This window comes from Pomacea canaliculata, linkage group LG7 (assembly GCF_003073045.1).
Source record: "Pomacea canaliculata isolate SZHN2017 linkage group LG7, ASM307304v1, whole genome shotgun sequence".
Classification (NCBI taxonomy): Eukaryota; Metazoa; Mollusca; class Gastropoda; order Architaenioglossa; family Ampullariidae; genus Pomacea; species Pomacea canaliculata.
Genome location: NC_037596.1, coordinates 20,047,803 through 20,179,469, shown reverse-complemented (window position 1 = coordinate 20,179,469; position 131,667 = coordinate 20,047,803). Strand labels below are relative to the sequence as shown.

At 41.5% G+C, this 131,667-nt stretch overlaps 3 protein-coding genes across 6 annotated transcripts; 1 reads left to right on the top strand and 2 right to left on the bottom strand.

Moving 5' to 3' along the window:
- Positions 1-20,410: 20,410 nt before the first annotated feature.
- On the bottom strand, positions 20,411-83,110 carry LOC112567515 (hemicentin-1-like). The gene is made up of 24 exons (XM_025244209.1): positions 82,562-83,110; positions 75,215-75,956; positions 59,016-59,309; positions 57,721-58,017; positions 54,245-54,382; positions 53,358-53,483; positions 52,231-52,343; positions 51,581-51,758; positions 50,686-50,772; positions 49,616-49,783; positions 48,701-48,863; positions 48,635-48,666; positions 47,951-48,085; positions 47,093-47,256; positions 46,632-46,773; positions 45,350-45,544; positions 43,040-43,135; positions 41,517-41,774; positions 29,526-29,651; positions 26,710-26,737; positions 26,057-26,139; positions 23,395-23,550; positions 21,530-21,562; positions 20,411-21,078 (listed from the first exon to the last, which is right to left on the bottom strand). The coding sequence occupies exons 2-24, from the start codon at positions 75,297-75,299 to the stop codon at positions 20,921-20,923; spliced, it is 3,255 nt and encodes a 1,084-aa protein (XP_025099994.1). The 5' UTR covers positions 75,300-75,956; positions 82,562-83,110; the 3' UTR covers positions 20,411-20,920.
- Positions 83,111-96,291: 13,181 nt separating this feature from the next.
- Positions 96,292-113,370, bottom strand: LOC112567696 (uncharacterized protein NKAPD1-like). Of its 4 annotated transcripts, XM_025244446.1 has the most exons (5): positions 106,562-106,753; positions 106,043-106,139; positions 105,330-105,580; positions 99,295-99,517; positions 96,292-98,242 (listed from the first exon to the last, which is right to left on the bottom strand). In XM_025244446.1, the coding sequence occupies exons 2-5, from the start codon at positions 106,115-106,117 to the stop codon at positions 98,237-98,239; spliced, it is 555 nt and encodes a 184-aa protein (XP_025100231.1). In that variant the 5' UTR covers positions 106,118-106,139; positions 106,562-106,753; the 3' UTR covers positions 96,292-98,236. The 4 variants fall into 4 exon arrangements, with proteins under 4 accessions (XP_025100231.1, XP_025100229.1, XP_025100227.1 ...); XM_025244444.1 differs by lacking the exons at positions 96,292-98,242; positions 106,562-106,753 and adding an exon at positions 112,888-113,370 and having other exon boundaries at positions 98,445-99,517; XM_025244442.1 differs by lacking the exon at positions 96,292-98,242 and having other exon boundaries at positions 98,445-99,517; positions 106,562-106,746.
- On the top strand, positions 106,815-112,463 carry LOC112567693 (PIH1 domain-containing protein 2-like). The gene is made up of 5 exons (XM_025244438.1): positions 106,815-106,865; positions 107,968-108,217; positions 109,730-109,853; positions 110,917-111,446; positions 112,250-112,463. Exons 2-5 carry the CDS (start codon positions 107,987-107,989, stop codon positions 112,400-112,402), a joined length of 1,038 nt encoding a protein of 345 aa, XP_025100223.1. The 5' UTR covers positions 106,815-106,865; positions 107,968-107,986; the 3' UTR covers positions 112,403-112,463.
- Positions 113,371-131,667: the final 18,297 nt, after the last annotated feature.

Genomic DNA, 131,667 nt, shown 5'->3' with positions numbered 1-131,667 from the left:
AATATTATGAGAATCTTTTTTCTGTCGCGTTTTTCATGTCCTAATTGTTCTAGACTGTCGCGATTCATCCTAAATATGGTGAGCAATGCGTCGCCGTCGACAAATTCCGGCTTCCCCATAACATTCGCCGCAGCTCAGAGTATACGCTGGGCTTCGTAAGATCGCCGGGATTGGACGCTTGAAGCGGGGAAGGCAACAGGGGCAAATATGTTTATCTGCTGTTAAAATTGAAGACTCGTTGCCTGTGTTTTAAGACTGTTATGCATGGCTTGTGCTGCTGTATCTGATGGTTCTTTAAGCTGAAGCTTATTTGTTGTTTTTTCTTGTTTACTTTAAGACTTAATACTGCTTGTGTTGTTGTTCTTTAAAAAGACTGAATTGCTGCTGTTTTAAGAACCTACGACCTGCGTGTGTGAGGATCATTTTAAGACACGGCCAGCTAACTGCACAGGGCGCGTGTCATCAAATACAGTTGGGGTCTGTATATGTCGCAAGGAACGTTTGTGATATGTCTTCAAGTATATGAAGGTGCCTGCCCGCTTTTACTTGAGTTAGCGAGTACCCGAAGGCTAGATGTTTGAACAACCAGAGCGATCAATCCGGACATTATCTCCGATGTCAGACCTGGAACACTTGACATTCTACGGTGTCAATTTTATTGATAGAAATGAGATTGTTAAACAACTTTTCTTGGGTTGAATTCATGTTACTAGAGACACGAACTTTCTTGGTCCAGAAGTGTCCTTAGTTGAAGAACAAAACGTTCTAGGGATAATCCTTAGTCTGTAAAATATTGCGAGTCTCAAGTTCCAACATAACCCTTCTGGTCCTAAATGTTCCTTGCTGTAAGACAAATCTTATGGTCTCTAAGCGGTGTTAGTGTGTTACTATTCTGGTAGCTAATACTGACTAAAATAATCAACGACAGAATAAAACAGGACAAGATTAGAGCAAAACGACTGTATACGCCGTCAATGATTAATGGCCACTCCACGGCTAACACCCATCGCCAGTCCTCTGTTTACTTTACTTTGCTTGTGAGAGGAGTGCTTGGACTGCGAGGGTGACATATCGACGATAGTTCAGAGGAAAGATGTAATCATAATCTATCACAGGAGCAATGACTTGATCGGGGAATCAACACGTGACCTACTAACGGGCTGGAGCAGATTTTGTGATATTATTTCTACAACAAGGAAAGGTCACGCTTACACGTGAGTATCTATGGGTGGTGGAATTCGGTATCGAATAAGCTACAAGGTCCACTGATGGCCTGTTGTGGCACCCCAGCGTGACGTAACGAAGGCCGTGATTGTAACTAAGAAGGTGACTGGACTCTGGGGAGAACGAACTAACCTAGTAGCCACCAGCACATTTATACTCCACTGTGTCACTACATCTGCTTATCCCTTATCCCGTCACAGTTCAGTGAAGTCTCTTCCCCTTCACGTTTTGGTAGTCAACCTCATCTTTTCTCTCTAGGGTTCTGACGCCTGATCAGTGTCTCACAGCAGGTGTGCTGAGGTGCCCAGAGCACGGGGTGGCCGTGAGGAGGGCTACATGCGCCTGTCTGTGCTCAGGCGGAGTAATGACACATCTCGTAAGCAGTGTGACCATCCACCCTGTCCGTCTGTCTACTCTCGCCAGATGCGGTGTCGATCACCTAGCCCACGTGCGGTGCGCCTAGGCTGGCAAGGAATGGGGGGGAGCCATGTGGTGAGCGCCGTACGGTCCTGCAAGAGTCTCAGCTGGTCGTAATGTGGTGAGCTGAGCGCGGTGGGGAGGGTGAGAGCGCCTCCTCGCACCTCAACAGCGCGTAAAAGGGAGATAGAGTGCTTCGCTTCGGCGTGAGGCGTCCTGCTGGACAGGCCGTCTACCATTTTACAGAGGCTGTCGGACTCTACTGTCAGTTCGCGAAGTTCTTGTAGACTCAGTGTCCTGTGTGATCAGATGGGTCCACTTTGTATCCCAAGTTAGTGATGGCACCTGATCTGCAAACACTTCTGCACAACGAATCGTCATCAACTTCTTATAACACTGGATCCCTGATGATATCAGAGCCACGTCATCGTCTACATTTGTCTTTCGATGTTGATACGAGTTTTCATCCTTCACTGATATACTCATCTCTCGCTCACATAGTTCTGATTGGTCACCCCTTTGTAAACCACAGGGATTCAGTTCAGTCATTGTCATGGCAGCTCTTGTCACCAGAACAATCTGTTGTCGTCCCTTGGTGTGTCGTCACACTAGTTTGCTGCGTGAACACTGCCCTTATACCGTAGCATGATTCAGGTTATAGTTCGAGGCGATGTTGATGGGGAAGCATCTTCCGTGACATCTGCGGCGAGTGTCGTGCCTCAGATGTCATGTCGTCGTGCTTGTTCTCCTGGCTGGAAGTCTAAGGCAGCATCGCGCACCGGAAGGTTGTGGGAAGAGCATCTCACGGAAATAAAGGATTCCACAGGGCCCACAGCGTAGCGGACCACGTGCGACGAGCTGCGCATCCAGAGTGGGGAGGTGAGAGAAATGGGAGATCCAACCGTCTGCGTAAGACCGCGAGAAGGTCGCAGAAAGTGTTGAATGGTAAGCAGATTTTGTCGCGAGGTATGACCACGGTAGTATGGGAAGTGGTACAGCTACGCGCACTTGCCAACCTCAACGCCCCCCTGGTGTTGGAGAGACAACCTTGCGGAGAGAGAGTGGGCGGTCCCCGAGGCGCTTATTCTCAGAGTAAAAGTTGTGGGCACACAGCTCATCTCGACCAGAAGATACGGTTGCATCGCTGTAATACTGTCGGACAGTAGGGGGTAGTCCGAATGGGTGTTGGAGCGCTCCTGCAACAATGGCAGGCGCACGTTGCCGGATGGCGAGTGTGAAAGCGATCGCTGAGGGTGCAGTGCGAGCGACTGTGCGGGCCTGCCTGAAAAAAACGGGACGTTCCGCACAGACAACACAGGGCGCGGGGAAACCCACACCTGCAAAGAGAGCAGGTATGTTCAAGGTCTTCTATGTGAACCATAAATGTCACAATTTCACTAGCAAAAAGAATCATTTAAAGTAAAGTAGCGTTTCTGTGTAAAAACAAGGTTAATTCGCTTACTTGCCTGAGGAAGTTTCCACCAAGCGTGGCTAACAGTGGAGGATGAGGTTTCCATTTGAGGATCGTTATGCGACCCCATTGTTATTGATGGGGGAGGCGTGGAAGTCTTGGAGATATAATTAATCAGATATATATAGTGAGGCATCTCTGGTCTAATAATCAAGGTAGTTGGAGATATACGCAGGATAATTGTTTTGGATATATTATTAGTGAGTAATTTTGTGTGAGTATAGTCAAACTATATATTAAATATATACAGGGGTGTTAGGATAATTATTGGATATTGTGATATCTACATATAGTATATATTAGTATTAGCATGATTCGGTTTGAACCTATACTATGAATAGAGTAATATTGTATTAGTCAACTTGGATACATACTACTAATCTCTTCACTTACATAAGCACCATCAGCTCAACCTGAGTTCCCGCACTAGATATGGCGAGTCGGAGCATGCAACCCGACGTAGTGTCCCCCAATGTCAAGCCTCTTCTCATGTATTCCTATTAGTGGAAGCCTCGTTTTCTGAACCATCACATGACGTCAGGGCGAACTGTCGGCAGGTGACTCTGCCTGATCTGCGCGCGGAGCACGTGATCCGAATCGCCTCGGCAAGACATCGCCGTTCGATGTGGCCTGCCGGTTCTGGTGGATAGCCCGGTACCACTCTGTCATTTCGTAGTGGGTGTCCACTTCTATCTGGCAGTGAGCTTATATTCTAACACTAACCGTCCGCACTTCTACGGCGTGAGAGCTTGAACTGTACCAACAAACCGCATGTGCTCTACTACTACATGCTACTTAACTTCGCATCAAGGATGTAATGGTTTGTTTGTTTTGTGGTGTTTCTATGCCATGCAGCAATAAGCATACATACATAGCAATAACAAATTTTATGTGTTTAAGAAGTTTTTCAGTAAATTTCATTCAGATTATTTGCTCTAAAAAATCAGAACACGTATAGTTTATACTAAATGTTAAAGAAGAATATGGGGTAAATGGTGATGGTGGGCCCAAGGCGCCAACCGAAACGTAAATTAATAAGTATAATTAGACTTAGATTTGTTTTGTAAAGTCCTATTCTTTTTAAAAAACCAAAATAGCTGCCGAGTGGATGGACTAATAAACATCAAAGAATCCACACTGTATAACATTTTTGACAAATGGTCTGAAGCCCGACAGTTCAAGAGAAGGTGCACCACGTCAAGATGTCCCCCACACCAGGGCAACCTGGTGGTTGTCCCTCGCAAGAGGTATCCTTGCGTGCATATGTGTGTCTTGTCTTTCAGGTCTTGTTAAGACTACCTCCTCCCGCCTTGTGTATGGCATAAAAGGTGGGCGGTCAGAAGAACAAGGGAACGAGTAGGGACGAAATATTATTCTGACGAGAGGTGTTCCAGAGGTTTTTGCATACAGTCAGTATGTAGGATGTAATAGAAAGTTTACAGTCAGATGAGAATAAGGAACTGTCATTTGACCAGGGGACTGACATGCAGCCTTAGCAGCCTGGTCTGCTCGAACATTGCCTGTGAATGCCAGAATGGCCAGGAGCCCAGATAAAAGACATGTCCTCGTTTCGTTCGGATAAGTGCTGCATGAATTTTTATGAATTCTTGACCACAAGGGGGTGGTCAGATTCATTTTGCAAATAAGAGGCTTAGGAGAGGCAGAAAGAGAGTCTGAGATTATCAGAAAGTTGTGCTCCGAAGAACGGTGTGCATGCTGCAAGGCAAGCATGATAGCATAAAGTGCTGTAAAGATAGAACTTTCGTCTGCCAATCGGACTGAAGCAGCCCGTTGTGGTGGCAGGGAAGGAACTGCTGCCGCAGGCGACTGGCCACACTTGGGATTTTGGAGCATCTGTAAAGATTGAACAGAATTGGGATAATCAGAAACATAAGTTTACGAAGTGTTGAAGATAGATGGGTCCACTAGTGTCCCTTTTTTGAAAGTTGTAAGATCAAAGCGAATCTCAGGAACAGGGAGAATCAAGGAGGAGTTGTTTTGTGGAGGTAAAGGCTCTACCTGCTGATATCTATCCGGCAGCTGAATGATGAGGTGCTACTCGGAGTGAAAGAGGCTTTTCTCCTTGGTACGAATGGCAACAGGGCAGCACGCTGAGGTCTGAAGACAGCACGGTACGCAGGATTCAGGATGGGATTTTAAGCGACAGGCAACTATGATAGCATGAGTTTCAAACGACGGAGAGAAGTGGAGGCTCACCAGCTTCTGCGTACAAACTTTGTACAGGAGTGGTGCGAAAAGGCACCAGACAGATGCGGAGCCCTTGATGATGAATTGGATCAACGAATTTTAGGTAGGACTCTCGAACAGAGCCATAGATCATGGATCCATAGTCTAGCTGGAGCGGACAGGGCACGGTAGAGACGTAGCAGAACCGTGCGATCCGCCGCTCCCAGCTGACATGGACAACTAGCTCTAAGAATGTCAAGGCTTTCTGGACAAGATAGGCGTAGAATTTGATATGAGGTAGAAAAGAACAGTTTAACGGTCAAAGATGCAACCGAGAAATTTAACTCTTTGGACCACCTTGAGTACCGTGCTTTGACAGTGATAGAAGGGTTTGGAAACATACTTCTCAGTTTGCAAAAGTGGATGCATACTGACTTCGTAGAGAAAAATTGAAGCCGTTTTCTGTCACCCCCTTTTGTACAGCCATTATACGCACAGCTGAAGCCGGCGTTCGAGGCATGGAAGGGAGCGGCCTCGTATGCAGATAGCGAAGTCATCTACATACAAAGAGGCCTCTAAACCTGGACAGACTGATTTCAAGATTGAGTCGATTTTGATGTTGAAAAGAGTTGAGAAAGAATGCTGCCCTGAGGGACACCCATTTCCTGTTCCTGAGGATCAGACAGTATAGACCTACCTGACTGAAAATGGCGGTTTGAAAGAAATTCTCAATAAAGAGTGGCATACGACCCCGGAAGCCCAGGGCATGGAGGTCTAACAGAATACCCCCGCTTCCAGTAGTGTCGTATGCCTTCTCTAAATCAAAAAACACCCCTAGAACATGTTCTTTGCCGACAAAAGCGTCCCTGACAAGGTTTCAAAACGGACCAAATGTCAGGTGCTGCGGCGTTTCTGAAGCCACATTGCAGGTTGAGAGGAGACTCTGAGATTCGAGTACCAGTAAGGCGAGCATTTACATATACGTTCTAGAGTTTTACATAGACAACTAGTGGAGAGCGATAGGGCGGTAAGAATTTGGATCAGAGGTATCCTTACCAGGTTTTGGAATGGGTATAACTACTGCTCTTCTCACGAGGGGGGAAAACGCCGGAAACCCAAATAAAGTTGAAGATATCTAGAAGGAGAAGGAAGAAGACTGTGGAGATGTTTTAATAGCTGATAGGAAAATATTGTCAGGACCCGGTGCAGAATCCTTGCACTTTTGAAGGGCTGTTGTAGTTCAGAAAGAGAAAAAAGGTAGGTTGTACTTTTCGGAGTTGTCTGAAGAAAAGTCACAACCCGATGATTCTTGGACAGATTTTAAGCGTTGACAAATCTGAAGAGTAGTGTGAAGAGGAAGAATTATGAGCAAAGGTGGATGCTAAGGAATTTGCGACATCCTGTACCTCTGTGAGAATAGAGTCTCCAACCCGCAGATGGCCTATTGACTCAGCCTGAAATCTTCCCTTTATCTTCCTTATGGCCGCCACACCGCTTGAGAAGTGGTACGGGAGGATAATGAGGACACAAATCTCTGCCACGCAAGTTTCCTGCTGTTTAAAATATATAACGGGTATGAGCTCGGGTACGTTTAAAATTATTACATTCAGGAGTGGGGTGACGGAAGACAAGACGCTGGGCTTTTTTCCGCGCGCGCTGAGCTACCCTACATCTCTGAAACCAAGGCACCTTGGTCGGTTATTACGGTGCCTTAGTACCGGAACCGTTTCTGATGCAATTTATTTAAATTGTAGTGAAAACTTTAGCAGGTGTAACATCGGTCTTTTCTAATATCTTTCAATCTCAAATTAAAAACGGGTTTCTGGTAAGGTGGGTGGAGCAGAGGGTCTGAAATTCAAGCCAGTCTGCCTTAGTTAAATTCCACCCGCTTTGTGAAGGTTATCGTCCCGCTCCAGACCATTTTGTAAAATGTAAAACAAGGGGAAAATGATCGCTGCCACACGGGTCATCATGTACAGCCCAGTTAAAATCTAATAAAAGTGCTGGGCTGACCACTGACAAATCAATTGCTGACTCTGTGCTGTTTGTGTGGACGGCAAAAGGTGTTTGAACCGTCATTCAGAATACAGAGATCATTTCCATAAAAATGATCCCAACAACTCTCCTCTGGTGTCAGTCGAGCCCCGCCCCACATGGGTGGTGTCCATTAAAGTCACCAAAAGAAGGACGGGAGTAGGAAGTTGGTTAAAAGACTCTCAAGGTCCTGTCGGGATATCCGAGCTGATGAGGTAGATAAAGACTGCATATAGTGATAGTTTTGCCCAGAGAAACTCGGGCAGCAACAGCTTGAAGATTAGTATTGAGTGGAACCTGGCTAAATAAAGGTTTGAACGAATAAAAAGAGCAGTCCCTCCTGAAGGTACGTCATTGGTGAGTCTTGACGTAGAACTCGATAGCCTTTGAAGGAAAAAAAGAGTTGTAGAAGAAGATGAGTCTCTGCAGAGCTATTACATCAAGAGAAAAGCGAGATGTTTAGGGCATCGGAGTTCTTCAAAGTTTGCTCGGATTCCTCGACAGTTCCATTGAAGGATTTTAGACATGTGTTATCTGTGAGAAGGGACGTAGATCGCCCATAGTAACTGAAGGAGAAGATCCAGGAGAGGCAGGGGACGGCGGGAAGGAGAAGCGACATTAAGCGTCGCTCATGCCATATCCATCCCCTGCTCGCAAGAGAGTGAAGCGATTTAAGAACTGGTATAGGTGCTGCTGTGTGGTCCCGGATGTAGTGGATTTTTCAGGTGATTTTTGTTTTGTTTTGGTATTCTTGTCTGTCTGTGGTGTGATATTCTTGTTTTTTATTTGTTTTGTAATTGCGCGTTTGCTGTCTGACGGTGTTTCTGTTGGTGAGGTGGAAGGCTTTGACTGTGATGCTTGTGTAGCTTGGATGCTTGAGTTTCTGTGTTGACTGGTGCCACCACAACTTGCAGGAGGAGGAGAGGAGGAGGAGGAGGAGGAGGAGGAGGAGGAGGAGGCGGCATAGATTGAGTTATAGGAACAGGGCCTTCTGAGGAGACCCAAGTCATGTCAGTCTGTATGGACACAGAGGTGGAAGGTCGCTTTAATGACTGCTGCTGAATAAGATATGGAATTCGAAGTAGAAGGTGTTCTGAGGAGCCACCCACTACGCGACGGCGGGCTTCAGCGTACGAGACGCCAGATTCCGCACGTACGCGCTGAATGGCTGCCTCTTCCTTCCACTTCGGGCAGTCTTTAGATGATGCGACGTGTGCTCCATCACAGTTTGCACATTTTGCGCTTGAAGAGCAATCAGCTGCTGCATGGCCGGTACCGCCGCAGCGAAAGCAGCGGGCCTGGGACCTGCAGAAGCTCGCCCCATGACCATAACGCTGGCAGTTGAAACAGCGCAAGGGAGATGGAATGAAGATTGAAACTTTTACCCGTAAGTACCCGACTTCAATGAAGTCGGGTATTTTGGGTAGACAGAAGGTTAGAAATAAGGTGTTTGTGGGAATAGATTTCCCGTCCCTCTTTAGTGTGACTCGTTGTACTGCTGAGACCCCCTGAATGCCAATTCTGACCTGATGTCAGTCTCAGTCATCCCAGCAAGGTCCGGCAACGAATGACCCCTTTCGAAGAGTTGAGGGATCGATGTGATGTAACTTTTATGGGGCGATCGACGAACTGTTTACCGTCCCATCGGCGTAGGGCTTCAGAAGCTTTTGATTTGCGCACTGAACAAGGAATTGTCCAGAGCGCAAACGTCTTATAGTAGAAAAATTGTTGGAAATGTTTTTAAAACCTTTCGCTATGGCAAAAGGTGATAGAGACGAGAGAGGTCGGTCCTGCTCTGCGCCTTCTACCACCAAAAAACGGGGCCAGGCCCCCTCAATGCTTTCTCTCACTTCCTCTTCACTATCAGAGGAATCATCTTCTCGTATGCGTTTCCCCAGGTTAGATAATTTTTTGGCCATGATAAAAGGATTAACGTTTCGTTCCTTGTGCTCCCCAGCCACCACGGAGTCCAACTAGGGGATGCGACCGAGCGGTACCACTAGGGTATTTCAGCAGGGTCACACCAGGCTACACAAGAATATACTCTGGCCTTCCAGAAGCAAGACCAGATTGACCCCGGCGCAGCCTTCTAGCAAAGCTAGGGCAATTCACGACCAGCCGCTTGATGGTGTGGGCCACACCAACCCCCGTCTAGGGAAGTCCGGGCCAAAGAGGTGTGTTGGTATGATGGGCCGTAACCCATCAGGGACCTCAACCTCCAGGATCCCATCCTCCCCCGACACGGGTCGCCCTGCACGGCAAACGCAGGGGACCTAAAGAAGGCCGCAGACAGGAAATGATGTTCGAAGAAAGATGTAATGGGAGAAGGAAAAACAGAAGTTTGTTTGTTTATTTGGGTTTTATGCCATGCCAGCAACTAAGGCTATATCATGGCAATAACAAATTTTTATGTTTAAAAGTTTCAGGGTAAATTTTCTCCAGTTATTTAACTTAAAATCAGACCACGGTAATACGTTAACTAAATGTTAAAGAAACAAATATGGTGTAAAATGGGTGGTGGAGCCCAAAAAGGCCACCAACAAACAGAAATAAATAAGATATATATTAGACTTAGATTTGTTGTAAAAGTCCTATTCTTTTTAAAAAACCAAAATAGCTGCCGATGGGATGGACCTAAATAAAACATACAATGAATCTACTGTATAAATTTTTGACGAATGGTCTGAAGCCCCGGACAGTTCAAGAGAAGGTGCACCACGTCAAGATGTTCCCCACACCAGGGGCAACCTGGTGGTTGTTCCCTCGCAAGAGGTATCCTTGCGTGGCATATGTGTTGTCCTGTCTTTAGTCTTGTTAAGACTACTCCCCCGCCTTGTGGTATGGCACAAAGGTGGGCGTCAGAAGACAGGGAAGAGTGGCGAATAATTTATTCTGACAGAGGGTATTCCAGAGGTTTTGCCATTAAAGTCAGTATGTAGGATGTAAGTAAGTTTTACAGTCAGATGAAATAAGGAACTGTATTTTACAGGGGACTGACATGCAGCCTTAGCAGCCTGGTCTGCTCGAACATTGCCTGGAATGCCAGAATGGCCAGGACCAGATAAAGACAATGTCCTTGTTTCGTTCGATAAGTGCTGCATGAATTTTATGAATCTTGACCACAAGGGGGTGGTCAGATTCATTTGAAATAAGAGCTTGGAGAGCAGAAAGAGAGTCTGAGATTATCAGAAAGTTGTGCTCCGAAGAACGGTGTGCATGCTGCAAGGCAAGCATGATAGCATAAAGTTCTGCTGTAAAGATAGAACTTTCGTCTGCCAATCGGACTGAAGCAGCCCGTTGTGGTTGGCAGGAAGGAACTGCTGCGCAGCGACTGGGCCACCACTTGGGATTTTGGAGCATCTGTAAAGATTGAACAGAATTGGGATAATCAGAATAAGTTTACGAAAGTGTTGAAGATAGATGGGGTCACTAGTGTCCCCTTTTTTTGAAAGTTGTAAGATCAAAGCGAATCTCAGGAACAGGGAGAATCCAAGGAGGAGTTGTTTGTGGAGGTAAAGGCTCTACCTGCTTGATATCTACTCCGGCAGCTTGAAGATGAGGTGCTACTCGGAGTGAAAGAGGCTTTTGCTCCTTGGTACGAATGGCATACAGGGCAGCACGCTGAGGTCTGAAGACAGCACGGTACGCAGGATTCCCAGGATGGGATTTTAAGCGACAGGCATATGATAGCATGAGTTTCAAACGACGGAGAGAAAGTGGAGGCTCACCAGCTTCTGCGTACAAACTTTGTACAGGAGTGGTGCGAAAGGCACCCAGACAGATGCGGAGCCCTTGATGATGAATTGGATCAAGAATTTTTAGGTAGGACTCTCGAACAGAGCCATAGATAATGGATCCATAGTCTAGCTTGGAGCGGACCAGGGCACGGTAGAGACGTAGCAGAACCGTGCGATCCGCTCCCCAGCTGACATGGCCAACTACTCTAAGAATGTCCAAGGCTTTCTGACAAGATAGGCGTAGAGATTTGATATGAGGTAGAAAAGACAGTTTACGGTCAAAGATGACCCCGAGAAATTTAACCTCTTGGACCACCTTGAGTACCGTGCCTTTGACAGTGATAGAAGGGTTTGGAAACATACCTCTCAGTTTGCAAAAGTGGATGCATACTGACTTCGTAGGAGAAAAATTGAAGCCGTTTTCTGTCACCCACTTTTGTACAGCATTTACGCACAGCTGAAGCCGGCGTTCGAGGCATGGAAGGGAGCGGCCTCGTATGCAGATAGCGAAGTCATCTACATACAAAGAGGCCTCTAAACCTGGACAGACTGATTTCAAGATTGAGTCGATTTTGATGTTGAAAAGAGTTGGAGAAAGAATGCTGCCTGAGGGACACCCATTTCTGTTCCATGAGGATCAGACAGTATAGACCCTACTCTGACTTGAAAATGGCGGTTTGAAAGAAAATTCTCATAAAGAGTGGCATACGACCCCGGAAGCCAGGGCATGGAGGTCTAACAGAATACCCCGCTTCCAGGTAGTGTCGTATGCTTCTCTAAATCAAAAAACACCCCTAGAACATGTTCTTTGCCGACAAAAGCGTCCCTGACAAAGGTTTCAAAACGGACCAAATGGTCCAGGGTGCTGCGGCGTTTTCTGAAGCCACATTGCAGGTTGGAGAGGAGACTCTGAGATTCGAGGTACCAGGTAAGGCGAGCATTTACCATACGTTCTAGAGTTTTACATAGACAACTAGTGAGAGCGATAGGGCGGTAAGAATTTGGATCAGAGGTATCCTTACCAGGTTTTGGAATGGGTATAACTACTGCCTCTCTCCACGAGGGGGGGAAACAGCCGGATACCCAAATAAAGTTGAAGATATCTAGAAGGAGAAGGAGAGAAGACTGTGGGAGATGTTTTAATAGCTGATAGGAAATATTGTCAGGACCCGGTGCAGAATCCTTGCACTTTTGAAGGGCCTGTTGTAGTTCAGAAAGAGAAAAAGGTAGGTTGTACTTTTCGGAGTTGTCTGAAGAAAAGTCACAACCCGATGATTCTTGGACAGATTTTAAGCGTTGAAAATCTGAAGAGTAGTGTGAAGAGGAAGAATATGAGCAAAGGTGGATGCTAAGGAATTTGCGACATCCTGTACCTCTGTGAGAATAGAGTCTCCAACCGCAGATGGCCTATTGACTCAGCCTGAAATCTTCCCTTTATCTTCCTTATGGCCGCCCACACCGCTTGAGAAGTGGTACGGGAGGATAATGAGGACACAAATCTCTGCCACGCAAGTTTCCTTGCCTGTTTAAATATATAACGGGTATGAGCTCGGGTACGTTTAAAATTTATTACATTTTCAGGAGTGGGTTGACGGAAGACAAGACGCTGGGCTTTTTTCCGCGCGCGCTGAGCTACCCTACACTCCTCTGAAAACCAAGGCACCCTTGGTCGGTTATTACGGTGCCTTAGTACCGGAACCGTTTCTGATGCAATTTTATTTAAACTTGTAGTGAAAACTTTAGCAGGGTGTAACATCGGGTCTTTTCTAATATCTTCAATCTCAAAATTAAAAAACGGGTTTCTGGTAAGGGTGGGTGGAGCAGAGGGTCTGAAATTCAAGCCAGTCTGCCTTAGTTAAATTCCACCCGCCTTTGTGAAGGTTATCGTCCCGCTCCAGACCATTTGTAAATGTAAAACAAGGGGAAAATGATCGCTGCCACACAGGTCATCATGTACAGCCCAGTTAAAATCTAATAAAAGTGCTGGGCTGAACCACTGACAAATCAATTGCTGACTCTGTGCTGTTGTGTGGACGGCAAAAGGTGTTTGAACGTCATTCAGAATACAGAGATCATTTTCCATAAAAAATGATCCCAACAACTCTCCTCTGGTGTCAGTCGAGGCCCCGCCACATGGGGTGGTGTCCATTAAAGTCACCCAAAGAAGGACGGGAGTAGGAAGTTGGGTTAAAAGACTCTCAAGGTCCTGTCGGGATATCCGAGCTGATGGAGGTAGATAAAGACTGCATATAGTGATAGTTTTGCCCAGAGAAACTCGGCGCAACAGCTTGAAGATTAGTATTGAGTGGAACCTGGCTAAATAAAAGGTTTGAACGAATAAAAAGAGCAGTCCCTCCTGAAGGTACGTCATTTGGTGAGTCTTGACGTAGAACTCGATAGCCTTTGAAGGAAAAAGAGTTTGTATGAGAAGATGAGTCTCTTGCAGAGCTATTACATCAAGAGAAAAGCGAGATGTTAGGCATCGGAGTTCTTCAAAGTTTGCTCGGATTCCTCGACAGTTCCATTGAAGGATTTTAGACATGTGTTATCTGTGAGAAAGGGACGTAGATCGCCCCATAGTAACTGAAGGAGAAGATCCAGGAGAGGGCAGGGGACGGCGGGAAGGAGAAGGCGACATTAAGCGTCGCTCATCCATATCCATCCCCTGCTCGCCAAGAGGAGTGAAGCGATTAAGAACTGGTATAGGTGCTGCTGTGGTGGTCCCGGATGTAGTGGATTTTTCAGGTGATTTTTGTTTTGTTTTGGTATTCTTGTCTGTCTGTGGTGTGATATTCTTGTTTTTTATTTGTTTTGTATTGCGCGTTTGCTGTCTGACGGTGTTTCTGGTTGGTGAGGTGGAAGGCTTTGACTGTGATGCTTGTGTAGCTTGGGATGCTTGAGTTTTCTGTGTTGACTGGGTGCCACCACAACTTGCAGGAGGAGGAGGAGGAGGAGGAGGAGGCGGCATAGATTGAGTTATAGGAACAGGGCCTTCTGAGGAGACCCAAGTCATGTCAGTCTGTATGGACACAGAGGTGGAAGGTCGCTTTATGACTGCTGCTGAATAAGATATGGAATTCGAAGTAGAAGGTGTTCCTGAGGAGCCACCCACTACGCGACGGCGGGCTTCAGCGTACGAGACGCCAGATTCCGCACGTACGCGCTGAATGGCTGCCTCTTCCTTCCACTTCGGGCAGTCTTTAGATGATGCGACGTGTGCTCCATCACAGTTTGCACATTTTGCGCTTGAAGAGCAATCAGCTGCTGCATGGCCGGTACCGCCGCAGCGAAAGCAGCGGGCCTGGGACCTGCAGAAGCTCGCCCCGTGACCATAACGCTGGCAGTTGAAACAGCGCAAGGGAGATGGAATGAAGATTGAAACTTTTACCCGTAAGTACCCGACTTCAATGAAGTCGGGTATTTTGGGTAGACAGAAGGTTAGAAATAAGGTGTTTGTGGGAATAGATTTCCCGTCCCTCTTTAGTGTGACTGTTGTACTGCTGAGACCCCCTGAGATGCCAATTCTGACCTGATGTCAGTCTCAGTCATCCCAGCAAGGTCGGGCAACGAATGACCCCTTTCGAAGAGTTGAGGGATCGATGTGATGTACTTTTATGGGGGCGATCGACGAACTGTTTACCGTCCCATCGGCGTAAGGCTTCAGAAGCTTTTGATTTGCGCACTGAACAAGGAATTGTCCAGAGCGCAAACGTCTTATAGTAGAAAATTGTTGAAATGTTTTTAAAACCTTTCGCTATGGCAAAGGTGATAGAGACGAGAGAGGTCGGTCCTGCTCTGCGCCTTCTACCACCAAAAACGGGGCCAGCCCCCAATGCTTCTCTCACTTCCTCTTCACTATCAGAGGAATCATCTTCTCGTATGCGTTTCCCCAGGTTAGATAATTTTTTGGCCATGATAAAAGGATTAACGTTTCGTTCCTTGTGCTCCCCAGCCACCACGGAGTCCAACTAGGGGATGCGACCGAGCGGTACCACTAGGGTATTTCCAGCAGGGTCACACCAGGGCTACACAAGGAATATACTCTGGCCTTCCAGAAGCAAGACCAGATTGACCCCGGCCGCAGCCTTCTAGCAAAGCTAGGGCAATTCACGACCAGCCGCTTGATTGGTGTGGGCCACACCAACCCCCCGTCTAGGGGAAGTCCGGGCCAAAGAGGTGTGTTGGTATGATGGGCCGTAACCCATCAGGGACCTCAACCTCCAGGATCCCATCCTCCCCCGACACGGGTCGCCCTGCACGGCAAACGCAGGGGACCTAAAGAAGGCCGCAGACAGGAAATGATGTTCGAAGAAAGATGTAATGGGAGAAGGAAAAACAGAAGAAGGACCGGTGAAGTCAGAAGAAAGGAAGGGTAAAACTGTAGTAACTGAGGGAGATGTTTACTTTGAAAAAGAATAGAGATGAAAGGGCCAATGAAGCAAGAAAAAGGAAAGCCTGAGGAAAAGGGGTGGGCCAGCTTTGTCACCCAGCCAGAGAAAGGCTGGGTGTTCGCCCCCGGCACTAGAAGCCGGGCCCTTGGGGGCTATCAAAAGTCAAACATTTTTGCATTCAATAACTAATTTAAAATGCTTACAATAATTAAACTTCACGTTTCATTCCCAAACATACAAAAAGAAATAGAGTTTATGACTTTAAGGATAGGTGTAAGTTTTTGTAGCTTTAAAGAAGTAATGGAAATGAAAAGAACATCTTTCAAAATTAGTGTGATGCACTTTGTAATTAGTTCTTTTGTTTCTCCAATTCCTTTCTATAAAATCTTTCGTGTTTCTTTTTCCAACAAAATTGACAAACTGAACTGCTTTTCTATTAATTAAAATGTTCATGGAGTCAGAGATGTCTGTTTGACTGTTGCTGCCATTATATAATAGCCATATACAGTTGATGTGTATGACCAATAGTTTGACCGATATACAAATTCTTAAACATTGAGTCTGTATTCTTCCAGTTAGCACCAGTGCCTACCAGTAACTATTCCTTGTTGCTCACTTCAGGAGCATAGGGCTGCTAGTAAGAAGCTGATTACAATTATTTTGTGATTATATAGTGACTTTTAGTAAGTTATGTCAATTTATTAGTCAACAGAAAAAGCCCTTTATGTAGATCATTTGCTAGCATATGGACCATGTATTTTTTCCCTGAGTCTTGTAAAAACAGCTGTTAAATGCTGAAAACTACGTTGTCTCACTCAGCACATAGCCACTTCATCATGTTTACTTAGGGCAAGTCACTCTAACATTCAAACCTAACCTGATGTGAATCTTTATTTGATAAAGATTTGTGCTGTTGTGAAATAAAAGTTATTTTAAATAAACTACATACTAGCATGCAGTAAAAGAACTAAATTTACTTTGCATAATATATGTGCTATTATTTTGCAGGATCTATGTTGTGCATTAAGAACTATAGTTATTTTGAATTGGTGTATACAATAATACAGACAAAAACGAATGAATGTATAAACATCTGCACACACAAGCATGCACAGGGCATCCTATATGCTCAAGTTGATGTTTATTTGGTTTTGATTGAACAACCTTTATGTCTTGTACCTCACAACCATGCTTCTTCCCTCTCTTGCGTACTTCCTTGTGCACATGCACACACACACAGAGGCAGATACTAATGCACATATGAATACTTGGGCAGATTCTAAGCCTGATTATGACCCATGTTATGAAATAAACTGCTTCTACCGTTGTGAAGTACTTTTTCTTTGACCTTATGGTCGAAACAATTGTTATAATTGAAACTTTGATCTGTGATTACAAATTATATACAAGAACATGTGGTATATAAAAAGTACAAACATTTGTATACATAAACAGAGCATAATCCTTGCAATTTTATAAACATGAATATGTCAGTTTAATTAAGTAGTATAATTTGGAACAATTCAATACTTCCACAAATTTCATCAAACACCCATGCATATCCAAATAAACATCCCAGAGTGCTTTAAGGGCATAGACTAAGGCAATAGTTGTGTTCTGACCCATACTCAACATTTAGCCATACTCCACAATACAGCATTACACAGCAGTGTCTAGTGCCCTGTCATACTCCACAATACAGCATTATACAACATGGTTTAGTGCCACTGTCATACTCCACAATACAGCATTACACAGCAGTGTCTAGTGCCAGACTGTCATACTCCACAATACAGCATTACACAGCAGTGTCTAGTGCCAGACTGTCATATTCCACAATACAGTATTACGCAGAAGTGTCTAGTGCCAGACTGTCATATTCCACAATACAGCATTACACAGCAGTGTCTAGTGCCAGACTGTCATATTCCACAATACAGCATTACACAGCAGTGTCTAGTGCCAGACTGTCATACTTCACAATACAGCATTACACAGCAGTGTCTAGTGCCAGACTGTCATATTCCACAATACAGTATTACGCAGAAGTGTCTAGTGCCAGACTGTCATATTCCACAATACAGCATTACACAGCAGTGTCTAGTGCCAGACTGTCATATTCCACAATACAGCATTACACAGCAGTGTCTAGTGCCAGACTGTCATACTTCACAATACAGCATTACACAGCAGTGTCTAGTGCCACTGTCATACTCCACAATACAGCATTACACAGCAGTGTCTAGTGCCAGACTGTCATATTCCACAATACAGCATTACACAGCAGTGTCTAGTGCCACTGTCATACTCCACAATACAGCATTACACAGCAGTGTCTAGTGCCAGACTGTCATATTCCACAATACAGCATTACACAGCAGTGTCTAGTGCCACTGTCATACTCCACAATACAGCATTACACAGCAGTGTCTAGTGCCAGACTGTCATACTCCACAATACAGCATTACACAGCAGTGTCTAGTGCCACTGTCATACTTTACACTAGAAAATACAACTTGTTCACTGCCAGGTTGTGACATACTCTGGCACTACACAATAGTGCATGTCCAGCAACACTTTTTGAGCTGGGACTCAGCGCGACCATTACTGTGCTAGAGAATGTTGCGGTAGTCTGCTTTATTTCTTGACCATGATGCATGAAAACTACTGCGAGACAGGACATGCATATTGTTAGCCTCTTGTTTGTTTTTTAAAATCCAAAAGTCTAATAGTGTGATGTTGAGCTGAAGATGGCTACTTTGACCTTTCCTTCAAGCAGAATGGAGTCAAGGCCACATGATTGTCTGCATTATGAAGGAACCAGTCCTGAGTTGGGTTGATTACAATCATCTGATGCATCAATGCTGACATTCTAACACTCACACAACATGCTGCCAAAATGTTACCTTAGTCACATGCTGGCATTCTAGCACGCACACATCATGCTGCCAAATCACCAAGAAGAAAAAGGGTTGCATTTGTTCAGTACAATCCATTTAGGAGTATTTTTTTTGCCTTGTTCTTTTGCTTTACAATACTGTATACATTGCGAAACAATCACACCAACACAACCAACATTTCCTAAGCTTTCGTGTTACCTGTGCAACCTGATGCACATAGTCACATTTTACAGCCACAATTGCAATGGCCTAACTCATTTCTATTCAAGTAATGGGTCATATGCTTGTATTTGAGCAGATAACTTCTTTAGTCAGCTGAATCTCAAGCACCAATAGATCAGTATAGCAATGCTGTCGTTTGTTGCCAAACCACTCTGGTCACAGCTACCTCTTACTTAGGAACATCAGTACCTTATCTTTCAAGCTGCTTCTAGTCCTTTCCTTGGTTTCCATTAAACTGTTTCTGTTCAACTCATCACACACAAGTTTGTTAAAGATATTTTCTCAAGGTGTCTGGCTCTCAAAGTCAAAGGTAGGAAAATATGGTATTAGAGGATGAAACTTAAATTATCTGTATTAAGGCATCCATTATCTAAAGCAAGAAATTAAGTGTTAGTGTAACAAGATTTATGTGCTACAAAAACTAATGACTATAAGTGAATCAAGGGGATTTACCTTTATTCACAAGGTACAGAACTATGCACCAAATTCTAACCCAAAGTTTGAAGACTAACCTTACTTTTATACCTAATATCACTCCATTTGCTGCCACTCCATCACTCCATGCAATATAAACAAAGGTGGAATGGCACTAAACATGAAAAAGTCTGCAGCTAGTAATTTTATGTTTACAAATAAAGTGAAGCACGCAATCTGCATTATGGCTATTACAAGAGACTCCAACAAAGAAATAGTAAGCTTTTATGTACAAAAAGTGCTGAAGACACTAAATGGTCTTAAACAAATTCTGGCGAGTCGCTGATGGGTGGTTTTTTATCACTACTTTGCAAATAGCGTTCATTTCATTCCTCTGCCCAACTCTTACAGGGCTGGCTGCTTGCCGTAATATAGCCTTAGTTGCTGACACGGCGTAAAACACCAATCCCCCCCCCCTCCTCTGCCCAACTCAGCCCAGTGAGCAGCGCCACTTATTTCATGCGATATTGCAGAAAAATAGTCTCCTGTTTTTAGTGATGATAGTGATGTACCTTAGCCAGATTACAATTCTTAGTAGATCTTGAAAGCCAGGGCCCTTATAAAACTTTCAAAATACAAAAATTTATGAATAGAAACCTACGTGAGTGTGAACAACACACCCTGCACCATATAACAATATGGAAGCCCAGTCATATATAGCAATGGATACAACAGAAATGTAAAATCAAAAGCTGCGTAATATACAAGCACATGATAAAAGTCATACAAGCAGGCAGAACTCACACATTTATGCAAGTGGCCACAGTTTCTCTCTCTCACACCCTTCCCCAAACACAAACCCAGAGTCTTAACTGCTACAATCAACACTGGACTGGCAAGCCAGTGAACAAAAGTAGTCAAGAGCTGGCCACTGAACATTGAACACTTCAGAGTTTAGTGTTCCCATGCAAAAAACTGTGCTAATCATAATGCTGAACCAGATTTTTTCGTTTTATCTAGCACTTTTTTATTGTTGTTTTGACTAAGAGGTCCGCTGAATGGCTACAGACTTCTGAAACACTGTGTGAGCTGCATATATGTCGCTGATGAAATATTGCATTAGCTTGTCAGTTCTTTTCTAAACTCTGTACAGCACATATACAGAATAAAGTACAGCTGATCACCTTAGTTTATGGTGGCAGTGTAACAGTTTGCCTTCTTTTATCCAACACAATGCAATGTCTCATTCAGATGTAGCAACATAAAGGCCTTCTTATCATTTCTGTTTTGTGTGTGTTCAACATCATACTTGTCGTTTGTGACTTTATGCAGCATCTACCCTATGAGAGTCAGTGAAATAGCTTAAAAGTTTGGTCACAGCAGGATGGTACTGGTCATCTACTACACAGCATCTTTTTTTTTTGTCAGTTGTATAAAGTACAGACGGAGACGTTTGCATTGTTGCCTGCTATGCAAGTGCACAGGTAAATGTGATGTGCACCTGTCATAGCACAATTAGAAACACCACACCTGATGCCTGAAAGTCAATATGTGATTGGAGAACTGAGCAACATGAAAAAAATCTGCATCTGAAAATAAGTGGACGGCTGTAGAGATTCTGAGGCAGACTTTAAGGCCACTTGTAGAAGGCTGGACACAACCTGTTAATGTCAATTTTGTGGTGACTCACAAGGCTGGTTATAACATGTTTATTTTGTTTGTGGTGACTCACAACATGCAGAACAAGAATCTGTGTGCACTGGCAAGATATGGGGACATGAGCAGACAAGGTGTGCTACTCAGGTCAAGAATACAAGGACACTTAAAAAGTGCACCAGCATACAAAAGTCACTCAGCAGGAGCACAATGAGACACTTCTCAAACAACAGCTTCATAGATGACAGGACCACGATGAGACACTTCTCAAACAACAACTTCATAGATGACCTTTTTGGGCTTGGCAGTGTCTCCAGTGGAATAGCCACTTTCCTGACTCTGCAGACTAGGGTCCTGATGATCCTCCAGGTCAATGTATTTTTCTCGACCCCCCCCTCGCAAAACTGTTGACGAATTGAATACATCTGCAAACAACACAAAACACACAATGATCAAAGACATTTTATGCATCCTCTATACCCAATACTACTGAGACATTCAGCAACCCATAACACAAATAAATTGATCAGAAGACATGTGAATGCTAGAGAGGGAGATGGCAATACACAACATATAATTATGAACAGTGACAATACATCAGATATACTAAGTGCTAGAGAGGGACAGGGGACAACTGAACAGGGACAGCATACAATTATAAACAAAGAGACCAGAAATATATACTATATACTGAGTGCTAGAGACGGAGATGGCAATACACAACATATTATTATGAAAAGAGACAGAAAGGAAATACACCAGATGAGTGCTAGAGATGGATATGGCAAAAGATAATAATAAATGAGAAGCTAGTAAATCCTATTATGTCAGCATCAACATTTTGTTGAAAGTCTAAAGTAAAAAATCAATCCCTACCCTGTCGATTCCTGAAGCCATCGGCAGAGCCATCTGCGAAACAGAAAGAAAAAAAAAAATTAGGTCTGAGCTAACATTAGCACTACCAATGTCTATCACATTGGAGGTTTTATTCCATTTGTTAAGAGCTCATTCATAAGTGAACATGGGGAAGTCTTTTTGATGGTAGATGGCCTTTCATCTTACTAATATTTCTGATGACATTGTATTCAATTCTCTCCAGATTTTATAGAACTGTTAATTTTACTTTTTGGTGATCATGCTGCCTTGCTCTCTGATACAGAGTTTTGCAAAAATCAGTTAAATATCCTGAACAGAATGACTAAACATTTAGAACATTAAAATTTGACAGCATGTCATTGTTAAATGTTTTATAGGTAAACACAAGTAGGGCTTGAACCAGTAACCTTCTCCAAAGTAGAATTCCTTAGCCCCAGGGATGTTGAGTCTTCTTGCAGCTAAAAAGTTATTATTATTATTACCATTCATTAACTTCAACAACATTATTGGGAGCTCGATGGTAGGTTCTTTCCCCATGATAGTATCCATCAACTACGACATTCCTTGCAGCTCGGAAGTAAGAATTAACAAGGACAAGTACATCTAGAAATCTCTAGGTTTCCATATTTTATATTTGTCCTATAAATACAGAAAAATGTATGAGTGAGCATCACTCTTCTCAGTGACCGTATGATGTTGAGACTTTTTACTCCAAAGAACACCATTCAACAATATGTGTGGTATCAATATGATACTGTATAGCAATCCCCTTTCCACTTTAACAGAGTTCAGCACACTTAAAGTCAGTTGGGTATAAATTTTAAGGCAGGTTTGCTTTTTATTTAATCACCAGAAGGAATGTCAGTGCTTTTGACAACTCTCTTAGGTGGCATGGTTACAGTGCAGATGCACTGAAATAGCAGACAAAATACAAGGACCAGGCCTTCATTAAAAAATTGCCACAACCAAAAAATCATACTAACAGTTCGAAAATCACATTTCCATATTTTCCAGAATTGTCCTTACGCTGTTCTCTGGATCATAGGTTGCTGTACAGAGAATGTTTCTTTTTCTTAAAGGTGGTTGCTAGCTACACCTTGGCTTTCTTGTTCAGTTGTAACTTAAGTTGCAGAAATCGACAGCCCAGAATTAGTTATCTATTGCCCAAAAGTTATCATACTATTTTTAGTGATCAACCTATCTGCTCTTTAGACTTATGATTATGCAAAGCAAGTGAGTCACAACTATGTTCCTTGAATCCCTAAGCAAGATACTATAGCATTTTTGGCTGTCTGGAAACATCTTGCTCTGACTTCAAGGTCACATTTCAATTTGCTGCCATTCTTAAGATCTAAGAACAAAGACCACATTTCAAACTAAAAGCAAATTCTATTTTAAAAGAGTGTGTGTTTGGTTTGTGTACAATAACTTGTGGCTAAAAATAATAAAAGAATTTAATGTTGAAGCCGTTCGCATAACCAAACTTTGTCACAGGGATACTAATGGGAAAATATGATTGTCACTTGCCACAGGTTACAAAATTCTATGCTGGAAAGCATCCGTATTGCTGACATTCCATTACTTTGCTGGATGCCAACTATGTAAGGTTCAAACAAGAATGGGGAGATCAGTTGTAGTATTACTGGAAAGGACTGAACAAGAAGGTATGAGGAAATTAGATGTGTAGTTCTGTTGGAGAGAAGGGTGTTGTGAGATTAGCTGGGTGGTTCTGTTGGAGAGAAGGGAGAAGAGTGTTGTGAGATTAGCTGGGTAGTTCTGTTGGAGAGAAGGGAGAAGGGTGTTGTGAGATTAGCTGGGTAGTGATGCTGCAAAGAATTAGCATGGTCAGGCCAGAGCTCACATACATATAGCCTCATTTTGTCGGCTTAGTTGTAGCTCCATCATATGCCGTTCTCGTTCTGAGTCGAAGGAGTTGTCCTCCATGCATCCCACATGGCGTGAACTCATGTCCCAATACGGTGGCTCCAGCTCACTGGAGGAAAAGGCAGGGTAGCGGCTGTCTACAACAGGTAAAGACATAATGCTGCCAGACTACCTTTGTAGATATGCACTTGCGTCTTTCATAAGATCAATAATGCACAGATGTGCTGAATCTTCCGAGCATGTGGACATGCCATGCCATTACTTTGTACCATCTTCATATAACATGCCAACAGTCAAAAAGCTTGCACATGCCATAACACTGCACATGCCAAAATATCACTGCCTACTTCCTGAAGAGTGAATGAGTTTATGGTAAACTACCCCAGAAGAAAGAGATTCCTTCACAACAACTCAACTCACAGATAATAGCAAGAAACAACCAAGCTGCATGCCCAGAAAACTAACATGAGCAATTATTAGTCAATAAACTTTTACTAAAGTAATGCTTTCTATCAAAGACTTGGATCGCAACAATCATCATTCTTCCAATCATACTTTCAGAAGCCTGCAACAATCCTCTTCTTCCTTCTGTCACACTTTCAGTTGATAAGCTCATTATTTTTGGCTGACCATTGTATTTCAGGCTAAACGTTCAGTAAAGCACAGCAGTGACCTTTCATGCACACACATAATCCTAGTACTCTGTGGGTGGTTGGTTGTGTTTTATGCCATGCCAGCAACTAAGGCTGTATCATGGTGAGAGAAAGTAATCATGTATAAAATGTTTCGGAACAAAAAACCCCAAGGATGGCGTGTAATTTGTTCTGGCCCAGAGTATCCTAGTGGCATTGCCACAGGGACTGAACATAGGTTATTCAGTAGACTTGCAGTCAGATGACACCAGTGATGCATTTGACCAGGAGACTGGCAAGCAGCCTTGGCAGCGAGGTCTGCTTGGACACTGCCAGGAATTCCAGCATGACCAGGAGCCAAAATGATTTAAGAGAAAATCACATTTCACTGTGAGATTTTAAATAAACATCTGCATATACATTTAATAAGAGCTTCAACACTAAAGAATGATAACAAATCTTTTTATTAAAAAGAATCAAACATTAACAAAATAATGAGTTAAATCTTGTTTATGCACAATCATGAGATTTGGTCTCTGAATGTTTATTGCCAAGTGATCATATCTGCTTAGTAAGATGGCGGCTGAACCTGTTCGAACAATGCATGGCTTTGTTGGTAACCCTGACATTAACAGCTATTCATGCCATTGTTGATCATTCATCTTTTGGGCCTGGATAAATTCTTCTTTTGGCAATATATACATAGACGGGATATGGTCATGGTAAGGTTGATCTGCCTTAGGCGAGCAGTAGATGTGACTAGAGCAAAATGGTTTGGCTTGAAATGACTAGTGACCAAATGAAAAAGCAGTACTGAAAAATGTTTAATCAATGTTATTTCTGCAGAAAGTCATAACATAGGGGAAACTGATGGCCAAAAACAGTCAATTTTAAAAAGTACTTAATACTTTTCAACAGACGAGTTCTGCTAAAAGGTTGTAATAGAGCACAAACAGTCAGTTGTAAGTTGTTTTGGGAAGGTAGTCATAATAAAGATGACTTTTATATAGCAAAATATGTTTGTGAAAACGTTTTTGGTTATATTCTTCTAAGAAGAGCAGTCCCAATATGGAATGTCTTAATAAGGTTTTACTGAATCGATTTATAGCAATGAATTTTTCAATCCTCTTAAGACCTTAGCAGCAGTAGCAGTCACACTTGCTGGCAACAAGCATGTTATCCTTTATCAGACAATACACTCTTGGTCCACACTCTTGCATTGGGACATAAACAGCATCAACAATTGCATGTTAGTTTTTATCAGGACTAAACTCTTGCACTAGAACATAAGCAGCAATGACAATAGCAACAAAGACTTTGATTATGACATATTATCCTCATAAACTTCATACATTTAAGTAAAAGGTGGAGTGATTTTACAAAAAAAAAAAAAAACCAACAACAACAACAAACAACCCTATTTTATGTATCAGTTGTTACCTATATTTATATTCAATGTAGAGGATTTTTAAATCCAGTGCACAACAATACTTGCCCTGTTACCACGCAACAATGTACCTAGAATGTGTTGTCTAAAATTGTTAGTGACAGCTTTATCTAAGCTTATCCTTATAAATTAATTTTTACAGTAGCAGTCAAATAGAAAGGGTTATTTGTTTGACTCTGGCATGCTTAATCTTACCTCACGGAAGTACATTGTTAAAGTTCATGGATATGATAAGGGAACTGGCACACATTCTGCACACTGCTTCCCAATCCACTCACACTGCTTCCCAGTCCACAATCATACTCAGGAGGATGTGGAACAGCAACAGAAGAGGGAGGGAGGGAATAGTATTTTACGGCAAGCCAGCAACGAAGGCTATATCATGGCAAGCAGCAACAGAAAAAAAAGACCAACAATAAGATAAAGAAATAGGAGATGGAAAGAAAGGGGGCATACTAAAAATGCATAGAAGAACTAGGAAGGAAATATAAATATGGTAGGTGCAACAACACCTGCTGCAGAGGAAAAGGCATTTTATTGTAGTCATGTACTGTAGTTACATACCAATATTGTTGTACACCTGCGGCTGTGTTTGTGCTTGTGGCTTTTTGCTAGAAACAGTTCCATTGACAGGTGGAGGCTGACTGCTAAAACAAACACAAAAAAAAGCCACCTCTTCCATTTCAAGACTTCTAGCTAATAAAAGATTCAAAAGCATTTTGCCTAATGCTAAAATATAGTTAATTTGGTGGAAGGAAATTGTCCTGCCTAACTAGATAAATTTTGAAAACCAAACACAGAAATCATTAGAAGTCTTCCTGGATATCTAGTGCTGACTTTTTATACACAGAATTTTACTGCTAAGCCCAATTCACTTACCACTTGTTTTGAACTGACACCTCTAACACTTGACTTACTCATGCATGCCCCTTGTGTTAACCATAATAACCCTGAGAGCTGCATTTCTCACTCAATGACAAGCAATCAGTCACTTCATCACTAGAACTGCTTTACCACTATGTTGCTTTTTTCAAAGCTAAGTCAGGGTTAGTCTTAAAGCAGTTAGATGCTACATGGTCATATCTGATCATATGATGGTACACAGCAAAAGATGATTAACAGTTTTAACTCCTTACTAACACTAATGACATTTTTTAAGTCAGCAAAACTAGGGAAAAAATCAAACATTACTGATCAGTCAAACTGACAATGCCTACCTCTCTCTCTCCTCCGCATATTCTTTAGCTGAAACAAACAGAATTTCAAAATATATGCCATTTCTCCATGAAGCCACAAATTACATTTACACTTATTTTGTCTATGTTCATCTAATTCAACTCAGATTATCTCTTTTAAACCCTCATGGTCATCAGTAACAAATACAATGCTCTCGCTGTTAAATAACATTCTGAAAAGTCCCTTTTCAAAATACTGTAATACAGGGCTTCTGCTTACGCAAAAAATTGCGTACAGTACGCATTAAAAGTTCGGAGGACCCCTTCAATTTTCGTCAATGGGGTCTCCTTCAAATTTGGGCAAAGAACAGGGACCCCTTAAAAATCTGAATAAGGGGTCCCTGGGACCCCAAAGAATTTAGCCTTAGCAGAAGCCCTGGTAATACATAATTATTTACAACTTAAGATATACATGCTTTACATACTGCTTTCAGTTAAGCCTGATTTATCTTTTGGCCAACTCTATTTTCATGTATGCAAAAATTTTAATCTGAACAGCAGTGATAATGTAAAAGAAATTTAAGACCACATAGATAAGATTTTACAAAGAAAAGCACTTATTCTTAGATTCAGATTCCTCATAATGTATGAAAAAGAGATTACAGGCATTTAACCTTTTTAAGTGTTAAGACGACTGTAGTGTTTTGCTTCAGCATATTATCATATTTCCAATATAGATAAATGATGTATTACTACTGAGGTCTTTATTCACTATATTTTAAAATAATCTGATGTATAATCATTCAGAGGAAAAGACAATGAAATTCAATGCTGAAAAACATGGTTTCTAAAAGTGAACGCACTCACATATAACAAAGCTAAATTTAGAGTAGTAAAATAATGCATAATAAAAGCTGGGAAAGAAGTGTTTTTGCCAGGAATTACACAATCTTATAATGAAAGATGAAAGACCAAAAAAATCAAGGTTTCATATTTCACACAAGTAAATTGTTAATGCATGTTGGCACTCATCATCAAGCAAGTATGGGAACACAAATGTGCTACTAATACTAATGATAGCTAGGATATACAATTAAATGTAACCAGGAGAAAGACTTTGATGTTACATTTATTAAACAATTACCCACACTATGTCCACACTCACTCGGTAGCAGTAAAAACAAATCAGGTCAGGAATTACTGATAAAGGATCATTTATTTATTTGGACATGAGTATATTTCTCAAGTTGCACAAATGGCAGAATTTTCTTATAAAGTACAGCCCGCTGATGTCTTTAGAACAAGATCACAAAATAGTAACAAAGACGTTGAACAGAATCACAAAATAGTAACAAAGATGTAGAACAAGATCACAAAATAGTAACAAAGATGAAGAAGGAAGAACAATGCGAGGAGTTGCTGCATGCCGACTGTAAAAGGCAATAACTGTAGATGTACCGGTAACGACTCCAGAGAATAAGGTGAGTGACATCAGGAGAATACTGGGACGATATTGAGTAATCTTGAGAATATGAAGAAATGTAATGACATGAAACTGCAAGAGGGTGATCATCACTTCAGCCCAAGGTCGCTGCCGAAGCGTGATGCAGGATGGAGTGGGATCCAGCCAATAAATCCTAACAGTTCTCACATAAAATGACATTATAGACATTATATACAGGCCTGCTGCAAACCAGATGAGAAAGAAAACGTAGCAGAAGTAGTTGTAAACACAAAGGTCCAACACTTCTATCCAAATCGAAGCACGACCACAAAACATAAACAAAATCAACGAGAGCCGATCCTTTCCACCTGTTAAGAAAGCTGTTCCCGTTCTTCGGAATATGATTAGTTCAGGAAAGTATTCTGGTACATGCATTACAAAGATGAAAGGACGATAAACTTTAAAAAGCCTGAGCTTAGAAAACTAATGCAGGGTGTGAGTGGTGGACAGTGCGACCACCAACCTCTACACGTCCGCGCGCGACTACCACGGCAACAACATGGCGGCCCTCCACGATACACAGCGCTAAATCACTGACAGGCCAAGACGAGACAGGAAAAACTGCAAACCTGCGCCACATTATTTACCAAGTGTGATGCCTTTCATGGATGACAGGGGAACTGAGACTGATGATGACCCGAAAGATGCTGCATCTTAGACTTGTAGCATTGCGACACAGTCCCGTGAAGCTGTCCAACAGGTAAGAAAATGGCAGCAAGAGGCGACTGGTGCACACATCCACACAAGGCACAGCCGCAGTAAGAGACAACTGGTCGCTGCCTGCTTGCTGCTACAGGCTGCTGTGTACATCCACACAAGGCGCAGCTGCCTTGCTGCTACAGGCTACTGTGTACCCCCACACTAGACACAACCTACCCTGTAGAGGTCGATACCCTACTGTCACGCGCAGCCCGCACTCTACACCAGGCCTGATGACGTCACCGTCAGCTAACGCTCCGTTTCTCTAGAAGAGGGAAGACTTTATCTGTCCCAGAGGCCGATTCGGGAGCAGCTCGATAAAAATATCAGCATCACACATTCATATGCACCAGACTTTCGCATTCAGGCTTCATTCATTCGCACAGCACCATTCACACGGCGGAAACAACGTTCAGCTGTTGTACAAACAGACGAATGAGAAGGACAGAACGCTCTCTATGTGCGATCTATAAAAGAGGTGAAGAAATTTCTGATGGAAATTGGTTTTACTTTCCGCTAAACTGCACGTGTTGCGAATAGATCTTTGCCCGAAAAGGAAACCTGAACTTTTTAAAAAAATGTCATAAAAGATTTTTTATTAATCATACTTGACAGGAGCAAGAAACACAGTATGGGACACAAACACAGGTCTTACCATTAGCCTGACGTCGGCGACAGATGAAGCAGACAAGGATAACAAGAAGAGTGACGATGATAGCAGCGCAGACACAAGCAATGATGATAACTTCTCGCTCTTTGATACCCCAGCTTCCCGTGTTTGCTGTTAACAGAATTGAAGACATCAGGCTCACATGGTGTGTATGATGTTAATGTCACTCCGCTTTGACCTTTAACTCCTGTACACTGCACTCATGCACCCGTACAAGCTATGATTTAACTGATGTACAATGAACTCTCACGTTTGCAACATATCTAATTTCTGTCCAACCCCACGCATGCCCCTGCCCCTTCTCAGGTGCAACAAACATGAGGTGTGTGTCAACCAAAAAATTTATAGTTTTAACTGATCCATTTATAGTTGTATGTATTATGCATAAGTTGCTGCATCAACAATGAATGATTTAACAAGCAACTCAATCATAAAAGTAGTAGTTGTGACATTTATATAGCAACCAGCTGAAAGGCAGCAATAGCATTTACTGACGGTATCCACCAACATCTCGGATTTGGGATTTATTTGTACAAATGGTGGACATGGCAAAATATACAGATTAATATCATTTACTTTTGTTTTCCTCTTGTGGGGGGTTGATAGTCTAGTGGTTACAGCAACTTAGTCTGTAAGGGAAGAAGAATGAAATACCACATTCCAAATAATGTACGTGAAGGTTTAGCTTCCATGACTGCGTATACTACCTTAACTGTATCACCAAAACTCTTAAAAAAGACAACCACAACCTAAAATATCCCATTTGCTAGTGCATCATGTCCTAAGTCCTTGATGCTTACAACTGACCAGTTTTACAAGACATCCCCAGTCCATTAGACTTACACTGACCAGTGCTTCTGGACAACACCTATCTTCTTGCATTTTACACTTCCCATAGCTATATACAACATCACTAAATATTTATGCCTTTGCAGCTGTATTGCTTTTTAATCACGGCAATTTAATGACTGTCCCATATTTTAGCAGCATTGAAAGGCTTTTAGAAACTTCCACTCTAAGCCAAAAAATGATATATGATGAAATCAGTTTCACCATATGTTAATTATTCATGTAAACAAGAGTTATGTTTCTATGGTATATTTCTGGTCAAAAACATTTCCATACATTTAAATAAATGTCCAAAATGTGGGAGAAAAGCAGAGTATTCAGAGTAAAGCCATGAAGACATGGAGAGAATATGCAACTGCCATACAATGTCTTGGCCAGAAATTAATATTATTTTCATCAACTTTATAACAAAATGACGTATCTTATTAATGCATAAATGCCTTTCATAATCTTTCAGTATCCTCCTACATTTATTAGAACGTTTGTTTGCAAGCATCACAAAGAAAGATGTCACAGTCAAACTACTAAGTTAACATACAGGTGACAGTTAATAACTGATGGTTAATCATTATTATTATTACATATACATGAGAAAATAAATAAGGTGCAGAGTTTGCTTTGTTCATATCAATGGCTAATTGTAACAGATCGCTAAGTGTAACGTGTGAGCCTGTATATGCAGGCTTACCATGTCTAATGATGTGCTGTTGCTCGATATATAACTACGACTCTGACTTTAGACTTTAACATTCAACACTTTAGTTATGTTGTTCAGACAGGTGCATCCGCTCGTTCATGAAAATAGAAACATATATAAGTAAAGCAAAATAAACATTCAGAAAATAAAAAATATATATATATCCACAACAATAGTTCTCCCAAGGGTCCAAAACTTGTACTTTGCCCTTAACTTCTGGGTGTTTGACAACTGCCTCCACGTGTCTTTTTCTTTCATCTTTTTTTGGTCTCAGTCAATATTCCACTACAAAATATCTATAATCAACAGTCCCCTGGGTTTACGAATAGGAAGTTATGCTCACACCAACTTAATTTACACTTAATTATATCAGTATGTCCCACATAACTTAGTGTCTCCTGGAGACAGACCTCCGTTCGCCATCCTACAGATTTAGAAAAGTGGTCAGTTCTTCTTACTTGAAGGTCAAGTTGTCTCTTCCCTCATTTTTGGTGTCCCTGATCAACCTTTAATGTTGCACCAATTTAGGGAAAATGGCACATACTAAAATCTTCAACCCTGCAGCCACATTATTCAGGCCTGCATGTTCCATGTGATTGGTCAAGATTTATAACTCCTGTACTAGCCATTAATGGAGTGGTGGCAACTTGACCAGTGGACTGTTGATGGCCCCCAACATACTTAAAATAACAAAGTAGAAAATATTTCATCTTTTCTATCCATGTCAAATTATTCTTCACCGTGCACTCAGCAAACAGATCACGTGAAGTGAAACCATTCTCTCTTACTCTGTAAAATGCTCATATGCATACACCCTCTTCTAGTCTCTCCCCACAATCACCAGCCCCCAACACAAGAAATGTTGTTCTCATTCACCATTTTTTTTTTTTTGGTCACACTTAGAGGCCACACAGGAGCGAAATAAATGAGCTTAATAACATTGTTTAGAGCCAGCTGGATGCCTGCCAGGCTCTCCACAGCAGTCTACAAGTATATGGATTGAAAAGTTGTTTTGACACAGTTGCCTGTTGAAAAAAGTGGAAAGATGCATGCCTGTTTGATATTTTGTAACGTTTTAAAAATACTGGTCGATTAGTATCAGGCCTTCCACAGCAATATACAGGTATCTGAAATGAAAAGTTATTTTAATAGTTGCTTGTTAGAAGCTGTTTAATACCTAGTGATGTTTGTGAGAATGCTGGTCCAGTATCAGGCTTTGGTGTTCACTGTCAGTGTCAACAATATGAATATCTTTCTTAAATAATACCAACAGATTATGCCACTTGCTTCCCTCCTACAGGTCAGTGCCAATGAGCTTTAGGCTTGGACTAAATCAAACCACATGTCACTCAACCCCCAGAAGTCTTCCTTCTGTCAAGAATTAAACATTTCCTAGACCACAAGAAAACTCTTTTATACTACCCACATTCAGTTATTGACTAGGTACAAGATGAGGTACAAGACTAGAACATAAAGCAATGGTAGATACCAAAAACGGTGCAAGACAGAGTCATTACATGATGATCAGCATGACAGACATTATTGCCAGGGAGCCAAGAATAGTAATTCAGGGATAGTACTTTGTGAACAGATATCTTTTCAGAGAGTGTTTGAATGTAGCCTTGGGAATATGACGTGGAAAAAGAGTTCCACTGCTTATCAGCAAAGAGGGAGAACATCCATTGCCCCTATGTGACTGTCTTCCTATGAGGGATGGATAGAATGCGGGAGTCTGATGAGGAGCGAAGGTTTCAGGCTGGAGTGTGGACAGACAATTGACCTCCCTGATAATGCCCTTTACTAAAATATTAGCAAGAAAATTAGAAGAGGCCTCTAAAGATACCTCCCAACTCCAGGACCCTTGTAAATATCCATTTTTCTTAAACACCACTTTTGTACATATTTACCTTCTACTCTTCTTTGATATGGAGATATACTTTATGTTTGCTACTAATTATTCTTATAGTACTTAATTACTTTACTTAGTTTACTCTTTCCCTGGAAAGGGCAAGACTAAATGAAAAAATTATCTTGCTTATTTTACCTCTTGTTAATAAAGAATTGTAATTGTAAATATATGCAAAAGGTCTGAACAGCAATCATCAGTGCTAAGCTAATATATAAACATAGGAACTAGACACAGATGTAAAATAGTACACATTATTTAACACTGAGAAAGATGGTGCAAGTAACTCTGTAAATCATGCTGTGTTAACCAGAAGCTCTAATAAATCATAGGGTAGATTCCAAGCTATCTGAGCACCATTCCATGATATCTGTTTACAATCTCATCTTGTTTGTGCACAATATCCAAACAGCTGGATACATACATAAAAAAAGAAAAAAATCAAGAAAATAAAATACCCAACAGTGTCCCCAGTTAGATACAAGGTCAATGCTCAGCAAAGACCATTAAGCAGCCTGAGATTCTAAGAATCATAATGTATACAGACTGATAGATATATTTCAATAAGTACTGACAGAGAGCCATGACAGCCATTACTGGGCATGGAGGAGCCTTTCTTATCACCAACTCTCACCATCCGTAGATGGCCTTCTAGTTTTAAGTTAGCTATGTTACTTAGCACTACAACTAGTTAAATTCTGTTCAACCTATCCCTATGTTTTTAAGGCATTTCAAATTCATATGGATGTTTCTTGAATGGGACTATTGCATTATTAGTTGTTAATGTAATTGCTAACAGTTTATTTATGTGTATAGTTCTTATGCTTCTTAGATAATGATGGCCTAAGAGTTAATCTCTAAATATACTTATAAACCATTCACCCCTTGAAATGGGCTAAAGACTTACTCAAGGCCAGCCCCCTCATGAATATTTTCTGCCTAACCCTAGCTATTCGACAAATCTTATCATCCGCTCTATCTTGATGCCATTCTCTGGTGTGCACCAAAGGCAAGGCTAGTCCACTGAATTTTATTTTCAGACCCTCTTGGGATCGCCATCATCATAATTTCTTCTATTTATGAATGCTTCCATGTAGTGGGAAATCCTGAGAAATTTGACCATGCAGTTCACATTTGTACCCTTAAACCAACAGGTCTATTTAAAGCCCAATTAGTCTGCCTAAATTTATTTTCAGTACTTAAAGACATACCTAACCGGTCAGTTATAGACAGATTGTGGTAGGTAAGAAAAAGAGAGACTTTTACTAACAATAATTTTTTTTTTTCATCGGAAAGCAGAGATATATTTTGGGGCATGCTGTTGCAGATATTCCTTAACATTTCCTGAGTGCATGTTACTAACAGCATTTTGTGCTGCCAGTGCAGCATTTTGTGCTGCCAGTCACACATACATGGCTTGAAAAATTGAATACGAAATACATTTATTGAGATAACTTCAGTTGTTCATGTAACTACTCTATGTTGCTGGGGAAAAAAGCATGCTTGTGTTAAGCAGGCACTGATCCTGGAAGATGTGGTACCTCAAAACCCTCTTGCTTTCTCAGTGTACACATCACTGGGTAATATTTAGGAACAAAGTGGCATTTGCATAGGGCAGTACTGTGTAAGCACAATTAAATCAGCTCTACACACAAAACAATTTTGATCCATTGTTTTCTACACAAAGAAACTTTTGGAACATATACATATTGATTCTGTCACTATGTTTTCCTGCGGCCCTATGCTCAAGGGAGCAGCAAGGAATAAACCAAAACTAAAAACTATGTTTCCCTATGCAACGACACAATAGTATCCATATCTTTGCTTGGGCTTTTGAGATTCCTTTTTTTTTTTTTTAGGGGGGCTATTGCTCTCAGCCATGATGCCAAAAGTGACTTTGCACCCAAATGCAGATTTCAATAGGCAAGGAAATCATTTAAAATTAATTTCTCAAGTAATGTTTCTCTTTGCAATTTTATGTTCAAAGCATTAAAGTGATATGAAAGGAGTCTTTTGAGTGTGATATGTGTTACCAATCAGGTAAGTCTTTATGATGTAGGCAATGAAACTGGAAGTAAAAAAACTAGTGCAATGAACAAATGTACAACAACTGAGAAAGATTAGTATTTTTTGTAGTTTACATTCCATTGCTTCCTCATGTTTACAACAAAGGCTTTGATGCAAAAAAAGTAAATTAAAAATTCTACAGTTGTAATATTGACAGTCACTAAAGTATAAAGGACTTTTGCATATATATTCAATATGTTTTATATTTTAATTAAATACCCAACTAGTTGAATTACTTTACCCACTTACCCCATCCAAACTGAAGACTTTCAACAGCCACTTTGGAAAGGTAGTGTAAATGCATGTGGCCATGGTTAAGTGAATGAAAAAAAAAAAATGAAGGCGTTGATATTAATGTTATATAATGATTATATCAGCTCATTTGGGGCTGACTGATCTTTGGGTAAACATGAAGGCTATCCTATTTATAGGGCTTGCAGGCCGACAACCTGTTGTCTAGCTTCTATTTAAAAATGCACCGATAAACATTTTATATTGTTTACAATTGAAGCATAGAAAACCTGGTACTATTTTTATCAAGTGATACTTACAATCCGCCATTTTGCGAAGACCTGCTAGACGAGTGTTGGCGAATGACACCAAGAAGTGCAAACTAGCACATGCCTTTGTTTCCGCAATGACCACGCCGTCCAGTCAACCGACTGACCTCTGACCGTGTTTCCTCGCAATGAGCATTGGGTGTAGGGAGGTGGGAATCTGTGACAGTAGCCTGAACAAGCAGATCAGTCGTGTCACTATGCGTCACGCTGTCAGATCCCCGTATCCATAATTCATGTACACACGGTAAGTAAACAAACTGCTTCCTTTTGGTCTTGCTCTGCTTCTGACACAGCTGACAGAATGCGAGGGCAAAATGTCTGCGTCTTATACGAATGCAGAAGCAGCCTCGAGTGTAAGCACTCTGTAAGTGACGCACTGGGTCAAACTGTGGTCTCTGCACACACAAAGTTTACTTCTCACAACTCCGCAAGTTTTTCAAGGGTCAAACACCTGCACGAACTCACTTTACCTGGAAGCTTTGTGTGGACAGTGGTCAGTGTCCAGTTACAAAATGACTAGTGGATTGATTTAGCAGGCCCGCAGGACCGCGACCCATGCAGACCGCCGCATTGCTAGTTTCTTCTCCGCGCTTGTGCCGCTGACAAACGTTCCCACGATCTCAGCCCCTGCTATGTGTTGGTCTGTCCAACAGTCAAGCAGACGAGAGGGTAAACAACATGGCCTCTGAAGGGAGACACCTTGGCAGACGACTTTTCCTACCACGATGTCAAGAATCCGACACAGCAAGAAGTGTAGAAAGAATGGCTAAAAGCCTACAGGCTTTGTCGTCTGAAAGTGTGCAGTTAAATACCAGTGATCAAACCTAACTTTTGTCCCCTACACTTCCTGCCAGCACAGGGCAAAGACTGAGTGAGGCTCTCCAGACGTGACCTCCATTCCCCATGTCGGCCGGCAACACTCTTCGTTCAGCTCACACTGTGCCTCTTTGGGTTTCTTTCTCCAGGAGATACTTCGCCTTAGGCTCTGTGTTCAAGGGCGTCGGCAACTTTGAACACAACATGTGTGGAAGGGGCGGGGGAGTGTGAGCGGGCTTGAGTAGACCTGACTCCCCCGTGTGTGGTCGATGGAATATTCTCCTACGCTCAAGTCTTCTTTATCTATTGGTCAGTCCACGGACGTGTATAGGTAATACAAGTTTGTGGTCATCCCTTCCCTTTGTGGACTTTAGGCTGGACTCAAGCTGCCCCAGGGAAGCAATTAGGTTCGAAAGATGTCTCATGAGGAGCGATTTAGTTGGAAAAAAGTTTTGACGCCGGTGATGATTGCGGACGGATGTCACGACACCACTGTCAGTGTCAGCACAAAACGGACAGAAGCTGCCACACAGGGTGGGCAGGTGGCCGGTCGACTAAATTATGACCAATGTCATGATTCGGCCACGAAATAAGTGAATCTTGTTGTACTGTCCTTTCTTATCCTTGGTTGATGCACGTCGATCGTGAGAGAGGATTTAAAGTTGAAATCAAAATAAAAAAGTTTTCGAAAAAGTTTAACATCTTCACTCAATTTTTTTTTTCTTTTGCCTGGTTATGAGCTGTAATGGCTGTGCCATGCCGATTTCTCGACTGCTGTTGTGTAAATTAAACTAAGCAATAAGTAATTAAACTTCTTGCTCATCCATGCGCAAATAATTATTACCTTTAACATCTATTTTTCATTTGATAAGTACAATGGCGGCTGATCTATGTGTATCACGTGACAATCATTTGTAAAGAGAACAAGTCGATCATGTTGTTTACATACACCGAGCAACAAATGTGTCATGACACCCGTATTACAATATTACTTCTGCACTCGATCGGTTGCCGAATTGACTGAGGCCAGTCGTCGAATCGAGGGGTGACCTTTGACACTTACCACGACCACATCCATGCACGTTCAGAGCCTCGGCCACACAGACAATTAAGCACGTAACATCGTGTAAATAGCATAACGCTTGTCTAAAAAAAACTACATCATCATCTATGCAATACTCTGGCCACGAAATAATAAGAGAATTTTGTATCGTTGTGTGTGTGTGTGCGCGCGCACGTGTAACTTCGCTTTATAGAAGTATATTTTTGTAAAACAATTTATTTAGATGCAGCTTCCATTTGGATGTTGCGGAATATGCTAGAGGTGTATCTTCACATATCGCAGTGAAAATGCTACTAATCCTTCGAGCCAAGTCTCCACAAACTACAAATGTAGGTAATTTGACTAACGGATGTCTACCTGTCTAACCCTCAGACTTATATGATTTCTAGACAAGATTTCATCGAGTTCGGCGGGAAGCTGAGACTACAGGCAAAAAGCGCGTGTAGTGTACTGCACTAGCCCAACAATTTTTGAAAATGGTGAGTTCCTGCTTTGCAGTCGGTTGCACTATAGCCGACAGACAAAAGATTCCAGCAAGTCTTTTCAAAACTCATATACATTATGATGTTATTGAATATTGTTAACACTTCTCCGAACATACAAGTCATCTATCGATCAGTGTGGAAAACGTTAGCACACATACACGTTACATTTGTAAAAAATATGATAAAAAATGTGTATCGATACGTTTTGTTCACTACATATGTAAATTTGATATTATATGATGTAATAATATAATGTTAACATATAGCAAAGACATTTTACATAGCTGAAGCTAAATGAGTTAACATTCACTAAATTAATGGTAAATGGTTTGAATAATATGGTCTACTTAAAATATGCATTTAATTAAAGTAAATGTGTGTTGACATTTTCAGGTTACCATGAGATCCATCACAGAAGACCTTTTGGCTAAAGGCTTTGAAAAGGGTTGGTCCTGGCAATAAACCTTCGGTACCATGAAAGCATGAAATAATTTGCTCAGATCATTTCTAACTTGAAGATTTTATATCTTCCTGTAACGGCTCATTAAAGCTGCTAAAGGAGTCAGCAGTGCCATCAGTCTTTTTCATGGCAGATGCTGTTAAAGGTAACTTGATGCCATTAACTGATTTTATTGAAAGATCAGAGTAGGGTGGTGTTTTCTTTTAGGTTCAGAAATATTGTGAAGACTTTTTTTTTTTTACTTTATGGAGTTTAAAAATTATTTATGGTAAAAATTATGAATGACTGCAAAAAATGCTTATTATGCTTATTTGTCTGTCAGCCTGACATCCATATTTTGTTACGAAACTAAAAATGTTAATTCAGAGTAAAAAATTTGAATTATCTGCTTATTGTGTAAAGATTTATTTTGTACTATATAAATATTATTTACCAAATTTTTGTACAGAAATATACAAGAAGTACAAAAAAAGAATAATAAATGCAAAATTTGTAAAGTGCATACTTACAATTGTAAGGAGTATGCTTTTAGCACTTAAGAAAACGAATGAAACATGGATAGCATACGAGGGACAAGAAAACAAATAGTATATGAATTATAAAAGAATAAACAACATTACAAATAAAGAATAAAATCAAATACAGAAAATACAAAGAAGAACGAAAGAACAAGAGCTAAGAATAACATGATATTGTAAAAGGAAGGGTGTGACAAAGGACGAGCATTCTGGGAAAAGTTGTTTGGATGTAATGTTTATGGAAGAGGTGCATTTTCAGTGCAACTTTAAAGGATTCAATAGTCGGTAGGTGGTAGGTATGGAAAGGGAGAGAGTTCCATTGTTTCGCTGCACAATAACTAAAAGTCCTGTGGCCATATCTTGTTGTTCTTATGACAGGAAGAGTAAGAAAATGAACATCAGACAAGGAGTGGAGTTGTCTAGCTGGGACGTAAGGGAAGAGGAGTTCAGAGAAATTATCAGGGCAGGTGCCAGCAAAGAAATAAAAACACAGCACGGACAATTTGCACTGGATGCAAGAATGGATGAGTAGCCACTGCAGAAAATGAAGGAGAGGAGAGGCTTGATCCTGTTTCCTAGTTCTAAGCACCAGATGTGAAGCAGAGTTCTGTACTTTCTGGAGTTTGTAAAGGAGGTATGCAGGCAGCCAGCAAGCAAGGAGTTGCAGTAATCAAACCTGGATAGAACAAATGCACAGACAAGAGTGTTGGTAGGATGTGTAGACAGAATGTGACAGATGGCACTGATCTTGCATAGCTGACAGACAGCTGTAACTTGTCTATCATAATAGACAAACTGACGGACCGCTGTAACTTGTTTAGCAAGAGTCATGTCTGCAGTGACAATGAATCCCAGGTTGCTGACAGAAGACATAAAGGGGATGTTGGTTTTGCCTACCTTGATGTGATTTAGTGGACAAACGAGCGAAGATGGATTTCTTCTTCTCAATCATAGGAGGGCTTCTTTTTTATCATCCTTAAGTTAGTTTGTCTCTTTGACTTCATTAATACAGGCTTCTATAGTGCTGGTAGCAGAGGGAGACTCAGCCAGTGGAGTAGAGCAGTACAGTTGCGTGTCATCAGCATATGATTGATGAGAGATGTGAGACTGGATGCAAGATGAAAGTTGTTTCATATACAGAATGAACAGAACTGAGCCTTGAGGGACGCCAGAAGAAAGTGGAGCAGGGCGAGATGTTTGACCATCAACAAACTTACAGTCTGTATCCTGTCAGTGAGATAGAGGTTGAATGACACAAGTGCTGGTTCCGAAATCACATAGAGGGTGTGTAGTCTATGAAGGAGCAGAGAGTGGTCCATATTGTCAAATGCTGCAGACATCAGATAATATGCTGGTGGTCACTTTAATTACAGCAGTTTCAGCACTGTGAAAAGGTATATATGCTGACTGAACATGGGGGATGAGCTTGTGCTCTTGTAAGTAGGCCCATAGCTTTGTCCAAACTACTTTCGCTATGATCTTTGAGAGAAAAGACAAGTTGGAAACTGGGAGATGGTTGTTCAACACACTGACATCTAGCATGGATTTCTTATTTCACCATTTTTATATACTTACAGGCGTACATCAAGGATGTACCCTATCACCAGTCCTGTTTAATATCTTCTTGGAGAACATCATGCTCAAAGTTCTCCATGACCATCATACTTCCTCCATTGGTGAAAGACCAATCTGTAACCTACGCTTTGCAGATGACATAGATCTGTTAGCAGGCACTAACAAAGAACTGCAAGACCTCAGCAACAGACTGACAGTTTAAGTGCATATGGAATGGAGACCAGGACTGAAAAGAGCAAAGTTATGGTCAACAGCAGCAGCAAAGCAGAGATCTTTATGAATGGGTACAGCTTGAAGAGGTGAGCAGCTTCAAATACTTGGGAGCCACCCTCTCCAAGGCCAGCAACTCCAAACCAGATGTCTGCATCAGGATCACAACAGCAACACCGGCAATGACTGGACTAGATAGGATCTGGCATAGCCATAAGATAAGGTTCACTACCTAGTACAAGTAAAAATCCCAGGTAGTGCCAATCCTGCTCTAAGGATGTGACACGTGGACTGTACTTGCCGAGACAGAAAAGGAGAATCTAGGCATTCAAGAACAAGTGCCTCAGGAGGCTGCTCCGGATCTTATAGAAAACATGGAAACAACTACCTTGTACGAAACAAGATGGCCACAGTCGTAGGACACTAGGAACCTTACTTTCAACAGTCAAGTGATGTAAGCTGGTCTTCTTTGGCCATGTGACGGGCATGACACCTTGTCGAAGATTGTCCTTTAAAAGGGGACCTTGGAGGGTAGTTAACCCTGCGGTGGCCAGAGAAAGAACTGGCTTATGAACTTCAAAGACTGGACTGGTTGTCCTGTTTATGACCTGCTGACTATTTCCCACAATAGTCTGACCCATTGCATAGCATGTGCACATGTACATGCATGAAAATACTCACACTTGTTGAGCTGTGGACTATGCATGAAAATGCGAGCTATGGAATGTACACTAAGGACAACACAGCACAGACTTTCTTTGACATCTTACCTGTTACAGCTGCAGTAGGTTTTCCACAGACATCTGGGCGAGAAAGCAGGCACACTGACACATTGACAGCTGTGATTCCTGTCTGTGTCAGTGCTACAGAGTCCAGTTCTGTACACATGTGTGTTGTCTGCCAGTTGTTAGCAACTTGCACTTGAATTTTGAGGCAGTACATTGCAGGCAAATGGTAGTTTATTGACAATTGGCCATTCACAGCAGAAAAGACCAGGGAGTTGTCATCAAGATGTGGAATGTCCAAATCTGTATTGTTAGGAACAGCCACATTCAACCAGTTCAACTGCCAGTAAATGAATGGGGTGGTGAACAGCAATATCATATGTTATCTTAGTCATTTTTTTTTGTGTGTGTGCAAATTTTACTTTCCACTGAATGATAAGGACTGCACTATAATTTGTTTTCTAGGGACTCACGTGTGGAGTTTGATTTTTTTTTTTTTAAGGTCTCACAGTGTGTAACAGAATTTATTGTTACATGTCACAGTGTCTGTTAAAAATAATTTCCACTTTTTTTTTTTTAGCTAATTACCAAATAATCTGCTTGAAGAGCAGTTTTTGAGGAACAGCTAAATGAGTTTGTCCTATATTTCACATGGCTAACAGAACCTAAAAAAACTTTTTATGAAATAGAATGATCACTAGAAGGCTCAGTGAAAATGTGAACCAACCTTCTGAGTTGACACATTTGACTACTAATCTTAAAGTGAACAGTAATCAACCTTGAACGAACAAATTCTTTATTGAATAAACCTTTTGGTTTGTTTCATGGAGGTTAGAAAATTACAAAAACAAAAAAAAACCACCCAAAAAACCAAAAAAATAGCATCAGCAATATTCCTAATAAATTCCTAATCAATGCATACAAACATTTCTTTATGTACTTATTTCATTCTTATTTTTAAATACTTGATACAAATATCTTGAGATTTGTCTAATACATGTAGTTGTTTCCGAGTTATCTGTAAAGACTTGTGTAATTCCATCATTGCACTGTTCATATGGTATTGTAGATTTTAAAACATCAATTAACTTTCGCTCTATAACTGTCATAGGCAGAACAATCGAACAACACATGCACTTCATCTTCAATCTCATTCTTGCATCGGGAGCAGCTTAACTGGCTGGGAGATACATCACTTTTGTAGCGATATCGGTGTACATTGAATGGGTGATATTCCAAATCTAAACTTAATAAATTCTTCTCTGAAACAACGTATTCTAAATCCACCTTGAACATGATCATGACAATCCACGATGACCATTCTATGCTAATACTAGACTTGTCTGGCACATATTCACGTAGATTCATGCTTAATGTCAAGTGCTGCAAAAGAAATTATTAATCTGAACCGACAGATATTCGTATATTCAGTTTAGTTACACTCATAGCAATTCAGGGGCATTCATTCCCACCAACAATTTAATCTCACCCGTTGGTTATTATGAGTTCTCATATCAACATTTCTCGTATCACATCCATAGACATTTTATGACAGCCACATTGTGTACCTGAGGTCTGAGAAGTGATAGTAGTGGATGGCTTGCTAGCCCCCAGGAAGTTTAAAGCAAACACAGCAAGCTTGTAGGTAGTGGATGGCTTGAGTCCTAGGAAACAAATCAGATACTACACTGTCACAAACCTGATATATATATATTTTAAAATATTTTTTGTTGAATGAGAATAGAAAGCATGGGTGGATGGTGAGTGTTTTGCATGGGCGTGTGTGGGTGTGTTTTATGACACACATTTTACTTTTTCTTTGATGTAATGGGATCATTGAGGAGCTCCTCTTATAAATGTTAATTTAGCAGCATCATTGATCGAGGGGCTCTTACTTGTATAAATATTAATGTAGTGGCATCATTGAGGGGCTCCACTCGCATTGAAGATGAAGAGTGTCAGGGTTAAGAACTATTTTGGAGTTTGTGTAAGTCTTTAATGAGAATATTAATGTCTTTAAATGATTCTCAGATTTTTAAGTAGTGCATCTTGCTGCGATCGATGTGGGCTTCAAGAGGAATGGTAACAGTGAAAGACTGTATCTAGTTTTATGATAGCAGGAAGCTTCGGAAGTGGACTTTCATGGGAACTTTTAATCAAAGACTTTAATATATAGTTAAGCATTGTGGTTGTTGATTATTTCTTTCTAATATTATGTTCAATTTTTACTTCATATTTTTGCTGTGTGCATGGCTATAGAGCTGTGACATACACTGATGTGAATCTTGAGATTTGTAGAATAGTATATGCTGTAATATAACTCAGATTGGATTCAAATAATAACACATTTTGCAGCAGCATGTATCATGTCCATCCATATTATGTCAGGGTTTTGTTTATAAACATTAGTGTCTGCCTTTATGATGCCATAGCATTTGTGAGTAGCATGTGGTGTCATGACATTACCGTGTGTCTTCATGACATTGCATTTAGCTTTATAATACCACGTTACTTCCTCAGTGTTTTCTGTACAATACTATGTCATTTGCTTGTATAGAAACTAATTCGGATAAAAGTTGATACCAGATGTTCTCTGTGGACCTTAGACTATCTGACCAACAGACCTCAATTTATAAGAATTTCTAATGAAGTCATTTTTAATACACTGTACACCACTACTGGTGTTCCTCAAGAGACTGTTGTCTTTTTTTTTTTCTTGTTTGCCCTATACGCAGTAGTGTGTAGACACAGGAGCGACAACTGCCGTTTAGTTACATTTGCAGACAATACCCGACTTACAGGACTGATTATTAATGATATATATGATTCTTACTATAGACACGAGATAGAACATTTTGTTACATGGTGTGACAACAATTATTTAAAGTTAAACATCACGAAAACAAAATTAATGATTGTAGATATCAAAAAAGACACGGCTGTTTCTGATGACATACTCATTAAAGGTGAGGTTGTAGCAAGAGTAGGCAGTTAAAATATTTAGGTAAAACTATCGATGATGAACTTACCTACAAAGCTCATGTCAATAGCATTTTCAAGAAAATGCGTAGCCGCTTGTATTGTTTGAGAAAATTTAGATCTTATGTCAACCAAGAACTCCTCCAACTATTCTACACTTCTGTAATACAGCAGCATGACTTTTGGCCTAGCATACTGGGGTGGAAGCATAGTAAAACAGGATAAGGACAAGCTGACCAAAAACTTTAAAAAAAGCAGTAAGGGTGATTAGGAGGGGGGCAGAATGACTTTAGAGAGTTTTTGTAAACAAATTGACTTCAATTTTAGCCACCAACTCTAATCCACTCCAACAGGAATTTGACAGCAAACACATAGAAGGTAGGTTTAGTTTTCCACAAGCCAGAACCACACACTACCTGTGCTCTTTTATTCTGGCGTCAATCCACATATACAACCAAATCATGGATAGGACACATCTTTGAGTGAAGATTCTTATGCTGCTGGCTCCCACTCCTGGAGCGCCTGGTCTTTCTGGGGTTTTTTTTTGTTTGTTTTTATGAATGCTTGTAGTTAATGTCATACTTGAGGCATCATGTAATCTTTGACGTATTATGTAAAAGTAACATTGCCAGACAAACAATTTCCTGAAAAGGATCAATAAAGATGTTTTGTATTTGTAATTTCTAAAGCAGATCTTATTGTTTCAAACTGATATCAGAGCAGATTGTACAGTGCACAGTATATTCTATTTAACACATTAAACATATTGTACAGAGCATGGTATATTCTGCTTGACTCATTAAACATATTGTACAGAACACAGTATCTGATTCGAATAAGGGTTAAGGTTGACTGAGGAATCACATTGTAACATTAATGACTAAATACACCTGCCTTACCTGTCACATTGTACCAAGTAACATTGATAGCCTCATCAGGTTTCTCTTGCATCCCAGAGCCTTTATCATCAGTTTCCTGGTACTGGAGTTTAAACTGCTGTATATAACCACCATCAAAGCCAGCTGTCCACTGCAGGTGCACAGATTCCCAGGTGGTATCAAGAACCTTGAGATCAAAGGGTGCCTCTGGGGTAGCTATCAAGAAGAAAACAACAGAAGGTTTTCTTTGGTGCAGCCATGAACACTGAATATTTGCTTGGTGCAAATGTTATATGTTTGGCACAAATACTGAATGTTGTTTAATGAGACTAACTCCTTGGTTCTATTTGATATTAAATTATATTTACTGAATATATGAAATTTAAGCTTTCAAATCTTCATTTTGAGGAAATCACTCTCCTTTATTCTTTAGGCATACCCATGCTCCTCTGCTTCTCCCTCCACCCTGCTTCTTATTATAATTCCTGTTCCTGTTTATGATGACTAGTATCCGCATCACAAAGATGCGCTCATATGCAGGAAACCTGTATTGACTTCAAAAAGTTTAACAAGTATCGCATGTTAAGATTTTTCTTGAAGGATTTGCAATATATACAATAGCCTGATGTCGAGAGGCAGTTCCACAAAATGCTATTGGAGAAGATCTAAACTCTTCTGTTAGTATACTGAAGGCGTTTCAGGTCTCTTTTAGATCCTAGTCCTGACAGTGCTGTTATGTGGCTACATATGCAGGAACTTCATGACTGATGCAGGAGCCCCGTTTGCAGCGTCAAGAGGGGAAACAATTATTTACCAAGTAAACTGGGGCTGATTCACTGCAGGTCTCCCCATTTTTAGATCCTTTTTTTTCTTTCTTTTTTTTCAACTTATAGTGGTAGCTGAACCACAAATTTAACATCTTAATATCGAGACTTGAAAATTAAATAATGACATTTATCTTATTTCTTATATACTACTGCATGATTACATTACATAAGTCTATTATTATATTTATCTTGTTTCTATTCTACCACTGAGTACATATAGACATCATAGTGCATATATATACTTGAAAATTGAATATCTTGTTTGAAGGCTACCGCTGATTACATTACACATGTCTAGATTATTCCACAACACTGTCAAAGTGATGCAGATGTCATTGGGATGAAGCTCTGTATGACATTGCAGCCCTATGCTCCTCAAGTAGTAACAAGGAATAAACTACTAAACTCTGTATGACATGTTGACAGTGACCAACATTTTGTTCCTGAGGCTCCGTAATAGGTTAAAAGTGACCTACATTTTGTTGTGATGGTGAGGGTTTGTGTAACATTGCCCATGACGTTGACTGCCACACATTGGTAACTACCAAAGTCACCAGCTCCCACCCTGTTGATCATAAGGTGACTGCCATACCCTGAGACAACAGCTGACACTGGAAACTGCAATAGACAATTGATTCACATGTGTTAACGTTTGTCTGTGACTTTCAATAGAGAACTGGGAACTGAAATAGACAATTAGCATGTGCTGCTGATATTTATCTGTAACTCAACAGAGAACCTTGGCATCATTCTTGCAGCAGAAGTGTCTATGGTCAAACATGTAAACACTACCAAGATCTTATAATTTTACAGCATCAGTCTTCTGAACAGTTTTCACACAAGTGTACAAGGAATACAGTCATTATGATCTTATTTATGCAAGGCGCACAACTAAAAACCAAAATTGTATACCTCATATACATCCATATTTTCTCACCTCTGATATAGCCAAACTGCTAGAAGACATTGTGGTTAGCTGCAGTTTATTTCTGTACCAGGAAAAGACTGGGGCAGGGTATGCCTGCACTTGGCAGTGGAGACTGGCTGGGTAAGACAGCATCACTGCTACCTTCTGAACCACTGACAGTTGAACAGGGGCAACTGGGGTGCATGGAGTAGGGGATCATAGGTCAGAAAATATCCTTAAGTCATGACAAGTTAAAACACTTTGCAAGTTTAAAACATGAGATATAATTACAGACTAGTATCAGCTTATGTAGTTTCCAAATAGCATAAATTTATCTGATAAAGCTCCCTGTTGAAGAAGACTGGTGTTTGTCTTAAATAAATAATGACAAGTTTTTATTCACTGAATATTCCTGTAACAAAGCAAGCTCACTTTGTTTTAAGTTAAAATTTACAAAAACTAATAAGATTAATTCACACACACAGTCCAGCATGTTATGTACACAAGAAAAGCTATCTACCATATACCATCTGATGATCTGGAATCCAAACTAAATAAACAAGAAAATGATGGCTTCAACTTTACTGCTAGAAAAATATTTCAAAGCATCTATCCTGAGGACCTGGACTAGCATGTTGCATGTTTATGACAAAGGTAAATTAAAAAAAAAAAACTTCATATACAGATCCGTATATACAGCTATAACTCGACTGCTCTGTATTTATACTAGCAGCACTATCCTTAAGACTGATCATAAGTTTGTCTCGAAAAATGCGTCATACAGCTTCTAATTATCATCTAATAATACAATTATACAACTGTGATGAGCATGTACAACAGTATGATTAGTGCTCACATTTTTTTTAAGCAAGTCTTTTTAAAACTTACACTGGACAAAAAACATCACAGTACTATTGACTGAAAGGGAATAGATAGGGAGAAGTTGCTGTGCAAGTGTAGTTTCCGGTATCTTCCACACGAAGATGAGTTCTCTCCCCTCATCCAACTGTTGACGGCCTAAACCTGGACACAGAGAGCAAAAAGACTGCTAGGGACAGCAGCTAGAGCCGAATGTAACCCAGCCTGTTAGGAAAAGCTGCTAGTACCGAATGTAACCCAATCTGTTAGGGAAAACTGCTAGGACTGTATGTCACCAAGTCTGTTCAGTGTTAGGAAAAGCTACTAGGACTGTAGCTAAGTCTGTTCAGTGGTTAGTGTTAGAAGCCAGTACCAATAATAAAGTAGATGAAACTGAAAGTGTTTTCATCATAGTAAACCATACACAGTAGAAAATGTCTATACCAACAAGTAGATGACAATGTTTTCATGAAGCTATACTTACTACAGCAATCCATGCCCAGTGGAGAATATCAGTACCACCATGCAGATGTCAATGTTTTCATGATAACAGACCATACACAGCATGCCACACACAGTGGAAAATGTCCACATCAAGAGAAGATAAGCTTGTAATTTCATTGTAGGTATATAAACAAGTTAAGAAAGTAGATAAACGAATTCATACATATACTGTTCTAAACAAAATAAAATCAAGGTTAATTGTATACATACCTTTAAATGTCAGCATACTTGTCACCTCATAACTGTAAATGTCAACAGGTAGTGTTGATACTTCAATGAAATAAAAGTCTTTTGCATCTTGTAAGTTCGTTGTCTTCCTTGAACCACTGAATGGTTGGCTTTGGGTGGCCACGGGACCTACAGGTAAGGTTGAATACCTGAGAACTGTTGATGACATCAGTCATCGTTTCTGGCAGTGTGGTGGTAAGGGATGGAGGCTCTGAAATAGTCAAAACTTATTAATTCACAGTCATGGGTAGGGTTAGCTGACCCTAATTTCACCCTATCCCTAACCCACACCATGGTGTCACCTCATGTTTTAGATTACACAGTGCAATTTGCTTGTGCACAAGCATATAATAAATGTTCATGTAAGCTGCAATTGAACTTAGTGACTGAAATAAGGTGCTGATAAAATAGGATGAAGCCATCATAATGGCTGCAGGCAGTGCGGCTGAGGTTGAAGGTTGTAGAATATTAAGTGGGCTTGACAGCAACATTGAAAAAACTGTCTTGACATAGTACTATGGTATTTTCGTGAATAAATGCTCTGGCAAGAACAGGTTAAAGTTTGAGTAATTATCAGTCCTTGCCCAGGTACTGATGGATTTATGCAACACATAAGCCCTACATTCCAACTCATCAGACAATTTGAAGAAAAGAATTTCGCTTGAGCAGCATACACAGTGGACATCAGTGGACGTATCACTACAAGAGGATTGCTCTAAATGTACCTGCATTAGATTTGAAAACCAATGCATTAGTGTGATCTTGTGTTTATACTTTGAGTCCTAAGTCTATTGACCTTATATAATACAATGTTTATTGTTTTAAATATTTTAGATTTTAGTTTGATGAACATGTTTTGCTAAAAAGTGTTTGCAGTTATTTATATCACTTTTTTGTCTTAGTGGTTTTAGTGGTCAATGATTTAAAAATCCTAATGACCTTTGTCAGTGAGACACAACTCACCATTGACACTGACTGTCACTTGTGCAGATAACCCCGAGCCCTGACTATTTCTTGGGATGCAAGTGTAGTTGCCAGTATCTGACAGAGAAACCTTATCGATGACAAAAGAGGCATTCTGGGACAGTTCTTTGTCAGTCTTCCACCATTGAAATGTAGCTGAGGGATATCCTAGACAATACCATTCACAGACATGAGTCACTGCTGTCACAAACTTCAGCTAAATTGCTCCTATTAAACCCTAAATATTTCTCCAGCATAACTTAAATAATAACCAACGTCACTAGAACTGTTACTGTTAATCTGACAAAGGTGTCTTAACAACTACTGTACAAATAATGGTAATAACCAACATCCAGCATCAGCAATTCTGGCAAACTGGCAAAGATGTCTTAACAACTACTGCAGCATTAACGATGATAGTAACCGATGTCAACAGACTATCTACTGTTGAGCTGACAAAGGTATCTTAATAACTACTGTACAATTAACAATCATAATCCATTATATCAGCAGACCTGGAAATATTAAATTGGCAAAGATATACCTAACAGCTGTGGTAATGTAAAAATTACCACTAACATCACTAGAACTGAAATGTTAATAATGGTTACCACTAACATTCTCATATGTTCACAATATTTATCACTATTAACATATGTTATCAATGGTCATCACCATCATCATCACCAGAACTGTAATATTAACAATGGCTATCACCAGCATCAGCATGAGCACACCCAACATTTCTCTCGTCGCCAGTTTCTTTTCATTTTGTTGTTACTCATCACCCATCAGTTTGTTTTCATTTTGTTATAACTCATCAGTCATCAGTTGTTTTTTTTTATTATTCATTACTCACCACTTGTTTTCATTTTGCTATGACTCATTAGTTTGTTATCACTCATCACCCATCAGTGCAATAAATCCATGCCTGCCTTCTTTCAGGAATATCATCATGTTGAGAGCTATCACTCACTGACAAAAGTTTACATCCATGGCGATTGGAGCTCACATTAATGTAACTAGAGCTTATGATGAAAACTCATGTTCCATTATTGCTATGTACCAACCTTCTGGGTCAGCAGAGCAGGTGAGAACCAATTTTTGTCCAATGCTGATGTTAAATACTTTAGAGATAACTGCCAATCCTGGGGGATCTGTCGGGATTAGAATGAATTGTTATGCACACCATAATGATACAAATAACTGCTGACCCAAGGGTACATAGTTAACGATTGTCTACATAACAGTGATATAAGTAAAAAGATGTGAGTAGCAATACGTCAACTAGTTGGCATCAAACTAAACCAGTTATAGGGTTTATCCATTAAATTCAAATCATGCCAGGTACTAAGGCAACAACTGTTGAGTTAAAAAAGTCTGTCACAGACAGTGGTGAGACAGGGTATTCATTATACACACATTACAAGAGTGCAAGTGCAGAATGAAAAACCGATTATCAGGTGAGTTTAATATTGAATTTACAACAAAATGTATCCAAACAAAGAGTGCCATAAAGACAGCACTAAATACATTCCTTTGTCCAGACAGGGATTACTGACAAACTATATACTGTCTTATCTTCAGCTTGTTTATGTGTGTGTGTGTCTAGTCATGGATTACTAAGACAAAGTCAATCCCGTCTTATTTTCTGCTTGCATACGTGTGTGATTGTGGGGCCAGGCCAGCAGTGGTTCAAAATATAAGGAACAAACAATGAGATCATTCAAGCTATAAGGAAATGAAAGATGAATAAACAACACTTTCAACTAACAACAAAGTCAAAAAACAAACCCATGGTCTATTATGTAAGCAATACTTGCACAACAATAATCAACAACATAACTCTTGTACTCACTTAAAACTCATTTTCACTTTCATCAGACAAAGCTATTTTTCAAGATATAAATATCACCTGAAGCTGACAATGCTATAGTTCATGAAGTAAGCATAAATACCACTTACAGCTGACAAACAATGTCATGGTGGCTTTGCTCTCCACATTTTCTGTAGCAGCTGAATCAGCGATGGACAGACGGTTGGAGGCTTGACAGGAATAGCTACCTTGATCACTTCGAGAGACATTTGTCATGACCAGTGATTGACTTCTGGACACCTGAACACGACTTCCATCTCCATTTATCTAGTAATATAGATATAAGTATACATGAAATTTTAGAACATTAGCTTATTTATGAGTAAGGCATCATCACATAATGTCAATAATGATTAGTACACAAATGATTAGAAATAGTACAAGCTTTTTTTCCTTCATTTCCTTGTCTAGCTGATCTGAAGCTATGTCAGCCCACTTGCCCATCTGATCTGAAGACATGCAAACACATCTACGTAATCTAAAGGTATGACAACATGTGTGTGTCTGCATGTGATCTAAAGGCTTGTAGCTGATCTGACAATGCTTTCGATTGATGTCTATGATGTACTGAGAAAACATCACCCTGGACAGCACATAGTATGCTCCTGTCCACAATATTCCCTGAACATCATATTTCACAGCACACATCCACTACATTTCTCTTCACACCCTGAACATCACATTTCAAAGCATACATCCAGTGTGTTTCTTTAAGTAACTCTTAGCCCCAAGTCCTCACCTTTTCCCATTTAACCTCCCATGGGTCAGGATTAGCATCTACAGTACAGTTAACTGACAAAGGTGTCCCCTCTTGAACAGTCAGTGATGATGGTACTGTCACATTTGGGGGATCTACAGGCAAGAAATAAAAATAAAGCTCCATAAAACTGTAATGGCACATTGGGAGAATTTTTAAGTGTCAGACATGCTTTTACTCATTCCTTTAGAGAAAAAGTGCTGGAACCTAACAACACTTTTGCAGAATTGTATGAATGCCCTTTGAAAATGTTATTCATTGAACATATTTTAGTTTTGGTTTTGGCCTTGATTCATGTCAGGCATACAAAGTTATTGCTCTCATCAAACTCTTTATATTTTTATATTTATAGAGAGAGAGCAATGGCCAACACTTTATTGTTTCTATTATTTTATAAAGAGAGAGCTGTTGCTTTTATATTTCTTGAGAGCTGTGGCCAACACATTCTAAGAAAGGGTTAATATTAGTCACATTCATTGTTAAGAGACTAACAGTGGAGAACTTTGCAACTGTTGGTCTTGGCAGACAGACAGCAATCCACCTTTACATATCCGTGGTAGGTCTGGTAGATTGAAATACATTTAATGAATTCTAAAGAGGGTTGTTGCTGGTTTGTTTTCTCGTTGGTCTCTCATAGTTTATTAACATATAGATCGATACTTAATTCAAAAGCACTTTATTAACTAAGACTTAGTTGACAAATCTGACTTTGGTTGGTGTAGGGTGCTAAGCAAACCAGAGAGCAGCCACACAATCAAAATATTTGTACATTACTTCATAATTTAAAATGACAAATCATTATTAAATATCATTAAATTATTGTATCATACCTATTTTATCTTGGTGTTCTCTCAATGCTGGGTTAACTATCCTGATGTCAACATTTTTTGTTATTGTTGTTTTCTGTTTGTGGCATGTATACAGAAATTTTACAATTGTAAACAGTTAACTCATCAAAATAAAGACTTACTGTATAACATTTTTGCAAGAATTGCATTCTAAAGACAAGTAGGCCAAACTGTACACAAAACAAAAGCAGACAAAATAAGCTTAAAGACAACTTTATTTAGACCGACAAATGGACACAGCTTTACTTGAAATCAACTTACAGACAACGCTGATGTAGATAGAGAGCCGAGTAGGAGTGGCTGAGTTGAGAGAGTTTGCAGCATAACAGGTGTAGTTGCCACTGTCTTGTCTGGAAACTGCTTTAAAACTAAGGACTGGTTGTACGTCTGAAACAATAAAAGCCATTTGAAAAAAGAACTCACCCAGTCTATTTCAGATGTCTGTCACATAGATATGCTAGTATTTCGTGGTTCACTGATAAAGTCGGGCTCCTGGTAGGTAGTGTAGTGCTTAAAACACTCGCTGGTCACCACTGCATTGAGCTGCTCAAGGTTCAGATCTCCTCTTGAGACTTTCTCTATATGTGACACATATCTGTAGGACTGGGTGTCTGGGGTTTTATATGGGTCCTCTGGTTTCCTCCTCCTCCCTCTCCCCCCATAGTGTGAAATCCCCTTATGGTGGAAGCACTTTCCTACTAAATAAACCAACCCTTCATTGATAAAGAAATTACCCTCAGATAATTCTTGATAAATGAGCTTACATTTTGCACCTTGCTGATAAAAAACTTGCCAAACCTCCCTCAGACATCAGAAATCTGTTGGTAAGTGTTCCTAAACTCTTTCCAAATCTCCCTCAGACATCAGATATTTACCTCAGATATGAGATATTTCTTAATAAGTGTACCTAAAATTGCCAGATCTACATCAGACATCTCTTGATGAGCAAAATAATAATAATGAGTACATGTTGTTGATGAGTGTACTTGCACTATGAATGTCTCCATTGTCCTTCTTTCTTGTATGCACATATATTTGAAGAAAAATGAAATGACTTTTATCATGAGTACATGTTGTTATGGTGGTGGTGGTGGTGGTTGCATTGGTGGTACAAGTCAGGAACATACCCCTTATGTTGTTGCACTTACTGGGCAAGATGTGCTCATCTTTCTGCCAGGTGACTGTATTAACAGATGGGTTGGCATCCACCAGGCAAGTAACCTGTGCAGGTTGACCTAAGCGCACAGTGTATGGCCCAAAAGGGTCAAATGAGATGATGGGAGAATCTGTGACAAAGTACCAACAGATGACAGATGGAAATCGCGAAAGCTGTGACTATATAGCATTATTAACTGAAACATTTTGATGGGGCACTCAGTGAAAATATTACCAGCAGTCTCAATAGATATGTACAAGAATTTTGGCAGAGGCTCTGCAAAGGCCAGTGAATAAAGAATTTATGCTTATAGTGTAGTACAGCATGACATAATATTATAATGTAGTATAGTATGGCAAACAATAAAGAAATACTGGGTGAGATCTCACAAGTTATCAGACTGGAAATATCCTTATGACTTTGTCTGCCACCATCATAAACCAGTCATGTCTTCATTTGCCAGTAATCCCATTATCTTCTCCACTGATAAGATTTTTTTTTTATAGTTTTATTATTTTATTGACATAGTCCATTAATATGATTGTCTTTTCCTTAGCTTATTTTTTCGTTTACATAGTCTGGTGGTGCTATGGTTAAGCATTTGTCACCAGCACAATCAGGATGGACTGGCCTGGATTCAAAACTTGTCTCAGACATGTTCTTTATCAGCATGTGGGCGTGCGGCACTTGCTTACAGGGCCAGCTAACCTATTACATAGCCTAGCTCACTGGCTCAGCGTTAAACACAGTTCTCTCCCAACTACTACTGATACCTTTTTTGACATTTCTTTTACATTACAGTCACTTAAATACAAGTGGACAATTTACATAACTATAAGAGTAACAACCGGCCTTATGCTCCTCGAGGAGTAACAAACTAACTATAAGAATAACACTCACACTCTCTCCCTTTCTGCCTCTCTCTCACACACACACACGCACGTGTATCATGTGATGAGTAGGAATAGGGCAATAATGTTCTTCTGCTCCCTGTCCTAGTCGAGTGGACGCGCTGGTAACTGTTGGTTAGGGTTAGCGGTTGAGGTGTCGATACAGTGGTTGGCGGTACAACAGGGATGGACAACAGGCCAGAAAGTCTCACCTCCGTTTATTCCCTTTCCCTCTACCCCGGAATCAGTTTGGCTTAAGAATCGTCGCTGACATCATCATACACCCAGCGCAGGGGGAGGTGGCAATGTGGAGCTGCCATTATGACTACAGTCAGCAGATCTCTCAGAGCAATGGAGACCAGCAGTGACTGGAGGTCGGAATATGCCTGGCGCAGGACAACAGCGCTTGCTGTTCTTGCCACCAACAGGACACAGGTAGTCAATGGATGTGTAATACAAGTTGGTGGGTAGTCAATAGGAAGCATTAGTCGCAGACCACGCTACTGATGGTAGGGGGTAAGTAAGTGGGGTACAGTGGACAGTGGTAAGTCAAGGTGATCGCGATTGGAAGTAGCTAGGTGGCGGAATGGTTGCGAGTGAGTGTGTAGCATGCTTGACCAACCCTGGGAGAGGATGATCTTCGTGTAACAGAGGTCTGTTCAAGGCTGTTCAGATTCTCTGCTGTGAGCCTGTCTGGAATCGTGACAGCTCCAGCACAACTGCCTCAAGAGGTGCGTGAGACCCACTCTACCACAGAGTGCACAGCACTTCATCAGAGCCCGAGGTTAGTAGACAAGTGTTAGTCAGCAGACCGGCCTCGAGGACGAGAGACACGTGGTGACACTCGGCGGTGCCAGAGTCTCTGCGCTCGGGCAGGAGGGCGCTACGATGGACGGAGTGACACCAACGGATTCTCGGACAACAGCAACATCGGAGTGTCCTCCACTGGCAAGAGACTTTTGTTTGGAAAGATAAGTGGCTAGTGTGTTACACGAGTGTAGTGTGCTGTGTGTAGTTGTTAAGGTAGCGACTCATGATACCTAGATTAGCCATAGGGAGTTGTAACGGGACTCCTAGAGAACAAGCCATATAGGAATTTGAACTATTGTATCTTTTGTAAATTGACTTGTAAAACTCTCTAATATTCATACACTTCATTGCCTTGAGTCGAGCAAGTGAGTGTAGGTGTGCGCGTACAGGTAAATGTCAGGGTGAGGTGGTAGAGGTGTCGACAGTGTAATTAGCCCGAGGCAGCGGTAATTGCAACCGTCATGCTCATTCCCCGAGCTTCACGACAATGTGTGTACACACACACACCTGCACAAGCAAGCAAACAAACAAACAAACCTACTTACATTCCCCCCACTCACTCCTGAATTAGCGCTCATAACCAACGCACGAAGAAAATAATCATTCAACAATCATTACATCCATGGTTCATCTTATCTGGGATTATTATACAGATATCGTGCTATAACCTTGGTATTAAAGAGATTACAGAGATTACACTACATGGTGGCATTCTAGATTTCCAAGAAAACACTAGAATTATTTTTTTAATTAAAAAATGGAATATTCTAAATCTGACATTGCAACATAATCTTTTCTTTTCCAGAGAAGCTGTTTATATGGTAACTATTTCTAAAAAAAAAGTCTGGTTTACAATTCGTATCGCAATATTTTTCTGTGTAGTATCTTTTTTTCTACTTCCATTACAAAGGAATTTATACTTAGTTTAATATTGAAACATCTACTTCTGTAAATATGATATTTTGCCAGACGTTTTTAACAATAGTACAATCAAGGAACAAGTACTCTATAGATTCCTTTCATTGTGAAAAGAAAGTGCATAGGATTTAGTGTCTATCTCTGATTCTTTCCATAAGTGACAAATCTTTCTTTTATATTTGACAATTGACATGACTTGACTTTAGTAATCTACAAAATTTACTATAATTATTACTATGCATTTGGTGGAATACTTCAAATTTTATAGGTGTTCCTTTTTTTTCAAGTAGATCCCCAATTTTTGTATAGTTATAATTTAACAACTTCTCTTCTACCTTTATCAACATCAATTTTAGACAAACTACTATTTAAAAGGAAACAGTAGTTTGCTCATTCCCGACACTAACACTTAGAACAGTAAACCCTGCTTCATCAGGTGTTTACCCTCAACCTGTCTGCCCTGGATGGGCTATCTCCTCTCCACACACTGTTCTTTCTCAGCATGTGGTGTGTGTTTACAGGGCTGGCTGCCTTGCCATGATATAGCCTTAGTTGCTGGCTCGAAGTAACACGCCATTCCCTCAATGGCATAACCATAAGCTGATTCTTCTGTCAATAGCGATGGGTACTGTAAGTCCTATAATTATATATGGTGTTTACTCTCAACCTGACTGGACTGGATGGTCTAACCATTAGCTGATTATTCTGTCAATAGAGATGGGCACTGTAAGTCCTGTAACTATGGCAAAGCAGTGATTCATCAGGAGAAGGTATAAGGCGGAAATATGGATAACATATAGAGCTAGGAAGCAGAAGGCTGGATGTAAGTTAGAACATAAGAAAAACTCACATTGCACACTGAAAATGCGAGAAACTATCAAGGGTTGGTACTCGTTCAGCAGATTGTAAACAAAACAGGTATAATTGGCCCCGTGGTCACTGTGGCTGAGGGTGACGTTGAGTGTACTACGTGACACATTGCCAGTAACATCCATGGAAGGCATCACCAACTGCACTCCATTCTTCATCCATGTGATTGTAGGCAGCGGCTTCCCGCCAACTGACTGGCATGTCATGCTGATACTCTCTCCCTCCCGGAAAATGTCACCCAGGTGACTGAGAGTCAGCGATGGGAGACCAGGCAACACTGAAATCATCATCACTGCTTGGTGTTACCCATGATTGGTTGCAAGGACATACACACACAGGCATGTGCACACAAAAAAGGTATTAGGGCAACATCATACCTTGCTTGAACAAGTAAACATAGTGTTTCCTTCTTTGATGGCAATATGTCCAAGCTCTGAAGCCAAATACATGGTACTGTATATTTACATCACAGTAATAGCATTATACATACACAATAAATTAACACCACTGTAACAACATTGTACATGAACAGTACATGAACACCATAGTGCTAGCATTGTATAATAAACCTTACAGTACACCACAGTCACAGCAGGGTACACTGACACCATAGCACACATTCATTCACTTCTTTCATTTCCTTGACTGGTACTGAATCTTAAGGGTAGGGGGGAGCAAGGCCTGTCCTAGGCAATGGGGAACAGATCCTGTACAGGACAATGTCCTTTCCTTCACATTTGTAAGTCAGTTCCTCCACTGCAGCATCAACCTCTTTTTAAGTTACCTTGAATAAGTCTTTGACAGAGTGTTGTGGTGGGTCACATGGCTAAACCAAACCAGTTCAAACCACTTGATTGTTGCAAGTAGGATATTTTTGGTATACCAAGAGTTGTCCTGGTATTCAGAGCAGCCTTCTCAGGCAAACAAGGATCTGATTTGGTTTTTAGTAGTTGGCAGACCTTTGTGCTTTCAACATGTTTGGAGGCCAATGCTCTAATCATTCAGCTATCCACTCCTTCAAGGTGAGTCTGAAGCTCTGTGCAAACTCTAGAAGACTTTGAACTCTTAGAAGCTGGTTTTGTCTAGACAAAATTTACCTACCATTCCTGCCCATTGTTGTAACATTTAAAACTACCTGTATCTCACCTGCTTTTGATCATCAGTTGACCTACCTGCATTTCACCTGCCCTGGTGAGCAGGATAGAGATGCAGCCATAGGCCAGAATATTATAGTTGTATTATATCAAGTCAACTCTACAACTACCTGTATCTCACCTGCCACAGTTAGCTGAGCTGAGACAGAGCCATAGTCCAGAACGTTACAGCCATACTGTCCGGCATCCTGATCCTGCACACCGGTGATGCTCAGCGTAAAGGGGGTGGTGAGAGAAAAGTGTAGAGGGGTCACCACAGTGCGGTAGCCATTATTAAAAACAACCTTGGGTCCCTGTGTCCACACAATATTGGTGCTGTTGTTGGGAGACTGACACTCAAAGGTCACATTGCCACCACGTGACACCAGCACATCTTGTGGTTTCTTTAACCACTGGTTCTGACCCCATGTATCTGCTGCCAACAGTCAAACAGGCAAAATCAATTTCATTTCCACTCAGTGCTTAGATCTTTATGTGATGATACCATATTGTACACTGCATAATGCTGGGGGATGGGATAACTGGAGCTTACATGCTAAAATATAAGATATGCTACAACCAGATTTCATGTCTTTGTGACTACAGAATTAACTACGTGGTCACTTTGCTTGACTAGGAATTCAAATAATGATAATATTTTTCCATTAAAGCAAACAAAAGTTGCAATGGAAATGTTTCTTTCACAGCAAAGCAGACAGTGTGTGAAGATAAAAAATAAGATTCTATTACATATTACTAATATTCTCATAATGATATTTTGATATCTATTAATAATACAGCTGGAACAAAGAATACAACAAAATTAAGGGGTTATGCTTCAAAAACTCTACCATACTGCACTATACTGACAGTAGAAATGCTTCACTAAAGCAGCATCATACATAAATATATACATCATCATAAACCAAAAATATATAAAAACAACATCACACAGCAAACAAGTTACACGATGAAACAGGAAGCGGAAGCATTAACCTGTCATAACACCCTTAAATCAGCTGAGGGATACCAATCAAGACTTCTTCAGTTCATGATTTAATGAGATTTCTCTCGCTTTGAAATAATAAAAGATCTATGCCTTCTGCTGCTTAACAGTGCTGGTAGCACAGAGGAGAAACACAAGAAAGAGTGCTGATCAGCTGAGTAGTGTGGTCAAGAATGCGGCGTAAATTATCAGAATCAAGTATGAACAGCTGACTGTAAAGAACTGTTTGCAAGAGGGGTTCGCCACCAGACCTGAGTTTAGAGACAGCTCTTCACACCTGCTATGTGTATAGATATTTCCACAGGATATGTATACAATAATATGTATTGAGAGATGCTTGTAGAGGTCTGTGTGCATAGAGATCAGTAGTTGTGTCTACAGATCCCAGTGTATTAAAGAGATGTACAGTATATGCATATATTATGAGAAATGTATTAAAACAATACAGTATGTAGTATAATACATGAGATATGTATAGAAATTTGTATGAGACATGTGTACAGAGATGTATATATAATGCCGAAAAGTAATTTTTATTTGACATGTGTAAATTAGATGTGTATTAGTATGATACATTTGTAAATTAGATAGATACATGTATTAAGATATATGGGTGTATTATAATACATGTGTAAAACAGATGTCTATATATTAAGAGATGTGCATTATTATGCTACATACTTAAATTAGATATATATATAAAGATAAGTGTTATAATACATGTGTAAAATAGATGTGCATATATTAAGAGCTTTGCATATAAAGATGAGTATGCATTCAGGCGCTGTGTATAGAGACCAGTGTGATTAAGAGCTGCGTGTGTGTAAAAATGTTCACACCAGCTGTGTTCACCCAGAACTTTCACTCCCTTGCCTTACAGTGACAAATACCTCCTGACAGCTGGCCACTATATTTGTCGATTTAATTACTCCAAATCCAGTACTATTTCTTATAGCCAATGCTAGGAATATTGATAAAGTGCAGCAGGTTATTTGACAGATGTGAATACACCTCAGTAACACCTGTCCTTATAGTGATTGAAAACCAAGTAAATGCAGGAGGGGCAAGACCGTCCAAAAAAAAAGACAATATTGTCAATTAATCAATCCTCTCTGTGCTGACTGGTTGAAAGATAATTTATCCTGTATCCTATTTCTTGGACTGGCTTTCTTCTAACAGCCAACACTGTTTGCCTTTGGGATCCATCAGTCAAATGAAAAATATTGTCAAACCTCATAACCTAGCGACCACCAAGTACTAAGAAGACAACTAGGTATACAGAGGCTTTCCTGGGCCCAGGCTGGGTGATTAACACTAGATTAATGGGTAGGTAATTAATATTACCCTCTTCTTCTATCTTTAGCTTTTTTTCATTTTCTTTAGGAATTTAATAATGTGGGAGGAAGCCTCTACATTAACATTACTTTAGTGACTGTGAGCAGTGGCCAAAGCTACATTACAAAAGTCAGCAAGGCCAGGGACTGAAAAAGTGACAGACTTAAAATAGCATTCAGCCAGGAACTAAATAAGTGACAGACAAATATAGCAGCTGAACTAGAGCCTACACAAGTCACACAGACAAATACAGTGCCCAGCCAGAGACTAACTGATGAACAAATATAGCAGCTCAACTAGAGCCTAAATAAGTGCTAGACAAACATGGGAAGTAACATTAGCAGGAAAACTACAGTAGATAACAGTGGTAGAATACTATACTTGCTAACATCAGTAGATAACTCCATGAATTTTGAGTCACATGGTATGTCAGCTCAGCTGGGGGATGGAGGGAACTGCAGTGACACAGCAAGCTAGATGGTTTGGCCTGTCTTAAGCAACACCTGCAAGTCTCTTCTTTTATCTTATAGAGCCATTAGTTTTCCTCTGCTCAGAAGAGGTCTCATAGTTTCCGGTCAGGCAAAATGTTGGATTGTAGAGGCGGGCGAACGATCTCCTTCCACATCCGGGCTAGGCCGAGTGCGTAGGAGTGGAGGTGCCTTGATATTTGGTGAACTGGCTTCACGCAAGAGTCCCTTAGCCCTGACCTAATCCTAGGCATCAGCTCTTGTTGACGGTGGATAAAGGCCTCCTGTTTCACACAGCCTTTTCACCTGTGCAGAGGTTTGAACAGTTGTGAGACAGATACCCACCCTACTGCATTCTCCAGCCCCAGCTAACAGAATGAGCACTACTGGCAGCTGCTTGACTTGGCATCTCACAGATAAAGAAGACAGACAAGGACAGAGAGCTAAAGGTGGGACGACAGGGTGGGGTGGTAGACAACTGGCCCCGTATGCATGTAGACCGGAGAAGGGGTCTAATCGGTAATAACGCTCATCCGGGTGGATAGGAGCGAAAAATTCGTATGCACGAGAGCCCGGAGAAGCTGTCCAGTCTGGCTTCTCGCGTATAAAGTTATCGGTGGTCCCGGGGCTGTGTAACTCGCTATCCGGGCGGAAAAATGGCGGCCTTCACTGTGTTTACTAGCAACAACGTCGATTGTCGAGACGAAATCGGGTGTTTGGTGACAGATCGCACCCGTTTGAAGTGTTGGATGAATTAAAAACTGTATTGTAAACTTCATTTTAGCCGAGAGAACATTCTAGCGATGACCGCTGTAGTGGCATGCGAGATCGCTGTCACCAGTCGGCAAGGCACAATAACATCTTCACTACAAGTGCTCATCACTTTACGATATTTTGCCACAAATATCAAACTTTCAAGAAGTGTGTGGAGAATTCACTGATGTAGACAAATCGACTGTTATTAGTACTGTGGCGAGAATCACCAATGGTTTGCATCGGCGAGCCCCTAAAGGAATTTCATTGCCGGATCAAGGTTGTGCGGAAAAGACAAAGACATGCAGACACATCGGGCCTGTGAATGTCCTTAAGTACTTGGATTTATCGACAGCAACTTGATTTCAGACTCCAATGAAAAATAAAGTAAACTTATTCATAATATTAATACTTGAATTTGTAAGGCGCTTGTAAATGTTTGCTGAATGCACCACACATGAAGTATTGCAAAACAAACCATGCTACAGTACAAAACATGTAAACAAGAAACATGTAGACAAAATGAAACCCTAGAAATGAAAGGCTCTACATACTTTGTAATTTCATTATCTATTCAACTCTAATCAACAAATAAACAGACCCTTATTAGATGAGCTAAGTTTGTTTACTTAGGACGGTAATCTAGAAGAAATAAGTGTGTGGAGGGGGGAGGTTTACATATTTATATATCAGTAAATATGAGTATATGCATGTGTGGATGTGGGTAGTATATCTATAAGCAAATATATGTATGTGGGGAGATTTACATATATAAGCAGAGATGTGTGTGTTGGGAGGCATTAAATATATATATAGATATGAGTGAGGGGGGGGATTATATATATATATGCAAATATGAGTGCGTAGGGTGTGTGTGTGTCAGGGGGTATTTTATATATGCAGATATATATATAAAAGCAGATATAAGACTATGTGTGCCAGGGTTATAAATAAGCAAATATGAGGCTGTTTGTGTGTGTGCGTAGTTGGATTATATATATGCAGATATGAGAGAAGGTGTGTGTAGGTGGTATATATATATAAGCAGATATGAGGCTGTGTGGGGTGGGACTACACCTGCATACATAAGCAGAAACAAGTGTGTATGAGTGAAGGGGAATTATATTTATATATGCTAATATGAGTGAGTAGGGGGAATGTGTCGGGGGTGGGGGGATATTTTATGTAGATGCAGATACATGTGTCTGTGGATTATATACATGTGTATATAGGCAGACATGAGTATGTGTGTGTGTTGGGGGGATATATATATATAAGCAGATGTGTGCGTGTGGATGTTTACGTATATATATACATAAGCAGACATGAGACTGTGTGTAGCAGGATTATTTTTAAATATATATATATGCACATATGAGTAAGTAGGTGTGTGTGTCAGGAGGTACTAGATAAATATATATGTGCAGATATGAGTATGTGTGTAAAGGAGGTTACATGTATATATATAAAAGCAGAGATGAGTGTATGTGCATGGGGGGTTTACATCTATGTATATAAGCAGATATAAGGCTGTGTGTGTGTGTGGGTGGGGGTTACACATGTATGCACAAGCAAATGTGTGTGCATTATATACTGATATGAGTAGGTGTGTGTGTCGGGGAGGTTTATATATATGTGTGTGTGTGCATGTGGCTTGTGTATATATCAGCCTCAGTGAGTGTATGTGTAAGGGGGATATTTTATATATGTATGCAGATATAAGTAAGAATGTATGTGTATATATCTGTGTTTAGGTAAGAATGAAATGGAGGGGCAGAAACATTCCCTCCAAAACTTTTTGCTTGTGTACATGTGTTTATATACTTTGATTTATTTGATTACACATGCTGTGATGCAATTTGCATTAAAGGGCTAGATTGCTAGAAGAAGGAAAGAACAAGTGAGTGAGGCAAAAAATTAGCTTTTAATGTATTAACTGTTACAAACTGACCAGCGAATGTGTGTATGTGTGAGGGATATTGCATGTAAGATATATAGTAATGCGTGTGAATATCTCTATAGACCCTTGAAAGGGTGAAAAAAATAAAGATTCTTGAATCATAAGCTTCACAAACTGATGACACTCTGAAAAACATGAACTAAGTGCACTGGTGAAGATGTAAGGAATGAACCAAGTCAAAAAGTGCTAGATTACACAAATTGTTTCTTCAAGAATTCTTAAAGTAAAAGGTTATAAAATCAAATGCCCACAAATACAAGCACTGGTTAAACATGACAATGCTGTGCTTGTCTGTCCATGATAGGAACAGCTTGAACAAAATTGCCCATGTTAGTTATAAGATCATTGGTGTCAAGCAGAAGAATTTGGGTTTTTGTTGCAATTAGTAAATTGCAGGAAATTGGCATTTACTCAATATCTGAACATGTCGCTGCAGGAGAATTGTTTTATTAAATTCAGGCAAACCTAATGCTATTCCAAAAGTGCAGAAGCAATAAATATATATACACAAAATCATTTCCTTTATCATTTCAACTGCTGAATACTAAGTGAAAGGTGTGTGAGTGTGAAGGGTATGGTCCTGGAATAGATGTAGGAAACTAGGAATTTTTTTATGAAGCCATTCATTTTTTTTATGATGTACCACTTTGTTTTGTAACTGAGCACTTGCTTTGTAACTTAGCAGACTTAAAATTAACCTCTGGTATTTCTAATGGTTGTCATTGGTCAATGACATAAACTACAATGTTGCCCTCTCTAAATGCCACTCTGTGTGTTTAGCATGTGTGTAGACACTTTGTAAATGCAATGAACTCCTCTATCGATGTGTGTATACTAAATAGTCACTTGCTTTCAACTGTTAAATTATACATCATCTTGATTATCTGTGTAATAATGTAACGAATTAAACACAACCTTAGATTGAACACAGGCTATATATAGTCAATATTTACATTTCAAGGCTCAAGGCTCTTTAATTCATTTGTCTTTGCACTCAGGGCACTTCTAGTGCCAACCCACATGCAGGTATTCACCTTTTGCATGTTGACTCCTCATGAATTTTTTTTTTAGGTTATGACTGTGACTGTGATTACCAAATAAAACAGGATGCTTGAGGGAGATTTCTACAAGCAATGTCGGAACGCCTTGCCCATATGTTTATTTCTTGAACATTTTAAACTTTTGCACATGTAATGTAGTCACAAGAGACAACTCCCTTTGGTAGTTGACATCGCAAACCCGTCTACTCTCTGACAAATCCTTTCACCAGCCCCTTTGTTTATTTTCTTACTTTTTTTGTCTCCGCTAGTAACCACGCAAACACACCAAGGTGAGAGATCGCTGCCTCACACTCTGAGTCACTTGACTCGACTACAATAGGGTCCAATACCTAACATTGAGACAATGACTTGCTAATTAAGTAGGTGGGACCTCAGAGACGACAGTTCGATGTAAGGAAAGAACGAGGTGACGATAGGAAGTAGTTAGCCTCCTTCACCTCCACTGACAGCCACCGGGTTTTCCCGCAGCCAGGCCCGGAGAGCTAGCTGAGGGCGAGTAGCGCTTCGTGCATGCGGAACTCGGAGAGACCGTATTCGGGAGTAGGTCCCGAGTAGCTTTCCGGGACTAGCAGCTACTTGGAAATATCCTCAGTCGATTTTCATGCATACGGGGCCAGGTTTCTCCCTCCCTGCGTCTCCGCCTACATCCTCCAGCTGCACCCCTCCCCCCAGCATCCACTTGCCTGGCTTGTGAGGAGTTTGTGTAGACACACACCGGTCATCTGTATAGATACACGCTTGTCATCTGTGTGCCCTGGGCGATGACTGATGTATCGCCACCCCTCTTCAGTTGTGTCCACTCTCTGTATAAGGGTATATGATATATCACACTTGTATTCAACAGGCGTGTAGCATCTTTGTGCAAAACATATCACGTGGTCAGTAAGGTCATGACATGAACTGGTTGTATGTCCCATAATGGTCACACGGCACATCCACATAGCAGGATACCAATCCATATCAACTACGCCATAACATGGACTACAGCCACCCAAGATACACCTGAGTGACGTTGGGATGTGGTAAAATGTGTTACACATTAAGGAAAGATAAGTGAAGTGGAAGCTGGTTAGGGAAGCGGGGTGGTGGGTAAAACGGGTGTCACACTGACTTCTCAAGAACTGTGCTAAAGGATAGAGCGGGTGGGAGACATGTTTCATGCAAGCTACATGACAACTTTGTGGCGACATGCATGAGGTGAGGGCTACATGAGGTGAGGGATACATGGGGTGAGGGCTACATGAGGTGAGGGATACACGGGGGAGTGTTACATGGGATGAGGGCTACATGAGGTGAGGGATACATGAGGGAGTGTTACATGGGATGAGGGCTACATGAGGTGAGGGATACATTGGGGAGGGTTACATGGGGTTAGGGCTACATGAGGTGAGGGATACATTGGGGAGGGTTACACGGGGAGGGTTACATGGGGTGAGGGCTACATGAGGTGAGGGCTACACGGGGGAGGGTTACATGGGGTGAGGGCTACACGGGGGAGGGTTACATGGGTGAGGGTTACATGAGGTGAGGGCTACATGGGGGAGGGTTACATGGGGTGAGTGCTACATGAGGTGAGGGTTACATGAGATGAGGGTTACATAAGATGACAAAAGTATGTGATGAGGTAGGTGGGGTAAAACGTTAGTTGGTCACAGCCAAAGGTGAGCATCTGTCTTTCTGCCTAATTATTTCCGTTTTATAAGGAGTGTCGGTGCCTGCCCTGTTGCAGGTGACGAGTGGCCACTAGGTTAGTGTCCTCCTCAACAGCAGGCCTGACGAAAGGGGATGGGGGGACAGGTGGGTCTGATGTACCCGGGCTGTGAAGGGGCCCAGTCTTGGTCAGTGGATTTTTTTCATTCTTCTTTTCCTTTTCTTTTTCTTTTAAAGAAAGGTTGTAACATTCCTAACCCTGAGCGGGATATTACCACTTTGACCCTTTGATGTCATACTTACACATGTACCAACCACTCACGTGTAAATAACTCAGTGCTCAAGTAGTGATGTAGGTCCTAGTTCACTTGTCCTAATGTTTGCGGTCTATATTACGCCACTGAATGAAATGTAAATATTGACAATGGAATTGCAAGGATATTATTATATACTGGGAAAATAATTTAATTACGATTTCAGTTACAAGGGGCTCGGACAGATCGTCTACCCCGGAACCCGTGCTGGCTCTCGGCGGCCCTGCTTAAAAGTAGGAATCTCTGGTCTTCTGCAGGTGGCGACTAACCACTAACCCAGTAACCACCCGTGTAACAACTAACAAGCCTGTATGTCTGTCTTATACTGTCTATCAACTGTGTTAGCTGATAGAAGTACCACGCACACGGGTCGACTTAAGGCCCTGTTCACACGTGTTGTGAAGGAGAGTCCCTGTGTACACAGACATGAGCAATCCCTCAAACGACTTTCTGATCAGATTCGAATCATTCCAGCAAAACTCTGCTGGTCTCTTCCTTAGTTCACACAAAGGGAATGCAGCAGACTGACATTCATGTTTCTCGTCGTTATGTTTTGTAGCACTGACCTCATTTAATTCATTTAATCTTACCTCTCCTATACTGCCGGCAATAATGTCCCTACCGCCTGCAGTCATGATATTTATTACATACAGTCCCTATTGCCTGTAGTTATGATATTTATTACATACAGTCCCTACTGCCGGTAGTCATGATATTTATTACACGTAGCCCTACTGCCTGTAGTCACGACAGTGCCCATGTTTAACAAGCTGTCAGGCGTGTTTTATACAGGTCAATGTTTGAGGGCGAGCAGACAGTCGGTGAAGCGTGGCGCGTACCTGCGAGTGCAGCCAGTCACACACGTCACACACGTCACACACGTCACGCGATCAGTTACCTGACGAAAGCGCTGACAGTGGGTCGGTGGCCGCTGGCCGACTCTCGTCACTGTTGCTCTGGGTACCTGCCTCTGTAACGTACTCAAACTTCCCAGCAGGACTAAACGTCTCAGTTCAAACTTCCGATGGATTAATAAACATTTTCTTGGGTTTATTTATCAAAACAAGCTCAAAGCATATTGTGAGTTGCATAATTCTGCTTTTGCAATGTTATAATGTTTCGTCCTTTACTTTTATTTCAAGCAAAGTTCCAATCGAAGATTCACATGATCGATAAGCTTTATTTTTCTTCGCTTCATGACGAGACGTTTCATTTCGCTGCTGTGCCTTCGAATAGTTTGCTGATATTTTCAAAATATCATCGGTCGTGGTATAGAATAGCGTACTATTCGAAGGCACAGCAGCGAAACCAAACGACTCGTCATGAAGCGAAGAAAAATAAAGCTTATCGGTCATGTGAATCTTCGATTGGCAGTCTACCTGTGTCCCCCCTATCAGTCACACAGTTAGCTACCGACCTAGTTAATCCACATCTGTTGGCATTCACGTTCGGGGTCTATGCACACACACACACACCCGCACGCAAATCATAGCAGAAAGTAACGAGACAAGGGCAGGCCCGGTTCTACCTATTATGCGAACTAGGCAATCGCCTGGGGCGCAGCGACCGAGGGGGGCGGAAAAAATGGCCTGCTATTTTTTTTTTTTTTTTTTTTAAATGAATAATTTTAGGGAAAAATGTCATTTTCACAAAATGATATTAGCAGGACACTTTTCCTCTGCTTGTAGACTGACCACCACGCTAGTTTCTCAGTACATGTATGACTGGAAAACCCCACTACAGTCAAATCTCCCTACTATGCCACCTACCGGGACCGAGCAAAAGTGGCATAGTAGCGAGAGTGGCATAGTAGAGAGGGTTTGTAAAAACGGCTTTATTTGCTCAAGTTACCCGTCAGTCCAAAGCAGGGGTGGGCAATTAATTTTCCCAAGGGGCCGCATGAGAAATTGGGAGGGTTTTAGAGGGCCGGACTAATATAGTTAACTCAGTTTTACCTAATACTGTATATATAGGATATATACTGGCGGGAGGGCCGGTCAGAGACAGGAGGCCTTTGCCCAGGTCTGGTCCAAAGCTCTCAAGAATCGTCGGCTTCGCTGTCTCCTCTCATTCTCCCCCTCACCTCTTCATCCTCCACCCCTCCCAACCACATCCGCGCACCTGCATCCTGTCGCTAGTCGACCCCCTCACACCTTCCCTCTGTCACCTGGCTGTCACCCGGCCAGCGACCACCACCCCCCACATTGCCAGCCTCCACCCTCCCTGTGTGCGTGCTATGTTCCATCCACCTAACTGCGATGTCCCACACTACCATACAGTATAATAATCGAGCACTGCGCGGAATTTTACAACTTGTGTCTTTTAACAGTCACAAAAAAGTGGCATAGTAGCGAGAGTAGGGGTGGCATAGTAAATTTTTTTTTACATTGAATTTATAGTCGGGACCGAGCAAAAGTGGCATAATACCGAGAGTGGCATAGTAGAGAGGTGGCATAGTAGGGAGATTTGACTGTATCGCAGTATCCCAGGGCGCACCTGCAGTGACCACAGCTAACCGGCAGGCAAGTAGAGGGTGGATGGGGCGGTAGAGGGGCGGGGAAGGGTGCTGAGAGTGGCGGCGTTGGTGGAAGGCTAAGGTGGAAGGCACCTTTTCCTCAGCTTGTAGGTTGACTTCACCACCGAGTTTCTCAGTTCATGTAGTGATGTAGTACAGGAAAACCCATTATTACAGGGCGCACTTGAAGTGACCAGCTAACCAGCGGGGAAGAAGAGGGCGGAGAATAGACAGCGGAGGGGCGGGTTGGTGGATGGGGCCTGGTCAGTGCAGACCCCTACGATGGAGTGGACCACATTCCACTAATTCCAAGCTCACCTTTCTTTCCTCTATCTTACTATTGAAGAGGTTCCACACTTATGCATTGAAAACACTGCAGCTGATATCAGGGACAACAACACAGACTTGAGTTTGCTACGCGAGTTTCTCTTTGGTTATGTAAGGTGACCAGACGTCCCGCTTTAGGCGGGACAGTCCCGCTTTTGACCTCGTGTCCCGCCTGCTCATCGGGCTGGACGCCCAATGTCCCGCTTTCTGGCTTTCTGGCAAGTCCATCAAATGTCCCAGTTGTCTTTAAAAATCACTTTTTTCGGCGTTTTTTGACGGTGACGACACTATCAGCGGCACTTGTCCCGCTTTCGCCCCCGAAACGTCTGGTCACCTTAGGTTATGACAAGTAAACAGTTGCTCAATATTGTTTACACTTACGAACTTTCAACCCGAAGGAACTTACCTAATGTCACGAACGCGTTCTTAGTTAATAAGAGTATTAAAGTCTTTAGCAGACAAACATCAAGGTAGAGCCATTTGAAGTTTATAGCATATCTATTTACTGACACTGATGGCCTATAGTCTTGTACTTACTGTTGTGACTCATGGTCGTGAATATTTAACTTTCTTATTAATTATTAAATTTCTGTTCGATTGGTGTAGTACGCTTAATTTAGTTGTCAACTTGTAATGTTTATTTTTATTATCTAAGAGTGCATCTGTTTGTCTACAGTTTGAATGGCTAGCTTGTTGTTATGCTCCATTGACAGAATATTTGAAATTGGTTATTAAGAGATAACGCGTACTAAGACCTACAGTCTATATACTTCTCTTGTTTTCAACAAACCCTATGCTGGACACCACGCAGTGTTGATCACTGGACTGTGTTTGGGGAGCTGCCACCATGATTTACAACTTTGCATTGTTAGTGTCCAGAAGACTCTCTCTTGACAGACTCTTTCATTGCCCGCCCACCTGTGAGGTGTGACTTTGGATGGGAACAAAGAAGCTGCTATCAGGGTGGTCTAGAGGCTGGAAGCTGTGATAGCTTGAGTTTTAGACCACACAGCAAAATAAGACCAGAGCAAGGTGCTACAGTTTTCTTGTCTCCATCAGTGTGCACTCCATAAAACCTTTTACACGAGTGTTTGAAATGCACCTACTCATAAGTGTAGGTGTGATTTGGGAGGCATGCAATATCCATGTGTGTATGATGCTAGCCTGCAATTGAAAAACAGACGTATTTTTTCTTGACAAAAAGTAGTTCTTACTTATAAGTTATTAATCAAATCTGACAGCAAATTCTCGAAAAAGATTTAATTTTAATAAGCCATTCTTTGACACTTCTGGGTTCTAACGCCTCTGGTAGTAATGAGTTCTTGTAGAAAACCACTTTTCTACTATTTTTAAGCAGCAAACATGTAGTCAGTTTGGTTTTACTTGTTAGTTCGTCTGTAAGATGAGAAAGAAGAGAACGATTGAAAGGACTTGCCGATGACAGGCCCACAGGTAGCGATAAATCTGTCACAGTTAATGACCAGTCGGATCAGATTAGAAGACTGGACAAAGAAGGTGGTGCGATGTTACTTGATAGTTGTCCGTGAGAGAAGAAAGAGAGAAGAGAGAAAGATTGAAAGGACCTCAGTGGGGTGACTTAGTGGAGAAGGGTAGAGATATCTCTACCACTTTAAAGAAAGTCAGATCACATTACCAGGGCTGGACAGCCAGAGTGGGGGAAGAGGTAGTTGTAACTTTGAACTTAAAACCCACAGGACGATGTACAAACCTCACTTTTCTGAGTGGCTGCAGACATCTCGTGCTGCTGTTTGAATTGACTTTGTAATCGTCTGTTTGGGTGCTTGGAGCTGTCATCCTTCCACAGCTGAGTCAGTAAACTAAAGGTTGTGAACTGCATTTAGCCGTGCAAGACTGAACAGTGCTCCTGTCCTACAGCCACTTCATGAGAGTTTGTAAAGATAAGTTCGCATGAATTTTATACACTGTGACATAGCTGTATATATTTTATTAACACGATTTATGTCTTTCTTTACATTAATTTCATTTCCTTTTTTCTTATAGTGCTTATTTTGATTGTGTGGATGCAACGGGTTGCGATAGCGCTGGTGTAACTTTTTGCAAAACTGTTCATTGCACAAACGGGTCCGTGACAGTCTGGTGGTCTTTAGCACATCACAGTCGCGTTGAGTTCTGAGACAGACCGCAGCAATCATTACTGGTGATACTTAAGCCTTATAGCTTTCTTGTTTGAACTGCGTCCATTGAAGACAGATTTAAACAGATTCAGGAGCACAGTGCATTATTTGGATTTATTTATGATATCCAAAGCATTTCTGAAAAACCAAGGAAGGACATTCTACTATCTTGCGAGGTCTTGGCAAAGGCACTAATGCACAGAGACAGCAAAGACATTGAAGTGGAGGAACTCTGTTCTGAATTACAGGTTGTGGCTAGAAGACTTCCCAAACCTAAAATGAACCCCAAAGAAGTCTTAACATTCATAATCCAACATAAGTTATTTGATATTGTGCCGAATGTTGTAGTGTCTCTCAGAATTTTATTGATCCTTCCAATTTCTGTTGCCAGTGCAGAACGGAGTTTCTCAAAATTAAAATTAATTAAAAACTATACGAGATCAACAATGTTGCAAGAGAGAGTGACTGGGCTGGCCACCATGTCTATTGAGCATGACTTGGCAAATGCACTCAATCTGAAGGAACTGATAACTCGTTTTGCTCAGCAAAAAGCAAGAAAAGTGAGGTTATAAGCATCAATTTCAGGACCAGGACTAAATAAATTGCAAAATAAATGATATAACATGGTTCACTTTTTGTGAGGGGGGGGGGGGGGGCGCAGAATTTTTCTTTCGCCTAGGGCGCAACACAGCCTAGCGCCGGCCCTGGACAAGGGTGACTAGCAAGATAAGAAGTAGACGGTACTACAAATATAAATGATAGACCTGTCCTACTACAAGTAAAGATGATAGGCAGATCATACTACGATAGACAGGTCCTACTACAGGTGTAGATGATAGGCAACTCATATAATGATAGGCAGGTCATATTACAATAGACAGACCTGTCCTACTACAAGAAAAGGTGATAGGCAGGTCATACTACGATAGACAGGTCATACTACAGGTGTAGATGGCAGGCATGTCATATTACAGATATAGATAATAGATATGTAGGTACAAGTGTAGATGATAGGCAGGTCATACTACAGTTATAGATGATAGGTAGGTAAGTACAAGTGTAGATAGGCAGGTCATACTACAGATATAGATGATAGAAAGCAGGCCAGGGTACATACTACGAGTGAACATTTAATCATGCCGACATTTCTAATGGCAGCTTTATGTGAACTACTGTATGTACGACCTAATTTACAGACCTAGTCTGGACAAAACTCTGTGAGTGGAAAGTACACTAGCACTGAAGAGGACGATGTGAATGGAGAGGACAGGTGAATTTCGGGTAGTTTAGAGAACTGGCTGCGCTATATAGTACAGATGACAGGCAGACCCTACTAATGTACCCGTTACTTTGTCAGACACCTTTCATCTACTAGGGTAGGATGACAGGGGAACTCTTGATCCTAAGAGGTGAGGTTTGGGTTAAATATATCCCCATACACCTATACAACGGGCTACACCACCTACACCTCTTGGTGAGCTTAACTCACTTGTGAACACGCTACACTCTTGTTCATAACCGTTCACGTCCAGGGTGCTGGATACATGTTCAACTCAGAATGTAGGACAACAATCCTCACCCCCACGCCCCCATATGGAGTTTTACACACTTGTAAGGACGAGTCTTACTTCTTAAGTCTTACTTCTGCCGACTGACACGTTTGCTTTTAATTTTTCTCCCCACTCCAAAGCCGAGCATCTTCCTACGCCACTGACATAAATTCATACAGGCATAAATATATTCATGAGTATCTGGCTCACACATGCACACATATATACATATACACACACATCCAAATGCACCCACACTCATACACATAGGCATGGCAACACTTGTCTCTCGAGTCACTGGAATCCGCTCTGAGTCATTTCCGGCATTGCTGGATACTTTGCAATATTGTATCCAGAAACATGCTGTTTTCATCAAGAAATACAATAAAATAAAAAGCAGGTGACATAAAGCCATTCTAGTTACCACTCTGATTGCTTACATCCACATGGGACTCCTTTCATGGCAAGCTGTCTCAAGTCTTATGCTAATTTTACTGCATGTGTGCCATGTATCGCTACATCCCACAAGACTATTGTATCGTGTGCCATGTATCGCTACATCCCACAAGACTATTGTATCGTGTGCCATGTATCGCTACATCCCACAAGACTATTGTATCGTGTGCCATGTATCGCTTCATCCCACAAGACTATTGTATCGTGTGCCTTGTATCGCTACATCCAACATGACTATTGTATCGTGTGCCTTGTATCGCTACATCCAACATGACTATTGTATCGTGTGCCTTGTATCGTTACATCCCACAAGACTATTGTATCGTGTGCCTTGTATCGCTACATCCCACAAGACTATTGTATCGTGTGCCTTGTATCGTTACATCCCACAAGACTATTGTATCATGTGTCATGTGTTGTATCTCTTTATCTGACAAGGCTATATGTCTGTTGGGCTCTGACTTGCATATAGTGTGACATGTATCTCTATATCTGACAAGGCTACCTGTCTGCGAGACAGACTTGCATATAGTGTGACATGTATCTCTATATCTGACAAGGCTACCTGTCTGTGAGGCTCAGACTTGCATATAGTATGAAATGTATTACTACTTCCTGGAGTCCCTATCCACCCAAAGCAAGCAGACCTACAAGCAAAGAAATAGACATAAAGAAAGAAACAAACAGTCATAAGACAACAAGCAGATAAACAAAAGCAGTAAACATACAAACAGATAGATAATACCTTTGAACAAGTTTCACACTTCACGATAGACTGAGATAAAACTTACCCAAGAAGAATGCCCATAGCAGAATAAGGAGTGCTGCTGACCTCACTGCCAGCCCCTGGGTGTATCCCACACAAGAGGAGCTCATGATGGGGCTGTCTTCGGCATGTTAGAGTGCTCTCCCCGCCCCCTGAGGCACACTTCACACACTTGTGTTCACAGGAGCACTACACAACACTCATCCACCTTCAAGATTTGCGTCTCCTGCCTGTGGAAACGGAAACGAGCCAAGGGTCGTGGACTGAGGACTGCATGCTGACCAGGCTGTCAGCAGTCACACTGGAGGTGACAGCAATCACACTGTCAGATGACAGCAATCACACTGTCAGTTCACCCTGTCGGCATAACTCTAGCTCCACACTGTCCTTACTTGCTGTCGACCATTAAAAAATCACCATCAGATAATCCGAACTGAACTTTAAAACAATCCACACTGAAATGTCAGGTAATCCACACTGAAATATCAGGTAATCCACACTGAAATATCCAAAGGTCCAGGATGAACCATCAGGTAGTCCACACTCGGGCAGTTTCCCAGCGACTGCCACTGTCACTGTGACTGTCAAGTCCCCATTGGCTGGGCCACATCAGGATTCTTTGTCAAAACCGTTAGTCATGAAGCTGGCCAGGTGTACCAGCTCCCGTATCTTCGCCCTCGTGTCACCATGGCAGCTGCTTGCGGTGAAGTCGCTCATCTCAATGTAGATGGTGAAAACTACTCCCTCACACGTGTGTTCTCAGCAAGCTGTCAGACAAGAGCAGAACCAAACATGGCAATGAAGTGTTTGCAGCTATGAAACACTTGTCAGACAAGAAAAGAACCCAACACACGCCGTTGGCAAGTATGTACCTTCTGTTGGTTGTAATAAAATTACTAATATCACACACGTTGGGAACTTTCTCTGTAACCATCTAACGGCCGCGACATTTGTGTAGCGTTGACCACAAATGGAGTCCGTATGGACCCCAGCACATTTTGCCAGTCATTTCATGATGAAAACTCACACATTGTGGAAAATCCAATAACTATTTAATTAAATCAATGTAATTAACTTAAAGATATTTCGTGCCGCATTTGATCACCGAAGGCAGTTGGATCTTGATCCGGATTGTGCTTGTGTCTCCGTGGGAGAAAACCGTGTACTGTGTGCAGGGTCTGCCATTCATCCTGTTGGTGACATCTTGTAGACTACACGACACCTGTGCTATAACCTACAACTTGTTCAGTCTATTTCTAATTTGAAATGAACAACAACAAAATCAACGCTTGGCTTTTAAAGTCGGAGCAAGAAATTTATTCATTGATAAGTTTTACTTTAAACCAAAAAAGTCCGGGTATAAAAGCTTTTGAGTCAGATCATAGGTCAAACCACCTGTTTTATTGTACATGACATCAGACCTAGCTTTGTCAGCCAGCTAGTCCAGCGCAGTGTCTGCTAGCAAGCCTGCCATCTTGTTATTCCACAGAGTCGCTGTCTGTCTGTCTGTCTGTCTGACTGTCTGTCTGTCATCTACTCACTGGAGGTTTTGTTAGCCCCGCCTCTACTAGCCGCGACCATGTCGGTTCTCTCGGCGCCAAGCTGGGGGCCAGTTTTTTCAGCAGCCAGATACGCCAGTGTGATCAGTCAGGTAAGCCAGTGTGATCAGCCAGGGAAGCCAGTGTGATCAGCCAGGGAAGCCAGTGTGATCAGTCAGGTAAGCCAGTGTGATCAGCCAGACAAGCCAGTGTGATCAGCCAGATAAGCCAGTGTGATCAGCCAGACAGGCTTGTCTTGCAAGGCAGGCAAAGCTTGCATAAGAAGGAGAAGCTTCTATCGTGAGCGCAGTCTGTAAACAGCTTTACAAAAGATGTGTCCATCGGATAGAACGGAGCTCTTCTCAGTAACAGAAGGTCCTTTTACTCCATCTTAAATGGCCGTTATCCATTATGAGGAGTACACTAAATCATTTTTCTAATGTTGGATAATGATCCATTATTTTGCAATGAAAAGTGAATAAATATCTATTGTCTTGTCAGTTTTATTTGATGGACAGCAGAAACACAGTAAAGTGTTCTCGTCTGTTCTTGTGGCTGACAGCGCTAGTGAATCAGCATCTATTGTACTGTATCTTGTGTTTTCTGGCTGGATAGCTCTAGTAATCAGTATCTATTGTGTCTTGTGGCTGGATAGCTGTAATAATAAGAATCGTGTTTTGTGGCTAGATAGCTCTAGTAATCAGTATCGTGTTTTGTGGCTGGATAGCTCTAGTAATCAGTATCTATTGTGTTTTGCGGCTGGATAGCTCTAGTAATCAGTATCTATTGTGTCTTGTGGCTGGATAGCTCTAGTAATCAGTATCTATTGTGTTTTGCGGATGGATAGCTCTAGTAATCAGTATCTAGTGTGTTTTGTGGATGGATAGCTCTAGTAATCAGTATCTATTGTGTTTTGTGGCTGGATAGCTCTAGTAATCAGTATCTAGTGTGTTTTGTGGATGGATAGCTCTAGTAATCAGTATCTATTGTGTTTTGCGGATGGATAGCTCTAGTAATCAGTATCTATTGTGTTTTGCGGATGGATAGCTCTAGTAATCAGTATCTAGTGTGTCTTGTGGCTGGATAGCTCTAGTAATCAGTATCTATTGTGTTTTGCGGATGGATAGCTCTAGTAATCAGTATCTAGTGTGTTTTGTGGATGGATAGCTCTAGTAATCAGTATCTATTGTGTCTTGTGGCTGGATAGCTCTAGTAATCAGTATCTATTAAGTTTTGTGGCTGGATAGCTCTAGTAATCAGTATCTATTGTGTTTTGCGGATGGATAGCTCTAGTAATCAGTATCTAGTGTGTTTTGTGGATGGATAGCTCTAGTAATCAGTATCTATTGTGTCTTGTGGCTGGATAGCTCTAGTAATCAGTATCTATTGTGTTTTGCGGATGGATAGCTCTCGTAATCAGTATCGTGTTTTGTGGCTGGATAGCTCTAGTAATCAGTATCTAGTGTATTTTGTTGATGGATAGCACACGTGAATCAGTATCTAGTGTGTTTTGTGGCTGGATAGCTCTAGTAATCAGTATCTATTGTGTTTTGCAGATGGATAGCTCTAGTAATCAGTATCTATTGTCTTGTGGCTGGATAGCTCTAGTAATCAGTATCTATTGTGTCTTGTGGCTGGATAGCTCTAGTAATCAGTATCTATTGTGTCTTGTGGCTGGATAGCTCTAGTAATCAGTATCTATTGTGTTTTGCAGATGGATAGCTCTAGTAATCAGTATCTATTGTCTTGTGGCTGGATAGCTCTAGTAATCAGTATCTATTGTGTCTTGTGGCTGGATAGCTCTAGTAATCAGTATCTATTGTGTCTTGTGGCTGGATAGCTCTAGTAATCAGTATCTATTGTGTTTTGCAGATGGATAGCTCTAGTAATCAGTATCTATTGTCTTGTGGCTGGATAGCTCTAGTAATCAGTATCTATTGTGTCTTGTGGCTGGATAGCTCTAGTAATCAGTATCTATTGTGTCTTGTGGCTGGATAGCTCTAGTAATCAGTATCGTGTTTTGTGGCTGGATAGCTCTAATAGTCAGTATCTATTGTTTCTTGTCTGTTCTTTTGGTTGGATAGCAGTGTGGCCGCGGACGTATCTTCACTATGATGGTCCAAAACCCTAATCCTAAAATCCTTTTCCATGAATGGCATAATCATTTTTCCACTTAGCACAGCCACCCTAGATCGAATGCTTCCGAATTGAGAAACAAGTTATTCTCTGTAATAACTCGAACTCATCCAAATGTCAAAACAAAATATTCTCTGTACTGATATCCTTGGTTCCCGTTTGTAATTCGATCATTGATATGTTTTTCAGTTCAATCATTTGTATGTTGTTTAATCTAATTAGTTATATGTTGTTAACTTCCATCATTTGTATGTTGTTCATTTTAATTATTTACTTGACAATGATGGCAGTGGTGCTGCTTTATACTGATATAAATTGTTTCCCTTCCCCAAAGACAACTGATCCTGTCGACTCATTTCGCCTTGCAGTAATTGCAGTCAGTTGAGTGCTAACAGTAACCCTGACCCTGTGTAATACAGGAGTGCACACATCAAACACACAAACACACAAACACACCAAACAGGATGTGCACAAGGCCCAGTGAGATCGACATATGTTCGACAACTTTCTTTCGGAAACATTCTCACATCTAATGGTAACCTTTGTACAAAGAGTTTACAAACAGGTTTTGACCACAGAGAGGCTAGAGAAGGTTTTGACCACAGAACAAACGAATTGTTATTGACTCCAGCCACGGACCCTCAACATTTACATGATTAGCACAGCTCGTACAATAACATAGAGTCTAATGATTAGCTGATTATAGAAGAGTATATCATAATACAATGTAATACAGTTAATATCATAGCACACTACAGTGTGATTATAGTATAGTATATCATAATAAGCAATACAGTCAATATCATAGCACACTTCAGTGTGATTACAGTATATCATAATACAATATAATACAGTCAATATCACAGCACACTACAGTGTGATTATAGTATAGTATAATACAGTATTGTAGCATAACAAACCAGCTAACACTATTGTTTATTATCCACAAACAGCCATGTAAAGCAGCAAACAGTCTCATTCATTGTAAATTCACACCGGAAGTAGTCAGGTAAGGGCAGCTATGAATCTCCTCCGAAATTCTCATAGGTAATCTAATCAGGGTATGGTTCTAACTGCAGACTTGGTTTTAAGTTACAGAAAGGGCAGTGTAGTTTGTAACAGTCAACAAGGCGCTGTTTGAAAGTAGGAAGACTCCCGCTTTGTTACACCCTGATTCACCCATTCATACCCATCCAGAATCGTAGGATTACACAGTCATGCATACTTGCGCTACTCAGCAACCTTCTTTACTCTTTACAATTGCAACAAAATATGTTTCCATTGTAGTCTGCTACAGTCAGGTCTTGTCCACCGTAACCGTCACCAGTATCGCAAACATGGAATGTTAGCCTTTCCTCAAAGGGTCTAGCTATCCTGATCACCATAGATCATATTATTTTTATGGGCTGACATTTAACACCTTTTTTAACACAAAGGTATGCACTCTCCCCATGGAAGATCAGTTTTTGGACCCCATATTTCCTTATATGGATGCTAACCCAAAACTACAGTGCTACATATCCTGTCTGAACCAAGACTACAGTCCTGCCTGTCACGCCATACTTTATATTGCAGTACTACACGCTTGATGTGGAGCAAGCTAGGTCATGTGTCACACATATATATATATGTATACGTCAGCGTTGATACATAAGCCATGTATCTGCCCCATCTCCCTGTAAAACACACACACTTATAGCAACATGTGGCGTAACTCCAAACACACTTCTCAGTGTGAGGTTAGGGGCCGTGGCACACAATGGGAGCCCCTGTGCACATAGAAATATAATATACAATCCCATCTTAGGGATCTGGAGCCTGACAGCTCTCTCTCTCACACACACACGGTGTAAGCAAGGGCCCCTGTTGTTTCCCTCTCCAGTGACTTTAGACTTCATGTCACAATGACCCTGACAAACGCTCATTATGTGTCAGAGCATTCTGCACGGGTGTGTGCAGACATGACATAATAACACGATCATATACGATCACACGATAACAAACATATTGAAGTTGAAAAATACTACACAGAAAATACAGACAGAACGATACTGTGATAACATTACAATTTACATCCTATGATATTAAGAATGCATTTGAATGCGTTGGGGTCATCACATTTCATAAAGATGATGCGATATGAACACAAATTCCATAAACAATCTGTCAGAATATACCAGGATATGAAAAACACACTCAAAAGGAATGCGATAACACTGTCAAAATATGAAAGGATGTGATGAAAGACGTATTGAAAATGTTACAAACATTTCAATCAACATATGAGACTTTGTGATAGAGAATCGTAAAAAAACCTGAATAAGTTGCACTTAGCTAACATGTAGTTCACGGGTACACCACAGACACATAACACCACAGACACATGACTGAATAACAATCTGACATGTAGCTCACGGGTACATCACAGACACATGACTGGATAACAATCTAACATGTAGCTCACGGGTACACCACAGACACATGACACCACAGACACATGACTGGATAACAATCTGACATTTGATGGAATGAAAGTCATAGTTTGACACACCTGTCACAGCACAATCGTTGGTATCACTGACACTGAATGCCAGTGTGTGTCCAAACAAGATGACTGAGCCCCATGTGGTGCCCAAGGTATACACATGGTTGAATTATTAATATTTATAGACTTCCTGCAAAGTGTAAACTGTGATACCCAGCCTGACTAAGCAACCCTTTATAGAAGTGGCCATCTTAGCTGTGCGTCACTCGTGGCCCGTTACAGTCGCTATTTCACACACACACAAAAAAAACCATTGAATATTTGTAGGCCTACATCTCGCCATCCATGGACGACTATTTACTTACATGTAGAAATTGTTCCTACGAAGCTGAGTCTAACCACCTTTTTTTAAAATAAAAACCTCTATGGTGACCTTTAAACGGCAAATGTAAACAATAGCATGTCATCAAAGGTTAAAGAAGCTTTAAACAGCAAATGTAAATAACAGAGTTATAAACCCAACATTTGCAAAGTCTACAAAACCATAACCGCAAAGTGACACAGTGGACAAGACCACAACCAAATAAACCAAACGGTGGTAGCAGCAAGTGGCTCCTTGCTTTCTGCTACAACAACAATCTCGGGGAGGGAATAGTCATGATAACAACATGTCATTTGAAAAATGCTTGATGCTTGTAATGCTGACAGCCAAAGCTACAGTAGAGTAATGGTGGTAGCTGACGTAGACATACTAACCACAGTAGTAGCAGAGAAAACAACAGTAGTGATAATGAGGGGCAGGCAACATAACGGCCTACTCTCCCTCCCTTTCTTCCACTTTCCGTATTTATGAGTCGAACTAGCGATTCACAGGACTTCGGCAGGTCATGTAAACTTACAGTTTTTCGTCTGTTAGTCTACGGCGAAGTCTAACGGTCCATCGTCCATGTCTACATGTTCATTGTCACTGCGACTGTCCACACCTCAGGGCTTCTCGTGCCCCTGTGAGTGCGAGTTTCTCGTGATGTACAAACAGGAGGCCACATCCAACTGAAGTCCGTTCAAGTATCATGAATGGCGGATCCTATTAAGCAAGTGCTGACGGTTTGAGCAGCCTGACACACACACACACGGACACACAGCCACTAAACGTGTGTTTGGAGGAGACTAAGAGACTAAGAGAGTAAATCACAGGAATTAAAAGCAACGGTACCTGTTTGCTGGACGAGGTGGGTGGGCATCGTGGTGGGTATTTCCCGCGCAGCCAGATGTGACTGTGGACACAAGTGATGTGTGTAGTCTCACCAAGCTGTCGCCTTGTCCCACGTGTGAACACGCGCAGAGCACAACCAACACATGACACGCAGTGTTTGTGCACGTGTACGGTACACAATAAACACACGGCACGCCGCCACTCGGCGAGGTGTGTAGTTAGCACTCGTCTCCACCCATCCACCCCGCGGTCACGGTGTTTGTGGAGTCAGTGAAGGCAAACAGTGGGGCCCGTTAGTAACACGAGTGAGCAGACGATTTGCTGTAAGTGAGGTCCGCCACCTGAACACCTGAACACCTGTACACCTGTACACCCGCCTCTCACCTCTCTGTGCTCGCCACACACTCGCGATCTTCTCGGTCAAAGCCCCGACATATCGCACGTCTGCCACTCCTGCTCGTTAGACACCTTGCTGCCTGCTCGGCCTCTCGCCCACGAGTAGAAGTAGCCGTCTGTACACCACGGTGCAGACGACACCAGTGTTTGGCGCATGCGTACACCACCTGCGGGAAGAGGAGGGGTCGCGCTGCTATCACAGGGTTGTGTTCTGCACTTGTATTATCACAGGCTTGTTCTACACTTGTATATAAACTTGTGGTATACACTTGTATATAAACTTGTGGTATACACTTGTATTATCACAGGCTTGTTCTACACTTGTATATAAACTTGTGGTATACACTTGTATTATCACAGGCTTGTTCTACACTTGTATATAAACTTGTGGTATACACTTATATTATCACAGGCTTGTTCTACACTTGTATATAAACTTGTGGTATACACTTGTATATAAACTTGTGGTATACACTTGTATTATCACAGGCTTGTTCTACACTTGTATATAAACTTGTGGTATACACTTGTATTATCACAGGCTTGTTCTACACTTGTATAAAAACTTGTGGTATACACTTGTATATAAACTTGTCGTATACACTTGTATTATCACAGGCTTGTTCTACACTTGTATATAAACTTGTGGTATACACTTGTATTATCACAGGCTTGTTCTACACTTGTATATAAACTGTGGTATACACTTGTATTATCACAGGCTTGTTCTACACTTGTATAAAAACTTGTGGTATACACTTGTATATAAACTTGTCGTATACACTTGTATTATCACAGGCTTGTTCTACACTTGTATAAAAACTTGTGGTATACACTTGCATATAAACTTGTCGTATACACTTGTATTATCACAGGCTTGTTCTACACTTGTATATAAACTTGTCGTATACACTTGTATTATCACAGGCTTGTTCTACACTTGTATAAAAACTTGTGGTATACACTTGTATATAAACTGTGATATACACTTGTATTATCACAGGCTTGTTCTACACTTGTATATAAACTTGTAGTATACACTTGTATATAAACTTGTCGTATACACTTGTATTATCACAGGCTTGTTCTACACTTGTATAAAAACTTGTGGTATACACTTGCATATAAACTTGTCGTATACACTTGTATTATCACAGGCTTATGTTATACACTTGTATTATAAACTTGTGTTATATACCATTATTATAAGCTTGTGTTAAACATGGAGGCGATGCTATCTCAGGCTGATGAGGACAACTCCCTTGCCACGCTGAGCGGCTGACGGATGTGGTGGTGGATGCTTGATGCTGTAGTCTCACCTGAGGCTTGGGCTTGTTACCTGACACTGTCACTGTCACTGTTATCTGTCATTGAAGTTTCGCCCCAGTGCTCTCGCACCCCTGTTCTACCCGTGACATGGCGAGTACAAAGACCCTACAGTTGCGACCTCAGCTACCCGAGCACAACAGCGACCCTGTGCTGCAGTGTTGGCGTTGATAAGACTGGCTGCACTATCTTTCCTTCTACAACTCTTCTCTCCTCCTCTTTCCTGCTCTGTATCTCAGTGTTCTTACCACTCTTTCCTCTATTCTCTATTTCTACAGTCTCCTTCATTCTTTGCGTCTGCTTGTCTCTACCACTTCATCCCTTATTGATTCTTTGTCTACTTGTCTCTACCACTCCTTCCTCCGTTCTCTACTTGTCTCTATAACCCCCTTCATTCTTTGTGTCTATTCGTCTCTACCAGCGAGTGTGTGTGAGGGTGGTAGTGGATACTTGAGGGTGGCGGGAAGGTTGTGTGTGTGGGTGTGTTGACCGACCTTTGGTCACCTCGTCCTGTTTTAAGTTGATAGGGATCATCGAAGGTGATGTAGATGAAGAACAGCTGCCTGTTCGACTATCGCCGTGGACAATATCCGATAGACTGGATCGACTGGAAGGTTAGTGGTGTAGAGTTGTAGGCTTCATAGAATGTGGAGCTGTGTCATAAATAATTTGGCCTGCCACAGAGTGTGGGGATGTGTCATGTAGATGTAGATTGGTTGTCTACCACAGTGTGGGGCTGTGTCATGTAGATTGGTTGTCTACCACAGTGTGGGGCTGTGTCATGTAGATGTAGATTGGTTGTCTACCACAGTGTGGGGCTGTCATGTAGATGTAGATTGGTTGTCTACCACAGTGTGGGGCTGTGTCATGTAGATGTAGATTGGTTGTCTACCACAGTGTGGGGCTGTGTCGTGTAGATGTAGATTGGTTGTCTACCACAGTGTCGGGCTGTGTCATGTAGATTGGTTGTCTACCACAGTGTGGGCTGTGTCATGTAGATTGGTTGTCTACACAGTGTGGGGCTGTGTCATGTAGATTGGTTGTCTACCACAGTGTGGGGCTGTGTCATGTAGATTGGTTGTCTACCACAGTGTGGGGCTGTGTCATGTAGATGTAGATTGGTTGTCTACCACAGTGTGGGGGCTGTGTCATGTAGATTTGGTTGTCTACCACAGTGTCGGCTGTGTCATATAGATTGGTTGTCTACCACAGTGTGGGGCTGTGTCGTGTAGATGTAGATTGGTTGTCTACCACAGTGTGGGGGCTGTGTCATGTAGATTGGTTGTCTACCACAGTGTGGGGGCTGTGTCATGTAGATGTAGATTTTTTGTTGTTACCACAGTGTGGGGCTGTGTCATGTAGATTGGTTGTCTACCACAGTGTGGGGCTGTGTCATGTAGATAAAATAGTTTTATCAGTGTGTGTTTGACTGTGTGCGGGGGGGGGGGTTTGAGTAGGGGTACCATGTACCCTGCAAGCTAAAAAAATACACCTGGCTGAAAGCATTTCACTTTTTCATCCAACAAATAGCTGTTAATGTGTGTGAGAGAAAGAGAGATATCATTGTGCGTGTGTGTGGTAGAGGTGGCTCCGAAACCCCGGGGCTTGTTGTTTCTGGCAGAAGAGGGCTGTTGTGTAGGTTGTCTCTCTCACGCCCATCTCCTGTTACTGGCAGACACCCTAAGGCTCGCCTTGATGGCTGCTCTATAGGTTGTCCATCTCTCTCTCACGCCGTCTCTTGTTACTGGCAGACATCTTTCACAGGCAAGTGAACTATCACCTTGAGTTAAATCGAGAGATACTGTAGTTTTGAATCAAGTTGGATTAAAATTTTGGGCTGCAAAGGAATTATTTACGTACATTCGCTTCTAAAACAAAGCTTTGGGCAGATTTATAAAAGCCATCCTTCATGAAAGAAAGAAAAGGCTGCCTGTTCTCAAAGAAGAAACTGACTGTAAACCAGCGCTGAAACTGCGTACACAATCTTGGAAGTGTACATAGGACTGGAAAATGTTTTAGCTCACGTTTGGACACTCGTCATCTTCACCACAGTTTCAGTGTTCCAAATGTTCGCTTCAAATAAGTGTTTTCCTGTGAAGCTCACATACAACTCTGGCGAAGTTGCCCAACATCGATGACCTTCTCTCGGTGGTAAGGGTCTGTAAGACACTGGCAGCCCGTGGTGTTGATTATGTTACCGAGTAACACAAGATGGTGGTCCTCTTGTACTAGCTGTGTTTTAGAAGTAATTGTAAATAATTGCAGTCTGAACTGGTAAACTGTTCATATCCAGAACTTCAGTATTGAAACTAATTGTCCTTTCTCTTGCCTTATGCTTGAAGTCCGCCCTCATGGAATTCTCTGTAGGTTGCCTCTCTTATGCCGATTCTTCATCTCACACTCCGGGCTATACCTTAACGACGATGTACACACACTTATGTCAGTTGTGGGGAGTACAATAAAATTAACTTTGTGGGCACCAGCATAAATCAGACTTTGCGAAATGATTCTTAAAATATGTTTTGCCAGGTAACTATTATTTTTGTAAATTTTGTGGTAAATAATTGTTATTTTATTATATTTGTGGGGAGTATATATTATTTTGTAAACTGATGCAAGAGAAGCAATGTATGGCTTGGACCATAACTAGTTTACGGGAGCAATTAAAAACTCCTCCCATCACACTTTGATCTACATGGGAAAAATTATAAACTCTTCCCAAAGTAACCACTTTTATCAAAGAGCAGCTATAATAAACTTCACCCATCACACTTTGAAATTAGTCAGCAGGTCCTGTACAGGACGACAGTCCAGTCATTAACCTTCGTTAGTCAGTTCTTCTTCTGACCACCGCGGCGCCGGCCTCCAGGGTGTCTTGAGAGACAGCTAGCTGCTAAGGACCCTCTCTGACAGGTCATCGAAGACAGCAATGGCCACCTTCTCACAGAAAGCAATGCTGCACTCAACCGATGGACTGAATATTGCAAAGACTTGTATCCATTCCAGTTTGAAGACAAATGTTAAAATCCTTCAAAACAACAGACTAGAGACAGTGAACCTGCAGACCTACCAGTCTTACGGCAAGAGGTCGACAGACCTGTACACAGTCTGAAGGGAGGAAAGTCGCCAGACGTTGACCCCGGTCCACCTGAGCAGCTCAAACAGGTTAGGGAAGAAACTGCAAAGTTCTGTATCAAAGAGTCCGGGAACGCAAAGAATGGACACAGTCACATCATACTCCTCCCCAAAACGGAAACAGCAAATAGTGCCAGAATTACAGAACCATCAGGCGTATCAGCCACACAAAGTCATGCTGAAAGTAATACAGAACCATTCCAGAGGAACTAAAACAGTAAACCAAGAAATCTGATTTAATAGAAATCTCATTCACACTAAAACAGTAAAGCAACTGAATAGGGGTGGGAGCGCCAGTTTCTACTAAACAGTAATCACAAAGAAAATAATCACAAGCAACACATTTTGGGGGAAGGGGGCGCCACTATTATCGGAGCGCGGACTATCACCTTCTTTTTCCCACCCCTCGGTACGCCACTGAGATACAAAGAATGGGGCAGGAAGGGAGGGGGAATCAAAGCAGGCACTTAGTGTGGGAGGAAGAGAGAGATGGCAGACATGACTTTCTCTCAGCGCCATCTGCTGGCGGTGGGGTAAGGAACATGAAGGAAACCAAAAAAGTTTCGGTATGGCTGGAGAAGGGTTCTGAGAACGAGCCATTATGGCACAATATTGAAACTAGGATCATGTCACGTGACCAGACAGCCTTCATCTCAACACTTTTCATGACTGATAAGATCGGAGCAAGGCGCTCACCCCATTCCCTAACCCCCCGAGAGGGTCAGACTGTCGTTTATCAAGGAGGGAGTGGAGGCACGATAAGAAACGGCTTTTCACAGACTGATAAGAGCATGCAACTCCCAGGTTCACAGAGTTTATGCGAGTTACTCACCCTCCTGCAGTTCGGCAAATTTGCCCAGTAGCCAACCGCTGAGTGCATCTTGACATACTACCCGCCAAAGTGTTATCATAGGATACCAGTGTACGATGATGCTGACCACACACTATTCAACAGGCTCTCCACCTACACACAGGACATGAACCACCCACCAAAGTGTTGTTACAGGATACCAATGTGTGATGATGTTACAGACCGCACAACACACTCTCCAACCACACAAACACACATGACATACCACCTGTCAAAGTGTTGTTTTAACACCAGCCACACAAACTCATATGACATACCACCTGCCAAAGTGCTTTTATAACACCACCCACACAAACGCACATAACATACCACCCGACAAAGTGTTGTTATAGGATAGCAGTGTATGCCAGTGTGTATGCCAGTGTGTATGCCAGTGTGTATGCCAGTGCATGATGATGTTACTGCAGACCATGCAACAGACTCCACCTACACAAACACACATAACATACCACTTGCCAAAGTGTTGTTATAGGATACAAGTGATGTTGCTGCAGGCCATACCCATACAACACACTCGCCTCCCTGCACGCGCCCTGGCTCCACTCAAGCTTGAAGGAATACAAGCAGAATATCCTGTTGTCTTTTCGAACAGCGCACTCATGTTTGTATCTACAATTTGGATATAAGATAACAAATACATCATAACATCGATAGATACCATACATGGGATAACACACGGAAATCACACATGAGATAACAATATATCACGACATCGATAAAAATTATACATGAGATAACAAATACATAACAACACAATATCCCCTTCACTCAAAATTTGTAAAATGTGATAAAAATGTTTTCCGTTTATTTGGCTAGAGCATTCACACATAAACATATGTATTCATATTTCTATCTCCTGGTGTTCAGTGGCTGTATTATCACATAGATACTATACTTGTTTCTATCTCCTGGTGTTCAGTGGCTGTATTCTCACATAGATACTATACTTGTTTCTGTCTCCTGGTGTTCAGTGGCTGTACTCGCATCGTATCACTGCAGCACTCATCTCCTGTCCCACTGGTTGTACATTTTTCACACTTACTGCTTTCTTCCCGGTTGCCTGCACACTGGCAGCCTTGATGATACGACCTCATTATTTCTAGAGAAAGATGCATTGACTCTATTCTATCAGCAAATAAAATATTCCGACCATTCTGTTGACTACGGTCTAAATGAACTCCGTTTGATGAGGAAGCTATCGGTAGCAGATTTTAACCTCAATATCCGTTATAAGAGTTAAAATAACTAAACAAATTTCTTCGTTATTTGAATTATATGTCTGCTTCTAATGAAATATAGAATTATTATGTATATTCTATCTGTTTATAGTTTGAAAACAATTATGTCAGGCTTCGACAGCCATTTTGTATTCCGACTATCGTGACCGCAGCTTTCGTTTGTATTCGCTTCCATTCCTTTAATCATATTAATTATAAGAAAACGAAGGAAGCTTTTCATGCAGAATATGCCATTGATAGTTTAAGACACTCTTTTCAGTTTGTTGTTTGAGATTTTGTCGGATTTATTGTGTTTCTCGCTGATTGTTTAAAATGCTCAGACACTTTCATCACGAGGCATCAAGGCTCTGTAATATTAAGACATTTTCATGACAAGGAATCAAATGAGACAAACATCGTCACATTTGGTTCACCATATTCATCCTGTTTGGATAGTCATGTACATAGCCGCATTCTTTTTTTTTTTTTTTTGCGATCTGTCGTTCTTATATCATTGTGTAGGAAGTCGTACGAATGGCCGACCCTTGTAGTAGAGGTTCCACATTTCCTGTTCTTCTCTCTCTGTATGTATATATATCACGTGTCAGTGGCTGAGCTGGAAACAAGCATATCACTCAGTGAAGGGGAACTGTTAACCCGAGTTACCTCCCCCAGCAGCCCCATGCACCTGGCGTGGTGTCGAGTTGTTTGCCCTTGGCGCCTGTGAAGAGAGTCGTGATGGCAGTGGCAAGGCTTGAGAACGGCCGCTAATAGCCTGTTAATTAGACCCTTATGATGACATCTTTACTGTGAGCGTTCACAACAGAGGGAGGGCGAGAGGAAGAGAGAGATTTTGAGAACACTGACAGTGACACACACTCTCTCTCACACACAAACTATCTCTCTCACACACACAACAGTCTCTTAGGGGTTGTTGGTTGTGGGTGGTGTGGGTGTAGGAAACACCTGCAATCTCACACAAAAATTAACTCTCTCATCAACACACTTCTCTCATACCATGCACAATCTCTCTCACACACACACAACACTCTCTCACAACAATCTCACACACACATCTCGTCTTCTCACACACAACACTCTCCTCTCTCTCTTCACAACAATCTCTGTCCACACACACAAATCTAGGCACACACACAATCTATTCTCACACACACACGACACTCTCACAACTTCACACAATACTCTCTCACACACAACTTCTCTCAACACCATCAATCTCTCTCACACACAACAATCTCTCTCCACACCAATACTCTCTCACACAATCTCTCACACACAAACTCTCTCTCTCTCTCTCACACACACACACAAAACTCCTCTCACACAATACTCTTCACACACAATCTCTCTCACACACAACTCTCACACACCACACGAATCTCTCATCACACATCTCCTCTCACACACACGACACTCTCATATACGCTCACACACACACACTCTCTCTCTCCACACACAATCTCTGTCACACACACAACACTCTCACACACACACAATCTATCTCTCACACACACACGACATCTCTCTCTCTCACACACACACACAAACTCTCTCTCACACAATACTCTCTCACACACAATCTCTCTCACACACACACAAACTCTCTCTCACACACAATACTCTCTCACACACAATCTCTCTCACACACACGACACTCTCACATACGCTCACACACACACACACTCTCTCACACACACTTTCACACACGCACAAATGGCACGCGCGCGAGATATAATTGGAAGGGTGGGTGGGTGAGAGACGGAGGATGAAGCGCAGCTGCTAAAAAAAAGTTGGTGAAAATGTCAGAACATATCGATCGAGTATAACACAAAAACATCAATATATAATATCAAAAAATAAGTATAATATGAAAAGACATCAAGGCATATATTGTGAAAACAAACACACCAGTTGTATGTTGAGAACAACAGCTCGATGTTATTCGGGTTGTTACATATCACATTGCATTGTTTTTTCTCAATGTATCTACTCTTCCATGTTTTAGAAAATACTTGAGCAATCGACCTTTCGTAACTCCATTAACAATAACATAGTTAATGTTTTTGCACTACTCAAGATTCCCTCACTTCTAATACTCCACTCTTCATTTATTCTCTCCTCACTTTGCTGACCTGTAATATAAGCTGTCAATCACGTGACCATAGTTGCCTGTAGCAGATGTTTCAGTGTATTTTTTTCCTATGTCAGCTCTGTTTTTATGCTAGCTCTAGAGATAAGACTGCTCGGCTGGCTTTACAGAGTTTCTGTCTAGACACTGGTTCCAGAGATGAGTCCGCTTTGACAGTGGATCCAGACATTTTTGTAGTTTCTTACAAAGAAAAAGGTTTCTAACTTTTACAAAAAACGTTTCTAAAGACTTGTCTAGAAGGTGGTTTTAACGATATCTGTGTCTACGCTTGCTCTAAAACAACTGTCTTTCTAGGCATGCTCCAGAGATGTATCCGACTTTTGTGGACATCAACTGGATTCATCAGCTTCAAAGATTTGTCTCACTTTTCGTGAACTTGGAAGTGTTTTCCGTCTCACATTAGCAACACATTGAATTCTTCCTCCCAATGCACAATTTTATTTCAGCTGTTTCTGTGGTTTGAAGGTAGAAGAACATGACATTCCAAACAGTGGGACGACAACATAAATGAGTGACACCCGCCAAACTGTTCGTGGAAGTAAATCAGTATGTAGAACAGGGGTGGGGGACGTCACTAGGACTGGCAAATAGGGGCTATAGTCTGGCCCCTTCAATATACCTGGAGGCGGGACTCAAAATTCAATAACTCTATGAGCATATAAATATAACAACATAAATTTATATTTAGTGAATCAATACAGGAGAGACAGGATGCATACGAACACATTTCCTTTTCGTCGGCTATCCACAGCCTGGACTGCAGTTTCTCGCGGCCTGGCAGGCTGGCAGTGTATACATCTTGCACAAGAAACTACAACTAACCAACTATAGCAGGCTCACTTTGTAAGTAGATAATATTGTAGAGCTCGCGATTGTTACAACATATTTCTGCCAACTATTCACAAAGCCCTTGGCAGAAAAAAAATGTTATTCCTGGTGTAGAGCGAGACATGAAAACACTTTAGGTTAAGGTTAGGGTTAACCTGGAGGGTTCCGCCGCTAGTGTCAGGTTAACAGAAATCGTCGAAGGCCAGAAGAAAGAATTTCAAACGAAGAGGCCAACGCTTGATGTCAGCACGGAGTGTCGTGTTCCACAAAAGCAAAGCTGCTAGCTCACTCCTCGCTCACAAGTCTGTCAACAGCTTCCCTGCTGCAGCCATCATCACCTCACTACTTGAGGGCAACTGCTCTAACCTCTGAACTCTCCAGGCGGCCGCCGAGTGCATGTATTCCTTTGTGCGTGTGTGTGTGTGCGCGCACTTGTGTTAGGGAGAAAAAAAGATAAAAAAGTTTTTAGGAGATGCGAAGTCATGGAATGGAAATGTTGTCTGGAGAGCATATACCGTCTGTACACTATTCGTAACATCCTTTTGCCTTGACTCTAAACTCGGATGGAGCATGGTGTGCGATTTCGGGCATCACTGTTAACCCAATGATTATGGTCATCAGCATGTGATGTAGGTCATCGTATGTCAAACATATGATCAAGGTCGCCACCATATGAACGAGACGAGTGTAGTCACCGCTATACGAGATGAGTTGGGTCGAGGTTATGAGGACAAGATGAGGAACATCCCGTATGTTGTCATGAAACCTTGACCCTAATGGACTCTTACCTCTCTGTTTCCTTCGAGTGTTTATCCTCGCAGGGAGGTTAATCCTCTCAACATGTGGGATTTTCCCTCTTACATGCCTTTGTCTTTAGGAAAAGCGTATCGTCTCAGGTTTGCTTATTTTAACACGGTAATTCACCTCCTTTAACTCAGGAAGGTTCATTCTCTCCGGAATTCACCTCCTTTAACCCAGGAAGCATAGAACCTGACAGCACCACAGACAAAGGTGAACAGCCACTTGCAGTACCAGAGACAAATGTGAACAGCACCAGAGACGAGCATCGAGGGGATGTGAGCCCCGTGACTTTGGTGTTTATCAAGTTTGATAAACCGAGAATATGGATGGTTTGCCCTCAGTTAATGACAATACAATGGACTATAGTTCTGGTAGGTTAAAATGGTATTTGTGTTGAATCTTCCTTTATATTAGCTCAAGATTTCTTTGTAGTTTTTCTCTTGCTCCTGTATTTTTATTACACTGTAACTGAGTGTGTGAGTGCTAAGTCATCTACATATTTACCATTGAGCCTCTGTTTTCCTGTTCTAGTGACCATGGTGGCTAGTCCTGGCTTGATTTATTCGGTTTAAAACGGACTAGGTGGTCTTCGTTCTGTTTGTAGCAATGAAAAGATAATCTGGTCTTCAGTTTGTAGCCGTGAACAGCTAATGTAACACCGGTTTTTACTCACTGTTTCTAGTCAATAACGGGTGTACGTCACACGCGTATATCCGGGGTGGAGGGAGGGAGTGCAAAGTGAAGGGAAGAAAGCGCTGCCTTCACTACGAACTGTTCCGAAAACGTAAGACACATAGAGACACGACACACACCAAGTGACACTCAACTAAAGACACGTGACAGTCTGAGACACATTACATGACACAGTGACAAAGATATGACCCAGCTAGAGACACACGATCAGTGACACAAAAACATGACATAACCAGTAACACGAAGATGCCCACGACACACAATCATGCAATGACAACGGCAAAGGCCCATGACACCACGAAAACAGCCCCATGACACAATGACACCATGAACACAGCCTCATGACACATTAAAAACAGCCTCGTGACACAATGACAACAGCCCCATGACACATTGCTGACACCTTTTGATTTGCAGACTCCTTTCCTTGTGGATGTTTTCAGCGGTACTGAGATAGCTTCAGTAATCAAAGAAAAAAATACTGAGTAGGGTTATCAACAAGTCCAGCGCACGTTACGTGACGGGACTTTTCCCAACACATATACAGTGTGACATCATATGGTGCTCACTCCCATCTAGTGTGTGTGACATCATATGGTGCTCACTCTCATCTACAGTGACATCATATGGTGCTCACTCCCATCTACAGTGTGTGTGACATCATATGGTGCTCATCCCATCTAGTGTGTGTTGACATCATATGGTGCTCACTCCATCATCTACAGTGTGTGTTGACATCATATGGTGCTCACTCCATCTACAGTGACATCATATGGTGCTCACCTCCCATCTACAGTGTGTGTGACATCATATGGTGCTCACTCCCATCTACAGTGTGTGTGACATCATATGGTGCTCACTCCCATCTACAGTGACATCATATGGTGCTCACTCCCATCTACAGTGTGTGTGACATCATATGGTGCTCACTCCCATCTACAGTGTGTGTGACATCACATGGTGCTCACTCCCATCTACAGTGACATCATATGGTGCTCCCTCCCATCTACAGTGTGTGTGACATCATATGGTGCTCACTCTCATCTACAGTGACATCATATGGTGCTCCCTCCCATCTACAGTGTGTGTGACATCATATGGTGCTCACTCTCATCTACAGTGACATCATATGGTGCTCCCTCCCATCTACAGTCAGTGTGACATCATATGGTGCTCACTCCCATCTAGTGTGTGTGACATCATATGGTGCTCACTCCCATCTACAGTGACATCATATGGTGCTCACTCCATCTACGGTGTGTGTGACATCATATGGTGCTCACTCCCATCTACAGTGTGTGTGACATCATATGGTGCTCACTCCTATCTACAGTGACATCATATGGTGCTCCCTCCATCTACAGTGTGTGACATCATATGGTGCTCACTCCCATCTACAGTGACATCATATGGTGCTCACTCCCATCTAGTGTGTGTGACATCACATGGTGCTCACTCCCATCTACAGTGACATCATATGGTGCTCACTCCCATCTACAGTGTGTGTGACATCATATGGTGCTCACTCCCATCTACAGTGTGTGATCATATAATGCTCACTCCCATCTACAGTGTGTGTGACATCATATGGTGCTCACTCCCATCTACAGTGTGTGTGGCATCATATGGTGCTCACTCCATCTACAGTGTGTTGTGACATCATATGGTGCTCCCTCCCATTACAGTGTGTGTGACATCATATGGTGCTCACTCCATCTAGTGTGTGTGACATCATATGGTGCTCACTCCATCTACAGTGTGTGTACATGGTGTGTGTGACATCATATGGTGCTCCCTCCCATCTACAGTGTGTGTGACATCATATGGTGCTCACTCCCATCTACAGTGTGTGTGACATCATATGTGCTCCCTCCATGTGTGTGTGACATCATATGGTCCCAACTACAGTGTGTCATATGTGTGCATCATATGGTGCTCACTCCCATCTAGTGTTGACATCACATGGTGCTCTCCTCTACAGTGTGTGTGACATCATATGGTGCTCACTCCCATCTACAGTGTGTGTGACATCATATGGTGCTCACTCCATCTACAGTGTGTGATCATATAATGCTCACTCCCATCTACAGTGTGTGACATCATATGGTGCTCACTCCCATCTACAGTGTGTGTGGCCATCATCCCATCCCATCTACAGTGTGTGTGACATCATATGGTGCTCACTCCCATCTACAGTGTGTGTGACATCATATGGTGCTCACTCCCATCTACAGTGTGTGATCATATAATGCTCACTCCCATCTACAGTGTGTGACATCATATGGTGCTCACTCCCATCTACAGTGTGTGTGGCATCATATGGTGCTCACTCCCATCTACAGTGTGTGTGACATCATATGGTGCTCACTCCCATCTACAGTGACATCATATGGTGCTCACTCCCATCTACAGTGTGTGAGATCAGAACATCCACAAAGTCACGTGAATGTTACGCTCCTTCGCCACAGTTCCCAAGACTGTGACTTCAGAAAACTGACGAAACATGAGATGTCACGTGACCACTGAACCCACGCCTTACAGCGTATATAAATATATACAAGTAAGTAGGACGGGCCCGCAGCCTCGTAGACTGAGATGTTTGGGGTGAAATCTGACGAGTACATCGACACCAGCCAAGTCTGACGCGGCGGGACATCTACAGCTTCCATCCCACAAGCTGCTGTAAACATACCGTCGTTATCACAGCCCTCCCGCTACCGCCCTCTTACACTTAATGTTTTCGTCAGCAAGCAGTCATTATTTCGGGAGATGCTATTAAAAGATAAGCATATCAGCAAGAAAGCATGGCGGGGTCCTTTCACTTTTCTAAAACAGTGTTTGGCAAGTCGAGATAGGCTTTTCAAACGCACTGATGGCTACAAGCACTCACTCACCGACGACGACAGAATATTTGCAAGCAAGCGACATGATGTTGCCGATCAAACATTCACCAAGCGACATGATGTTGCCATTCATCAAGCCAATCCAACATACATCAAGAGACACGATGTAGCCAATCCAACATACATCAAGAGACACGATGTAGCAAATCCAACATACACCAAGAGACATGATGTTGCCATTCATCAAGCCAATCCAACATACATCAAGAGACACGATGTAGCAGATCCAACATACATCAAGAGACACGATGTAGCCAATCAAACATACACCAAGAGACATGATGTTGCCATTCATCAAGCCAATCAAACATACATCAAGAGACATGATGTAGCCAATCATTCATCAAGCCAATCAAACGTTCCTCAAGCGACACGATGTAGCCAATCATTCATCAAGCCAATCAAACATTAATCAAGCGACACGATGTCGCCAATAAACATTAATCAAGCGACACGATGCAGCCAATCAAACGTTCCTCAAGCGACACGATGTAGCCAATCAAACATTAATCAAGCGACACGATGTAGCCAATCAAACATTAATCAAGCGACACGATGTAGCCAATCAAACATTAATCAAGCGACACGATGTAGCCAATCGAAAGTTCAGGTGAGGTCATCGCATATGAGACGAAGTCGATCATGCTTTCACGAGACGAGATGATGAAACCAGTACAACATTCATCATGTGAGATGATTTAGCCAACCTTAGTTTCCACGTGAGATGATGTAGCTAAGAATTTAGGTATTTTAGCGATAGAAGTACATGTACTGACCTAAGTTCAGCGTTGAGCACTGTCAGGTTACACATTCTAGTTCGTGAGATCATTCTGTTTGTTTGTGTTGAATGCCGTGCCAGCAAACTAGGGCTAAATCACGGCAACTTGAGATCATTCTGTAGGTCCTTAATAACCAATCGTCAGCAGTTCGTCTCCACCAGTCCTCATTCCCAACCCCCATCTTGTGTTTGTTTACAAGGCTGTGTGACCGGCTGACCGCACTGGTGCTATTTATACTCTAGACTAATGACCGTGATGGCTCAGTCTCAGAATATGAAGATGAGACTCAGACGTTTGTCTTCTACCGCAGAAAAACAATTTCTTGTTACCCCAAACATGCCAAATTCTAAGGAAATCCTCTTGATGCACAAAATGTGGAGCAGGTTGATGGAATCACATACCTCGGCATCCACTTAACCCTTTCACAGACCACACCAACTGTCTATACAAGAACGCCCCGACTACCATTAGGGTTGGTTTCAAGTTGATGTCGTTTGGCGTCAAGACTGAGAATTTGAAGATGGTGTAGGTTGAAGATCACGAAAGGTTCGATCACCTAGTTCTAAAAATTATGGAAAAAAAAGAGGGCAATCAGATGGAAATGAAATCACTGAGCAGAATTTACTGTTGTATGCAAAATCTTGGAATGCAATTTTTTGGGGTAACTTCTTCCTTCTGGAAGGATAATTCCAGATGGTGAAAACAAGTGACATCAAGTGACCATCTGTCCATCATGCAACTTACAAACTATTAATACCAAACTGAATGCTGTATTAGTATTTTAAACCACATCTCTTGCAAGCAGACACCATCTCAGCCCCTCTGGCATTCTGGATAAGCTCTACAAGTTCAAATGACACTCCCTTTCCCGTTTTCACGAGTCCAGGTCTCGTAAGCAGGAAGCCCTGATTGGATTATTGTCATGATAGCACATGTAAATTGAGATACAGGGACCCGAGATAGCCAGCTATGGTATGAGACAGCACTGCAATGGGGGCTCCTGCATCAGACGGTCCAGTTGGGATTTCCTGCATTCAAAGCCTGGCCAATAGAGAAGCCCAAAACTGTTCATGTGCCGGAGGTGCATAATGAAAAAGAACAGGTAATTCCTACTGACAATAATTATGCATGTCTCCTCTTCTAAACTTAAATTACACAAATTTTACTTACAGAGAAATATTATTACACATTTGACAAGACAGTCTTACTAAAATGAAATGTCATTTTGCTTTATTAAAGGAGCAAATCTGCACCAATGGTTATTAGTACACCGCTCACACCAGACCTGCACCATTGCCTACTATCAATAAACTATTTCAGATATGCACCACTGTTTACTATTAGTAAGCTGTTGACAATATTATTGAAGTATCTACATCACATTCACAAAATCATCTATTAATGGCTGTGTTTGACAGAATCTGCAGTGACCTCTACCCACTCCAAATCTGAATTTCTGTCAAAGTCATAGCTGTGTTTGATGGGGTCTGCTGTCACTTCAGCCCACTCTGGACGTGCAGAAGCTGAAGACCTATGTTTATGGCTATGGTGTTTGTGGTCATGTGGGTCTCTATATCGTTTGAGTTTTTCCCTGGTGATGTCCTTAGCCCTTACTTCACCACCTTGCGAATTCCCACTGTACTTGCTTTCCTCTTGTTCACTGTCATCCTGTACACAATCTTTTCTCTTGTCAAGCTGCTGCATGTGTTGGTATCTCTGTAACCCTGAGCTGTCTAGTTTGACCAAGCATCCGGGCACTTTCTCTTTTACTTCAGATTTCCGCTCTTTAACTTTCTTCTTTTTCATCTTCTTTTTCTTCTTCTTCTTTGCATGTCTCCTATTGATAAAAAAGAACTTAAAGTCACCAAGCTAAAATCTAAAGAAATGTTTACATACAGCGTGAATATGCAGAATCAAAAAGAGATATTATAAGCAAAAGTAGAACGGGAAGGGGGGGATAATAGGACAGGGGAAAGCCAAAAACAAAGTTTTAACAATGATCTGTTGTTTATCAAGCAGTCAAATAATGAATGATAACTCTGATATAAAAATTATTAGGATTATAAAACTGTAATCTAGTCAAAAATCTACTACAGTGGAACCTCGGTTAACGAACTTAATCCGTTCTGGAAAGCTGTTCGTTAACCGAAATGTTCGTTATCCGAAACAATTTTTTCCATAAGAAATAAAGGAAATAGATTTAATTGGTTCCCAGCCCCTGTTGACTCGCTATTTGAAAGTTACAGGCTAGTATATATATAGGTATTTGTTTTAATGAGAACAGTTATAATGCAATATAAACGGAGTTAAATAAACATAAAAACATTAACGAAAGCATTTAAACAGAAAACTTGCCGTTTTGACGGCGTGGGTGGAAACAGGTGTGGGGAGGAAGGAGTGGAATTACTGCTTTGAATCCCCTCTCCATGAGCACACGTGACATTATAAAATCGGGGGAGACTTCCCTTTTTCTGTAGCTTTGAGGTTGAAGAAAAAAACTTGTCCAGTGTCTGCTTCTTCTGCTTTTTTGTAAAACTCTTCGGTAATACGACATCACATATCCGACAGACGCATGCCACCTTCATACTTTGAAATCATTTCCTTTTTCAATTCATTTGTTGGCTGCTTCCTTGTCATTACTCACTACTATTAATTGCTCTTAATCTTCTTGGAGCCATGATTGAGGATTATCTTATTAAAATAAAGCACACAATCACTAAATAAGAAGGATGCGCACAGGTAAGGAACGACTGATCGTAACTGTCTCGAGCGCGAATGATGACATGCTGGTCGGTCACGTGTGGTTCACGTGGCTGTTCGTTATCCGAAATTTTGTTCGCTATCGGAGATAAATTTTTAACGAAATTTTTGTTCGTTATCCGAAATTTTGTTCGCTATCCGAGACAAATTTTTAGCGAAATTTTTGTTCGTTAACCGAAAAATTCGCTATCCGAGGCGTTCGCTAACCGAGGTTCCACTGTATATCCATCACGCAGAAATATCAAATAGCTTGCTAACGACTTTTCCCTCAGATGTTTCCTGCCAAGTTAATTATCCACAGAAGCTACCAACCTTATTTAATTATCATCATCTAAAGGCATGAATTGTGGCACAAATCCTATTTAATGCCATCTCACTGTCACCACTTGTAGATGATGGTTATGGTTCATAATTACACACTGAATTGGATGGAGACTTCTTCCTTAACTGATGTTTGGCAGTACTGATTGTGAAAAATTTATCCCTCAATGCTGAAGATAAGCTGTTTTGTCTGAGTGATGGAAAAAAGTGTGTGATAAAGTGGAAGCCAATGTTTCATTCTAGGCTGCAGAAAAACAAAAGAAAATTGTCTATAACCCCACCCTAGCCAAGAGTCAATTATCCCACTGATTTGCAAGCAATCTTGGTAAAGACAAAGACTAAAGGAGTGAAAATCCTACAGCAAAACAGGATGTTAACAAGGGATCTCTGGGCAAAGGCTTTCCTTGATAAAAGTTCTAGCCAGTGCCTAGTGTCCATATGTTCTTGAACAACGCAAACCTTCAGCTGATAGGTTATCAACTGTGGTCTTGCTTGGAGAGGAGACTGACGCCAGGAAGAATATCACAGTTATGGCTGGGTTGAGGCCCAAATAAACAATGACCATGCATCCCTCAGCAAACTCCAAGGAGGAGAGAGTACTACTGGATCAAGATCGTGAGCAATGGCACTAAGAGAAGGAACCTCTATGAGCATGTAGAACATCTGCATATTACTTATGCCACCATTATCCAAGTTTACACTCTGACCTCCACACATAAAGACCACAAAGTAAAAAGTTCTACAAACAGCCACAAAGAACCCTAAAGGTAGTACCAAAGATGAATATCCTTGTCATGCTCAGTCAACGGGCAGGAATGGTCTAGGGGAAAGCAATGACAGGGGTTTAAGGCTCCTCATGTTCCCCACAGAGCCACCCTAGCCCAGAGATTCTCAACCTTTTTCACAATTGTATCCACAAAGGGGGAGAAAGTATGTCCGCGGATACCCCTCGTGCGTAAGTTCACGTATAAAAGTACTTATTTTTATAATGGTGTGTGCTTATTTATGTCGCTGTGTACTCCTGCATAACCTTTGCCGTACCCCTAGGGGTACGCATACCACAGATTGAGAACCGCACCCAACACCCTCCATCCCCACAAAGAACTGAGCAAAGCAACTTGTCATTCCCCCAAATGATTCAATTTATAACCAGATCAACTACTTCCTACTGCCAAGACATTTCAAATCCAGCATATACAATTAACATCACTGGCTTGTTTGGGTTGATGTTCCTGCCTGACAGAGTTTGTTTATTTCGTAAAATGTTATTTCGTTGCTTCATGTTTCCCTTTTAGCTGATATCTCCGCTTCCTTTGTCAGTTCATGGGTCTCTTGTCCTCCCTGACAGATCTGTTCACTTGGCGTTTGGCTTCCCAATATTCAGCTCAGAGACCTTCCTTCTCTTGCTGGTCTTGACACTAGTTGAGTTTCTGTTTCAGTCCCTTTCTTGATTCAATCTTTGTGCAGGTCTCTGGACTCATCCATTCCTTGTGTTTTCTTTCCCTCTTCCCTAGAACATCTGTGCAGATTGACTTCCAAGTGCTCTGGAGTGTTGACCAGTATTCTTCCACTGATTCTTCTGTCAGTCCTGAAAGAGCCTCATACTTATTCTTGACTTCACAGTTCTTGAGACATTGAGTATTAAACTTGTGGTGTGGTCTGCCTGCTGGATCAATGAAGGACTTCAGCTTAATCTTGAAGACTAAAAGCTGGTGGTCTGAAGCAACATTTGCATTTCTTCTCGCTTGGACATTTTGGAGACTCAATCTCCACTTTCGAGCAACTGTTATATGGTCAATCTGGTTTTCTATCTGGCCATCAGGGGAAGTCCAATTTGTCTTGTGTATATTTTTCTGTGGGAACACAGTGCCACCTATGACATGGTCAAGACATCAAGAAGTGGAAGCGGGGCTGGATTGGTCACACTCTATGAAAGCCAGCCGACGAGACAAGCTTTGGGCTGGAACCCACAGGGGAGGTGCAAGGTTGGGAGACCCAGACAGACGTGGAGGAGATCAGTCCACAGAGAGCCAGAGACAGCTGACATGACATGGTCCCAACTTTAAAGGGATGCCCAGGACCGGGTTCGATGGCGGGGTGTGGTTGCAGCACTATGCTCCACTGGGGGCGAATAGGAAACAAGAAATGAAGAATCTTCTTCCCATAAAGCCGATCTATGCAGAGACACCACTAGTATAAATTTCCACAAAGTGTTAGCTGACCTATGCAAAGATGCCAGTTAATCTATGCAAAGTAGTATTGTTAGAAGGACATCTTTATATTTTTACTGAAAAGTTCCAGTGCCAAAAGATACACAAAAGTGAATCTGAAAGATATACTAAGGCAGATTATAAGAGAATTGTCCAGTCTGCAAGCCCTCAATTCCTTTACAGATTTAATATCTTTAACACACTGGCATTTACAAATCCAAAGGAATACTAACAGTGTGCAGCTGACTTACTTCACTTGGGTAGCTGTTAGTAAGCAAGCTAACGATATTAATAAATTCACACTTTGCAGAAACTGTTTGCTTGATTCAAAATAAACTGACAGGCAGAAAAATCATCAGCCAGTTGAGAAAGGGAGAATGTCTGATGGCACATTTGTGGGACGAAAATGTGATATAACTAAAAAAAATAATCAGGGCTTTTGAATAATCCTAAGATATCATAATTTCAAGCAAAGCTATTTACAGTTTTTGAGTGTGAGCTTTTATGACCATCACATGACCTATCGAGTCAAAATCTCTGGGTAAAGTTCTCTGTAGCCACTGTGATCCCACCCTGTAAACAGATCCTTGAAATTGATAATCTGACAAACGTTCATTGTTTATAAGCTCTTAGGCTTGAAGTTTAGGTTGTAGATTTTTCTCTCTATCAATTAAAAATTATTTCAATGCAACATTTAAAAAATCAGTTTATTCAAGATTTGAAATGAGATATAAATACAAATTTTATCTGCATTTCCTGTTTAAATAATATTTTAGTTTAGAGTACTTAATAAATTTGTTTCCTACTCTTAAATTCCATTAAAAAAAATAAGATTAAGCTGCAATAGTGATATTCCTAGAGATTTAAGAGCATGTCTCTTTTCTCTTATGTAATCTAGGTTGGTTTGTGTTTAACACCATACCAGCAACTAAAGCTATATCATGGCAACAAAAAGTAATCTTACTTTAAAAAGTTAAAGGTCAAAACCCATTGAGTGATATAACCATAACATCCTTTAAAAAAAGCCAACACAAGAAGTAAACAATTATGTAAAAGAATGGATAAAGTGTAAAAAGGAGTATTGTCGCCCTAAAAGGCCACCAACAAACAAAGAAAAGAAAACAAGCAAAAGACAACAGTTATCAGGACATACAAATCTTAAATCTGATGGTAGAGTCCAATCCTCCTTAAAAATATAAAGACTGCTCCCAAAGGGACAGACCTAAACAAAGGAAACAGATCTGATGTAAAAAAAACTACCTGGAAAAAAGGTGGGAGAGGGACAAGAGCAGCTAGGCCAGCTCTGAGTCCTCCACCACAAGAAAACAGGGCCAGGCCCCCTCAACATTCTTTCTCACGCAATCTCTCACCTCATCCTCACTATCTGAAGATTCATCCTCTCTTACACCTTTTCCTAGGTTTGTTCTTTTTGGTGCCATGATATAAAAGAATTTGGTTCATTCCTTATGCTTCCCACCCATCACAGAGTCCAACAAGGGAATGCGACTGAGCGGTATCACTTAGGGCAGTGATGCCCAACCTTTTTCGGCCTGCGGGCCATATACATTTCGGAGAGCCGTGTCGCGGGCCATACCCATTTCGGACAGCCGTGTCGCGGGCCACTTCACCGCAAAAACACAAAAAAGAAAAAAAATTAGAGCAGATACCATTTTTTATTAGAAACAAGTTGTACTTACCATTAATTATGTAGTAATTAGTGGGATATTTGAAGTTGTTTTCCCGAAACCAACTTCTGAATGTCCGGCTGCATCGTAGAGACACAAAGTAGGAGCACCGAATCGAAATGTTCGTCCATCGAAAAAAAGATTGGGAAACGCCCCTACGTGGGGATAAATACTTCTTCTTCCCTTTTTTCGTTTTTTTTTTTTTTTTTACTAACATGCCGATTTCCTGCACTGTGGGCAGAAGTTTCGCGGGCCGGATATGGCCCACGGGCCGTAGGTTGGGTATCCCTGACTTAGGGCATTTCCAGCAGGTTCGCACCAGGTATACATAATATACTCTGGCCTTCTGAGTATGAAACTGGGGGTGGGGGTTGGGGGGGCGTGTAATCTAGGTAAGATCAGTGATGAGTTTCATAATTTCTTCCTGTGTGCACACACTTTAGCTGTTTCTCATCAAATGTATATGCAACAATAAGACATCACACCAAAGGTATATGCAGCAATCCTAACAGTGCTGTCTAAAACATATACTCAATACCATGATTACAAAACTACTCTATTTCTCCCATAAGTCTGTGTAAATTGATTAGAATACTGCAACACTGCAGCATTATGTTGCACACACAATGTCAGACACATATATATATATTTACATAATCCATGTATTTAGCACCTGTTTGGATCAGATCTCTCAGCCTTGTCAAGTTGTCTCATCCAAAATGTACTTTCAGAGTTATCCTGGTCCATATAAGGCATTTGTCTGTCTTCTTGCATCTTTCTCTTCTTTCTGTCAAATTTATGCTGTCCACTATACAAGTCTCTGCTCCAACGGTCATCGTGGTGGAATGAAGGGTTGTTGGGGCCAACATCAGCTGTTGTCTTCTGACGCTCATATTGCTGCCACATCTCTGCTTCCTCCACCACCTGTGATAAACCGATATGAATGCTTGTAATACAAGATTTTTGGCTCTCTCTTACTAGTTTGCAGTAGAGGCCTAAGAAAGATTCACCTGACTCTGAACAAAAGGACAAATAAATACAGGGTGAAACATTTTAGCAACAGAAGCAGAAATGGATCAATACCAAGAGAATTAGCATCCACAATCTTACCTGCAGTGAATTCAAGTAATTAATGGGACATTCATCTGAATGCCTTAAATGGGATTGCTTTCATTCTTTATGTAACTGGATGGTGACCAGCATTTGTATTTTAAATAAACTTCCACTTTTATAAGTGGGATCACTGGAGTTACCCTACCTATTCCAACAGGGTGATGCTATTAACATTTATTACTTCTAACACTGCTGAGTCAATGATATAAAAAAATGATATTAAACTTTACTGTTCATAAATTGGTGCCACATTCAGCAATACAAAAGTCTCACCCTGTTGTGGGAGTCTGTATGGCGGAGGACATTACGTAGCATCAGCTTAGTTGTCTTGGAGAAAATGCCACTCATACTGTGTTTCAATAAAATAATTCTGCAAACAGCCATAAAATGTTTTGTGAAACTACTTAAATACAAATCAAATACCACCATTTTAAACCAAGCTAAAGAGCTTCGGTAAACTAGCATTTTCTCAACATCTATTAGAAGCAAACTAGGTATATGTATATAAAAAATACAATAAGAGCAAAAACAGTGGATAATGGTTCTTCCTTTCTTTCCCAGAAAATAACTGAAAAGTAATGAAAAACTGATGCATTATAAAATACAACTTAAGGCGTTATTTGAAAAAATCTGCACTAGTTGTGGCATGTGCTATACTGGTATATATCCACTAAAAAGACAAATCTGTGAATAGGTCCTTGGCATGAACTGATTTTCTTGCTACAAAATATGCAGTTTACAATGAAACTACTCGTACGAACATCGGCAGATGGTTATTCGAGTTGCACTTACTCACAACTAGTAATAATGAATCTTCGAAGAAAACGGCTGTTTACTTCCGATGATTTTCAGTGTAGCTGTCACATAAAACTCCGTGGTTCAAGCTACAGGTTTAGTAAGTCAAAACTGTTAAGCTACACACGGGTATCATACAAGTCCGTGGTTCAAGCCACAGACTTATATGCAACTCCGTGGTTCAGCTACCGGAACTGGGTCTACGCAACATTACGTCATAGGATAGTGTGATGAGCAGAGCTTCCGGTGACGTAGTACGCATACCAAGGACGCATTCATGCACTGACTGCCTGATCTAACGGTGAGTACGTGAACCAAAGAGCCATAATCAATTTTGTTTTAGTTTTTCTTGGAGATTTTCAGCGTGATTTACATGTGTATAACAATATTACTAGTAGGCGAATTTGTAGAGCGCATTTCTCCGTGAAGGGGCGTCGAATTCCGCGTGCGGTGCAGATCAAAGTCAAACGATAACGTACCGCGCGGTCATTTCGACCCACAGCCTGAGTCAGTTCGTCCCAGCTATAATGTCTGTTTCATACCAGGTAGGACCATTTTGTCCCAAGTCAAATTGTTCCAAGCCCCAAAGACGAATCGATCACCGATGAAACAAGTATAGCTATTAACACAAAATATTATCAAAAGAACCATACAATGGCAAATAAACGTGATTTTTCTTGTTAATTTTTTAAACAGATTTTGTCATCATTTAATTTATTGTGAACTTGTATTTTGACTTTTTTTGGCTTATTACACTTTGTCGATCGGGTACTCTTTTAGCGGCCTGTACACTATAGCCAGTTCAATACACAGGGTTAGAGAAACTCAAAGACCTGCCCTTTATAGCCAGTTCAGTACCCAGGGGATACAGAATACGTTCTTCATCACCTCCGACCCCAATAGCTGTGAAATGGGTGTCATGATAAGGGTTATCCCGGGGGGACATCCGGGGCTTTAAGTTAGATTTTAGGAATGTCAAGGTTGGCGAGCAGCCATATTGTCTTCAGTTGATTAAAGTACGTTTGTCATCAAATCAACAGTGTCTGGTGTTGGTCGGCTGAGAGCTCGCAGCACGATACAATGGGTATACAAACAGACTGAATATTTTTTAGGAAACTTTTTACTTTATCATTATGAAATAGTATATTTTCAATAGCAGACTTCGAGCAGAACAGGAACAATGGTATTATTAAATAATGATTTTTATGTTAACTGCAAATTTTGGCTCATTTGCAGACTTGTTGATATATAATGTGCCTTAGCTGTATTTCTATCACTTTTGTTTACTGATAGTAAATCATACTTTCTTGCTTTGTTATTAATAGCATGTTTTGTATATTATGCCTGTCAGTTGTAGATTTAGTAATATGAAGCTGTGTCTCCCTAAACTTGTTGATATGCAGATAAAAAGTACATTGCCTAATGGAGGCTGTCACAGCACTAAAAAACATGGGTTTACTACCAGAGCTTGGCAGTGATGAGGAAGGAAACAATAAGTTGTTACAGCAGGCCCAGCAGGTGTGGAACATGCTGGATGACCTGGCAGACAATGACCCCCAAGGATACCAACGTTTTATCCAGAAACAGACAGCAGACTACAAAGAGATGACTGCACCACCTCAGCCATATATGTGTGTCAAGACTCATTTCCAGGTCTTGAAGTGATAAATATTCAAATTATTATGATTTTACATGAATGTTGTGAATATCTTAATTTCATTCTTGTTACTCCTCAAGGAGCATATAGGGCCACAACACCTCATCAGTGGACCCAGTTTAGGGCAGCCTCCCTCCAGTTGGGCCCATGTGGTTCCAATGTCCTTTGCCTCGCTCTCTACTTTTCTTTTCCAAGTCTGCTTTGTTCTCCCAATTCTCCTCTTCCCCTGAGAATTCCAGTCAAGTGCCTGTTTGGCAATGGTGTCAGCTGGTTTGCCCAGGGTGTGTCCTATCCAACCCCTCCTGCGCTTTTTGATGTCTTGGCTAGTGGCATTCTGGTTGGTTCTTTTCCACAGGAGATCTTTTCAGACCATCTTATTCCCAGAATATGGCGTTGTGAATACCTATTGTATTTAAATTCAGGAAAGACCCACAACATAATGAGTGTACAGGGACTAACAGACAAACTAAGACATCAGTAAGCGGAAGTGGGGCTGGATTGGTCACACCTTATGAAAGCCAGAAGACAATTTAACAAGACAAGCTTTGGGCTGGAAGCCACAGGGGAGGCGCAGGGTTGGGAGACCCAGACAGACGTGGAGGAGATCAGTCCACAGAGAGGTGGAGACAGCTGGCATAACATGGTCCCAAATGGAAAGGGATGCCCAGAACCGGGTCCGATGGCGAGGTAAGGTTGCGGCCCTGTGCTCCACTGGGAATGAATAGGAACAAGAAGAAGAACAGACAAACTGTGTTTAGAAGCTAGTCCATAAGGAAGACATATTGGTCTGTATTCCTGGAGTGGCAGACATATCCCTTCTTATATTTTTGTATTTTATTCAGCCTAAAATTAATTATTTTAAGGAATTGGTAACAAGAAGCAATCTCATTAAGAAATCACAACTTCATTTTTGTTCTGTAGATAAATTTAAAGTTATGTAAAATTGAAAAATTTAAATTTACCAAATTTAAAGTTACCAGCATACTTACCAGTAAACATGTCTGTTTCAAAAAATATGGCAGGATGTGTTACAATGCAGGTACCAGCCATTTGTTACAGTACAGGCATCAGTCATCTGCTACACCACACATGCCAATCATCCCCAATTCACAGGTCTTGCTGAATGTCTATACTGTACTGTATATAGATTTATCCATCATTACTGTGTGGAACTAGAAAGCCTAGTGGTCTGGGACAGTCATTTGGTTTGATCAATGATGCTTGCACCTAAAGGGTTTGCATGCAGTACTTGGATTCCCCTTGATTGACCTAGTTGTTAAGGTGCACCTGACACCATAAAGCGGTAAAGAAGGTAAGTCATTAAGGGGGAGAAGATGGACACAACCCTCACAAAAATGCTGGCCTGGAGATATGCAGGTGGGATCTCTAATATCGTAATCTCTAGTAAGTGTAAGATCATAGGACCACCTTATTTTGGCTTTGTGTACTCAGAAACTGTGAAAGTAATATCTGTACATTAAGTACACAGACAAATTGTAAAATATCAGGCAGGGGAGGCTTTGTACGTCAACATCATGTCCTGGGCCAGAATTCCAGCACCAAAGTCACAACATGACAACATTCCACTCTTTGCAGCTCCAGTAATGGATGACAAGAAAGGAGAAAGAAAAGGTATGCCTTAATTATATTGTACGTGTAATGATATTCCTGTGACAATTATCATTTTACTTTCTTGTAAAACGAAAATGTTTTTCAATGATTAGACCTCATCATTTAATATGCATCTATATACATTCTAAATATCTGTCAGGCAGTCTGCCCACTTAGGATGTAGACACTATCTGCAAGTCCCTGTGCCCTGACACCAACTATCTGCTATGCCAGCTATGGCATGAAAAGTGTAGACATTAAGTATCTGCCCGAAACTATTACCAGTTGAGGTGTAGACAACATGCATGCCAGGCAGCGCATACCAGATGTGCCTAGATATTAAAGCTATTTATTTGTCAAGACTGCTAATGAACTGCTGTACGATGTGTGCTGACATTTTGACTGTTCAGTTATATCACTAGGATATTTCAATAGTGTTACACAGCTCTAGTCTGGCTGCATTTTTAAAACTGTTTTCTTTCCAGCTGCTAAATTGTCAAATCTAACAATATTCAAATGTAACTGGTCTGGCATGAAATAAATTCTGAAGTAGTAACTGTATTTTAATGTAAGTGATCTGCTATCAAATAAATTATAATCCTAATGCTGACAAATCCTGGAGTAAATGCTGACATAAACATTCAAGGTCAAGTGTAGACGTAAACATCTAGAATCAAGTGTTGACAGATATTAAGGATCAAGTATTGATGAACATTCAGGAAAAGGTTGACAGAGACGTCCATGATCAAGTGCTGTTAACTAAAACAAGCAAAACTGCACTTTTTGTCTTTCTCAGACCCACCTACAGAGTTTTAAGATGTCTCTTGCCCATAATCACTCTTATTACATACAATGAATCTTGAAATATAAAGCACAGTTAAAATGTACTTGCCTTTTACCATAGCTTGAATTTCGCAAGTCATGATAAAGTTATAAACAAAATGGACAGTAAATCAAAAACATATATTGGCAGATGACAAAATAACTGTAGTATCATTTAATGCTTAGCATGGAGTTGACTTATAATGTATATGTAGCAAAATATTTTATGTTTTATTTTTTACTTAAATTTTATGTTTCTCAGAAATATCCACAGTTTCCATAACAACAAACCCGCAAGTGCTGAAAGACTGTGCCAAGGATAGATCCCAGATGACCATGTTTATTCACTTGGTGCTTGAGTATCTCGAACATCTGTGTCATCAACCAGTGACTCAACACTTTGAGGTTCTGCCTGATGACTCATCTTTCAAAGGGGATCTACAGGCAGTTCAGAATGGTTTTCTTCAAGCGCTGCACAAGTCTCTTGAGAAGAGAGACAATCATAGTAAAATGGATGACGGCAAGGGGAAAGAGAGTGAAGACTCTGTTCTAACACAGCTGTCAAAGATCACTGTATGTGCAGATGGTGCCAGCAATGGGCAAAAGTTGACACCCACAGGCCTCAACACTAATACAAATAAGAAAGTACTCATTGAGGAGATAGAAGTTACTAAGAATCTAATCACTCCCAAGTATGACCTGCATATTTCCCAAGCATCAAATACCTTAGTCTTGACGGTTCATCTGCCGCATGTGACATCAGTGTCGCAGTGTCAACTGGATGTTTCTCAGGTGAGAGGAGTAGGGTTAGGGCAGTGGCAGACACAGGCACTTGTTAATTATTGTAGGGACAAAATGTTGTTAAAACTTCACAGGCACTTGTTAAGCATCATAGGTAAAATACACTGAAATAACAAACTCTGGCACTTTACTTCAGTGTTACAACACATAAAGGCAGGTACAATACAATGTTATAACATGTAAAGACAGGGTTCAGTACAGTGTTATTTTAGACTCAAACAGGTGTACAAGTAGGACACTAGTAGCAGCCAGACTAGCACTTGTCACAATATCAATGATTGAGTGTTACTACATGCACTAGTAGCAGCCAGGGTAGCATTTGTGACTGTGTCAGTGAGTGAGCATTAGCAACACATTAACTTGAGTAGCAGTCACAGTAGCATATGTCACTGTGTCAGTGAGTGAGCATTAGCGACACATTAACATGAGTAGCAGTCACAGTAGCATATGTCACTGTGTCAGTGAATGAGCATTAGCGACACATTAACATGAGTAGCAGTCACAGTAGCATTTGTTACTGTGTCAGTGAGTGAGCTGACATTAGTAGCTGCTAGGAAACTATTGTCACTATGGTAGTGATCGTGCACTACATACTGACGCCACTATCAATCAGGGTACTAGTTATCACTGTGTCAGTGAGTGAACACTGCACACTGACACCAGTGCCAGTCAAGGTAGCATTATTACTGTGACACAATGAACACTACATTCTGACACCAGTACCAATCAAGGTAGCATGTATTACTTGTGTCATTGAGCATTACACATAACATACCAGACCTTTTGTTTTGCAGGATGATGTGAAGCTGCAAGTTTCAGACAAAAACTACCTGACTGTTACCTTTCCTGTTGTTGTTGATGACACTAAAGCGTTAGCTCGCTTCAACAAGAAGTTATCAACGCTGACCCTGCATGTGCCAGTTGTAGCAGAAAAAAATATCCCCTGACCACATATTATTGTTGTGCCAAAAACTTTATGCATGAACCCAATATATAAGTTACAGCATATAACTGTGTGATTTTATTTTACTGTTCGCGTGGCAAGCATTCAGGTTGATTCTTTTTAAGCGATTGATGCAGAGTGTTTTGATGTTGAGATGTCACAGTAAAGGCAGGCCTGATATGGCTGACATTGTGATTCACTAGGACGCTAAGGTTACAATGACTATTAATAACATGCTCTGATAAGAATTGTGTTGATGGAACAATATTTCTATCTGCAAAAGTTAGGCTCTGCACTAAAGATTGTGTGTTGAGTTTCCATAAAAAACAACATAATCACTTTCAGCTACATTACCAAACAAAACTTCATGGATGTATTGAGGAATCCATGCAATAGCAAGGTTCTAGAGTGCATCTGTGCTGATGGCATTCACTTTCTTCTTTATGAATAGCTACACTAACCGGAAAGCAAAATGAAGTCTTTGCTTACCATAGTTACATTTTCGTAAACATTAATGTGCTGACATTCCTGCTCCCACTTGTCAATGATTGCCGACATGGTGAAGGACGGTTGAATTTTAAATATCTGGTCCAGCCATTCTTGCTCAAAGTTGCATCATAAACAAACAGGCAAATAAATATTGTTTCAGTCTTCTTTATTTGTACGATAATTGTGTCAATAATTGACCAAATCTTGTTTCTATTTATCAGTAACAGAAAAAACAGGTGTTAACCAAAACACGAAAGACCTAATAGTGTAAGTAAACTTGGGCTAAAATATTGAAAATTTGAAGCTAGTAAGATAGGCTGAATGTAGAATACAACTTTGGTAATCCACAAGCTCCATTACACCAGATAGAGGTCAAAGATCATCTCTTGGCGGAGAATATTGAGATGTAGAAGGAATTTGTCTCGGCCTGAACAACGACAATGATCTTCATCTAGTCCAGCGGTTCTCAACCTTTTACTTGTGGCGACCCCCATGCAGGGATGGGCAAGCTACTTTTAATTTGTAGCCGGCTACGCTACAGCTACTTTTTTTCAAAACGTAGCCAGCTACACTACAGCTACAATTTTCCAAAACGTAGCCAGCTTCTTTGGGCTACTTTTAAAATGTAGCCAGCTTCTTTTGGCTACTTTTAAAAGCGTGATGTTATAAAAAGTTAGCTGTAGCCAGCTGGCTGTAGCAACATATACAAACATCAAACATACACACAAAACACTATATTACTTGCTAACACAACCAGGGCCGTGCTTAGGGGCAGGCGGACGAGGCATCTGCCTAGGGCCCCGCACTTCAAGGGGCCCCGCGCTTTTGATTGATATGTGACTTTAGATCCCAACTAAAACCGTGTGATCGTGGCGTGAGGGCCCCGCACATGCCCTTTGCCTCGGGCCCCGCGGGGGCTAAGAACTGGCCTGAACACAAGAACTGGTTTTTATATACATTGACCTTTATTCTGATCTGAGACCACACACAACTTTATGACAAAGACTAAATAGATAGGACACAAACGGTAAAGACAGCAGTTTGATCAGTCGTCGCCCCAGCGGTAATCACGTTGATGCAACCCCTTACCTTTCCACAATCTTTACAACATGTACACTCCTCTATTCCAAAAGCAGACAAGCAAGAAGATGAAGAATGAAGATCGATAAAAATCTCAACGAACTTACCTGCAAGTGCGTTCTCAAATTAGACGCCGACGTCTTGTTCGTTGAGTACTTCGTGCTGCCGCACCCATTCTTGCATTTGAAACTATACCCACTTTCTGTTGCTTCACAAAATGTAAAGAATTTCAAGTAAGGCTCGAAATTGATGGGTACGTCCATCTTCGTTTTTCAAATCGCTCCCGCCACGTGGACGACACAGTACTTGCGGTTACTGAGCGTGCGAGACACGTGGTGTCTGGCTGTCACAACACCGAGCAGTGACAGCAGTGGCTGTCGTCGTCTTGCTGACACGCTGTCGACGAATGGTCGTGAAAGTAGCCAACATGTAGCCAAGCTACTTTTTGACGGCTTCTTTCTAAAATGTAGCTGCGGCTACAAACTACTTTTTTTAAAATTTGTAGCCGGCTAAGCTACAAGCTACAAAATTTGTAGCCGGCTACGGTAGCTGTGGCTAGGCTACAGCTACTCCCCATGACCCCATCCCTGACTGTAATGCACTGTATTTTACAGAAGTGTGCTGCATCGTAGTGTAGCGGGGGCGCTGTTTAGGCCTAGTCACTCCACCCCACATCCCCTTCCACCCCACGCGTGGTCGCGAGAGCGGCGCGCAGCGCGAGACAGGGCAGCAACTGCGGGTGACGTAGAACCCAAGCTGCCCTGTATAAAAAAAAGCGGGCGTAGGCAGCGCCCAGTATGTCGTCAGGAGAGTGAACTCCCAGCCCAGTTGCTTGTGTTTCTGGGTCATGAGAGCCATCTGTGTATATCTGTGTGTAGTCTTTGTAGGTGGTGCTTAGTTTGCGTTTGATCTCTGAGGTGATATGGTGTTGGTGGCCCTATTAGCTATATTTAGTGAGATCAGTGTCTATTTGCGGTTGTGGTAGTGTCCAAGGTGGAGTTTGCATGTTGGTGTGTGGGTAGGGTGCTGTAATGTTTGTTTCTGCTCCTTTTGTGTTTTCTAGCTGTTGGATGTGTTGTTGTATAGTGGGTTGTGGGGTGGGGCGTCCTGTTCTGTGTCTGTGGGGTTGTGAGTGGATCTGTCGGACTGGGTGGTCTGGAGGGAGACACTGTGTCTTGTAGTAGAAGTTGGCTGTTCTCGCCTTGATAATCAGGTCTATTGGTTTTTGTCCCGTCTCTGCCAGTACCGACCTTTCCATCAAACTCCCGACCCACACCTCCATTTTCACAGCCGAGATGACTGCTATACAGACAGCACTTGAGACTATACAACTCGGACTGAGGGACACCATAAGACGACAATTCCTAGTACTGTCGGACTCCCTGTCAGCACTCCAGGCTCTTAAAAACCAATCATCAAACAGAATAGATATTGTATATGAGATACTGTCCCTCGTAGACAAGATTAGCAAAGAAAATGGAGACGTCAGGTTCCTTTGGGTCCCCTCCCATATTGGGATAAAAGGAAACGAGGAAGCCGATAGACTAGCGAAACTGGCAGTTAAAGAAACTAACAATCACCTAGCAATCACCCTAAACGTCCCTATTTCACCTGCAGAGAGAAGAATAGCAATAAAACCAGCTATAAACATAAGGTGGCAAGAGAAATACAAAAGTGAAGGTAAAGGAACTAGGAGACTGCTAGACGAACAACCCAGTAATACTCTACTTTTCTTTGGCGCAAATAGGCCCCACCAATCCAAGATAGCTAGAATGAGGCTTAGCGGAGAATACCTAACTACATATAAAGACCCTCCGAAATGCACATGTGGAGATAGGCTTAGCACCCCACATGTGCTTTTGGAGTGTCATGAAAACAAAGATGAAAGAGATTATTAAGTCAGGTCCTAAATAAACATAGGCTGGCCATAAACATCAACAACTGTCTGAACCCACCAAAAGACATATGGCACTCCATTCTGACGTTAGTACTAACAACGGTGGCAAGCCACCCGCAAGCTAAACTAATATAAACAGGTTATAAAAAAAAAACAAAAAAAAACGCCAAAGCCTAACCCTCCATAAGTTACCATATACATAGGAAAATATACATAGGGAAAAAATCTATAAAGGAAAAAAAAAAGTCCTAGGATATAGTTATAGGGCAACAGAAAGGGTGTGGCAACCCGGGTAGTACACCACCACTGCAGACTTGCCAGGACTCCAGGACAGCACGAGCACAGCAACTCCGATGGCAAAAGGGCACCAACACCAGTAGACAACACCTGCGGCAAAAACAACCAACGGCAACCCTGCTCCCACTCCCTTCCCCTCCTTACCACCGTCAACTACCCTCTCCAAAGACCTTCCCTCCCCTGAAAATCCCTGGCCCCTCCCCCATAGTGCGAAATCGCCTTGAGGTGGAAGCACTCTCCCTTCCAAGTTCAACAACAACAACAACAGCGCCCAGTAGGACCCAGTAAGCGGTCCGGTGGCGCAATGGTTAGCGCCTGTCACCAATACAGTAAAGGTTGGCTGCCCAGAGTTCATTTCTCGTCTCGGGCACGCTGTTCTTTCTCTGCACGTGGCATCTGTTTACAGGGCTGGCTGCTTGCCGTGATATAGCCTTAGTTGCTAGCACGGCGTAACCCCCCCCCAATAGTGCGAAATCGCCGCAAGGTGGAAGCACTTTCCTACTAAACAGCAACAGCAACAACAAAGCAGCGCCCAGACAGTCACACGGAGAGAGACAGACAGAGACACCCCGAGAACCTTGAGACTGAGTTAGCGAGAAGTACCTTAGTACCGCAAGGCGCTCTGGTCCGCTGGAAATAGTGGCTCGTGACACTCAGCTTCTTTCCCCACCCCTGAGCTAGCGAGAAGTACCTCGGTGCCGCTGTAGTGAATTGAAACCTCCGGGCGTATCTAAACGTATGGGTATTGTCTGCGCATGCGCATGAAGCGAAACTTCACTACTGCCTGGTAGTTTACTTGAAATAAAAGTAAAGGACGAAACATTACTGGACATACTAAATAAAATGGCATTGCAAAAGCAAAATTATACAACTCACAATATGCTTTGAGCTGGTTTTTGATAAATAAACATCCGATGGATTAGTAAATATTTTCTTGGGTTTATTTATCAAAAACCAGATCAAAGCATATTGTGAGTTGTATAATTTTGCTTTTGCAATGCCATTTTATTTCGTAATGTTTTGTAATGTTTCGTCCTTTACTTTTATTTCAAGTATATTTTACTGGCGAAATTCAAAACTGGATTGACTAATCGGGATAAAAGGAAGGCGTGGGACGACGTTGTATATGTTGGGTGAATGCGGTGGGAAATGCCAGTCGCACTATTTCAGACTGCAAAGGAAAGGAAAATGAAAGCGCAGTAACTTGTGATGATCGTACACAAGTTGTTGTAGTACCATTTTCACCAATACATGAGTTTACAGTTTTGGAACACATGCGTTAGGCGTTGAACAAGCTAGATGAACATGCTGCTTTTATTCTCTCCCTACTGCGGACTGTTTATATCGTGTGCGGACGTTTTGCCGACGGACGTTTCGCCGCCGGACGTTTCGGAGCCGGACGTTTTGCCGACCGGCGTTTCGCCGCCGGACGTTTCGCCGCATTATGTCAGAGAGAGAGAGAGATTACTTACTTCTCAAAGAATGAAAGTAACTACTAGATTACACAATAATTCTTTCCTTCAAACAAATTTTACACACAGACTTCACAGACAGTTCACTTTGATGTTACAGATTATGCGCAACAGCTTTGAGAAAAAAACATTGATACAATGGCGAGAGAAATGTGTGAGCTAACGGTTCACATGAGGAGGGATGGTGAGAGAGAGTTCACTGATACATTGATACAATGGCGAGAGAAATGTGTGAGCTAAGGGGCGTCACACACTTGACTTCGGCTAAAGGTCCCGTGTGAAATGCCGAAATGAAGTGCCCCGCGCCGAAACGTCCGGCGGCAAAACACCGGTCGGCAAAATGTCCGACTCCGAAACGTCCGGCGGTGAAACGTCCGGTCGGCAAAACGTCCGGTCGGCAAAACGTCCGGCTCCGAAACGTCCGGCGGCGAAACGTCCGTGTACCGTTTATATTGTAGTGGGAGCTTGTTAAGGGCACGTGTACCGCTGACAGTGCTTGTTCCCTCCACCCCGCATCCCCTTCCACCCCATGCTTGGTATCGCGAGCAACGCAACGTGAGACGGACAACAACAGCGGGTAACGTAGCACCAAACTGTCCAATATAAATAGTCAACAAGTCCAGTGCCTGCAGGTGTTTTCTGAGAGGGTTCTGAATGTACTTTAATATTGTGCACACTATTTCAGATGTTGTGACCCAGTTCATATATTTATATTTATTTTACAAAACTCTTACCTGCATGTGCCTGTCTTAAATCATAATACACCTGTGTTTTGCTTCTATGCACTTAAAATTTGCACAAACAAACAAAAAAGCTTGGATTTACCCTACCCTTACTACCTTCAATATACCATACTTGTTCAAAAGCACATTTGTTTCAACTGTTGTAGACGACAGATCGAGTTAACGCTCGAACAACTGTATAAACTGGAAAGTTTGGTCACTGTAGACTGGATTCCGTTTGCTGGAGGTGTGAAGGAAGGCTGTTCATAAGATGGTACCTGAATATTTCAGACTCGTTTTGTGTGAGTTGATTCTTGGTATGGGAGTATTAGTTGTGTTTTGAAGCAACTTAATTCTTATTACTTAGGTAGAAAACAGTGTAGAACGTCTAGGGGACATTTAGCCTCTTAGTATTTTATAGACGAGATACTTTTGTTATACCTTAATCTGACTATTAGTAACAGGACCCCTCGAGACGAGAAGTCATTGTAGTGTGGTTTTGGCTCAAGTAGCATTGATAGCTGTCCTTTGAACTCATATAAGAGGCCTCATAGAATCACCGCTAGCAGAGTCCCACAAAGTCGAGGGGTAATCAATGGTCAACTGAATATAGGCTGTGTAGGGTATGGGTAGAGTAGGGTGGAATTTGGTTTAATTGCATGTGTAAGCAATGTAAATAACTCTATTTTAAACTGACATACGTCTTTGTGCGTTTGACTCAACGTGAACACTGGTCCCGGTGAACTGGGCCCGTGGGCGATAGTGAGGGCTTAACTCCTGCTACCCACCTCCACATACATTTGCAGGGAACCATATTACAAGAACCACACGCAGATCACTGTTTACACTCTGCGGCTCACCAGCCTCCACCCTGCTGTTCCCGGAACACAAAACTCAACAACGTGTGATTTAACGTACGATAAAGAAAGTTGAACATTAAAATACATTCAAATGCATACATACAATCAAACAATCAAACAATCAAACGACTTGTCTACAAATACAATTGACAGCAATATATATACATTTTGCCGTAAACTGAAAGACTTTGTCCAACCGCACGGCCGTCAGGTTTCACTGACACTCTGTCACGTGTCGACTTTTTACAGGCACTAGAACCAGATGAGCAGTTATCTTGTCAACTACATTTATGGACACTTCATGCCACACACTTAACACTGTGAGTATATATCCAGGTCATGTCAAGTACCAACACAGATCGTGACATCATCAACCTCCAGTATGTTACCATTAGTATCCTGTAACAACTTAAAAATAGTGTCATAAACTTAACCAGGACTTGCATGTAAAATAAAATCAAGTATAGAAAAGTGATTTTTATTTTTACTTTTAGTTCTTCGTTAACCATAAAAGTCGGAACATGGAGTGAATTTCAAATCCAATGTTACAGACTATTTAAGGTGTATACACACACACACACACACACACAGACACCACCCTACTTACCAACATTCGAGTTACGAATTATCAAGACATTCAAACAGACGCCGTGTAGTTAAATTTTTTTCTTGCAATGCGTTGCTGTTTAGTAGGAAAATGCTTCCACCTTGCGGAGATTTCGCACTATGGCGAGGGGGGGGGGAGAGGGAGGAGGAAGCCGGAGTACCCGGAGTACCCGGAGAAAACCCCCACGGCCAGCCCTACGAGCAGATGTCACATACAAAGAGTATCCCGAGAGGAGATCTGAACCCCGAGCCGCTCACTGCAGTGGTGACAAGCGAGCATTCATACGATAATAACGGGCGTCCCTTCTTGAAATACTTCCACGAGTCCGAATTTTGAGTAGCGCGTCTTCTGCCTTGCGACGATTCACGCGCAGAAGTCCCTCCAGCGTCTACACGCCAACGGCCCCTTCCTCACAGTGTCACAATCTGTGTTGGTACTTGACGTAACCTGGATATATACTCACAGAGTCAAGTTGGTAACATACTCGATGGTTGATGATAAAAATCCCCCATAATACAGACTCAACACATAAGCCGTCCCCACCCATATACATCTATACAAAGACCTCGCACACTTGCACACCGGCTGGCCAGCCACTAGCTTGGAAAACGGCGACAGGAAGTTTTCTGTACTCACCCAATCGGCTCGTGATATACCAGCTCTGCCACCCGCAGAAAACGCCGGAGAAAAAAAAAAAAACCTCTGCGAGGACACATCTCATCCCAGGAAAAAGCACACAGCCTCTCTAGTACACCAACGCCTTTCCGTACCAAAGCTCGTCTATCTGACTGCCGGTCCGATCCCAGACTTCCAATACAAAGGGGCCGGTCTAACTCAAGGGGAGAGGGAACCTTCCGCCCTTCCCACGCCACCAGGGCGTCACATCAAACGACCGGATATGCCGCCCCAGCAAGCAACACGCGACATACAAGTCCCAGCTGTCTGTCAGTCTGTCTATTATGATAGCCAAATTACAGCTGTCAGTCAGTCTATCTGTCACACCCTTCCTTTTGCAATATCATGTTAATCTCAGCTCTTGCTCTTGTGTGGTGTCCTTGTTCTTAAGCGCTGAGAGCATGCCACGTAAGGAATGTGAGTATGCGCTTGACAAATTAATAATAATAATAATCATAAATGCTAAATGTGTAAAGCGCATACTCACACTCCTAAGGAGCAAGCTCTTAGCTCTTAAGAACAAAAACGAAACATGGACAACATGCGAGGGACAGGAAAACAAATATCATATGAGCTATACAAGAATCAACAACCGTACGAAACAAAGAATAAAATCAAATACAGAAAACACAGAGGAAAAAAAATAATCATCATATTATTGTTATTCCAGAAATAGAATACGCTTATCGTTCTTTAAATGACTCTTCTGTCACCTGGTCTTAGATCTAACAGATCAGCTTAACTGTTCACATCACTGAAGGTTATAATTATGTGGGTTTTGTTCAAAGAGTTGAATAAATCAGTTTAAGGTCCAATCTATCTATAGAATTTATACAAATGTATAGTAGTAGATCGTCTGCAGACACATTTATTCTATTTTTATTATCTTGGTGTACGAGTAGAGCCATTAATATCCGGGTATTTCAACAGACGACCGGCTCACAGCGCCACTACATAGACGAGATGTGGTATTCAGTTCGCCCAAAGAACGAAGTCCAACTGTGACAACTTTATGAAAGATTTCGCCGTCATCGTAAGCATCTCAATGAAAGGCAAGTATTTTGTGTTACTAGACTTTCGTAGCTGCAGCACCAGCATCGCCTTCGTTCTTAGATTTATTATTTCAGAGGCGATGAACGTCTTGATTTGGTAATTGCAACGTCGGCCATTCTGCCTTCTTACGTCAGCGCCTTGTAGACCCAAAAGGAAACGTTAGTAATTCACAGTTTTAATTTGTTAGTTGCTACATAAACAAAAATTAGTAATTCAGTTTTAATTTGTTAGCTGGTACATAAACAAAAATTAGTAATTCACAGTTTTAATTTGTTAGCTGATGCATAAACACAAAATCGGTTCTAAATTAGACTATGCCAACATAATCTCTGGGGGATTTCAAACATCTGACCACATTTCTCCTGTACTTCGTGACCTACATTGGCTTCCTGTGGAGAAAAGAATTGTCCACAAATTGTTAACCTTAACATATGGCTGTCTTCACGACCTTGCGCCTGTCTATCTACAAGAACTCATTCGCTGTTACCAACCTCAACGGAACCTTCGTTCAGCAGCCCACTTCAGACTTGAACGACCGAGTGTTCAGTCAGATAATACTAACAAGAAGACTGCGGGATTTAGATCCTTCTCCAATGTAGCCCCGCTTTTGTGGAACTCGTTTCCCCTCTCGACCAAGGAGTCTGATAATATTGCATCTTTCAAGAAAAATCTTAAGACTCACTTGTTTAAACTTATTTGAAGTTTTCATTTGACCTGCAGTTTGGTGGCTGCTGGGATCACCGCGCATTGAGCGTATCTTTGTGATGTGGATACTAGCGCGCTACAAAACTACATCATCATCATCATCATCATCATCATCATCATCATCATCATCATCATCATCAAATTAGTAATTCACAGCTTTAATTTGTTAGCTGGTACAAAAAGAAAAAAAAAGTAATTCATAGTTTTAATTTGTTAACTGGTACAAAACAAAAAAATAGTAATTCATAGTTTTAATTTGTTAGATGGTACAAAGAAATTAGAACTCAAATCAAATATTAAAGAAAAAGTGATTTTATTCACAAAAATCCCACAGTTGAATAGAATATATAAAGCTACCACGTGACGATAAACACCCCAAAAGGTATAAAACCAGTTAGCAGCCAAAAGAATATTACATGGGGACCTGTTTAAGCTTTCTGAATGGCTGGTTGTCTCAGTTGGCATGATCGTGTATTTAGATCCAATCGTTGATGAGAGTCAGCTACATTTCAATAAAGTAGTCGTCTGGTTTGATGTGAAGATTCCACATAAAGCATTTAGTGGTAAATAAGCAGCTCGCATGAAAATTACTAAAGTTATCCTTTTTTAATATATTTCATGCACAAAAAATATGACTTTACAGTGAATTCAATGTTAGTTTTCAAATGAAAGTTACTGTGTAAATTTATGGTAATGTATGATAATGATAAAAACTCTAGCTCCTAGAAGATGGTTTGTCACGGACCATCCGCAGACATGCGCATTCTTTCCAAAAACCAATATAAGATCGCTTAAGGGTGGGTGTCCCTCCTTAGAGGCACCAATAATTATTAGAACCAAACACAAGTTTACAAGAAGACAAAGTATGCACAGTAATCCACAGTCAATAATAATAACACTTCATCACGTTCACACCATCAAAGTTTACCAAGTCACTGCCGGAATCCACACGGCACCAATTTAAAGAGTTACAATAATAACACACCATCAAAGTTTAACATGTCACTCAGCCGGAATCCACACGGCATCAAATGAAGAATTGCCATAATAACACACCATCAAAGTTCAACATGTTAATAACCGTTTAGTCCCTGCAGCTCTCCAGTCCCCGGTTTCTTTTAGTCCACTTAAATCCTTTCTTCTACAGTTCAATAAATGATAAAAGAGTGTTTCTACCATACCGATAAGTTACTGTCAGGCGGGGTAGAACAATATGCAGCTGGGATAAAACTAAGAGGGAAACCATCCCTCCTCCGGCGGTTAGTTTCAGCTGACCAGGCACCCTCCCTGGAGGTGGTCGGTACGTCCGCGTAAGGAAGGGCAGGGTAGCCCCCTCCTTACTCCGAGTCCACTGCTCCTGCTCGCCCACGTCGGTGTGCAGTTTCTTGGCCCCCAAGAATTTGCACGGCCGGTTGCTCTCACCACAGAGCTCCCACGGCGATAAGGACTAAAGAAACACGATGTACATCCACAGTAGTACATCTGCACTAGTACATCTCCCGTAATACAGCCACAGTATCACGTCCACAGAGATGGTACTACTACAAAGTAGATCCCCCGTAATACATACATATTATTACGTCCACAGAGATAGTAAAACCACAAAGTACTTCTCCCGTAATACATACACAGTATCACGTCCACAGAGATAGTACAACCACAAAGTACTTCTCCCGTAACACATACATATTATTACGTCCACAGAGATCGTCGAGTCGGTAAATTAAAACCACAAATCCACCAAATTACTATCAGCCGCCCCCTGGCCACTTATGGTCGGGCTTAAATATAACCACCCCAGTCCCTCTAGACCAGGTGTCAGCACTGCCTGGCCCGCACGTGGTCTTCGCTGAATTGCGTCGCAAGCATTTTCTAAAAACAAACCGTCAACACCGGATGTCAACCTTCCCCCATCCCCTCTTGCCCCCCTCTACTACGCAGTTGTCCGTTAAATGGTTGTGTGAGGAATGATGGATGATGAGGGATGATTGATGATGATGATGATGATGATAAAACGATGCGTGATTAGTACAGCACATACTCACGCCCATAATGAGCATGCTCTTAACGTTTTAGATAATAACTAACACCTCATTTTAAACTGTGTAAGCATTATTGCAGTAACATGAGTTACACAAAGTACAATTTGTGCGATATCAGCAAGTCACAGCAGCAAGCACAAACCAAAGCGAAGTTTTTCCCCTTCAGTGGGAAGTTAGCGTCCGCGGATGTATACACGTACATAGCATTAACTATACGGAAGTTTTACACTTTCTCTCAACTTCACTTTAAAAAAAAATTGTTACAGTTTTTTTTTCTCGACTGCCTTAAGTTTCCCACAAAATCAGATAGTGTAACTGTCTCCTTTTCTTGTGAACTCTCATAGTTTTTGTCTTTTTGTCCTTGTTGTCCGGATCCAATTTCAGCAACTGGTATTTCTCTACTTCCAGCGTTTTCTTCAAATTCCTAACACGCAGCAGGACATGATGTATAAGTTAAATTTACTTTCCAAATGAGCCACTTTCTCTGCCTCGGTGTTTCCCTCCAGAGATTTCAGTCTTGTGGTAGTATTCTCAAGATCTTAATTTAGTCTTACCTCGCGTTCCTTCAAGACTCTGATTTCTGCTCGGCTTTCTGTAGGTCGTCAGACTGTTTCTTATGACCAAATTCAAATTCACGAACCTTTTCTTTAAAATCACCAACGGTCACCCCTGATTGTTTACATATCAATTGATCTCTTTCATTTTGGCAAATATCCATTTCAGCCTTAAGCCGAGCAATTTCTTGGTCCCGGTTACTGATCTTTGTCTGCAGTCTTCTTCAACAACACAACAACAACAACAACAACAACAACAGAAAAAAAAGAAAATGTGTAAAGCGCGTATTCACACTCCTAAGCAGCGCGCTTTTAGCGCTTAGGAACAAGAAGAAAACATGGATAGAATACGAGGGGCAGGAAAACAAATAAATAACATAGTCCTGGTCCGTGACAATGCGAAAACGAAGTCCTTTTACTCTCTCTCTCTGGGATGTGAATGCCTGTCTTCCTGCTACAAAACAGAAAGAAATATTTGTACATACCGTTCTAACCATGTCCCTGCTCCTTCATTGACTAACCAAAATGTGCAAACGGACATATTTCTCTTTTATATATATATATAAATTCTTGGGAGTAACCTATCATCGCTAGACTACTCGACCAGGAATTCTGAAGACAGACATTATCTGATTATGATTGCAGGTTTTGTCTGGAGATGGATGGTGGCACTGTGTGTGTTCCCTGAAATCGTCGCCGCCCAACACAATGTTGACCCGAAAAACGAGAGTGAGTATTGTAACTATTACAAGATAAATTTTCTCGTAGAAAATGTCTTTATGTATGTCTCAGTCAGTAATGTTATTGTCATGACGCATTAAAGTAACACAGTCAAGCAATACGATGGGGGAAGTCACGATATTACAAAGTAGCTGACGAAATCTCTGGGAGACAGAAAGACCAGTTTCCGGAGAAGGAAGAGGCACTGATGAGCCTTTTTTACGACAGCTTGAGTGTTGGGATCCCAGCAAAGCCTCTTATCGAAGATCAGGTATTTAAAAGTAGGGACAATATTCACCTCCTTGTCATGGATGGCACTTATGGGACTTGGTGAAGAATTGTGGCCCAAATCAAATTCAATCTCTTTGGTCCTTCTCACATTAAGTTCTAGGAAATTGTCATTGCACTACGAAATGGTTAGGGTTAGGGTTAACTAACCCTTAGGAAATAGAGCAGTGCAGTGTCATCCGAGGGTTTAACAAGATCTTGACCCTCGTGATTACTGCCACAGCTGTTGGTTTATATGATAAACAAGAGTAGGGATAAAAATCACCCTTGGTGTGAGCCAGTGCACGTTGCGATGGAATCAGAAAAAGTGGCGTTGACAAATGCTCGTTGCTGCCTCTCAATCAAAAAGGAAATTATCCATGCCACTAGCTGATGATGAAGGGAAAACTCGTCAAGGAGTCTTCTAGCTAAGATATGTGGCTGGATAGTGTTGAAAACCGATAAGAAGTCAGCAAACAAGAATATGAAATATTTATATAGCGCATTTTCCCACACGGAGGCGATGTAGTAAGCAGCAGGTAGTGATCGGTATCGCATGACAGAATGAATGGAGTGTACCCAAGTAACTAGTCTCTTTTCCGAGACGAAGATAAGACAGAGAAAGAAAGCCTTGTGACCTTAACGTGTAAGGAATGGAAGCGTGACAGAACTCAGTTTTATGTGAAGTGGTGTCCAAGCCTCATCCCAACCTGACAGCTGATCACTTTTAACACTGCTATCGTTAAAGTGATGCATTCCTCGCATTAACAATTTAATTACAAATAACGAGGTACGTAGTTTTATGTCAACATATTTCAATACTGCTGTCACAGAAGTACATTTAGTTTTTAATTGTACTGAAACAAATGCGGCAATTTAAATTTGAAATTCATAGTACAGAGTGATTTTTAGGCCTTGGTGGTCCGCCATATTTTTTACTTAAGTAAAGTGGTCCGCGGTCCGAAATACTTTGAGAACCACTGGTGTAGAGTGTAGATGTGTAGAGTGAAAAGATTATCAAGCGTGAATAAACCCTGTCGGAAACCTGCTCGTTACAACACTTGTTAGCAATTCTGTGAGAGCATGATCTGTTGCTAGTATGAGTACCTATAAATATTATGAGAATGATATACAATTATTAATTTGGGGTTAGCGATGTGTGGCTTCCAAACAGAGAATTTTACTGGAGATGGAATGACACACATTCAAGAGATATAAAAATAACAAGTTTCACCTTTTTTTTTTTTATTGAAAGAGCAGTGGTTCTCAAAGTACAGTGATACCTCGGTTCTCGAACGCCTTGACTTTCGACCAAATCGGTATTCGATCAGGAAATTCGAGAAAATTTTGTCTTGGAATTCGAACAAATATTTGGAACTCGAACATCCGAACGTCCGAGTTGAGCCGAGTTGAGCCGAATGGCGTTCATTCTGCCCAGCGCGCCTTGCTTGCGTCATCAGTGACAATAACCATCCCCCTTCCCTCCTCCCTCCACATTCATTCCCTCCTGCCATAAAGTTTGGTACAGGTACAGTAAATGAAACACAATTTACTGTACTGTACTGTACAGTACATTTTTTTTTTGTTTTTTTGTTTTAATAAATACACTTTTATTTCTTATTTCTTGTTGAGACTCATGTTTTTCTACATATTATATACAAATTAGGCCAGTAAATAGGCATTTTCTGGGGCTTGGAACGAATTAATCCAGTTTCCATTATTTCCTATGGGTTTCATTGCTTCGGTTCTCGAACAATTTGGTTCTCGACCGTCCTCCCGGAACGAATTATGTTCGAGAACCGAGGTATCACTGTATTTCGGACCGCGGACCACTTTATGAAGTAAAAATATGGCGGACCACAAAGGCCTAAAAATCAGTCTGTACTATGAATTTCAAATTTAAATTGCCGCATTTGTTTCATCACAATTCAAAACTAAATGTCCCTTTGCGACAGTAGCATAGTAATAAGTTGACATAAAACTACGTACCTCGTTCTTTGTAATTAAAATGTTAATGCGAGGAATGCAGTTGTTTTTGACGAGATATTAGGGTGGTAATATCTGGATCAATGTTGGAAAGTTTCAGTCTCATGTCAGATTCCACGTTCAACCGACTTCTCTTGCTTGTTTTTAGTCCCACGAGAGTTGAACATCGAATCTCGCAGTAGTACGTTGTTGGCAATGGCAGTAGATGCTTCACAGCGATGTCAGCAAGTCCTCGTACTCAGATCGTACATGAAGCCAAAAGTCTGTCAAACATTTCTCAGCAAACAACACTTTCAGCAAACCATCCAAAGCAAGTTCCACAAGACTATCAACATCCCTTGAAGAAAGTTTTGTACTGACCTCTTCAGCTGCACTCATCTTTTCAAATGGATTTCTGATCCATTCAGATTTTGTGCCGGGCTCTGCAAAATAAATTCTGAATTGCTCACGCAGACCACGTAGGTGTGATTTAAAGTTCGCAACAATCTGCTCATCAATTTCCTGCGGTGAAGTCACAAGAAAATCACTGAGGGTTGGGAACGAGTCAAATTCTCAACGATCAGTGATGACACCAGCCCCAATGTTATACACATAGCCTTTACTTTGCTTTGAACTTGACCGATTGTGACATGTCTGCCCATTCACACTGCTAACAATGTCCGCCAGCTACGCCAACTGACCAAGCATGAAAGTCATGCAAGCACTCCCACCAGTAGAAAGCTTGATGATTACACTCTCGCAAACAAATGTGAACCTTCCTCGCGCAGTTCAAACAGACGAGTGATCACTTCCACGCGACAAGCAACGAACTTCTGTATGAAAAAGAATCTTGGTGTGTTCACTTACCATCTCTTCACATAAAGCTTTAAAAATCCGCGCGTTCAAGGGCGCCCTTTGATGAAGTTTATAATTTTTATTCATTCCTCCATTACTCTTTTAGATCGACGGACATTTTTGTTGTTGCGAGCTGTTCTCGATGAATGCAACAGTGCGTTGCTGCTTGCAGTTGAACAACTGTTTGGATGCGTGCAGTCAAGCCTTTGATCTTTCCCGTCATTGACGCAGCACCATCAGTGCTGAACGACACATGGCGTCAGTCACTTTGTTACTCACATGTAATTGTTCAGAATCTTGAAAATGTCCTCTCCAGTTGTATTGGTCCCGGTAAGACTTGCAGAAGGGAAAGTCATCATGAACAGCGCCTAAGAACTTCCTACCTGACACATGCCAAAAGGTTTGCTTCGTTGGCTGTCAGTAGACTCATCAAGCTGAAGCGCAAGTACTGACTTTGACATGTCTTGATAGCAGCTGACACTCCACACTGTCAGCCATGGCTGTTATTCCACGTTTCACGGTATCGTTTGAAAGAGGGACTTTGTTGATGGCATTTGTCGCCTTTTCACCAAGCATGAGTTCTGTCATTAGTCTCGGCAGCAGGTTTTGGTCACGTTCTCTGCAACAGTGTGGTCTTTGCCGGTGTCATGAGCTCACGAATTGCCTGAGCCAGGAATTGCTTCTCACAGTGCGTAGGCGCAGAGGGGTCAACAGGTCATGTTTACCACTGACGGGTCATTTCCGCCAATGGCCTGAGCCACGAATTGCCTTCTCAGAGTGCGCACTGACGGTGTTGGCTTATTCGGATGTTTGAACTTTGCGAATTGCGATACTGATCTAAGCATTTTTTGTTTGTTGCTAACCATCGTTAAATTCTGGTTAACTATAATCTAGTTTTAGCGATGGACGAAGGTAAAATGGCTCAGTTGCGCGCACAGATGGAAAGATTACGCACTTTCATCGCTACAAAAAAATTCTGGGTTGGTGCGAATAGAAGTGAGAATACCATAAGCGGCATAAGGCATCAAGCAAAGCACTATGTGCTGGAAGGCAAGTATTCTATTTATGATTTAATCTGTCACAATTATACTATAAGAATATTATTACATGTCAGTTCTTAATGAACCAAGCATATAGGAAGTCTTAATATTTCATCATTGCTTTTTCATTGCACGACATCAAATGTTACTGACACAGTGGTACAGTGGAACTCGGTTAACGACTTGATCCGTTCTGGAAAGCTGTTCGTTATCCGAATGTTCGTTATCCGAAACAATTTTTTCCATAAGAATAAAGGAAATAGATTTAATTGGTTCCCAGCCCCTGTTGACTCGCTAATATTTGAAAGTTACAGGCTATATAGATATAGGTATTTGTTTTAATGAGAACAGTTTACAATGCAATATAAATGGAGTTAAATAAACATAAAAAAATTAACGAAAACATTTAAACATCAGAACTTGCCGTTTGACGGCTTGGTTGGAAGCAGGTGTGGGGAGGTAGGGTGGATTATATGCTTTGATTCCCTCCATGAACACGTGACATTGTAAAATCGGGGACACTTCCTTTTCTGTAGCTTTGAGGTTAAAGGAAAAATTTGTCCAGTGTTTGTTCCTTCTGCCTTTTTGTAAATTCTTTCGGTAATACGACATCACATATCCGACAGACGCATGCCACTGCTTCATACTTTGAAATCATTTCCTTTTTCAATTCATTTGTTGGCCGCTTCCTTGGCATTACTCACTACTATTAATTTGCTCTTAATCTTCTTTGGAGCCATTATTGTGGATTATCTTATTAAAATAAAACACACACATCACTAAATAAGAAGGCTGTGTGTCATGCGCATAGATAAGGAAACGACCGATCATAACTGTGTCTCAAGCGGAATGATGACATGCTTCACGTGTGATCAACGTGGCTGTTCGTTATCCGAAATTTTGTTCGCTATCCGAGACAAATTTGTGACGAATTTTTTTCGTCTAACCGAATATCTGCTATCCGAGGCGTTCGCTAACCGAGGTTCCACTGTATTAGGATCGCTTGCAATTGTTGGGAGGGAGAAAAACTTAATAGAATAATTTGTTAGGACATCGTTACATGTCTCATGGCAACGAAACACAGTTGTTAAAAATTATTCTATGCATTGTGAGCAGAAAACATTCATTTAAATTGTGTGTATTACTTTCCATCAACCCTGTGCCGGTATGCTTCCTAGCGAGCATTGTAAATGAGGGTCTGCATCAGCAGCATGTGTAAGCAGCGACTAAGTAGCACTCACCTAAGGTAAATTAGTAGTGTGGTAGGGCTAACACCCCACCATGTAAAAAAACTAATGTTACAGAAACTAAAACCAAGAACTCGTCAATGGGTAGTAACTGTGACACCACGGCTATGGACTAATACACACAGCAACCGAAGGGAGCTGGCGCCCGACAGCTGGATTACTGAGCCGAGGAAAAGTTGAAGGTATGGGCGGACGTCGACCTGTACTAACTGGCAGGATTACCAACTAGTCAAAGTCTGGACAACTACACTTGGACTCCTGGGAGTATAGAGTCAATGGACGGCAGCAAAGAGGAGCATACGCGAAAAACATCTGTTCTCAGGAAGAAGACGCTCAGCACTCTGAAGGAGTAGCTCTAACTCTCAACAAAAAAGGAATAAGGCACTGATGGATGGAAGCTTATGGACCATCTAGGTTTTGAGAGCAAAATTCATTCAAAATTACCAACAAGCTGACATGCTAGCCCCTTATGCACCAACAAATGCTCTGAGGCAGAAACAAGATGCTTTTCGACACTCAAGCAGCCTCAAGAGCGTTCCAGCCCATGCAAGTTGCTCATCGTGGCATCTCATGCAGGTGGAAGTCAACTGCAGAGCATTCATGGGCAAACATGAAATACGAACCATCAATGACAACGGAAGAGACTGGGCAGACTTTGTGAAGAAAAACCGTACCGATTTGACACTCTTACCCACCAATGACTCACAAAGGCAAATGGAAGT

What these genes read in the sequence shown, in the direction of transcription:
- LOC112567693 (XM_025244438.1), top strand. Translation starts at nt 107,987, where the DNA reads ATGGAGGCTGTCACAGCACTAAAAAACATGGGTTTACTACCAGAGCTT. An exon ending in CAAGAAAGGAGAAAGAAAAG is followed by an intron (nt 109,854 to 110,916) that starts GTATGCCTTAAT and finishes TATGTTTCTCAG; the next exon opens with AAATATCCACAGTTTCCATA. An exon ending in GTCAACTGGATGTTTCTCAG is followed by an intron (nt 111,447 to 112,249) that starts GTGAGAGGAGTA and finishes TTTGTTTTGCAG; the next exon opens with GATGATGTGAAGCTGCAAGT.
- LOC112567696 (XM_025244444.1), bottom strand. Translation starts at nt 106,117, where the DNA reads ATGAGTGGCATTTTCTCCAAGACAACTAAGCTGATGCTACGTAATGTC. An exon ending in ATACAGACTCCCACAACAGG is followed by an intron (nt 105,581 to 106,042) that starts GTGAGACTTTTG and finishes GGTTTATCACAG; the next exon opens with GTGGTGGAGGAAGCAGAGAT. An exon ending in GAGAGATCTGATCCAAACAG is followed by an intron (nt 99,518 to 105,329) that starts GTGCTAAATACA and finishes TTTTATCAATAG; the next exon opens with GAGACATGCAAAGAAGAAGA.
- LOC112567515 (XM_025244209.1), bottom strand. Translation starts at nt 75,299, where the DNA reads ATGAGCTCCTCTTGTGTGGGATACACCCAGGGGCTGGCAGTGAGGTCA. An exon ending in TCGCATTTTCAGTGTGCAAT is followed by an intron (nt 54,383 to 57,720) that starts GTGAGTTTTTCT and finishes ACTTTGTCACAG; the next exon opens with ATTCTCCCATCATCTCATTT. An exon ending in AGATGAGCACATCTTGCCCA is followed by an intron (nt 53,484 to 54,244) that starts GTAAGTGCAACA and finishes TTATTGTTTCAG; the next exon opens with ACGTACAACCAGTCCTTAGT.